A 138,552-nucleotide genomic window follows, 5' to 3' on the forward strand; every position below is an offset into this window, starting at 1 on the left:
CCGCAGACAGAGAACAGTACTATAGGGACTGTTGCTGACCTCCATCTTAACCCATTGAGAAGTGTAAACAAAAGGAGAAAAGGAGGTAAGACAGCCTGAGCCTCTCCTGGTCCCTGAGGCTGAAGCACTGAATGCAGGAGAATCCGCAGGCGGGGCGGCTCTTTCCACAGACTGTGTCTACTCTTTCTTGTTTGTTTGTTTTTGTTTTGTTTTTAGAGACAGGATCTCTCTGTAGTTTTTGAAGCCTGTCCTGGAACTCACTCTGTAGATAAGGCTGGCTTTGAACTTACAGAGAGTCGCCTGCCTCTGCCTTCTGAGTGCTGGTATACTCCACCAGCACATTAAAGGTGTATGCCACCCATGCCTGGCTATGCCAACCCGTGCCTGGCTATACCATCCGTGCCTGGCTAGGCCACCACTGCCTGGCAGACGATTGTTCTTTTTCATCAGCTCTTTTATGTGTGGAAACAACTACAAGACAAGCGCTGGGCGCTCCTGTAAGGAATTTTCTTGATCAGATTATTCAAAGTGGGAAGAGCCACCCTAGTGTGGGCTGCACCTTCCTGTGGCAGCTGAGGAAGGAGGTGGAAGAAGAAGGGGTTTTAGCCCATCTTTCTGTCTCCTTACCTGGTTGATGAACTCTCCCTGGCAGGCTCACTAAATGTGTTGCTTCTACTGCTACATTCCTTTGTCCAATGTTTACAACCTAACTTTGAGCTGCAGTGTGGACTGAAGACCAGTGGCTTTCCAGGAACCTTCTAGGCCTTCAGCACTGGATTTGACTGCTGAGACATTGAGCCCTATGGAAAAACAACTATGGGATTCTGGGCCTCTCCATTGTGAGACAGTCATTGTTTGGCTACCTGGACCATATCGTGTAAGCTGAGCTAAGGACTCCTCTTTCAGGAGATATTCATTCTATCGGTTCTGCTCCCTTAGAAGAACCTGACTGATACAGACTGCTTCTCTAGATGCTAATTCAAGGAACAAAGCAACCAAGTGGATTGAATTCTCATTCTTCTCACACAAGAGAAATATGAGGTGTCCAGGATGAAGAAAGCTGTCTTTGGCTTGGTGGCTCTGCTCCTCTGTGTATAGCGTGAGTGTTTTGCTGCTCAAATGGATTGGCTCCTGATTTGATATCTTATCATGGGCATGTGGGCCAGAGCTAAGCATCAGCCATGTTCCCTGACTGCCTCCTATGTGCCAACTCTGCGGTTTGCTTCATTCACCTTTGTCTGCACAGCCGTTAATTCAGCCCAACACAGGTCTTTACAACCGGGCCGCCATTGTTACTGCTTAGGATTGAGTGATGATGACCTTGCTCTCTGCTCAGTGGCAGCCTAAAAATCTCACAGTAAGCGCATGTTCCCCTCAGTCAGGCTGACTATTCAAAGTGGACTCTGATACTGGATCATGTTCTTTTTAATTGTCTTTTAAAACATTGGTCTCACTATGTAGCCCAGGCTGGCTCTGAACTGTCAATCATCTTCCTTTACCTGTGGATTGTTGGAATTACAGTATGTACCACCGCCCCTGGATCTGGTACTGAATTATGTTGCAAGGAATCTGGGCTTACTTACATTTATATCCTCTTGATTTTCTGGTTTTTTTTCTTTTCTTCTTTCCTTTCTTCCTTTCTTTCTTTATTTCTTTCTTTCTAAAAAGGGTTTCTTCATGTTGTAGTCCCGGCTGCCCCAGGACTCCCTCTGTAGACCAGGCTAGGCTCCAACTCACAGAGCTCTGCCTGCCTCTGCCTCCCTAGTGCTTGCATTAAAGGCGTGCACCACCATGCCTGGCTGATTTTCTGCTTTTAGATTGAGCAGCCTGCATTGGACTTCCAGTTGCGAAGGCAGATGACAAAAGCATCCTGTGAGAAACCCTCCACAGACAACTAAGTGTCTAAGTGTGTTCCTTTCAAAATATCCACAGACAGGGGAGGCATGCTAATTAAATGGAATCCCTATTTCTGGACATTCTAGACAGTAAGTGGCCAAAAAGGAAGAAAAATACACTACATTATTATTATTTGCAAGAATTAAAGCTGGGTGTGGAATTTCTGGGAGTCCAGGGTCGGCCTGGACCACATAGTGAGTCTCACAAAGACCAAGCTTCCATAATAATAATAGTATTATTTCTAAAGAATTATTAGAAACAATAGAGAGCCACCAGTAGAAACCGTTTTCTGTCATCTTCTGTGAGCAGAACCTCAGGGGTCAACTTTCTCACTACCAACCAATGAAGAGGCATTTAGTATTATACGGAACATCGTGAACACCCCACAGTGAGATCAGAAGGGAGGCTTGGGAGCCTCGTGTCCAAGACTTAAAATGGAGGCCTAAACCTGTGCTTCGTTATCCTTCTGTCACTCAGAAAGGAGTCGGCTAATACACACCAAAGACACACTGCTGCAAGAGCTGCGGGTTTCTGTCAAGTTTCCCACATTTAAAGAAGTTAAACAGGGTCACAGAAGGCCATTCTCACCCATTTGTATAATATACTTTGAGCATGTCTCCCTAGACCCCATTACTCTCTCTCACTCTGTGTGTGTGTCTGTGCTCATGTGCATGAATGTATATGGGTGAATGCACATCGGATGTAGAAGTCAATGTTAGGTGTCTTCTTCAATTGCTTCTTCACCTTATTTTTTGAGACAGGGTATCAAATAAACTTGAAGCTCACCAATTTGGATAAAATGACTAGCCAAAAACTTCCAGGGATCTTCCTGTCTTCACTTTCCTAATGCTGAGATTACACACACACACACACACACACACACACACACACACACACACAAAGCACACGCGTGTGCACGCGCACTGTTGTGGACCATTAGCTTAAAATGTGTTACTTTTGTCTATGCTGTGAAACATTTGTTTAATGATGCAAAGATATGTCACATTCTTTTATGTTGCATTTGTTTGATTCTGTGAAGCTGTGTTACCTTGCCTTCCTAAAACACCTGATTGGTCTAATAAAGAGCTGAATAGCCAATAGCTAGGCAGGAGAGAAAAAGAGGCAGGGATGCCAGGAAGAGAATAAATAGGATGAGAAATCTAAGCTTGAGAGAGAAAAAGTAAGAGGTGAGAAAAGGAGAGGAGGAGGATGTCAGGGGCCAGCCACCCAGTCACACAGCCAGCCACAGAGTAAGAAGGAAAGAAAGATACATAAACTAAAGAAAGGAAAAAAGCCCACAGGCAAAATGTAATTAAAGAGAAATAGAATAATTTAAGTTAGGAAAGCTGGCTAGAAATAAACCAAACTTGGGCTGTACATTCATAGTAAGAATAAGTTTCCATGTATTTATTTGGGAACTGGGTAGTGGGCCTTCAAAGAGTTAAAAAAATCAACTACAGCACACACCTCACATGGCACTTTTACTCCCGTGCTGGGAATTGAACTTAAGTTGTCACTTGTACAGCCGCCACTTTACCCATCCAGCCTCCTTCCCAGACTCCACGTGGGGTCTTTGTCCCCCCTCGCATTACTGCTCCTATGAAACTCTGCACAGATTAGTGTAACATTTTAATAAGGAAAGAGCCTACGCGTTTGTCTGAGGGAGCTATGATCGTGAATGCCCTCAAAGCTTAGAGAAGTCCCGAATAGCTGATTGAGGTCAGGGAAGGCTGGATTTGGAGCAATGATGCTGTGTCAGAAAAATGTGCCCAAAGCTTTTGAAGGATACACAACAGATCCAACGTGGGAGTGTGGCTGGAAGAGGCAGGCATGGTTGCTTGAGTTCATCCCAAAGAAGATTAGAATAATTTTTCCTTCGAGTTCAAAATATCTCCCTCACAGCTTTCAGTACATGGATCTTTATAAGTGTGTCTAAATGTAAGAAGATTGCTTCCTAGTGCCCCCTCTACATTGCCATGGAAACAGCACGGTGCTCATATGTCAGGTGTGAGCATGCACATGCACACACACACAGCATGCTAATAGATTCTCAAGGAAGTGTCTTTTATGTTTTCTCCTCCTGGCAGCTCTTTATACTTCTAAAATGTATACACTTGAAATTAATTGATAATTCTTATCGTCTAACTGTTATCTATAATCTCTCTTTTATTTTGACTCTAGAAGTCACTGACTGGAGACTTCTCTTCAGCATAGCCATTCTGAATGCAAAATCATCTGTTGTCACTCCCTTGGGTGATTCCAGTTCTCCTATTCCTTAAAGAAGCAGACTGGAGTTCCCAATTCCTACAGCTCAGTTTAAAAAGGAACCAGAGGCTAGGGGTGTTAGCTCAAAGGAAGAACTTGCCAGCATGCATCAGGCCTTGGATTCTATACCCAGCCCTGCCAAAGTAAACAAATAAATCCCGTTTTAGATTCCACTTGATTTCTTTGGTAGACACAGCAATACTGTTTGTATACTTCATGCCCTTATATTCTTAATCTGAAATACTGTTCTAAATGGAGAAGAGGGCAGTTTCTTGGGAGAGTGTTGATGAACCTCAAGCTCATGAATCTATGTAAATTTGAGAGGAGACTAAGAGAAACACAGTTCAATCACTGGTTTCAGTGAGTAATTCCTGGACACCTACCATTTGACCATGGCCCTTGAGAACTGATTTCCCCTATGTGGTGAAGGTTGTGATTGCGGAGAAAGTGCTTCGAAGCCTAAGAGTCAGGAAGCCAGCTTAGGAATTCACCACCACCAGCTGGGAGTTTTTCCTTCACTTGAATTGATGGGGTGTAAACTCTAATCTGTGAGATATGAGCACCTTGGACCAGATGGTCTCCCTGTTCCCTTCAGTCCCAAGATGCCATGGCTGTACTCCTGCTTCATCACCAGGTTCAGCGGAAGTGGGCAGTGGGATTAGGTCGCCTTAGTTAAGTACCATCCTTCCAAGTAGTGACTCGGCCACATCACTGGGTGTGGTCTGCCACCCTAGCACAGTCGTCACCCCTGTGCCATCAGTCTACCAAATGCCTTGGCACTCAAGGGCCACACCATGTTTATAGTGGCATATTATTTGTGTTTTAATAAATAAAGTTCGCCTGAAGATCGCAGGGCAAAGCAGCCACACTAGTCAACCATATAGGTCGGGGCACACACCTTTAATCCCAAGAGTCAGGAGACAGAGGCAGAAGGATCTTTGTGAGTTCAAGGCTACCCTGGGCTGCATAAGCTCGATCCAGAAACAGATCCGGGTGATAGTGGTTCACATCTTTAACTCCAGTATTTGGGAGTCACACACTTTTAATCCCAGCACCAGAGAGGTGGAGACAGGAGCCATATGGCTGGGTGGAGAGAGGACTATAAAGGGGAAGAGACAGGAATTCAGTGGAGTGTGGAGTCTGAGGATTTGTGGAGACAGGCTTCGTCCTTTTGGTCTGAAGATTTAGTAGAGGTAAAAGGTCTCTCTAGCGGCTGACTGCCTTGTTCTTCTGATCTTTGGCTTGAATGCCAATATCTGTCTCTGGGCTTTTATTATTCATGCTACACATATACAGATCTGCCTTCTTTACTTATGTCCTTTGTCACTCTTAGGCTGAGACCAGCCAACTTGATATGTTCCTTGATGGCAAATTATCCAGGGGCTATATCTGCCGAACGCAGGACTGTATGCAACTTAGCTCAGGCTGGCCTTGAACTTTGGACTTTCTTGCCCCAGCTTCACCACTCATAGGTATTAGACCCCCACACTCAGCTTTCAAGGTAACATCATTAAATTGTAAAGTTAAATTTTTGGAGCTACCAGCCAGCCTGCCTGTTCCCTACCACTACCCTTCCTGTCCTTTGCTTCTTCCTCAAGGGCAGTCCCTGGAAGTCAGCAGCTCAGGACAGGCTCCATCTGAGCTGATGATGGCCTGGAATGCTGCTACCACCAGGCAGATCTTCCCTTCACCCCATTCCTCCCCTGACTCAGTCCTCTGCAACTTGCTGTCCTCATATCTTACCAGAAAGCATACACGTCTTGGGATTGTCTGTCTATCTCCCCCAGTGGATCACAAATTCCATGAGGTCATCATGCCCCAGCACATCCAGGGCCCAGCATGCATCAGGGGCTCAGGGAATTTCTATTAAACTAATGAACAAAAGCACGGTCCTGACCCAAACACGAGGCAAGAGTGAGAACCGCACTACCACTCCCCTGCTGGGGGGGAGAGCATTTTCTTGGATTATGCTTTACTTTTTGAGATTGCTTCTCCTATGTAGCTCAAGCTAACCTTAGATTCAAGGCCATCCCCCTGCCTCAGCTTCTCAAGGGTTCATCACTTAAAACTTCTCTCCCGTGGCTACTTACAACGCTCATGTGGCTTAAGTTTGCTGTTGAAAGCTAATATACAAAGAGATGGGCTCCTCTTTGGCATTTTCAGGCGTACACATCATTACCTCATTTGCATTCATTCCCTCCCTCGTTGCTTCTCTCATTTCCCTCCCCACACCCCTGATGCTGGCCCCTTTCCTTTCTCTACATTGCTCTCCTTTAGCTTTGTCACATGTGCTTCATTGCACTCTCTTTTCTCCTCCAAGCCCCAAAGATTATTTTCTCCCCTCTCACGGTCTTCTCTTTGTGCACATTATGAAGCTATATGATATTTGTCTTTTGCATCTGCCTTGTGCCACTAAGTATAATGATCTTCAGGTTTATCAATTTTCCCCAAAACAGCATGATTCTGTTTTTTTTAACGGGTAGAGACTTCCCTTGTGTACACGTGCTTCATTTTCCTTGTCCATCATTCTGTAGATGGACATGTAGCTTGTTTCTGTTTCTTGGCCTTTGTGAACAGTGCAGCAGTAGACCTGGATGTGCAAGTGTCTCTGTGGCGTGTTGACTTAGAGTGGGAATCTCCCTAGGAAGGGTTTGACTGAGTCATATGGCCATTCAATTTTAGTTCCATGTGTGCTGTGGAATATGTCTTTATACCATGTGATGATGTGTCACTGTGATTGGTGTAATAAAAAGCTAAATGGTCAATAGCTAGGCAGAAGGTGTAGGGCAGGAACTCTGGACAGAAAGAGCTTCTGGGAAGAAGAAAAGAGGGAGTTACCAGCTGGACACAGGGGGCAAGACACGCAGGAGAAGAGGTAAAAGCCACGAGTCATGTAGATGAAGAAAAATGGGTTGAGTTATAAGAGCTACTGAGACAAGCCTAAGCTACAGGCATTTTATATTATGAGTAGAATATAATTATATATTATAAAATATTATGAATCTATATTTTATAATTAGTAATAAGTCTACATATCATTTTTTGTGAGCTGGCAGCCCAAAGAAAAATTGACTACACATGTGACTTTTGAAGGAAAAACCCATGTTCCTAAATGACTAACTTGACTACAATTGTTTGTTCGCAGTAGGGCTCTGACTCACTATGAATCTTTCTTTACCTCAATTTACGTCATTTTGCTTTGCACACCAGTGACAGTGTCCTTAGATTATGAAGCCCAATACAAACTTTAGGTTGAGATAGCAAAATTTATACTCACCCCTGTCTCATAGTGAGAGAATTTTCTGTTTCATCTTTGGCAGAACAAAAGCCAAACTCATTTTTTTTTTTTGCCAGTGTTATGGTCCATTTCTTATGCCATAATAAAAATCCTACAGAATTGGTTATTTATCATGAGTAACAGTCTATTTATCTCGCAGCTCTGGAAGCTGAGTGAAAAGATTCCGTACCTCAAAAGCCCCTCTGCTGACGCAGTAATCCAAATCAGACGAAACCAAACCGAATTAGAAAACATCCAGGTTTAATGGATACCAATGCTCCAGGATGGCTTTCTAGCCCCCTAGAAAGGAGCTGGGGAAGGAAGCCTGGAAAAACAGTGTTTGTTCTCTGGGGGGCAGTTTAAATGCCCCGTGGGAGAGTTCTTGAGCATCTCTGGGGAGGGGTCATCTTTTGGCAGGCTTTCTCAGGGGTGGAGTCTGAACTGAGGCAACTCCAAGGGAGTGGAACTTGGGATGGAACTTCCACCGGAACTTTCCAGACTCTTTGGATATATGGATGCCAGGGGCTGGGGTGTGGCTTCCATCCAAACATGGGGCAGTCTGAAAACATGGCATCCGTCTCTGGGCAGGATGCGGTGAAGGCCTTGTGCTGCCTTATAACAAGGTGGATAGAATCATGTGGTAAGTCAGCTCCAGCCACCAGAGAGTTCCCCCTTATAACAAGGCCACTCCTGAGATGACCCTTCAAGAGTCCTTGAATGGATCCATGCGCTCATGAAGACAGAGACCTCATGACCCCATCATTCCCTAAAGACCCCTCCTTCCAACACTGTCATCATCACGGTTCAAACCACATCCAAACCACAGCTGCTGGGCAAGTCACTGCCTTTCTGGGCCTCAGTTTCTCCCTCTGTAGATAGTTTTAGTCCCTTTGTCTACTCTACTACTTAGTAGACACTACCATTTAACTTTTTTTTTGACATAAGTAACACCCAAATCCTTTACATACAAAAAAGTATAAAAAACTATGTGTTAGACAATTAATGTAACCATAATTTCTTGGATCTTGTGATATTTATTATTTTATTAGCTTTTAAAATTGGCTATATTCTCTAATTTCATGTTGATAGCTTTAAAAAATTATCCCAATGTGAGCTTTTAAAAAGATGATTTACTTAGAAAGGACAAATTTGGGGAAACATAATAAAGGTGGTAAGCATTTTTGCTGCCTGGATTGCCGCTGGGAGGTTTTGAGTGTCCCTGCTTGTTCTGTAAGTCTTCCCTTGGGGGTAGACAGGGTCTGAGCAGGTTAACCTCGAGTGTTTGAATAGTGGACCCAACTTTAAAATACACTTTCTGTCCTGACTTTACTACCATGCCAAAGTACTACCATATCTTAGCTTTATCTATTGTGAAATGAAAACTATACAGGGCACTATGTGTCTTGAATTTGGCAAAGGATGTTGAAACTCGTGACTGTCACCTTGCAAGTTCACACCCTGCCTGACCTCTGCTCACCAGAGGTTTGTGACACTTCTCTTGTGGGGCCCCAGGAAGGTGTCTAGGGCCAGGCACTAACTTGTGTTCTGTGCCAGAGTTGGTGTTACCTTCTGGAACTGCCAAAGGACCAAGTCCATACTGCCCTATTCTACGGCCAATGAGGAGAACGGAGATGAATGTGCCAAGCGTGTCTCTGTGTGACTGTACATATTACCGTCAACTGTCTTTCTTTTCGTATTATCTTTGGTGTTAAGTTTTTAACATCTGTATAATATGTTCATGTATAAAATACTGACTTCTGCTTGGAAACAGGGAGCTGAAGGACAACCCTGTGGTTTCCAGGTCTTCTGTGACCTCCTTTTGTCAGTCAATGATTAACTGACTTTGGTTAGCAGAGATAATGCAAAGCTCTGGAAATTTACCCGGCTTTTGGTGGTAGGACTCCAGCCTTGATTGAGGGCATACATCCCGCATGTCTACATGAATAAATGGGGCTTCTATATCCACTGTTGCATTAAGCCCTCTTGAGAGCTATACGATATTGGAAGCATTAAAATAGCAAAAAGCCATACTCTCGGAGAGCATTAGTCATTGGATCAAGATTCCTAGAAATCAACGAGCCAAGTTTGGGTTTGAACTAAGCCCAAAGTTCATGGTCTTTTAACATTATTTTACTGGTTCTCAAACTGCAAAGCAGTTTTCAACTTCAATGTAGAGTACACTTTTTGCTGTCAGAAGAAAGCCATTTGGGGGTGGCATTTTAATATTTGTTTTTAAAGATAGGGCCTTGTTTTGCAGTCCAGATTAGATTTGAATTCATAATCCTCCTGTCTCAACCTCCTGAGTGCTAGGGTTGTAGGCTTGTTTCACCATGCCCAGTGGGAACTGGTTACTAGCTAGCAAAGAAACCCTGGACGACTTCAGAGCATGGGGTTGCTTTGGTTGAGTTCTCAGTTGAGTGGAACTTGGACCCAGGACCATCTTCTGAGTTTGTAGAGCCCTAAGGGATGTGAGGGACCAAGCTGTGAGGTCAGATCATGGCCCCAAGTTCCTTGGCATCATTTATCATGGATTCTTTGGCCATCTATAGGAATCAACCACACTGACTGGATGGGAAGGACAGAAACAAATGAATCATTTGTCCTGCAGGTCTGTACCGGGTAAGTGACCTGGTGTACAGTGATGTGCGGGCCAGTGTTTTATCCCTATATGTCACATCTGCTTTCCTAGACTAAAGTCTACTGTGAAGGATGAAGAAAGGTCAGCGACAGAATGTTCAGACTTCACTATTAAGACGCCGGTTCAAGGAACTGCAGAAGATGGGCTGTTCTTGCAGAGCTGGGTTCAGTTCCTAGCATCCACCTGATGTCTCACAATCATCTGTAGCTACAGTTTCAGGGCACCCAATGGTTTCATGGGCACCGAGCCTGCTCATGGCATACATTCAAACCTGCAGGCAAAACCCTCATGGGCATATAATAAATGAAAAAGCCTTAGAAAGGAAATACATTCAAGAGAAGACCATGTCTTTGAGCAAAACAGTGAAAAGAAATGTTTGCCGACTTCAGTCAAAACAAACAAACACTTTAGAAGGCTGGGTTCTGACACATGCTCAGAGAAACAGGTGCAGGCGAAAAGACCCGTGAGTGCACCCTGAAGAAAAGTCCGCTCTTCCACATCACATGACACACAAAGTCCACATTACACATAACAACTCCTTGCCAGACGGAGGCTTTCCCGTTGCTAGTGTTCTTTCCAGCTGACAGAGGTTAAGAGCTCTTTTTGACCCTCTATGCCAAGAGGGAGCTGCACAAACCTCCAAAGAGCCATTCCTTTCTCTTGGGTGTTTTAATATAAAATGGGTCAGAAAGAAAAATCCTCAGCTGTGGAGGGTTCTGGACAGATCTGAGGGAAGGGTAGTAATCAAAGAATCCTAAAAACCAGTCTCCCTCCTGCCCTCGTGCCCTTGCACACGCTCTCCAAGGGCAAGGATAGGGCTGCACCTTGTCAGTGTGCAAGCCGTGGATCTAGACACAGCAGTCTCCAGATGGTTCTGTTTTTATCAACTGTACAAGTCAGCAGATCTTTCAGACGCTACCTGAAAATGCCTTCCTTCTGTCTGGCTGCCATGCTTCTCCAAGGGAAGGCACACGGTGCATGGGCGGAGCTGTTCTACAGCTGTCTGTCGACAGGAACACATTCTGGAGGACCACCCATCACTACATACACTGAACATCATTCCTAGCATCACCAGCGCTGCCTGAGGGAGCTTGTCATGGAGAAACATGAAAAAGCAAAGGGGAAGAGGAAGCTTTGGGAATGGAGAGCTGGAGCCGAGGTAAAGTGGCAGAGGGAAGAACAGGGGCTACAGCTAAAAATAGTCACTGTGGTGTTGTGTCTCCAATGGGATTGAAAGCAATCCAATTAATAATGGTCAAATATCTGTAGGAGAATCACATCTGGAGGCTACTCTGTGGCCGCTAAACCCCCAGCTGGAATAGTGACGTTATCTCGGTAGTGAACGACTGATGTCTGCCAACTGCTTAGGAATGGGTGTGTGTGGCATGTGTGGTGTGTGTGGCATGTGTGTCAGTCCTGCATTTTTTTTTTGAGACATGGTTTCTCTGTCCTGGAACTCATTGTGTAGACCAGGCTGGCCTCGAACTCACAGATCTGCCTGCCTCTGCCTCCCAAGTGCTGGGATTTAAGGTGTGCGCCATCACCGCCTGGCAAGACTGTATTTTAAACTGTGAACATTTACAATCTTTCCTTTTAAAAATACAACCAGTCTTTGCCGTCTTTTTCATGAGCATATACACTACCTGCTTGTTGCTCAGGTAAGAGACTTCTCATGGTTTAAGCAGAGACTTTCCAAGGTATCTGGACTAATGAGCAATAAATTCCACTTAGCATATGTCTCTAAAATCTATAAATGGAAATCCCTACAAGTTGGCTTTCTCTTTTCCTTTGCAACAAATGTTGAACACAACAGCCTCTCCCGTGCTTCAGACCCAACAGCCACTCTCAGCCCTCCCAGAACTGATGACAGCCAGGGCAGAATCCATGACATCTGCCATGTAGCCTCTCACAGAAGGCACAGTGGGGGGTGGGGGTATGAATTATGGCTGTGGAACCAGCAACACTTTTTGTCACCACTGCTCTCCAGAAGCACTTGTACCCTGATGGTGTTGCTATGCCCTACTGGGAGAAACAGGACAGATAGGCCATTCCCTCGCTCTTTTATTGTTCCACTGTCTGGCTCTTTGTTAATTTTATAAAATTAATGTTTTCCTTAAACATTAAGAAGTCTTGTGTTCCGAGATCTTCATCTTACTGTACTTCAGCTGCTCTGATGAAGTGCCCCAGCTGGAGTGATTTCAACAACAGGTATTTTCTTCTCACAGTTCTGGAAGCCAAGGCAAGCTCACGGTACTTGCTGGCACGTTCTGGCAGGGGCTGGCTTCCTGGTCTGGAGACAGTTATTGTGCTGTGGAGAGTCACTGCTTCTTCCTCATCTCAGCAAGGACATTAATCCCACCAAGAGCCCTAGCCGCATGAGCCCACCTCCAAATATCCTCACATTAGGGGTTACAGCATCAGTCTACACATTCCAGAGCATCCCCCTATCTGTAAGGGGTCTTGAGATGTCGTCTTGCCACACACCTCAAGCTGGCCTTAAACTCGAGATCCTCCTGTCTCAGTCATCCAAGATCTGGGATTTTAGGACTGGGATATTATGCTTGCAGATAAACTTTGTAACACTAAAGGGTTTTGATATGCCTTTTGATCTAAGTTTGTGCTTCGAGGAAGCTGTTGGTGGTGCTGGGAGAGCCTTAAAAACCTCGCAATTTAAAAATGACTTGGAGCACATACTGGTAGTCTCAGCAACTGGGAGGTGGAGGCAGGCAAGTCTGTGCTACATAGCGAGAGCATCTCAAAAAGAGTTCTAAGATTTGGAAAAGCAATGCTCTTTTTTCTTTCAGTTGTGCAGAGAGCTGGGGGTGGCTGAGTTACTGTTACTAATAGCAGAGAAACGTCCCTGTGAACTGTGTGGGTGAACACAGGCTCCAGCAGCGGGGTGGGGGTGGGACTGTTTAGACCGTTTCCTGAGAAGCGAACTGACAGTTCTGCTTGTTGAGTTGTCGATACCATGAGGAAGCTCAAACCACATGGATTTCAATTCACGATTCTCCGTTTTAGGAGCATCGTGCTCTTGAGCTGGCTATTCATTTCTCTACACCCCAGTCGTGTGGTGTCTACAGAATGGGTAATGAGCTATTGTCAGGGAACAGAATATTTATTTAACTGTGTAAAGATGTGTTGCATTTGTTTAGGTGACAGAAGAATTGTTTAACTACGTACAGCTGTGTTGCTGTACCTGTTTACCTCAGGGTAGCACATAGGTGAAGAGAAATGGATTGATTTAGGTTTTAAAAGCAGCTAGAAACAAGCCTAAGCTGTGGCCAAGAATTCATAATTGCTAAGTCTCCGTGTTGTGATTTGGGGGCTGGTGGTCCAAAAGAAAGCCCGCGACAATCATTCCTTCTTTATGATGCTCACTGAGCAGGACAATCCATGAGAATGCGTGCAGAGCACTTCAGGAATCTGTTTAGATCATGCTGAGTGCTCATGGCTTATTAATAACACATCACAAGAGTACAGCGCTAAGAGACAGAATCCTTCCCTCTTTACTGATGTCAGTTAACAATTACAGCAATCAACACTTTACTGCACCAGGCCCTAAATGCACACTAATCTGCATCTGCCCGTGGGGTCGTACCATAGACAGCAGCAACAGTATCATCAACCCTCAGTTATAACTGAGGAAACAGAGACTTACAAAGATTAAGTAACTTACCCAGAATCACATAGCAAATGACCAGCAGGACCAGGAGTTGAGCATCTGCAGTGCAGTGCATATCTGCAGAGCCAATATGCTAAAGCCATCATGATGCCAGACTGTGTGGTTAAGACCTTGTGGGGAAGCATGGATGGGCCCAGTAATAGACTAAGATCCTCCCATATCTGAACACCTTTGAATGTCCTTAATTTGAAGTCTATAGTTGTGTTGCATATTAAAAGCACAGTATTTAAAGGACATGTGGTGTATACATGGTGTATAAAGGGACCAGAACTCAGTACTCAGTGGATGCATATTTGAGGTCGACCTGGGCTACAGAGAGAGACTGCCCACCCTATCCCCAAACACAAAAGCCTATAGTTACTTTTATACATTTACTTAATGCTCTCAAATGGTACAAAATTAAAAAATGAAAGGTAACATTATCTCAAGTCTCTTCTTGCTCCATCATTCAAACATCTAGGTCATCACTCCAAGCTCTGTACAAGAAGACACTGAAGGCTGGGATAAAATTGTCAACTGCATGGCCTAGTGTTACAAATGGCCTCTATGTGAAGACTGGAAGACCCTGGTTCCTGCTACATCTAATAGCCACATGGCTACTAAGCTAAGTGAGCAGAGACTTCAGTGGCCAGACATGAACAGAATACATGCTTTACAGAGTATTTTTTTACAGAGCAGTAAATTAATAAGAAACAATTAGCAATAATAACAAACCTGGGGAAAGGTGGTCATTTAATTTCCATAGTTACCACTTTGTAGTCTGCTTGCTATATCCATGGATTTTCGCGTATATGGCTCAACCAAGTGTAGATAAAAATATTTTTAAAAATTTTAATTAAATTACATTTTTAAATTTATATTCTTATTAAGTGGAGGAAGGGAGAGAGAGAGCATGTGGGTGTTACAGTGAACCAGTAGAGGCCAGAGGCCAATTTCCAGGCGTTGGTTCTCCCTTTCATTGTGTATGTCCCAAGAATGAAACTTGGGCCTTCAGACTTTGTGATGAGCTCTTCTTACCCACTGAGCTCTCTGGCCAGTCCCCAGACATGTTTTTGTTTGGTTTACTTTTTGTTTTGTTTTTTTCAATCATACCCACGTTGAATATGCACAGATTTCCTTCTTGTCAGTGTTCCCTAAACAATATGGTTTACACAGCATTCTCATGGTACCAGGAATCATAACTAATCTAGAGATGGTTTTAAAGCATCAGAGGAGATCAGCGTTGCCTCTCAGGGCTGGGGGGCCTTGTTTACATATGTGAGGTCTTGGGTTCTTTGTCTAGCAGTACAAGGAATACACACACAAAATCAAAATAAACATGAATGAGCAGAGTCGGCTCTATCCAAAGACTAGACAATTTGTTACTGCAACTAAATGTCCTTAAAATAACCCAAAACTGGGGAGATGTGCATTGGTTGAGGAACTAAGTTTTATTCAAAGGTGGCCCTGAAGAACACAGACAGGCTACTTAGGGGGATTCACGGCATGAAAGGATTTTATAGGAGAAGAGTGGGACTGACTGGAAAGCTTAGTGATGGGCATGCCCTCGTCCTGGGGAGCATTTCTTTCCTCTTCAGTAGCGGCATCATGCCTGAAATGGACTTTGACTCCCTGCAGTTGGCTAACTAAAACCTAATGGAGGGCTCCTCCACACCAAAGTGGGTCAGCGAGGACTGACGGCAAAGGGCAGAGGAAGCAAAGGAGAGTTCTAAAGTTCCCCAACAATAATTTTATATAAGGCAATGCACACGGACTTTGGAATCTGAAGACAATCCCAGAACCAGCTTCCCAAGGGATAGCTTGATATAATTTTAGATGTCCATGTTTCAGCCAAAAATCATAAGGCATTAAAAGAAAAAAATACCATTGGGAAAATGGCTTATGTACCAGAATTTTTCTTTTGGGCCACCATCCAGCTCCCAGATCATGACACAGAGACTTACTAGTTTTGAATGCTCGGCCTTAGCTTACGGTATCCTTTCTGACTAGTTCTTTTAACTTAAGTTAACTTGTGTTTTTTTTTTAATCTACCTTTTGCCTTAGAGGTTTTTATTTATTTATTTATTTATTTATTTATTTATTTATTTATTGCTTTCTTTTTATATTGAGAGAAATGAAAAACCGGTCAGAGTGACCTAATTGTTTTCACGCTGTTTAGGCTAGGCTAAAACATCTCATATGTGACAAGTGCCAGGAGCCAATAACAACAGGAAGAACATTGCCTCATGGATAGCCAAGAACTGACCAATTAAAAATATGACCATAGTATGCTTCATTTACATACCCCAAGGACGGATATGAATGGGCCAACTGAGAACATACTTATGTCCATACTTCATTTGCATAATATCATGCTTATTGAATTTCATGCCCTTTTGTAATCATTTGCTGCCCTAATTAGGTCCATGTATGCAAATTAGGTGAGAGCTGGTAGTCCTGCAAGATTGTCTATAAAAAGTCCTGTAATCTCTAGAAGGGAGCTCCTCCCACCCTCACTGCATTGAGTGTGCTGGATGAATTCCTTGCTTAGGCTCATACTGCACTTTGGAATAAACCTTGCTTTTTGCATCCAAGTCCCAGATCCCTGGTGGTCTCTTTGGGGGACAAGAGTCTTGGCACAGCAATATAACCTACTTTCTCTGTGTCTGCTGGCATGTTCCTGGCTTCTAGCCCCAGACATCTCCCTTGTTCTCTCCTCCTCCTTCTCTCATTCTTCCCTTCTCTTCCCTGAGCCTAGATTTCTCCTAATTATATTCTCTGCCTGCTAGCCCCGCCTGACCTTTCTCCTGCCTGGCTATTGGCCATCAAGCTTCTTATTAGACCAATCAGGTGACTTAGATGTGTACGGCAAAACAAATTCAACACATCTTTACCTAATTAAACAAATATAGCATAAACAAAAGTAACACACCTTTACATAGCTAAAGTAATATCCTGCAGCATAAACAAATGTAACATATCTTTGCCTAGTTAAAATGATATTCTATAACAGGCTTAGCCCATTAAAGAGCTTGCCATACAAGCAAAAGAACCTTAGTTTGTTTGAAGCCCCAGACCCATAAAAACAAACAAACAAAAACCACCAAAACTTGATGGAGGTGAGTCTTGTATCTTATCTGTTGCTTTCATTGGTTAACTAATAAAAATAACTGCTTGGCCTGATAGGACAGAAAATTAGGTAGGCGGAGTAGACAGAACAGAATGCTGGGAGAAAGAAGTCGAGTCAGGCAGTTGCCATGATTCTCCCACTCCAGACAGACGCAGGTTAAGATCTTTCCTGGTAAGCCACCATGTGGTGTTACACAGATTATTAGAAATGGGTTAGATCAATATGTAAGAACTAGCCAATAAGAGGCTGGAACTAATGGGTCAGGCAGTGTTTAAAAGAATACAGTTTCCGTGTAATTATTTCGTGTGTAAAGCTAGCCATGCGGAGCTGGGCAGGAACACAGCCCATCGCAGCTCCTTCAATAAAAACTGACTCTAACTGTGTGTTGTAATCCTGAAGATGGGAAGGTAGAGAACATTTACCAGTCAGCTTGGCCAATTCACAAGCTGCCAGTTCAGTGAAAGTCTCTGTCTCAAAACATAAGGTAGGGGGTAATTGAGGAAGTTACCTTGTATAGATTACTAGCCTCCACAAATATATACACATAGAGACAGAGAGAGAGAGAGAGAGAGAGAGAGAGAGAGAGAGAGAGAGAGAGAGATGACAGAGGAGATGACAATTAATGAAAAAGAATTGTGAAGAAGTCAAGAACTTAGGATGTCCTTCATATACACCAACAACATGTGACTAAGTAGATGGCTCTTCTGTGGCTCAGCCAGACTGATACACACCTTAAAAAATATTCACTGGGCCTGGCAGAGCGGGACCATAGTCCCAGCCACTCAAGAATCTGAAGCTGGAGGATCACAAGATCAAAACTGGTCTGGACTACAGAGAAAGTTCAACTTGGCAAGTTGAGTGAGACTCTCAAAAGAGGGCTGGTGCTGTAGTCTGGTGGTAGAGCACTGGCCTAGCCAGGCTCACACAGCGCTTCAGGGTTAGGTTACACCTCAAAGAGGCCTTTGGGCCTCAGGTCTGGACTTATGTGCAGTCTGCACAGAGGTGGTCTTCTAGTTTCCCAGGATAAATAAGGGCGCTTTGCACCATTAAAGATCTCCTTCTCCAGCCCCTCCTCTAAGTGTTCGGTCAGCCTCTTGTTTCATGACTGCTACATCCTGTTTCAAGGCACCCTTAAATTAAACATTGCTTTCAAATATTTCCAACCAACCCTCCCAGGAAAAAGGAGTTTTTACTGAGTGATTTCAAAATCAAACAAACTAAAGACCGTCTTTCGACTAGATTGTTGAAAGAGCTACTAGACAAGCCCTAATGGCCGCGACTGAGACTTTGAAGGTCTCATCACTGAGTTGTGGGTCTTCTATGCCTACTGGAGAGCTGGGAGAACTGGACAATGGGAATGAGACAGATAAGCCCACTGTGTGGGCAGGCTTTAAGATTTCCTATGTTCAGGATACTGCCCAGTGTTTCAGTTAACTTTCCTGTTGCCTGCAAGATGTAGGACTCTCAGCTACTTCTCCAGGGCCATGTCTGCCTGCACACCACCATGCTCCCCGTCATGATGATAACGGGTGAACCTCTGAAACTGTAAACCACCACCTCAATTAAATGTTTTCCTTTATAAGAGTTGTCATTGTCATGGTGTTTCTTCACGGCAATAAAAATATCCTAAGACAGTGCCTAGGAGTGGTATAGCTGGATCATGAGGTAGAGAGATGCCCAGTTCCTGAGGAACTGCCATACTGATTTCCATAGTGGCTATACAGGTTTTCACTCCCACCAGCACCAATCCCCTTACTCTGCATCTTTGCCTGCCTGAGCAGCCATTTGTTTTATTGATCATGGCCATTCTGATTAGATTTAGATGAAATCTCAAAGTAGTTTTAATTCGCACTTCCCTGGTGACAAAGGACGTTGAACATTTAAGTGTTTCTCAGCCATTTTGCTTCATCTTTTAGACCTTTCTGTTTAGACCTGTAACCCATTTTGAAACTTGGCAATTTGTTTCTTAATATCGATTTTTTTTTTTTAGTTCTTCATAAATCTTTCTGACCCAGGACTTTTTTTGGTTGGAAGATCTTTAATTACTGCTTCTATTTCACTAGGGCTCATGGGTCTGTTTACATTGTTTATCTGACCTTGATATAACTTTAGCAGGTCACATATATGAAGAAATTTATCCATTTATCTTAGGTTTTCCAATTTGGTGGAGTAAAATTTATAAAATATGTCTTTATGATTCTCTGGCTTTCCTTAAGGTCTATTGTAATGTCTCCCTTTATTTTTATTTTATTAATTTGGATCTTCCCTCCCTGTGATTTCATTAATTTGGATAAGGGTTTGTTTGTCAATCCTGTTGATTTCCTCAAAGAACCAACTCTTTGTTTCATTGACTCTTTGGTTTGTTTGACTCTATTTTGTTGATTTCAGTCCTGAGTTTTATTATCTCTTGCTGCCTACTCTTTTGGGTGTTGTTTCTTCTTGTTTTTCTAGAGCTTTCAGGTGTGCCTTTAAATTGCTAATATGAGATCTCTCCTAATTGTACTTATATATGCATACTAAGTACATATACATAGTACTTAGTACTATGAATTTGCCTCTTAGAACTGCCTTCCTTGTGTACCACAGGTTTGGGTATGTTGTGTTTCTTTTTTTTTTTTTTTTTTTTCGAGACAGGGTTTCTCTGTGGCTTTGGAGCCTGTCCTGGCACTAGCTCTGTAGACCAGGCTGGTCTCGAACTCACAGAGATCCGCCTGCCTGCCTCTGCCTCCCGAGTGCTGGGATTAAAGGTGTGCGCCACCATCGCCCGGCTTGTGTTTTCATTTTTATTCAATTCCAAAAAAGGATTAAATTTTCTTCTTGATTTCTGTCTTAACCCATTTTTCATTCAACAGTAAATTGTTCAGTTTCCATAAGTTTGTAAAGTTTCTTTTGTTTTTGTTGTTGTTGTTATCCAGCTTTAATCTGTGGTATCAGATAGGATGCAGAGTGTTATTTCAGTTTTCTTATATCTGTTGAGACTTGCTTTGTGACTGAGTATGTGGTCAGTTTTGGAGAAAGTACCATGAGCTGCTGAGAAGAAAGTATATCCTTTTTTTCCCAGTGTTTACATGAAACATTCATATAATCCTAGGTCCACTAGATGTATGCTGTCATTTAACTTCAGCATTTCTCTGTTTAGTTTTGCCTGTGTGGCCTGCCTATTGATGAGATTGGGGTACTGAAGTCACCCACAGTATTGGTCAGGGTTCTCTAGAGAAATTCTAATATATATATGAAATTTATGAGAAAGGCTTACAGGTTAGAGTCAGACTATTCCAACAATAAGTCTCCTGATGATGAAGAGTCCAAAATCCAGTAGTTGTTCAAGCCTACTAAATTTTCAGATGGACTTCAGTATATGCCAGAATCTTGAAGTAGAATCTAATATTGTGAAGGAATGAACTTCTTATTGAGAGTGAGTACAAGAAAGCAAAGAGGAAGCTCTTCTTTCTTCCACGTCATTTATATAGGCTGCCACAAGAAGGTGGGACCTAGATTTAAAAGATAAGTAATATATAAAAGAAGACTCTTTACAATAATATCTGACTTCTCCATGGAGACCCTGAAAGTCAGCAGGGCCTGGATGGATGATCTACAAACTCTCAGAGATCCCTGATGCCAGCCCAAACTATTATACCCAGAAAAACTATTAATAAAAATTGCCAGAGAAAGAAAAACATTTCATGATAAAACCAAATTTAAGGTGGATTCTCTTGCCTCAGAAGATCTGGATTTAACATCCTAAGTCTTCCTTCCCACTTCAAACGATTTGATAAAGAAAATCCCTCAAATGTGTACCTAGCCTCTTAAGTTTTAGTTAATTCCAGATGAAATCAAGTTGACAACCAAAAATAAAAATCACACGCGCTAGCATGGTGTAAAGACCAATATTGGATTGTAGCTATAGTGGTGTTTCTTTTACAAGCTTTGTGGTTCTTGTGTTTGGTCTTGGTGAGTTTTTCCTTTGATGAGTATGTAATCTTCCATATCTCTTCTGATTATTTTTAATTTGAATTCTATTTTCTCAGAAATTAAAATAGCTACACCTGCTTGACACTTGGATCGATTTTCTTGAAATAACCTTTCCTATCCTTTTTCAGTGATGCACATTCTATCCTTGTATTTCTTGGATGCAACAGAAAGATGGATCATGTTTTCAAATCCAGTCTGTTAGTCTGTGTCTTTTTACTGAGAGTTATCAACAAGCGGGAGCAGTGTTCATTGATTCTTGTTATTTTGTTGCTATGGTGTGGAGTTTGACTCACTTTTGATTCATTGTTTTTAGAGTATTTGTTCCTTTTGTCTTTTGGGGTGTGGTTGGCCTTTTCTGGCTGAACTTTTCCTTCTGGTACCTTCTGAAGAGCTGAAACGGTAGATAGCTATTGCTTAAATTTGGTTTTATCATGGGGTGTTTTTCTTTCTCTGGCAATTGTGATGGGCAGCTTTCCTGGATATAGAAGTTTGGGCTGGTATCTATGCTCTTTTAGCGTTTGTAGAACATCCATTCAGGTTCTTCTGGCTTTCAGAGTCTCCATAGAGAAGTCAGGTACTATTCTAATGAGACTACTTTTATATGCTACTTGGTCTTTTTTCCTTGAAGCTTTTAATATTCTTTCTTCACTCTGTACATTTAGTGTCTTGATTATTATCTGTAATGGGGAATTTCTTTCCTGGTCCTGGCTATTTGTTCTGTATGCTTCTTGTACCTTGATAGGCATTTCCTTTTTAGGTTAGGGAAATTTTCTTCTACAATTTTGTTAAAATATTTCCTGTGCCTCTGACCTGGGTTTCTTCTCCTTCCTCTTTCCCTGTTCTTCATAGATTTAGTCTTTTCATGGTGTCCAGGATTTCCTGGATGTTTTGTGCCTGTATTTTTTTATATTTAACATTTTCTTTGGCTGAGGTATCTATTCTGCTTTGTCTTCAACAGCTGAAATGCTCTCTTTCACATCTTGTAATTCATTGGTAAGGCTTGCCTCTGAGGTTTTTATCTGATATCCTAATTTTTTTCACTTCCATTTTAATTTCAGTTTGGGTTTTATTTAGTGATATTATTTTTTGTTAAATTCTACTTTCATGTCTTGAACTGTTTTCATTATTTCATTTCACTGTTTCTCTATGCTTTCAATCTTCATTAAGAAGTTTAATCAGGTCCCTAAAGATATCCATAACTGCTGTTTCGAAGTCCTTGTCTTGAGCTCCTGCTGTATTGCACTTCTCAGGCCTACTGTGGTAGGGTTGCTGGGCTCTGGTGGAGGCAAATTGTCTTGGCTGTCATGTTTGCATTTTTGCACTGGGGTCTAGGCATCTGGAGTTGTGATGATTGAGGTGTTTGTGGGTGTTGATATCTAGTCTTGCCTGTGCTGGGTGGATGCTCCATTCTTTGGTTGCTTTTGCTTTCTCGGGGTCTCAGGCAAATGCAATCACTGTGGGGTTCCTGGCAGAGAGTGTCTCCGCAGACTGAGGAGTAGCAGGGAGGAACAGAGATGGACGAGAGAGTAAAAGGCGTGAGGGGTTGTAGGAAAGAGTGACCACACCAACAGGCAGGGTCCCCAGACAGTGGAGACGCGGCTGTAGGAGGGGCTCCCGAAAGCCCACTCTGGCAGAGTAAAAAGTATTTCTGGAAAAGAGATAACAGGGCTAGTGTAACCCCGGGCCTGTACCGAGGTGGAGTCTCCAGTAAATGGAGTTGGGGTAGTTGGAAAGGTCTCTGTAAGCAGGCAAGACTGGAGGGGTTGGAACAGATGTCCGGAAGGGTAGTGAAGACCTGAGTTCCAGACTTGTATGGCCACTGGGATTTCCTGGTAAAAACGCTCTCACTGTTGCCACCAGCTAATGCAAAGCAATGGCAGTGGGCTACAAGGGAGGTCTGAGAGGATTCGTGGAGAAGAGCTAAGCTGGCGTCTGCACCAAGAGGAAGAGGCCCCAGGGTGTCAAAGTTTTTACTTTCTTTTCCTTTTTTTTTTGGTAGGGTTTCACTATGTAGTCTTGTCTTTCTCAGAACTCACTTTGTATACCAGACTAGCCTCCTCAAATCCAGAGATCCACCTGTCTCTGCCTCCTGAGTGTTGAGATTCAAGGTGTGTACCACTATGCCTGGCAGTGTTAAAATTCTTTTAATTGATGTTTTAGAACTTATAATAGCTACAAGAGATACAGCTTCCAACATTAATGTACAAAAAGCATTATGCCTTTGCGGTGGTTGAATGATAATGGCCTCCATGGGCTCCTATGTTTGAATCCTTGGTCCCTAGCCGGTGGAGCTATTTAGGAAGCATTAGGAGGTGCGACTGTTTCTGAGAGGTAGGTGTATCACTGTGGGCCAGCTGGCTTTGAGGTTTTAGAAGACTCATGCCATTTCTAGCTAGTTCTCTCCACTTCCTGTTTGTGGGTCAAGATGTGTGCTCTCAGCCTCTGCCCAGCACCATGCGCTTCTGCCCGCCGTCATGCTCTCAACAGGATGGTGACGAACTCCTGTCCCTCTGGAACAGAAAGTCCCAAATGGACTCTTCCTTCGGTAAGTTTCTTCTACAGTGTTTTATTACAGCAGTAGAAAAGGAACTGATACAAGAGCCGAGTGTCTTCATTAGACCACTGGCGGGCTGTAGGTGAAAGCAAGTCAAGGCATCCAGATTTCGGCTTGAAAACACTCCGTGTACTTGCTTCACGCTGGCTCATAAGCTTGACTGTGAGAAGTGCTTCAGGGTCAGCCCTCGAAACTGGAAAAGTGAGACCCAGGGGACCTGGGGGCAGATTCTGCTGCCTTTAATCTTCTGACTGCATGTTCATACAAGACAAAAGTAAACACCAAGAGCAAAACAAAGAGGGGAAACCTCGCACCACCCCCCATAAGCTTTGAGGACTCCCTCCACTGCCTAGCGCTGCGGCCTTCTGGGAAGATGGCCTTAATTGCGGCCTCTCAGGCATTCCCATGCTGCGTGCTGTCTTACCTCTGCCTCGCAGGGAAAGAGTGACAGATGGTCTCCTCTGCCCGGCTTTGCTGCTTGCCAGCCTTCATCGTTCTGTGCCCTTCGGCTACTTTTGACAGTGTTGAATGGAAGAACTGGTCTTCGTTCCTAAAATGTCCTTCTGCTGTTGCCTTCTGGGAATCGTCCCTCTTACTTTAACTCCTCTAGTGCCGACCGCACCGCATCCTTCGCTCGGTCCTCACATCAGCTACTTGCCGCTTTCGGAAGTCCTCAGAAGCTTCTGGATGTTCTCTTGGCCAGTGGTGATTTCGGCACCATCTACCTAGCAGCACGCTGTGTTTCTGATCTCCACGTGGGAGCTGCATGCCCCCAGCTCTGAGTTCTACACTTGTGGTTCTGTCTAACCACAAGTTACCAGCATGGATATTTTGCAGTGTCTCTAAGCAGACATGCCCCGAATTGTATAAACTGCCGCCCACAAGAGTTATTTCTCTTCTCTTCTTTCCAAGTCTCCATGTCACCCTCAACCTGCAGATACTGTGTTATCCTCAGTTATCCGTGGTGGTTAGAATAATAGTGGCCCCACAGGCTCATATATTTGAACACTTGGTGTCCACTTGGTGGTACTGTTTGTTTGGGAAGGATATAGAGAGACGTGGCCTTGGTGGAAGAGGTGTGTTATTCCAGGTAGGCTTTGAGGTTTCACAGGCCCACACACTCTCTCTGTGTCATGCTTATGGATCAGATGTAAGCTGTCAGCTACTGCTCCAGAGCCATGCCTGCACACCTCCTGCCAGGGACTCACCCTCTGGAACTGTAAGACCCTTGCCCCAATAAATTCTTTCTCCTATAGGCTGCCTTGGTCATGGTGTCTCTTCGCAGCAATAGAAAAGTAACTAAGAAACTGTTCCCCTCCAGTCTGCCCCCATGTTCACTCCATCCAACCACTGACAGAAACATCTCCGAACTTTCTTTCTCTCCGTTTCCTGCCTTCTTAGCTACCTCTGGGACGGTGGCCATCCTGCCCCTTTATAACAGAAAACGATGCCGGGATCGCCTCTATAATACGTACATCTGTTCAGCATCTGCTCTTGGAAGTTTCTGAAACCTGAAGTCCCTTCTGGACTTTATATGTATTTTCTTTTTTTTTGGCTAGGTGATTTATTTACTCTGGTAGGCATACCCATTCATTCTCCATAGCGGCCCATGTAGATGATGAATTCTGTGGTTGTGCTGGTTGCTTTTGTCAGCTCTACACAAACTCAGACATATTTGTTGAAGAGGAGCTTGAAATAAGAAAATTCCCCCATTAGATTGCCCATAGGTCTGACTATGAGGGGGTATATTCTTAATTAGCATGTGGACAGACGGCCCTGTGTGATTTAAGAAATCAGGCTGAGCAAGCCCCAGGAACAAGTCAGTAAGCAGGTAGTAAGCCACTTCTCCACGGTTTCTGCTTCAGTTCCTGCCTCTAGATTCCTGTCAGTTCTGACTTGACTCCTTTCAGAGATGGAGTGTGACCCAGGAATTGTAAGCCAAAATAGATTTTTTTTTCCTTCCCCAAGCTGCTTGGTCATGGTCTTTATCACAATAGAAAGATAGGCCAGCAGCCATCCTCTCATGGCTGTCTGGGTGAAATCCAAAGACTGACGTCTTATAGTCTAGCATCAAGCTGACTCTAGCTCCGTCATCCTCCACGAGGCTCTGCTTCCTCCTTCCCCTCATTGCGTACATTGTTCTCTCATTGTAACGGCTTCCTGTCATTTCCTACATGTCAAATCCACACTCTCTGCTGCTAAGCCCAGTCGGCTCTCTTCTGTGGAGCGGCCTGTCCTATCTGCTGCCCTCCGCATCTGTAAGGAGGCTTGAGCCCTCGCCCTGCTGGTCCAGTGGCGGTTTGCCCAGACCTCTGTCCCATCTCCCGGTGTGAATCTGGTACAACACCTGGCACACTGCATGTCCTCCAAGTGTTTTGAAAAGAGGGGCTTAGGGAAGCAGGAAGTCAAGAGCATGTACAGCTGGCTCCGATTAGAACGAAAAGCTTTTATCTTTCACGTGGGATTTGCTCTAGAAAACCTAACATGTCAGAGCCAAATCGATTTCTTCTTCATCTGCGAACTAATAAGGAGAATAATTGCGGCTGTCCAAACCTGCCCACGTGAACTCAATGGAGTAATAAAACCAAACCCGGCTGTTGAAACAGAGCATGCTTAAATAAGAGTGAGCTACATATTCCATCCCCTGTCATCCGCCTTCACAGCCCAGGGGCCTGTGCAGAGTGAAGGAAACAGGAGATTCTGGGATCTGACAGATGGCAAAATACAGCTGCTGTTTGCTTGCTTCCTTCCCTTGTTCCCCTGAACGTGTCAGCTGCATGTTGTATAAGCACCATTGCCTGAGTGATGGGCGAACAATGGCTGTATCATCAGTACTGCGTGCAGCATGGTCTCAATCCAGGGATCCCAGGGGCAGCCTGGCATCCACTCTGCTTGAGCAATCAAGGCAGATGGTTTGGAGGACGCCGTGCTAGATGGCAGGTTAAAGGACAAAGAGGCACTCTTTGACCTGTCCAGGGGGGGTGTTGGGCTATTGTGCTAAAGAAAGAATTCTCGGTTCATTAAATAAGTCATGGGGGTGGAAACCTGTAGTCACAGCATGCGGGAGGCATCTGATGCAAGAGGCTCACAAACTAGAGACTAGCTTGAGCTACCAAGTGAGATCCACAGTCAAAAATCATAAAGTTTTGAGTTACAAGGCATTATAGAGATTGTCTTATGATTCCAGAGGGCTGGAAAAGCATCTCAGTGGTAAAATGTTTGCCTAACATGGTCAAGACCTTGTGTTCAATCCCAACAAACCACAGCACTCACAACTGTTATGGATCAAATGATCTTCAAACATTTATGGATTCTAATTCACACTAGGAAAAATATTCTAAATCTCAGAATATATATTGTTTATGGAACAATATCCTTACTAAATATCCTTGCAGCACTTTTTATACTGTCTAGTGTTTCCAAACTATTCTTTTTCATTAACACACACGCACACATGTGCATGCGCGTGCACACAGACACACACAGCAAGAAAGCACCATATATAATATATATACTGGTCATACACACACACACATAAGAGAGAGAGCACCGTATACAATATATACTGGTCATGCACACACATCTATCTATCTATAAAGAGAAAGTGAGAAGAACATTATATATAATATACATACTGGTCATGCAGAGAGAGAGAGAGAGAGAACCATATATAACATATATATACTGGTCATGCTTGACCTGAGGGTTTTCCTAACTCACTAATGGGGTATAACCTTTATTTCAAAAGAATTCAACTTCTCTCCTTTGATTTTTTCCCCTTCCTTCCAGAATAATGAGACAACTAGGCCTAGAAGAGCAAAGAGACATTTAAACTCTAGTCTGAGGCATTGGTGTTAGAAATAATGAATTCTTATGCCAGGTCTGGTTTACATGTATAATCCCAACACTTGGGAAACTGAGGCAGGAGGATTGGCAAGAGAATGAAGCTGGCTTGGGCTACATTGGAAGGTTCTGTCTCAAAACACAGACTGTATTGATCATTGGGTATTTTAAGACTTGCCCTCACTCGAAGTCCCTTCAGTTAGGAAGGTACAAGGCAGACCGGGAGGAGAGCAAGATGGTGAATTAGTAAGGGAATCCGGGTCCTTTCTAGCTCCACTAAGACACACTGAATGCTTTGATGCTTCTGGATGGGATTTCTTAGTTTAGCTTGGCTTGGGATGGGTGATGCCGCTGGTGGGGAGGAAAGGCCTGTTAGAACTGTAAGGGTCTTTGTCTGATAGGTCTGATAACTCTCAGTCACTCTGCCAAGCAACTCTCCTTTTGGGAGCCACTGTTGCAGCTGAGAAGTTGCCTGGGGCTCTGGCTGATGGGGTGCAGCCTAACACTGCCCTGTGTTACAGCAAAGAACACCTGAGGCAGGGATTATCGGCCTCTTGAGTAACAGCTTCCTACTGTCTGGATTTCATAAGTCAGTACAAATTAAAAACTGGTTTAGAAACAATATTGCATTGTCAGTGTTTCTTTGTCCCAAGTAAGGAATTACTTGAAAGGGGAGGAGGAGAAAGAAGTGGCTGTAGGATGGGGGGGGGGGGGTGTCAGGAATCACCAACACCCCCACCCAATCTACTGCCAATCAAGAAAACAGAAAAGATGTCATCTTGGGTGAAAGATAAAGTCACACACTGACCACATTTATCTTTTCATCTATCACAGCCACTGCACTGCCCTCATTTCTCTGTGGACACACTTCATTACAGATGCGCGGGTGAGCAAGCCAGACCCTGGAATTACTGTTCAGGCAGATATAAACTTCTTCCGGAGGCCATTCACCCTCAAATGAGGAAATCTGGAAGCTTTATGCTGCGTTGCTTGACAAGAAGGATAATTATTTAAGTCATTAAGAAACAAACATTAAGTGCTTTGGAAAATCACACATAAGCCATTAGCCGGCTTATACTAAATATGAAAAACAAGACGGCTCCTCTTGCCTAGTTTATCAAGCCATTGCCATTTGTCTGCTAATTACTACCATTCTAGAATTGGTCACTGAAGGCAGTGGATACTTGCTTCCTTTTTCTCTTCTGCAGGAGGACAGTGGAGGCTGTGGCCCAGCTTCCCCAAACCCTTTATTTCTCTGAAGGCCCTGTGTGTCAAGCCACAGGCAGTGTATGCATGGTAGGTCTTTGTACTTTATTTATTTAGTTTTGAGATGGGGTGGGGGATATTGGGGGGGAGTTTCTCTGTTGTCAGCATTGATCTTGAGCTCCTGCAATCAAGTAGTCCTTTTGTCTTGGCCCTGGGGTCAGTAGCTGGGCTCACAGGTGTGAACTACCACTTCCAGCTTTTATTTGGCTTTGCAAGGCCTATAGCCTAAGTTTCTCTGTGAGTTCCAAAAGACACATGTGCCACCGAAATGGATGTGCTATTATCAGAAAAGAATATAATAGTATTTAATACAGTATAAAATGGAATCTTAATTGTAGCTGTCATTCTCGTAACCACTGCTGGTCTTACTAATCATTATAATTTGGGGGGCAGGGGGAGGATTGAAGAAATAGGAAGCTGTATTGGTCTGCAGCTGTTGCAATATACTTTAGAAACTGGATGGATGCACATCTAAGTATTTTGTTGAAATTCTACCTTTTACCAAAAAATATTCCAGATGTCATCTGATGCCTCCTTGGAATTTCAGTGCATCATTATCACAATTTATCGCCAACTATAAGAAATCAAAATCGTCATTTTGAACCCTTCCACCTGCTGTTTGCACAGGTCATGTCTAAGGCTGCTTCCTCAAAGGCTAGGCAATCAGATTTGTCCTCTTCTCCAGCTTCCCAGAAGCAACCGAAGTGTGGAAGTGTTTGTACCTCTCCTCTCCTACATTTCTGACGCTCCAGACTGATTCAGACTGGCTGAGAAGCCACCTTCCTGGGTAAGCCTTTGCCCCAGCAAGAGTGAGGATCAAAGATCCATGTTGGGTCCAGCTGGGTGGCTGCCTTTAACTCTAGCCGTGAAGGATGAGGCTGGTTGGTGGAGTCCCCCATCAACTGGCCTCCTAAGAACCCCACAGGGCAGGGCAGTGCTGGTGCACACCTTTAATCCCAGCACTCAGGAGGCAGAGCAGGAGGATCTCTGTGGGTTCGAGGCCAGCCTGGTCTACAGAGCTAGCTCCAGGACAGCCTAGGGCTGTTATTTAGAGGAACTCTGTTTCGGGTGGGATGGGGTGGGGAGGCGGAACCACAGGAAGCTGCCAAATGAAACCAGCACATTAGGAAGCTCTGGATTTGACTGACAGACCCTACCTCATTGAATATGGTGGAAGAACAATCAAGAATGATTCCTGACCTCAACTTCGGGCCTCCACGCACACACATATACACACATATACCCACATTAGTGTTCTAATAATATGCAAACACACACAACAAACACACACACACAAACACACAGAGGGAAAAAAATAGCTTCACGGCTTCATGGTATCCCTTTGGTTTGGGTTTTGGTTCTGCTCTGGTAAATCTGCATGTTTTAGTGTCATATTTTATTTTCCTCTCTGTCTGATTTGCTCAAACTTCTGATATTTATGTGCTAGAAAATATCCTAAACGTATGGAGAAAACAACCTGATTAAATTATTTTATAACATTGAGGTCTGTTTCTTTTGAGGGGGAAGTTGTAGCAGTATTTGGTATGGGCATTCTAAGGAATTTAAGGTCTGCTCATTTGCACCTAGTCTGCACATTTTGCTTTCGAGGGCAATGTGAAAGTGTGTCAGCATTCGAAGTCTCCCAGTTCTATTGCTGCCGTTACTCAGCCCTTCATCTTTTAAAGTTTTGGTGACATATACCTAATGTTTATCCCTCTAATCATTTTAAGCACGCAGTTTAGAGGCATTCGGTATATCTACTTCACCATATAATTCCTCGGCGTTTTTTTTTTTTTCACTACCTAGGGTACTATAACAGTCTTTAAATAAACAGTTTGGGGTTGGGGTTTCAGATCAGTGGTACAGCACCTGCTTAGCATACACAGAGTACCTGGTTTGACCCTCAACATCCAAACCAAAATAAAACAGAACAAGAATCCCTTTTGGCTTCTGATCTTGCCCCAGAAAGGAAGGAAACAGAAATCTTTGTTGGCTTTTTCTAACTGCTGCCCAGAAGGAAAAGCGAAGGTCCGCTCCTTGTCATTTTCTGTAGGTTTTCTGGCTTTCAGACTTCTTAAAATCCAATGCAGGCAAAGTTCTGAGGACAAGGAAGCACAAGAACCTGCTGTAGAGGGTCCATCTCTGTATTTAGACTGTGTCTGCTCAGAACATCATAGTCCAGACAGTCGTCTAGAATGTATAGAAAATGTAAATGCTCTTAAAAATCTTATTGGCCAGAAGCCAATAACCATTAGAAGCCTAACCATCAAAAGCATGCACCACACACACACACACACACATACACACACACACACACACACACACACACACACACACACACACCTGTTTAGAAGTTTAGCTTTAGAATATCCAGAAGAAGTAATGGCTACATAGGTCCAGTGGACGGCCCTACACCTGTGCAATGCTGACAGCGCTAAATGTGTTCAGTGAGTTTAAAAACAATACATTAAGTTGGGAGGGAAGTGTCAGGCATGGGAAGAATTGGAGGGGAGAGAGCTGGGGGTGGATTTGATGGAAACACATATTCATGTCTGAAATTCTCAAACAAATTTGTAAGTTTTCAATTAAAACAAATAAAACTTTCATGTGGCCCACCCTTGCACAGAAGCACACTACGACAGCAAAGTGTGCCGTGCCTCTGCCAAAGCGGAAGGTTGATGGTTGACCCCGAGGCCCCACCCACAGGCTCTGGTCCCACAGGAGGTACCAAGGAGGAGGAATCCAGGGATGCCAGCATTTCTCCTGAAGCCCTTGGCAGTGCAGCTCTGCATCACTAGATGTCAGTGTGGACTGTTCCAGCCACCATGTTTTCACCTTTGCATGCAGAAGACAGCAACACTGAGGACCTTTCCTGAACCCAGGGCTGACTTCGGGACCATCATTTCACCAACTATCTTGTCTGTTTCTAGAGTATCAGTTTTCAGCATCTTTAAAAACACAAACAGACACTCTGAATTAAGGGTTGCTCTTTTAAGTACCACAACTTTCTCTTCTCAATGCTTGTCATTAGGAAGGCAGCCTGCAAGGACGCCCCAAGGCAGGCAATGGAAAGTTCCATTCAGGGTTTTAAAAGCAGTACTTTAAGTCAGAAAGGTAGGCCCAACCTCGGAAGCCACAGCTTCCTACCTCTTCACTGCTGTTCTCAAAGGGGGGTTGCAGGTAGGTGGAGGGGGGACAGGAAGCTGTGGCAAAGAGTTTATGATCCACCACAGGAGGTATAGTGGCCTTGTTTACCAGTTTAGGAGTTTTAGCTGTCCTTTGTTTTTTCAGAGATAGTTTGTAATCAAGGCATTTCTGTAGACTTGAAGAAAAGTCCTTGAGCTAGTTTGCTCTCACTGACACAGCCATTCTCAGAAGCTGGGTAGCTTAGACCAGAACCAACTCACAGTTCCAAAAGGTCACTGAGTTCAAGGTGCAGGCAGAGTCCTTGCTCCTGGAGGCTCCTGAAGATCCATCTCCACGCCTCTTTGGCAGCTTTTAGGAGCCACTGCATTCCTTGGCTTGCCTCTCACCGCCCACTGCCCACTCCCTTCTGTCTCCAAAATCAATAATGATCAACCCAGTTCCTAACCCCCCCCCCCCACACACAGGGAGGGAATAGAACTTAGAACCTGTGACCTAGGTAAACATTCTTACTTCTAAACTACATTCCCAACCTTAAACAACAACAACAAAAACCGCACAACTTTTTATTTTGAAGCACCAGCTCGGTGATTGGCCCAGGCAGGCCTTGAACTTGAACTCCTCTTGTCTCAGCCTCTGTAGCAGCTAGGATTACAGATCTGGCCTACCAAGCTTGGCTCTATCTAGTCTTATCTTGACATCACTCTGCCCTGCCTCTCCAGTCTGCCTTCTTCGCTTTTGAAGAAGAAAGTGGGCCAACCCAGGTTACTTAAGACCTTTCCAACCTGCCAAGGCTATCTTGTCATGTAAGGTAACAGATACACAGTGAATATATGGAGAATCGTGGGCTGCTGCTGCTGCTGCTGCTGCTGGTGGTGGTGGTGGTGGTGGTGGTGGTGGTGGTGGTGGTGGTGGTGGTGTGTGTGTATGTGTAGGCATATATCTAGCACAGTAATTTAAAAACAACATAGGTTGCAAATTCCAGGGCCAGTGGCCAGTGGCCAGTGCTTTTTTAGATGGCAGATGATATCACAATAAGATAAATAAAAAGGCCTCAATTGGTTTAGCTCATAGAATATCAACAATGAAAAGAATAAATTTGTTATACCCCTATTAATATTCAGTCACTCTCCAGCTGGACTGCACTAACTCTCCTGGCCCTGGTGACCCCTGCTACAGGATGTCTGGGTGAGTGCATACATCCACAGCACTGAAGTAAGAGCTGGTGCAGGGGAGACAAGCTTGGCCGGGTCTCTGTGCCTCCTATCCAGGGTCTGGTGTAGGATATCCTGGCTTCAGTCTCCCAGCCCCATGCCTTGCTGCAACAAACATTTCCTTTTGCCTATGTATAGATGAGTTCAGTTCCCCTTCCCAGGTGTTCCTTCCCTCCATATTCACACCAGTACTGGTTCAGTTCCTCTTCCTGTGGTCCTTCCTCCATATTCACACCAGTACTGGTTCAGTTCCTCTTCCTGTGGCCCTTTCTCCATATTCACACCAGTACTGGTTCAGTTCCTCTTTCCATGGTCTTTCCCTCCATATTCACACCAGTACTGGGTCAGTTCCTCTTTCTATGGTCTTTCCCTCCATATTCACACCAGTACTGGTTCTGTTCCTCTTCCCGTGGTCTTTCCCTCCATATTCACACCAGTACTGGTTCAGTTCCTCTTCCTGTGGCCCTTCCCTCCATATTCACACCCGGCAGTAGGAGCACTGGCCAGAGAGCTCATGCATCATCCTCACCTCTTCCTTCTTCCAGTCTGTCACCAGCCTTCACAGCTACTCTAGACTCCCCTCTTACCTGCCAGCCTCCATCAACCCCTACAGGTGTGCTCTCCTCTCTCCTATCACTCCATTCTCCAAAATGCTGCCCCAGAGAACCTGTCCTTTCAAAATCTAAATACGACCATGTTGCAGCTGCCTAGGAGAGCGATTCGCTTTTGCCTTTTGGATCCTTGCCCAGCCGGCCAAGCCAGCTGGACTCTGACCCAGTCCACTCTTCCAGCTGGTTCTCAGACTTCCTTGTCTTCTCCTCTTCGTTCCAGCTAGTGAAATGCTTGCTGGTCTTTGGATACTCAAAGTTCTCCTTTGCTTCATCCAGGCTCGTGCAGCCTAGGATGTCTACAGATGTCTAAGGCAACTGTCTCAAGATGTGGGATTGCATCTCTGTTCTTTACCCAACTTCCACCCCTTGGCTGTAGTGTGCAAATACGCTGTACTTGAACCATTTCTGTCTAGGCATGGTGGCTGCAGGACATACGGTTTGGAGGGCAGGGTCCGTGGGTTAACTTTGTGTCTCTATGGTTAAGACATTACACTAGTGTGTAGTTAAGACATTACATTAGTGTGGAACCAATCTTCCATGGGGGTCCGGATGTATCCTAATGTTTCTGTGTACCAGGGATGACCCTGCTCAGGGCTATGTTCCAAAAACCTATCTGTTCAGACTTGGAGCTCTAGAGAGTTCAGCCAAAGAGCATCTGGCTTCTGGGAAACAGAGGGTGTGGTAGGTTGACCAGTAGCTCTCACCACCCAGTTTGCTTTCTCATTCCCAGCTAGAGGTAATCGTGCGTTTCTGACCTCTTTCCCACCTGCCCTAACTGGGGGCCAGGGTCATTCAGATGTCACCCAAAGGGAACTGGCCACTTCTAGACTGCTTTGGCAGTACAATAGAGAGAGCAACAAGCTTGGCACGGTGATAGTAGTTAGCTAAGTCAGTGGTGATGTAGAGCATGCACCACTGGCTGCTACCTGCCCTTCTGATCCACACCAGCCTGTAACCGCCTGCCTACGGACCGTCTCAGCTCTGGTGATGCAGTCACCCTGGGGAGTTAAAGATGGAGTAGGCTAGAGCCTCTGTACTTGGGGGATTTATACAATCCGGGCCTAAAATACAGGGTTTGCCTCTACTGGGGCTTTTGGCTGCCCTTGAGGGAGGAGGTGGTGCAGGGAAACGTCTCCTGCTGCTGTTTAATCATTCACGCTCTACTGCAGGGAGTTGTGAAAGTGGCGGGAGACTGCAGGACGGTGCACAGTCAGTGGAGGAGAGAACCCATGCATTATGGAGCAGAGAGCTATTTTTTTCCCAAGCTCCTTTTCACGGCTATAGGCTGGGACATCTTCTTGGTACTGGGCCCATGGCACTATCTCCACAACTTTTAAATCTTTGCAACAGTATGGCCCCGGTAAAGCCTTTCATAATACTTTGGAATCTAAGAAGTTTCTTTAGAATGGAGGAAAAACATAAGTTATGCTTGTTTCATGCTAAGCATTTTGAAAGAAAGGTGTGTGTGTGTGTGTGTGTAAGTATGTTTGCTCATTTATGTGTGCACATATCTGTACATACATGTGGAAACCAGAGACCAATATTGGCTGTCATTCCTTAGGAGCCCGCCAGATTATTTATTTATTTATTTTGGGTCAGAGGTCTCTTCTTTGAGTCCTCGAGCTCCCTGATTAGGATAGGATGGCTCAGTGAGCCTCAGGAATCCTCCTATGCCCATCTCCTTGGAGCTAGGATTACAAGCCATATTACCATGCCTGTATTTTTACATGTGCTGGAGACTGTGGAAATTGAACTCTGGTCTGCATGTTTGTGTGGCAAATAGTTTATAGACTAATCTAGATCCTCAGTACCAAGATGTTGGTTTTCTTTCTTTTTTTAAATTATTTATTATGTATACAAAGTACTACCTGCATGTATTCCTGCAGTCCAGAAGAAGGTACCAGATCTCAGTACAGATGGTTGTGAGCCACCATCTGGTTGCTGGGAATTGAACTCAGGACCTCTGGAAGAGCTGCCAGTGCTCTTAACCTCTGAGCCATCTCTCCAGCCCCCAGTTTTCTTTTTTTTTTAATTAAAAGATTGTTTGCAAGCCAAAGTTAATTGAGAGTAGAATATAATACACATATTTAATCTCTTATTAATAACTTTATACTAATTTGTTAAACAAGAATCGAGTTATTTTTATTATCAGGTGCTGACATTCTGTCTCAGCTGTTTTTTAAAAAGAAAATGATTCTAAAAATCTATGTTAACTATAACACAGGGCTTTGCTCATCAGCTGACTAGCATGAAGCATTTCTGTGACACACTGAAGCCTGTTTAGGACACCAAAGACTGTTCAAAGTGTTAAAGAAAAGTTCATTTAAAAAAAACTTTTACATATCAAAGATTTCAAATAACCTCTGGTCTTTCTATATATGCTTATCCAGTCAAGCCATTATGGTGATGTACATATAGTGATGACTCTATCAATTCTTAATGATACTTTAAGTGTTAGCGATGCAATTTAATTGTACAAAATAGTGAAATCAAGTCCACCAATTTTTGCATATTCTATTGTGCACAGTATCGCACTCTGCTACAGACAATATGCATAATATTATTTTGTGATAGGCAGGACAGTGATTTCAAAGTACTTTCAAACACATATCAGCTCTTTTGAGACTCTCAGCCACTCTGAAGACTGGTACTACGCTCATGTGCACTTACATATTTTACAGGAAACAGGTGTAATTAAACTGAGTGGCTTGACCCCAGTCCCAAAGCTAGCATTAACTAGAAGCAAGGCCTAACCCTAGCTTGAATCTACCTACTCTGTGGCATGAGTTTATAATCCTGTCCTGATTGGCTCCTGTACATTGGCTTCTCATTAAAGGACCAACGGAGGCACAGAGAAGGAAGAACAAGTTTACTAAAGAAATGTGAAGAACCGGTAGGGTGTAACACAGCTACAGGTATTAAGTGAAGTTACAGCTGCCTGGCAATAAAACACAGTCTTCATGAGGATTCCCATTTGGAGAGAGACAAGAAGGCCGGAGAGAGAGCAAAGAGGACCGAGGGGGGAAAAAAAAAAGCCGCTCCACACAGGTGCCATCGAAGAGCAATGTGTAAGTTTAAAAGTTGACTTTCAAGAATCATTTTAGGGGGCTGGAGAGATGGCTCAGTGGTTAAGAGCATTGCCTGCTCTTCCAAAGGTCCTGAGTTCAATTCCCAGCAACCACATGGTGGCTCACAACCATCTGTAAAGAGGTCTGGCGCCCTTCTGGCCTTCAGGCACACACACAGACAGAATATTGTATACATAATAAATAAATAAATATTTTAAAAAAAAGAATCATTTTAGGGCCAGCGAGGTGGCGTAAGCAAGCAAAGGCTCTAACACCCCCCCACCCCCGAACCTACATTGTAGGAGGAAAGAACCAACTCCTGCAAGTGGTCCTCTGTCACACAAATATGTCACACAAATTCATAGCATGAGTGCACTCACATACATTGGTATACACAAATAAATAAATAACTGTACAAACATTTAAAAACTCATTTTAGCAAGATTAGAAAATATAAATATGCTTATTCACTGAAAAGCTACTGTACTGACATTGACTGTTGAGTGTCTAATGAGAAGTTTAATACCATGATCAGAGTATAAAGGGATTATTACACAGCGTCGTCTTCAGTCTGGGGTGGCTGCTAACATGTGCAGGGAAAAGACTTTTAATCGAATGATGTCACACAGGATATTTTATATAAAAGCTATATACGTATATTATGTGTATACATTTCTTCCTCCTCCTCCTTCCCTCTTTCGTCTTCTCCTTCTTATTATTGAGATAGGTTTTTGCTACATCTCAGGATGACCTTGAATTCTAAAGGCTCCTCCTGATGCAGTCTCTCCAGAAGCTGGGAACTACAGGCAACCGGCTCAGAGGGCCTCAGTTCCCTTTCTTAAAAACCCAATTTGAAATGGGAGGAGGTGGAAATTTTTAATAAATAATAATAATAATACACCCCAATTTGAGCCCTGTGGTGGTGGCAGACACCTTTAATCCCAGGAGGTAGAGGCAGGCAAATCTCTGTGAGTTTAAGGCCAGCCTGGTCTACAGAGTTCCAGGACAGGCTTCAAACCTACAGAGAAACCCTTTATGGAAAAACCAAAAGCCAATAAAACAAAACAAAACAAAACATCCCCCCCCCAAAGAAAAACAAACCCAATTTGAGGCTTAGTGGTTAAGAACCACTCTGCTCTTGCTGAAAAACTAGACTTGATTCCCAGCACCCCATGTGGCAGCTAGCCCCATAATTCCAGTTCTAAGGGATTTGATGCCCCCTTCTGACCTCAACGATGGGAACCAAGCACCTATGTGGCAAACAAACATTCAGGCAAAGCATTTATCTCTCTTTCTTCCCACATCTTTTGAAACAATGACTAAAATCACTACATAAATGACTCAGTGCAAATACAAAAGGGAAAAAAACAGCAACAAGGTATTCATTTCTGCAGTTTATACAGACTCACTGCTGTTTTTCCATGCAGACAAGGCTTCGGGAATCCTCCAAATGGGAAGGTGAGAACCGACTGGCCCAAGCACCACACACAGGAAGGTACTGAGGATTCTGTCAATTCCATTTAGAGAAACCATAAGATTTTAAAGCAGCTATTGCCCTGGAGACTTAGTTTCAACATTATGGGCAAGGAAACTAAAAATCCAAAAAGGTAAAGAAATTGGCAGTCTGCATAATCTGGCTAGACGTTGGGTCTGAAGGCAGTGTTTCAGGGAGAACATAGTCTCTGCCCCTCAGCTTCGGCTCTACCCGTGAAGGTCAGACTGGATTTTCCTTCGTTTTTCCAATTTTGTGCTTCCCACCCCAGGATAATTCAGACCAAGTTGGCTTTAGTCTTCAAGGTGTTTTGTTCCGTCCAAAGCCCCTAACGCTGTTTTGTTTGTTTGAAAACGTCCACAAAGCTGAGATCGATTTGTTTGTTTGTTTGTTTACTCTGTCTGTCAACACCAACGAAGGTCACGTCCACTCATTCAAAGGGCACCCGCCCCAGCCAGGAAAAGGTGCACTTGCTCTTCTCGGGCGTTCACAGGCCACGTGCGGGAGGAGGAGCCGTCTTCTGATTGGTGCCAGAAGCTTTGCATGGAGGGCGGGGCCACCCGTCTGTCCATCACCGCATTCTGGGCGGGGCCGGGGCGGGCGAGCCTGGCTGTGGGGGCAGAGTCAGGCCAGCGGGACCCAATCTCTGCGCTGCGCCTTAGCCGGGCCGCGGCTCCTCCAGTGCGGGCCGCTCGGCGACGGTTGCTGGGGCGCGCGCCGCCCGTTCCTCTTTCCCGTTGCGAGCGGCTGGCGCGCAGGGAGGCGGCCCCCAGTCCTGCCGGGCGCCTCCCACTCTCCGAGCCGCCGGGGAGCCGGAGGATGGCGGCGGTGGCGGCGGCCGCCCGGGAGGAGGCGGTGCGGAGGCCGCGGAGCGCGGCAGCGAGCGGTAGCGGCCCGTCGCGGCGGCCCGGCAGCGACCGCGTCCGCACGGCCACCTGAGCACCCGCCGCGAGCTGCGTCCGGCCGGCCTCGCTAGCTCGCTCGCTCGCTCGCGGCCCGGGGCGGCGCGGCCATGGGCGCCAAGCAGAGCGGCCCCGCCGCCAACGGCCGCACCCGCGCCTACTCGGGCTCGGACCTGCCCTCCGGCAGCGGCGGCGGGGCGGACGGCGCTCGGGCGGCCCGGTTCGTGGCCCCGGTGCCCGGCGCGCAGCAGCCCAGCGCCTCGGCCGGCGCGGCGGCGGCGACAGCGGCAGCCGCCTCGGCCCCGACAGCGCCCCGCAGCCGCTCGCTCGGAGGGGCGGTGGGCAGCGCTGTGGGCGGACGCGCGGCGCAGTCGGCCTTCAGCATCCCTGGCGGCGGCAGTGGCAGCGGCCCGTACGGCTCTCAGGACTCGGTGCACAGCAGCCCGGAGGACGGCGGCGGCGCTAGGGAACGGGACCGGCCAGCGGGCGGGGGCCCTGGCGGGCCGCGCCTGGTGATCGGCTCGCTCCCGGCCCACCTTTCTCCGCACTTGTTTGGAGGTACGGTCCCTTGCCCCCGAAGCAGCTCCCCAACTTGGGGGAGCGTCCCCTCCTCACCCCCCCTGCCACGAGGTGAATGGAACTAGAATTGTTTTACAACAAACTGACGAAACAGCCTCGTGGTTGTAATTTTTAGTACCAGGAAGTTAGGGGTGATCGGTGGACGAGTGTAGTTCTGCTCGGGAGCTGGAGAGCAAGCAGTTTTAAAAGCCCAAAGCCAGAAGGGACTCACGTGGATGTTTGAGTGCTTGAACAAAAAGGAAGTTATTTCCCTGGATCGACTCCTAACAAAGCTGTAATCCTCGAGCGTCTGTACATAGTTCTGTATTCTTACTGGGTGGGTACGTGTTATTTGGGTGTAGGTGTTAACACAAAGTGTTGCTTTAGCCGCAGGAAACTGCTACTTTACATGTGGCTAATGTTAGTACTGCTTAGTTTGAAGCTGATTGTGGAACTGTTCAAAAACAGTTATTTAAGGAGATAATCTTTACAGTTATCACAACTCTGCCTACAGAGGCAGTAGTTGGTCAGAGTCTTTCGAAGAGCCGTGTTGACTAGCGTTAGAGGTCAGTGATGTGCTTTTATGCTGTTTGAAACAGGAGAAAGGGTGCACTTGATTGTGAAAGTGTGAATTCAGACCTCACATTCCCACTTCATTGCGTTATATGTCCGGCATTATATATTCATATTTGAGCGCGGAATGGTGTGAACCCCACCTTCTGTTTTAAAGACCTTCTTATTCATGTGTTTATAGTTGTAAGAAATTAAGTGGCTTGTTTACTGATCTGTGTGCTAAAGCTATCAGACTCTAGCGTTAATTCGTAAAAAATGTCATGTTTAGTTTCCACCATCTTAATGATATTTTGCATGTTTGATATGAAAGCACTTAGCTTTTAGCTACCTTTTTTTGTTTGTTTGTGAGGTTCTGAGACTCTGACCTAAGTTGCTGAGCTTGTTAGGCAAGCTCTTTATCACTGAGCTAAACACTTAGCCTGCCACTTAAATAACTTGCTTTATGGTAAGTTTTGCAGTGCCAATAATTATATTAATGTTTTCTAGAATTGAGGCATCTTTAAAAAAAATCTTGTTTTTGGAAAAAAGAAGTAATCATGCCCTGTGGTCTGAGACACTGTAGTTTCCTGAGAGTGGTGCCATGTTTTAGAAATAACTACCTTTTTAAAATGAAGTTTTCACTAAGCAGTTATGATCATCAAAAGTAGGAACAAGAAAAGGGAATAGGAACAGTCTCTTTCAGTTAATATTTAATATCCTGATTACCACTTTTGATTCAGTTTTTCTCCGGGCTGATTTCTCTTTGACTAGACTCAGTATGTATTTGCTTTATTAAAGTAAGTATTCAGAGCAGGGGAGATCGCTGGCCTTCCTGCTGTTAGTTCTTAATAAATTGGCAAGACCTGTTTGCCTAGAGTTGGAATGCAAGCTTTTTATTTGTTTGCTTTTTTTTAAAACATAATTCTTAGATTTGCAGACGTAGTATGTAGTTCTTTAGTAGTCCTCCTGATCTGGAAGACTGGGTAGCAAGACAGTGCTGGGGCAGCTTTTCTCATCCAGGTCTCTGGTAAGGTTGATTGCTAGACAGTCCTAAGTCATCAATTGTGTGGAGGATCTTAACTTTTTCTCCAGTTCATTATGAACTGTTAGAGATATGTTTCGTTCTTGGGTCATTGGAGAAAAATAGTCACTCATTTTTCTGTGCTTCCTGATTCATGTAAGAAACTTTAGTTGACAAGGCCTAAAAGGGGTCAGAAATGACCTGTTCTCATGTGAAAGGAATGAAAAGGGCAGCGACTTTAAAATCCTTGTTGGGAAAAACAGTAAAGTTGGTCCTTAGTAAAGGCTTTGCCTAGTGAAACTTGTACCAGTTTGTCAGTGAGTGGGTATGAGAACACCTAGTGGGAGCACATTTCTAGTCATTCTGAGATGGACGGGGCTAGATGTGGAGTCTTAGATTCTTTATATTGACACCATTTTTATTATGTTTTATACCAATGTGTCAGAGTTGTTAAAGGTTGGGCATGTGCAGTGTTTACTGAATTTTGTGGACTCCAACTAAAAATTGAGAAAAAGAACATTTCAAAATTAATGGAAAGTACTTACCGTAACTATATAAAGCATTGATGTTTGTATTGTTTTTTAACCAGAAAAGGTAGTCCTAAAAACACTCAGATAAAGTTCCTTTGTAGACTCCCAATGATATGTATTGAAAGAGGAAACCTAAACTATTGCTCTTTAAATTGCTTTCCGCTTAGGAGAGTGGCAAGTAGATATGTAAGCTGTTCTATTGCTCTATCACAGTGAGTTGCCAAATTGAATGAAGTTTTCTGTGGTGACCTTTGAGTTTTGCTTTCTTTGGTATGTATATTTTGGCTGCACCTTTTTAGCTTTTCACGATAGTATTTCTCTGTGCGGTTCTCGCTGTCATGGAACTTAATGTGTAGACCAGGCGAGGCTGCATACATTCTTCTCTCTAGAGAATTAAGTAACTAGAAGGAAGATGAGTAACTCAGATATTTCAGCTGGTAGGCATTGAGTTCTCGTGGAGATCAGAGTATGGTTAGAATCTCTGTGGAGTTTTTAGAAGAAGTAGGGCTTGTTTCTCTTTACTCTTTGTCGATTAGTGAATTGACTACTGTGTTGTATATAGTGAACAGAAGTTCTCTCTTAATTACTGGTAATAGTCTGGTGCCATTTGTTTTAAAACTGGTCTCTAAGGGCATCATCTAACATTTGAAAACCTTGGTATCTTAAGGAGGAATTGTTTGACTTTATTTTATGCCTGCATTTTCCCACTAAGCCACTGATGTTCATAAAAGCTGTCAATAGGAGTTAAAACAGCCTTCCTTGATGCAGCTGTCAAAGGAGGTGAGTTAGCTCTTAAAATACCCTACTGAGTAAAGATTATTTCCGGAGAAATCCTGTGACTTCAGTAATGCATGTGTATGTGTGTCTGGTGGAGAGATTGTAAAGTGAATTAATTTAAGGCAGTGAACCAACAGTTCTTTGCTGCTTTCGGCTGCTTAATTGTCTTAGCATGTTTGGGTGTGGCTTGCCTATGAGTATTTCAGCAGCCTGTAATTCAGGTGTCTCCTGTTACTTACGTTGAAAAAACCTGGGCCGTCATTTAAAATTGAGTGTGTTAAGTAAGATTTGTATTCCTAGGAAGATTTATTTAAATGAATTTTCAGCACAGATGTGAGGTTTTATGGAGTTCTCAGTTATTACTTACCATAGATGCCAAAATATTTGAATTTGGGAAATTGTGGTTAATCTGCTCTTCATTCTTGGATTTTTCTCTTAACACAGTTGATGTTTTTTGGGGGGAGGGGCAGAAGAGATGATTGCACTGTATAGGGAAGACAGACTCCTAATGACCACTCCTGCCATCTCTGCCAAGGGACTTGGATGGTTAGTGCTTCTCACCTGTAACTTCATCTATCTTTAAAGACCACAGGCGATGCCTTATGTTGCTTGCTGAAGTGTGGCCTCTGTCCTGGATGGTCCTGCTTTGGGAACTGTTTGGAAGTAACCTTGAGGTTGGAGGCGGAGTGGGATGAGTTCACAGGCCGGCCCTTTGAGAGCTGCGGGACTGTCTGGGGGAAGAGCTCTCGGTCTGTTGTGTGCTCGTACCAGCAAGCCTGTCCAACTCCTTTCTGCTTGGTTGCTTTGCCTATTGACCAGTAAGTAGGTTCTTATTGCTGGCTGTCCACCTGTCTCATACTCATCTTGTGCATAATTATATGGAGAATTGCCTTAATGTTCTACATATCAGATTCACTGTCTATACATCTAATCTAGGATATTGGCAAATGGACTGAGAAAAGTGCAAAAACTTATATATACAAAATACTTTGTAAGGTTTGTTTTCTTAGGTAATACTCCTAAGCATTTTTAAATGCCAGTTTATTTAAATTTTTGTAAGTTCTGAACTGTTTGACATTAATGTCTTTAGAAATTGGAGAAACCATGGTACTTCGTGTGAACAAAAGGTTCAGAAAAAACTTTTGTGTTGTATGAGTATTTGTTTCCTGTGCTACGTGCTAGCAGCACATCACACATATAGCTGATGCAGTACACATTGGTCTGTGGTTTAAGAGTCAGCACAGCTTAGCAGATCAGCGTGTTAGTGGGGGCACTGTGACTGATGTTTGATCTCACCTGAAGAGGATCTACACCCAAATTCCCTCAGGTGGATTGGCATAATTCATTTCCTTGTGGTTGTTAGGCTTACAGAACTTTATTCCCCTCCCCCTCCTAATTCTTAGTGTGGAGTCATTGTATGGAATATATGGGTTTGGTTGTGACTTTTTTTTTCTGTTTTTTTATTTGTTTGTTTGTTTGTTTGTGCCAGGGTTTCTCTGCATAGCCTTGACTGTTCTGGAACTCACTCTGTGGACCAGGCTGACCTCAAACTCACAGAGATCCGCCTTCCTTTGCCTTTCCGGTGCTGGGATTAATGGTGTACATCTCTACTGCCCAGCTTGTGACATTTTTATCATTGATATCGTGTTCTAGGGTTGCACTCACTTCCCCTTAGCCTCTTTTTTCCATCTCCTTCCTCTTCCCAGATAGTTCCCCTTAGTGCCCTTCTCTTTTTAAACCTAGATCTCAAAGACATGAAGTTTTTATGTTTGAGTCTGTCCTATTTCACTTTACAATACTCTTTATTTCTGTCCTTTTCTCTGCAGATGACATGTCATTTTAAAAGATCTTATTTTGTATGAGTTTTGATTGCATGTGTGCATATGTACCACGCTTATGCCTGCCGCACAAGGGATTGAAAAGAGCATGTCAGAGCCCCTGGAACTCAAAAGTTGTGAGCTAGATGTTGTGAACTACTGTGTGGATGTTGGGAACCAAATGCCCCTTTGTTAGAGGAAAAAGTGTGATATTAATTCCCCTCTGTATGCTGTGAATATGTTTTATTGCCTTTGGTTAATAAAGAAGCTTCTTTGGCCAGTGACAGGACAGACCATAGGTAGTTGGGAAAACTAAACTGAATGCAGAAAGAAAGAAGGCGGAGTCAGGAGACGGCATGCCACAGTCTCATGGCAATACATAGATTAATAGAACTGGATTAATTTAGATATAAGAGCTGGCTAGGAATTTGCCTGAGCCATTGGCCAAACAGTGTTGTAATTAATATAGTTTTGTGTGATTATTCGGGTCTGGGCAGCTGGGAGATGAACATGCAGTCTCCGTTTACACAGTGCTCTTAACCATTGAACCATCCCTCCAGCTCCTTTCATTCTTTATGGTTGACTAGACCTCCACTGTTAGTACATATGCAACATTTTATTCATTACTGAAGGAGACCTAGACCAATTCTGTAATGTAGTAATTTGAACAGAGCCACTATGAACATGTGGATGTTCAGATATCGCTGTAATATACTGACTTGAAGCATGATTAATAAAAATTCAGAGACAGATACTGGGGTTCAACCTGAAGACCCGAAAAGCAAAGCAGCCAGCCACTGGTTCTTACCTTGACCTCAGTCTGAAAATGGTGATCCTGCTTCCAGGAAGCCCCAGAATGAGACTGAGTCTCTGAGCTGTCTCCTCTCATCTTCTATTCCTCTCTAGTTCTGGGATTAAAGGCGCGCACCACTGGGGTGAAAGGCAAGCACCGACTAGTTTCTGTGGCGAGCTAGTTTGACTACTGGGATTAAATGTGTGTATTACCACTGCCTGGTCTGTAAGGCCTACCAGTGGGACTCTGTTATTCTCTGATCTTCAGGCAAGTTTAACTTTAAAATACAAATGAAATATTACACTGACTTAGATTTGTTCGAATATATTCCCAAGAGTAGTGTTGCCGGCCCATTGGTAGTTCTATTTTTAGTTTTCTGAAGAGCTGTTGCACAGATTTCCGTAGTACCTTGTTATTCCATCTTGGTTCAGCTTATCACCTTTACCACTTCTCATTAGGTAGATGCATGTAGGCCTGGGCCACACATAAGGGGAAGGAAAGGTTTAAACACTAGAATGTGGGACTCAAAAATGGTTACCCTAAAATCTACTTACCACATTAAGTATAGGATTAGGTTGATCAGGTTAACACATATCTTTTAATTTAAATACACTGTTTTACTTTCTAAACGTTGTGGTTATTAATGTGGCAAGTGTAATATTAGTGGCCTTGACTCTTAGTCCTTTTAAGAGGGTGTGCACGGGCTGGAGAGATGGCTCAGAAGATAAGAGCACTGGTTGCTCTTTCAGAGGTCCTGAGTTTAGAGGTCCTGAGTTCAATTCCCAGCATCTACTTTGTGGCTCATAACCATCTGTAGTGAGATTTGGTGCCCTCTTGTGGCCTGCAGGGATACATGCAGGCAGAACACTGTACATAATAAATCTTTTTTTTTTTTTTTTTTTAAAGAGGCTGTGTATGTAGTCAAGGGTACACATGAGGTTGCTCTTGCACAGTTCTTCCTAGAAGCTCTAGAGATGTTCTGGTGACATTCCAGCAGAAATTGAGAAGACCAAGCCCTGAGACTGGGACAGAACATGCTGGGAACCCAGGGCCTGGGTAGCTGGAGCCCTGAAGGCTGTTGAAGAAAGATGTGGCTGGGTGAGCATGAGGGTGGAAAGACCTTGTGTCCAAGGTTCTTGGCATTGCTCTCAGGAGTGGTGCAGAGGTCTAGAGTGGTTTTGAGCAGAGAACTGATGGAACCTGGTGGGGTTTAAAAGATAACTGTGGCCCCTATGTAGGAGCAGATGGAAATCCAAGTTAAAGATGACTGTAGACCAGGTGTAGCATCATAGGTAGTAAGAGGTGGCATGAGTCTGATGATTTTAAAAGTGGAGCTTAGCTAAGTTGACATGGAGGCGAGAAAGAGTCAAGTTTTTTTGTTAGCAGTTGAGTACTTAAGGTTGTGTAGCCCAAATTGCACATTTCTCCTGTTCTTGGAAATTTATTAGAGACATGGGATTATTAGAACCCAAGATATGCATTTGGTCATGGTGCATATAAATGCAGAACAGTAGATACATCTTGAGTACATCTTTTAATTTTAAGACAAAACTATGAAATATGTGTGAAGCTAAGTATAATAATTCAAGTTCCATGTGTAATCAATTCTTACTGTAACTTGAGTAGTTATGATTAGCCTGAACAGTTCATTAATTTAACCTATTTACATACATGTAAATGGAGTAAGGCATAAATACAGCATATATGTGTACATAATGTATATACATACTGGGTTTATTACATGTGATTTATTCCTAAATGCCTGTTCTTGGTTTGAACAGTACATTCAGTTTTAATTGATTTTTGTTTCACTTGCTTTATTCTTTATTGCTTTCTTTCTCATTTTAGAGTTAAATTTGTTTTTGTAGCTGCTTTATTTTTCATGTATTTCCTAATGCTAAAACATAATTAGACTCTAATTATCTCTCAGTACATCTAATCCATAGCTTTGGACGTTTCCTGGTTTCTTTGTCACACACTCACTGTTTTAAAGACAGCTCTTGAGGAGTGATTTTGTTAGCTACATAGTTTGGCACTGTGCATCTGGGAGCTGTTTTAAAGTGTGGCTTTAACATTTGCGGGTGACAGATTTATAGTTGTTTTGTTACCTTTTGTTAACAAAAGTAGCACATAAAGTGTTACCTAGAAGTGAGTTGCATTGTGGATAGAAAATCTTAAGAACCTGTAAATGATTGAACCATAGCTCAAAATAGCAATAACTAGAAAAAAAGTAAATCTATTTTGAGTGGGTACCAGTCTACCTTCTTATTTAACCTCTCGTGCCTCAACGTTTTTGTTTTAATTTTTCTTGCTATTTGTGTGCATGCAGTGTGTGGAGGCCAGAGTTCTGTTGGATGACTCTTTTTCAATTGCTTTTCTACCATTTTGTGTGTGTGCGGGGGGTGGAGGGGATACCAGCATGGTAGTGTGCATGGGTACCGTGTGTGTATGTGAGTATGCACATATGTGGAAGCTGAGGTTGACATTGAATATCTTCCTCTGTCACTGTCTGCTTTTATTTGATCATGGAGTTTTCTGTTTATGCTGTACTAACTGGCCAGCACTCCAGAACTGCCTACCTCCTCCCTGTAAGCGCTGGGGTAACAGAAGTATATCTGACTGTTCTGTGTGCCGAGAGCTGAACTCACACCATCTTCCCAGCCTATTTTTAGAGACAGAGTTTCTCACTGGCCGTGGAGCTCACCACTTGGCTAGACTGGCTGTCAGCAAGCACCAGGGTTGCTGGGGATCCAGAGTGCAGTTTTGACGTTTGTGCAACAGCCACTGTATTGATGACCTGTCTCTAATCCCTACTTTTTATATGTTGTTAATTTCTTCAAAATTCTTTTCAAACTATTGAATTATGCTTCATAGCACACTTACTGTGCCAGGTTTGTGGTAAAAGTTTGTGAATATTGATTGATTCCTAAAATGCATTTGAATGCTTTATTATTATATTTTTACACCAGCGCTTACAGGGAGGAGGTAGGCAGTTCTGGAGTGCTGGCCAGTTAGTACAGCAGAAACAGAAAACTCCATGATCAAATAAAGGCAGACAGATTATTGGTCACCAAAACTATTGTCATATTTAAATCTACAAAAAAATGTATTGCTCTAGAAAAAAGCAGTATGTTATTTGTGTAAGTGTTACCTTAGTTTTTTGAACAATGAAAGTAGATACTATTTGTGCTCTACAGATGAGACAGTCATAGAGTTCCCTTAGAGGGAAAGTAAAATACACTGTGCTTACAGCTTGATTTTGTTTTATAACCATTCGAATTTGTGACAGAATATTCTTAGGTTGTCTGGATATGCGAGTGTTTTGAGATGATTACAGTGACTGGTAGGCATGTCAGTCTTGTGTGTGATTCTATAGGACAGAACCTGAAAAGTTTTCTCTCCCTGTGCTGGAATTTGAACCTCGGGCTGCACACTTGGGCAAGAGCTTTACCGCTGAGCTCCATCCCAGCAGGATTGTAGCATCTTCAGAGTTGTGTGAGGTGGTGCCCCTCAGGCAGCTGGAACAGCCTGGCACTCAGCAAAACAGCTCAGTTGCGAGCTAGTGCTCTGCAGTCGTCAGCCTCCACCTGGCAGGTCTTGGCTCCCAGTTCTTCCGATAACTCATCATAGGACAAAATGATACACTTTGGCAGGATAAGATCGTGCACGCCTTTGATCTCAGCACTCAAGAGACAGAGGCAGGTGGCTCTCTTGAGTTTGAGGCCAGACTGTTCTACATAGTAATTTCCAGGACAGTCTCAGAACGGGTGGGAGGACCCACTGTGGTTATCCTGAAGGCCAATTCTTTAACTGCTCTCTGGGCTCTCATTTCCACCTCATTGCACAGTGCTCTCCAGAGGTTTATGTCTAGTTTCTTAAAGCATACTCAGAAAGGCTAAAATCAAGATGCAATGGGCCACTTTCTTTTAAAATAGTGAGGTAATGCATGGTTTCATTATAATAATTTGTATATTAGGCAGATGGTTTCATAAGAATGGTCTCGTGACCTCACTGGAAAGAGGAATGGCAGATTCTTTTCTTCACTTGTTTGGAGGCAAGACTTAGGGGAAAGGGAGCTTGGTCTGAGGAATCAAAGCTTGCTTAGGGTGGCTGCTTTTCTTTTTCCTCACAACTTCCTGTTTCTCCCTTGTGTTTTAAAAGGTTTATTTAGTTTATTTAGTTTTCAGTTCTGTAAGTCTTACCTCATCTTATGTATGTTAGCCACTGAATTTCATCTTTGAAAAAATTTTTCTGCATGTTTTAGTTTCAGCTTTTTCTTTCTTTCCAAATGAGCCTGTAGCCCTGGGTAACCTTGAACTGATTAGCTGTGTAGCACAGGATGATTGGACTCCTGATCCTCCTGCCTCTACTTTCTGTACAGGGGTTACAGACGTGGCTTCCAAATCCAACTCTCTGCATTGCATCTTGTTAAATCCGTCTGGAGCCTCGGGCTCTGTGTAGTCCGAGTTGGTCTTGCCCTGTGAGTTCTTTGCTCGTTACCACCCAGGAGATTTTCTCTTTTTCATGTTTTATCTGCAGGTTCCCTGATCTCCTGTTATCCATGGTTTGGGGTGGAGCACAATTTCCTTTGTCCTGCTGTGAAAAAATACGTGTAAAGTAAAACTTTGAGAGCTCAGTATGTGAAAATATTTTATTTTCACCCCTACTCTTGATTTTTGTTTTTTTGACTTGTAATAGAATTCAGACTGAAATTACTTGCCCTCAGAACTTTAAAAGTATCCTCACCTCTGATTTCTGTGTTGCATCTTGAGTGCACAGGTGCTAGTTCTGATTTTTTGATGTCTTGTCTGAACCCTTACCTCTTAGGACCCTTCTTCCCAGAGTTACAGGCTTTCCCTGTTTCTAATACATGTGATGGGTTTGTTATATGTGGTAGGCACTCTCCGTCGTTGACTCTTAGAAACGTATTTATTGTGTGTTCGTACACTAGTGTGCACTGTGGCTAGAGTGTGGAGGTGAGAGGACAATTTGGTGTTGGCTCTCTTCTTCCAGCAGTATGAGACCCAGGATTTAAACGCAGGCTGTCAAGATTGGTGGCAAGGGCTGCATGCTGAGCCATGTCCATGCTTTGTTCTCTTTCAGGAGATCTGGAATACAAAACTATAAGTTGGGTGTGGGTTTTCTCTTAATATTTAGTTGATTTTAACTTTTTATTGTAAGAAACAGTATCTTCTTTCTTTTGAGACACTGATGATGTACTTGCACTGGGTCTTATATATATGCACACATGTATGATCAGGTGTGTGCCTTCTCCCTTCATGATCAGTTTCTAGTTGCTTTTTTTGTTTAGCTTTTTTAGTCTTCTTTAGGTGTTTTCCTCAAATGTTTGGTGGCCATGTAAACACTAAATCGGGGCACTTGTAATCTGAAGCCTTCTGCACATGCAGTCATCTTTCTGAGCCCTAAAGAATGTTAAATTGTTTTCTCTTAGGCTTGGTCATGTTTTCTGGAAATGGCTTTTCTTACACAGAAGTCACCATCAACATCCCCTGTTATAAGGACAGCATCCAGACTGGCATCAAACTTGTAATTAATACTCTTGCCTGAGCCTCCTGGGTGCTGAAATTATGAGTGTACTGCCATGCCTGGCTCTGAAGACATTTTTAAAAAATATATAAAGTAAAGATAGATTTACTTCATATGTATATTTGTGTCTGGGTGACTATATATGCACGTGGGTGGTGGGTTGTAGGTGTGTTGACTACAGAGCTGTGATGCCTGCTTGTTACATGGGCCCTGGAATTCAGGCCGTGTTCCTCATGATCGGAGTAGGTACTCTTAACCACAGAGCTCTCTCTCCACCTGTGGAAGGTATATTTTGTATTGATTTTTAAGATTTAGTTTTAATTTATGTGTCTGAATGGTTTGCCTGTGTGTATGAAAGTGCACTGCATGCATGCCTGCTGCCTGCTGAGGCCAGAACAGGGTCGAATCCCTTGGAACTGGAACTGGGGGAGGCGGTGTATTGCCTTTTGGGTGCTGGGAACCGAACCCCAGGTTCTCTGCTAGAGCAGTAAGTCTCTTGACCACTAAGCCATATCTCTAACCCAAGACATAATTTTTTTATCCCGGTGCTATAGGAGCAGAGTCAGAAAGTTTTAGAGTCTTGTTTTTTTAAAAAAAAAATTATTTATTTTTATTTTATATGCATTGGCGGTTTTGCCTCTATGTTCTGTGTGAGAGTATCAGGCTTCCTGGAAGTTACAGGAGTTACAGACAGCTGGAAGCTGCCATGTGGATGCTGGGAATTGAACCCAGGTCCTCTGGAAGAGTATTCAGTGCTCTTACTGGTGAGCATTCTCTCCAGCCCAAGATTTGGAGTCTTAAAAAAAAAAAAAAAAGTGTTACTTTTGCTCAGATTCAGTATAGCTCTGTTTTTTGGCTATTCTATTGTCTCATGCCCAGAAAGGTACCTCCAAACACAAAAACCTAATGCAGTTGGGGTTTCCTAGCCATTCAAAGAAGAAAACACAGCTGGGGCGGCTAATAGCATTTTGATTGGCGCTGTAGGCAGTGTTGCCCTTTGGGCCTGCCTTCACTCCAGCAAGGCCCAGTCTGCTTTCATAATTTCACATGGAAATGATCATTTATGTGCTTTCCAAAGACCAAGTACTATTTTTTCATTGTGTCATTACATTAATTTTATAATTAATTTCTGTATTTTATTTCTTGGGCTGGTGAGATGGATCAGATAAAAGCACATGCTGCAAGCTTGAGAACCTGAGTTTGGTCCCCAGGAGGTAGAGGAAGAGAACTCTGAGCGCTCACCCTGCCCTCCCCCAAACTGTAAGCCAATCCCCAGTTCAATGCTTCCTTCTTGCAGTTGCCTTGTGCATGGTGTCCCTTCACAGCTACACACTTTTTAGTGGGCAAGAATGTCATCATACTGTTTAAAAACCTGCTTTTCGGTTTGATGTGTTTAGGGGATTTTTCTGTGAAAGAACATATAAACCCAGTGCTTGTTTGTAACTAGCATGTGTTTATATTTCCATGATATAAATGCACTCTAGTTCCTTAAGCCTTTCCTATTACTGAGCATTAGAAAGGTTTTAGTTTTGTGGCCTTACTGATTAGAGTCAAGAGCTCTACTGCTGAGCTCCCAGCTCTTTCCAGTGTTATAATTCCACTGAATGTCTTTATACAGGCACACACTTTTCTAGTATGGGTACTATTTTGACAGCAGTAGGTATAATAGAGTGTGGTACTAATCACTTAATATTATTGTTAGACTCAGGTATAAGGCAACAGCTCAAGAAAGCTGCACACATGTGCAAGCCATGCTTCAGGCCTTCCCAGGACATCTGCATGGCTTCCCATCTGACTACAGATTTGGGGAAGAAGGCTGCAACTTCTCAGTTTTTTTTTTTTTTTTTTTTTTTTTTTTTTGGTTGTTTTCCAGTACTGGCATTGAGTCTAACTAAGGCTTCCTGCATGCTAAGCAAGTGCTTCACCACTGGGCTGCATTCCCAGCTCTCCTTACTGTTTTTGATAAGATCTTATTAAGTTGCCTCAGATTTGTGATCCTCTACTTTCAGCTTCCAGAGTAGCTGAGATTATAGTCCCAAGCCACCACACCAGACTTCTCAGGCGTGGTAATTCACTGCCATGATTTAGTTATAAAGCTCAGGAGAACAAACACTACAGTTATCATTGCAGTTGTATTATAAAGATCAGAGCATGGTCAGCAAAATGGAGCCCTCCATGGGGCAAGATTCCTCAGAGCCAGAAAACAGAGTTGGCATCCCTTCCCCATGGGATCAGGCTGTGGCTCCAGCAGAACTCATGCTCTGTGTTCATGCACCATAGAGTTCTTCCAAGTCTTGTAACCACACTGCTATTTGGATTTCATTATGTCAACATTCATTGGAAATTTGCCAGTCTACTGTCTGACTCTAATCTCCCTCCAACCTCCCTGGAGGTTGGGGTTGACTCAGCTCCCCATTCTGCAATCCTAAGGAGTCCTTCCTAGCTCCCATTCTGAATGCCTCTTGGGAAACTAAAAAAAAAAAAATTAGAAAGTTCTGCCAGAATTTTGAGGGGGGGGGGGGAGGAACCAGACAAGTATACAACAGTTACAAGAAAAAAAATTCTAGTTGAACAGAAGGCACATTTTAATTTTCAGTAGATATTGACCCTCCCTAAAGGCATACTGATTTATTCTTTGCCACTAGTACAATTTCTGCTACCTTTGCTGTTAGATGTTTTTCTTCTTTTTAGGGAACTTCTACTTTCCTCTGTTCTGTCGGTCACTCTGGTTTGCATTTTCGACTCTTGTGAAAAGAGCATTTCTGGGGCTATGGTTGGCCATGTGTATATGTGTTTCAACTGCCTGTTTTTAGCTTTGCTACTTTCCAGCTGTTATGTTTATATTTCTTTGTGGTTCATTGTATAATGCACACAAACACATGAGTGTTTTTTCACATATACATATTTCAAACATTTCTTCTCATGCCACTGGCTTATAAAATAAGGTTTTATGAATGAGGCTCACTGTTTTTAATGATACATCATTATGAATTTAAATTAAGTTGACATTTGTAAAGCTGTTCCTACAAATGAAGAAGAAAGATCTTTACTTTTTAGCCCCTTTCCCCCCTTTTCCTTTTCTTAGGCATGGTCTCACTAAGTGGCAAGCAGTTTAGCTAACCTGGAACCTGATATGTAGAACAGAGATTTGCCAGTTTGGCTATTTTGGGGAGTTTTTTTTTCCCACTTTGGTTTTTCTGTGTAGCTTTGGAGCCTGTCCTGGAACTCGCTCTATAGACCAGACAGGCCTAGAACTCACAGAGATCCACCTACCTCTGCCTCCTGAGTGCTGGGATTAAAGGTATGTGTCACCACTGCTCAACTTTGTTTTGTTTTTTTACTACTACTTAAAATGTATAATGTTGAATTTTATAGAGACTTAAATTATATGTAACTAGTATTATGAAGTAGTAGTATGTATGTAGAATGAAGAAGTAAAATTTTATGGAGTTAGTTTGTCTCATTTTTTGGACATTTGTGTTTAAGAGTAAGGAAGAGTTGACGAGCAAGAAGAGACTATTTGTGGTAGTGTATGAGAAGTCAAAGCTAGTAACTACCATAATCTGGATAGTATTTCTTTAAATAACTGTAGGAGTGTGCTTTGTGTAGAAGTATATGTTAGAAGAATGAATTCTTACCAGTAAAATTGATACTTGGGGGCTTGAGAGATGGCTCAGAGGTTAAGAGTGGGTAATCTTCTTTCAGAAGACCTGGTATAGATTCCCATCACCTACCTCAGGTGCTCACAGCTGCATGTAACTCCACCTCCAAGGACTCTGAGACCTCTGCCTCCACAGGCACCTGTGCTCACCTGCATATACCTGCACACATAGTTAATATTATACTTTGTCATAAAACTGAGAAATATCTATTAGAATGAGCTTCGATTACACTAGCAGAATTTTGTTTCATAACTCAGCTCCATATAACATTTTAATATGACCTTATGGGTATTGTTTTATATCTGTAGATACTTCGGTTATCAAAACATGTGGATATAATCATGTTGATGTCTCCAAGTAACACTTTGCAAAAAGAAAATAATATAATCTCCCATTTTATAAATCAGAATCAATCCAGTGTTTTTTTTTTCCGTTTCACTGTTAGTGTCCTGTTGACGCTGTAACAAATCCCCATACATGTAGTGGCTGTAAACCACACAGATCTGAGCTCTCACAGTGCTGGTGGGCAGCAGTCTGCAGTAACCCTCTGGGGGGCTCACATCAAGCTGTTGGCAGAATGCTGCTGAGACCCCCCGGGGAATCTTTGCTTGTTTTCTCCAGCTTCTAGAGACTGCTTGGATTTCTTTGCTTATGGCCTGCTTCCTGTTTTTCACAGCCACAGCATCAGGTCAGTTGACACTGCCATTTCTCTATTTGAGATTCTACCAGATTCATCTACATTTTAAGAATCTTTAGTTACATTGGCTGTGCCCAGATAACCTAGGTTATTCTTTTTCAGATCAACTAATTAAGCTAGCTAATACTACCTGCAGCCTTTATTCTTCTTTGTCTTGTAACCTGTTTCCAAGACTTATGATATATAGACATAACCAGGAGGCCATTCTGCCCACCTCAGTCTAACTCTTGAATGCCCTTACTGTGTAAGTATGCTTTTGACTTACCAGAGAGAAAGAAAAATGATTTGAGATTAAAGGGGTTTTTAAGTAATTGGAGTAAATTTTAATATCTATCACTATTATACTTAAAAGACCTTTATGTAAAATCTAAGATAGCTAAATAAGTATTTTGAAATTTTTCTCCGAAACAGCATTATTGTTTTATTTCAGCACAGTGGCTTAATGTTACTTCAGCCAGCAATCGCACCTCTGCTTGACAGGAATTCTGTTCCTGCAGGCACCGGCTCTGTTGCTGCTGCTAAAGGTAGCTTTAGGTAAATCTCTATTGCTCTGTTTATAAATAAGATTCAACATTCAATGGCTGGGGTGAAAACCTGCTAGCTCAGAGAGGCTGGGTTGCAGCTAGCTAGCCTTCTCTCCTTGCCTGCATCTGTCCAAATCCCTTCCTACTTCTTCCTGTGTGTCTATCTCTTTTAGATGCCCTCTGATGCACTGGGATTACTTACTTTCTGTCAATCGCTTGCTGACTCAGCCTCCTGACCCAACGCTAATTTATATTTAGTTAACACAAATGCACAGTCTGAATATTCCCCAACACAGCATAGATGGATGGCGTTTGATAATATAGGGGCAAAAAAGGTATATTCTGATTTCACTTTGAGCAATCCAAAGCAGAGTTGTTGTTGTAGTATATTCATATTAAATAAAATGCTCAATTTACAAATTAATCTGGTAATTAAAATGTTTCCTTAGACCATAATGACTATGTAGAACTTTATGGTTAACTAGAAGATAGTCCATCCAATGGGACAGACAATTTGAATTTTACACTGACTTTTAATAGACTAGGTAGTTTTCATCAGATTTTAAAAGGGAATCTGTGACCCTAACTAATTTTTTTAACTTTGTGCATTGAGCATGCTGTCCAGAAACACCTGGGCTACTGTGCATGGAGGCCAGAAGACAGCCCTGAATGTTGGTCCTTGCCTCTGCTTTGTTTCCTTCAGGATCTCTTGTTTGCTACTGGATACAGCAAGCTGGATGGCACAAGAGAGTCAGAAAATTCTCATATCTGCCTCCTCTTCCTGTAGGAGCTCTGGAACATGGGCTCTGGAAATCTGAGTTCAGGTCCTCAGCTGGGCTGGAAGCTAGATCTCTAGTCCTTGTCTATAATTTTGAGTGGGGCATATTGTGATGTTTTTGTGATTTTATATTTGAAGATTGATTAAGTTTCTAAGTGCTAGATGGTAGCAGCAGAAAAATTATATTTATAGAGCTTCAGGATTGTCAAGGTTTTCTTGTAAACTTTATTTTAAAACTTTTTAAATGCTTTCTTCCTGAATATCTTTACAAGTCTACTGAGCTCTGTAAAAAGTAGGCAACTGGAGTTTTCAGTTTTCAAGGGGAGGTTCATGTGCATACAAAGATGTTAAGTGTAGCATTTGAAGATTCTGAGCAATGCATGCACTATAAACACATCATTAACACAGGGCATCCCTTTTCTGTTTTGTTATCATGAACTAGTTTTGTTGTTGAGCTTCATATACGTGAAGTCATACCACATGTGCTCACTGACTTTGGCTAAATGTGAAGTAGGAGCAGTTAGAACTGAGTCATTGGGAAGGGCCGTGGACTCCTTCCTATACTGTAATATTGTGCTGTGATTTGTGGACACACATGAGAATAACCAGGGTGTTTAACTGATGATGGACACGTAGGCTGAAGTGTATGGCTATCTCTAGTAAGAGAGGAATCAAAATTTAATATTTAATATGTTCCCATTTCTTCATTCTTTAGTTTCCAATCATTGGTTAAATTTTAGGTTTTTCGTTCAAGGATTAGGTAACTCACTGCAGTGGTAGGGTATAGTGGTTGGCTTACTCTCAGATCTTAATCCTCACACGTTCAGGGTTCAGGGAGCTTGGTTTTTAGGATCACTGTTTCAAAGTGTGTGAAGAATTCCACTTGTTCAAGGAATACAAAGGCAACAAAAATTTGCATGTTAGGTATTTGTGGTTTTAGCTTGATCTGAATTTTTTAAAAAATCAAATATAGGCAATGGCAGGTTTGGGTTGGTTTTTTTTTTTTGGTAGTCTTTTTGTTTGTATAGAAGCCAATTGAGGCATAAATGAATCAAATATACTGTTTTGCATTCAGTTCAACTAATTTGAAACAACAACTGGAACTAAAGGAGGTTTCAGCTTTATATGAGAAGAGCCAGCAAAGGCCATTCTCTGGACCTGTGAAGGTGGGAACGTGCTGGGGGGTGGGTATGCTCTGCAAAGGCTAGCAAGGGTCGTGGCTATAGGGAATCAAGGATGTAGTCATTTTGTACTTTGCTTTGTTTTTAGACAAGGTCTTGCTATGAATCTCCGCCTGGCCTAGAACTGACTGTGTAGAGTAGACGGGCCTCAGACTTGGAGCAGTCCTGCTTTTGTCTGCCTCCTAAATGGCCACCCCATGCTACCTGTATCCACTTTTGACATAGTACTTTTTAAATATTAGGAGGCATCATTTTACTTTGAAGTCAGTTAGAACTTCGTTTCTCATTTTTGGAAGTTTCTCTATCCAATCTGGCCTGTTTTTAAAAGTCCATGTCCATGGTTTGGTTCTTTTAATGACCAAGGGCAGGGAAAATCCCACTGAAGCAGTTACATGAAGGTGTGGGGTGCAGTGTGTGCCTGCTGGAAAAGCGTTCCTGTGGGTGGTGTGCCGGAAGGACGCTGTGCAGAGTAATTTCTACATGTCAGGACAGGGAGGGCGTTTCACCTCTGCATTGAGAGCAAAGCTAATTCTGTAGCCTCATTCCTTGGCAGGAGGAAAACAGTTTTCCTTGCTGAGAGTTGAAAGCCCAAGGGCAGTGGTTCGCAACCTGTGGGTCATGACCCCCTTTCACAGGGCTTGTATATCAGATATCTGCATTATGATTCATAACAGTAGAAAATTACAGTTATGAAGTAGCAACAAAAATAATTTTATGGTTGGGGTCACCATTACATGAGGAACTGTAGTAAAGGGTCGCAACATTAGGAAGGTTGAGAACCACTGCTCTAAAGAAATTGAAAAAATTGACTGGTCCTCCACTGAAGATCTGTTCATTGTGTACCCTGCTTTCTTGCTGTAGTTATATCTACATGCCCTAATTATATATAGGGAGGACCAAAAAATGTGATACAGTAGACTTTTACAAGCAAAACAGCACAAGACATAGCTAATCTTTGTGTTTTAGCTCACTTAAATTTGAATGTGGAGGAAACCTTTAAGTGTTCTAATTACCATGCTTAATCTGTATCACATTTTTATTGCTCTATGTAAAAGCAATAAAAATTGCAGTGCCTACTGCAATAAGTTGTGTAAGCTTTTGGTACTGGAGTATAAAGATGAAGAAAGATCATTGTCCTTAGGAAGTATGTGCTTGCTAGATAAAAAGCCTTGAAAAGAAATTGTTGCAATAAAAAAAAGTACTGTTTTGTTTATTTCAACAACTTTATTACCGTGTGTGTGTGTGTGTGTGTGTGTGTGTGTGTGTGTGTGAAGAGAAAAGATAAGATGGGAATACCCATTTACTGCTCATGCTTTTAGAACTGTTTATACTCAGGTCTCTTGTATCTGATTTTATCTGTGTGCCCTGAACACAGTTGGGATAGCACCATTGAAAACTGGCCACCTAAAATTTTCTGGAAAAATGAATTCTGTAGCCACACAGATTTGTAACTTACTAAAGTTCTTCAATAAAGAAATCTAGTTAACTTATTTTAAGCCACTATTTCCCAAATTAATTCTATAGTTATTTTTATATTTTGTTCTGTGACTCTCAAACATTCATGATGGCGGACAATCAGGACTGGGCCCTAGTTTCTGATTGAGTAGATTTAGGATAGACTGGGAATTTGCATTTTTGATAAGTTTGCTTTTACCTCATGTTCCCTTGAGATAAAGTTCTTAAAACTGTGGTAGAGCATCATCTTACAATTTCCCTGACAAAAGAAGGTACCTGTGACAATGTGAAGAAGCATGGCTCCCTATCAGCTCACATATTTGAGTACTTGGTCTCTAGTTGGTGGAACTGTTTGGGAAGGATTAAGAGATGTAGTCTTGTTGGAGGTGTCATTGGGGGGGTGGGTTTAGAGGCTTCAAAAGGTGCTCACCATTCCCAGGGTGCTCCCTCTGCTTCCTGGTTGTTGTTTCAGCTTGTTAGTCTGTCCACTACTGCTCCAGTAATACAATACCTGCCTACTGCCAAGGCCCCATCATGGTGGTCATGGGCTCCAACCCTCTGGAACTGTAAGCCCCCTAATTAAATGCTTTCTTCTATAACTTGCCTTGGTCATGGTGTTTTGTCACAGCAATAGAAAAGTAACTAAGACAGTACCTTGAAATTTGGAAAGCTAGGTGTGGCCACACACACCTGTAATCACAGTTTGAGAAGCTGAGGCAGGAGGATTAAGTTAAAGCCAACCTGGGTTGTATGCATTTCAAGACCTTGCCTCATAAACAAAAAAAGAAAGAAAGAAAATAATTGTCGTCGTCTTCGTCTTCTTCTTCTTCTTCTTCTTCTTCTTCTTCTTCTTCTTCTTCTTCTTCTTCTTCTTCTTCTTCCTCTTCCTCTTCCTCTTCCTCCTACTCCTACTCCTACTCCTACTCCTACTCCTCCTCCCTCCCCTCCTCCTAGAACAAGTGGTCTTAATTAACACAATTACCCTAGGTAACATTATCTTCCTTTTTGACTAAGTCTTTGCTAGCCCTGTAACCTTAAGTTCAATTCGTTTGTTCATAGAAATGATGAACTCTATTTGGAGAAGGTTGTAGTTTAGGAGTAAATGATGCATTTACCATAGTATAGATGCATCTCATGCCAGTTTACAGGTTTAATGAGCAAATGGCAAATTGGGCTCAGATGGCTTCTTTAGTTAGAAACTTAATAGAAACATGGAGGCCACACTCCAGACTCACTGCTGCAAGTCTGCACTTGGAGAATGTCCAAGAGATTTGTATGTACATTGCCTTGTGAAGAGCATCAATGTAGCTTACATGTTGGGAAAAAGCAACACATGGTTAGTGCGGTCTGTGGCTCACTTTGATCCATTTCATATACTGGCTGGTTTTGCATGTCTGTGTTAATATTATCAATTAGAATGTATACAATTTGGCTGGGTGGTGGTGGTGAACATCTTTAATCCCAGCATTTGGGAGACAGAGAGAGGCAGATCTCTGAGTTCGAGGCCAACATGATCTACAGAGCAAGTTCCAGGACAGCTAGGGCTTTTACAGAAAGAAATCCTGTCTCAAAAAACCAAAGCGGGGGTGGGAGGAAGGAAAGGAAGAAAAGAGTATGTACTGTTTATTTTAGAACCCATAGTACTTTGACAGTGTCTTTCTTGGTATTCCATAACTATAAAGCAGTACATGCTATTGTTAAATCTTGAGGTAACACATAAAGATGAAAAGTGTCTGAAAGTGCATCATCTACGATAAATTACCACTAAACTGTGACCTCTCTTTGATGTATTGTTAATCCTGGTGTTCTCCAGAAAAACTAGTTCCACCATTTTGGCCAAATTTAAGAAAATTTTTACTAAAATTTTAAATACTGACCAAGTTGGAATTTGGTCAGGACCGCCATCTGGAAATTTTCACATGTTGGTGGGGCTTAGATGGACAAAACCTGTAGACCACTGTACTTTCCTGTTGGGACCAGGTGACCTGTCGAAAGTGCCTGAAAGGGGGAATGAGGATTGAAAGAAGAAAGAGACAAGAGATAGAAGATAGAGCCGGGGCGGGGGGGGGGGGCCCTCTCAGTGAATACTGGAGCAGCCTTGAATTTATTTTTCATCATCCTTTTATACCCAAAGCAAAAGGGGAGGGTAAAAGACTTCCTTCCCATGATACAGGGAACAAACAAGCAGAATTACCTCTTAATATGCAAAACATCTAGTAACCATGCCCTTAGTCAAACATCCCCTTATTTGACCTTGGCAAGCTTAAACTCTCTGGTCTTAAGTCAAGATAGAAATAGAGTCACTGTGGGTTCCCACACTTTCCTGTGAGACTTTTTTGTTATTTTCCAAAAACCACAACTCCCAGAGTTCCAGGAAATTACCTGGTCCTTGGGCAGGGAGCTTACAGGTTAATTTAGGATCTAGCTGTTATGGTCAAGTTACTGAACCCCCAAAAAGAAACCCCACAGAACCAGATTCTGATGTAAAGCACAATATTCAAACTGGAGTTTGAACTACACCTCCAGTACACCAATGTAGTGGGCGAGGGAAATGCAGTGTCAAGCCGGGGAAGAAGAACAAAAAGAAGCACACTCACCCAGGAGAAGTAAATGGCAGGAAATAATAAGATTGAGGGCTGAAATTAACAAAATAGAAACAAACAAATAAAACAATACAAAGAATCAATGAGACAAAGAGTTGGTTCTTCAAGAAAATCAAAATAGACAAAACTTTATCCAAACTAACCCAAAGGCAGAGAGAGAATATCCAAATTAACAAAATCAGAAATGAAAAAGGGGACATAACAACAGATGTTGAAGGAGGAGGAGGGCCTGCTTTTGGTCCTGGCCGCCCAGCTAGCTTACAACCAAAATAATCACACAGAAACTGTATTAATTAAATTACTGCTTGGCCCATTAGCTCTGGCCTCTTATTGGCTAACTCTCACATCTTGATTTAACCCATTTGTAATAATCTGTTTATTACCACGAAGTTGTGGCTTACTGGGAAAGATTCAGCACGTCTGACTCTGGCAGCTCCATGATGGTTCTTTTTCTGATTCTGCTTTCTTCCTCCCAGAATTCAGGTCTGTCTTTTCCACCTACCTAAGTTCTGCCCTATCAGGCCAAGCAGTTTCTTTATTAATTAACCAATGAAAGCAATACACAAACAGAAGGACCTCCAACACCAAACAGACATGGAGGAAATCCAGAGAATCATTAGGTCATATTTTGAAAACCTGTACTCCACACAGAATTGGAAAACTTATAATAGACAACCTTCTGGATAAATACCACTTACCAAAATTAAATCAAGACCAGATAAGCAAATTAAACAGACCTATAACTGCTGAAGAAATAGACACAGTCATCAAAAGTCTCCCAACCAAAAAAAAGCCCAGGACCAGATGGTTCAGCTCACAATTCTATAAGATTTTCAAAGAAGAATACCAATATTCCTCATTGTTCTACACAATAGAAACAGAAGTAACATTGTCAAACTCTTTTTATGAGTCTACAGTTACCCTGATACCCAAACCACATAAAGACATTCCTAAGAATGAGAATTGCAGACCAATCTTACTCATGAACATTGATGCAAAAATATTAAATAAAATACTGGCAGATTGACTCTAAGAACACATCAGAACCATCATCCACCATGATCAAGTCAGTTTTATTCCAGAGATGCAGGGATGGTTCAACATATGAAAGTCTGTCAACGTTATCCACCATATAAGCAAGCTGAAAAATAAAAATCACATGATCATTTCATTAGATGCTGAAAAAGCTTTTGACAAAATTCAATATCTCTTCATGATAAAGGTCTTGGAGAGATCAGGCATACAAGGAACATACCTAAACATAATAAAGGCAATATACAGCAAGCCAACAGCCAATATCAAACTAAATGAAGAGAAACTCACAGCGATCCCACTGAAATCAGGAACAAGACAAGGTTGTCCACTTTCTCCATATCTATTCAATATAGTTCTTGAGGTCCTAGCTAGAGCAATAAGACACCAAAAGGAGATCAAGGGGAAACAAATCAGAAAAGAAGAAGTCAAACTCTCAACTATTTGCTGCTGATATAATAGTTTACATAACCGACCCCAAAAATTCTACCAAGGAACTTCTACAACTCATAAACAGGATTTGTAGCAGGATACAAAATTAACTCAAAAAAAAAATCAGTAGCCCTCAGATGATAAATGGGCTGAGAAAAAAATGAGAGAAATATCACCCTTCACAGTAGCCATAAATAGCATAAAATATCTCAGAGTAACTTTAACCAAACAAGGGGAAGACTTGTACGACAAGAACTTTAAATCTTTGAAAAAAGAAAATGAAGACACCAGAAAGTGGAAATATCTTTTTGGGTAGGTAGAGTTAACATAGTAAAAATAGCAATCTTACCAAAAGCAATTTACAGATTCAATGCAACGCCCAGCAAATTCTTTATAGACCTTGAAAGCATGGTACTCAACTTCATATGGAAAAGGAAAACACCTAGGATAGCAAAAAATCATGTACAAAAAAGAATTTCTGGAGGCATCACAATCCCTGGCTTCAGACTCTACTACAGAGTTTTTAGTACTGTAGTACTAAAAACAGCCCGGTATTGGCCTAAGAATAGACGGGAGGACAAATGGAACCAAATAGAAGACCCGTATATTAATCCACACACTTTCGAACATCTGATTTTTGACAAAAAAGCAAAGAATATCAAATGAGAAAAAAGCATATTTAACAAATGATGCTGCATAACTGGATATCAACATGTAGAAGAATGAAAATAGATCAATCACCATGCACAAAACTCAAGTCCAAATGGATCAAAGACCTCAACATAAAGCCAGCCACACTGAAGCTCATAGAAGAGAAAGTGGGAAGTACACTTGACTCATCGGCACAGGAGACCACTTCCTAAATATAACCCCAGCAGCACAGACACTGAGAGAAACAGTTAATAAAATGGGACCTCCTGAAACTGAAAAGCTTCTGTAAAGCAAAGGACACGGTCAACAAGACAAAACGACAGCCTACAGAATAGGAAAAGATCTTCACTAACCCCACATCAGGTAGAAGTCTGATCTCCAAAATATACAAAGAATTTAAGAAATTGGTCATCAAAAGAACAAATAATCCAATAAAAAAAATTGGAGTGCAGACCTAAACAGAGAACTCTCAACAAAGGAATCTAAAATGGCTGAAAGACACTTAAGGAAATGCTCAATATCATTAGTCATCGGAGAAATGCAAATCAAAACAACTCTGAGATTCCATCTTACACCTGTAAGAATGGCCAAGATCAAAAATACTGATGACAACTTATGTTGGAGAGGATGTGGGGTAAAGGGAACACTCCTGCATTGCTGGTGGGAGTGCAAGCTGATACAGCCCCTTTGAATATGTATGGTGATTTCTCAAAAAGTTAGGGAACAACCTTCCTCAAGACCCAGCAATACTACTTTGGGGTATATATCCAAAGGATGCTCAACCGTGCCACAAGGACATATGCTCAACTATGTTCATAGCAGCATTGTTTGTTATAGCCAAAACCTGGAAACAACCTAATACCCCTCGACTGAAGAATGGATAAGCAAAATATGGTACAATTTACATAATGGAGTACTATACCATAGAAAAAAATAATGACATCATGAAATTTGTAGGCTAATAGAGCTAGAAAACATCATTTTGAGTGAGGTAACTAATCCAGACTCAGAAAGACAATTATCATACATCGATACATAGATAATGAAATTAACCCTCATATACCAGGTAACTGCTCAGAAATTGGCCTTTACCAACATTCCTTTGGTATATTTCCTGTGCACCTGTGGTAAGCATAGTTTTCCTAAAGTTTATACTTTTGTTGCATCCCAGCACAGATATTAAACCAGGAGGTTTTACTTTTAAATGCCATGTCCCTGTTACCTTAAGTAGTTTGCTTATTTCCCTATTGATACATTGCATTGAATGAATGTGCCACAGTTGCTGGTTGATTGTTCAGGTTTTGCATTGTAAACAGTGCTCTGAGAACCTTTGGAGACATGGTTTTGGGTATCCATGTACTCCCTTGCAGTGGTCTTCACACTAGGTAATTCAGTGCTGCCTTTTCGGGCTGGTCTTATAGGTGAGTGATGGAGTGCTCCCTTAGCCTGCCTGATGCCCTGCATTGGGTCCACAGCCCTGAATCAAAGCAACAAACCTGACCGCTTTGTCCAGTGTCCACACTTCATCTTTTGTCATAGTTGAACATTTCAGTAGATACAGTTTTAGGTCCATTACAAATACTGACCTTTAAAAATACCCTTTTTAATGTGTCCAAATATAAATAATACTTAATCTATATGATTTCATGTATTTTAAATTAAATTTTGAATTATCAGGCTCCACACAATAAACATTAATTGCTCTTTAATAATAGTACACAGTTAATTAAAAGTAATATTGAAAGTTTAATATTCTTAGTGTAAATATGATTTTATTGGAAATGCATTTTTCCTCAGTCCTGGAAATAGAACCTAAGGCTTCGTCCATGTGTTTTTTAATGATACTGGCTAGGGGATGGAGTGATACAAAGAAAATGTCGGGATATTCAGCTTGGGGTGCCAGGTATTTTTCTTTGGTGCCAGGTGTATTTGTTGTTGTTTGGTTCTCTTATTACTGTCTGGTGTGTTCAAACATAATTTGCAATGAGTGTGACATATGACTTTCTTTATAAAGTGGGAGAAGAGCCAGTGATCACTTTCATGCACTTCAGCTACATAAGAAGGAAGCCTATATTTTTTAATTGATAGCCTGAAAAGGCTTTAGATCCTCCCAGCTGGAATATGCCCCTTCACTTTCTGGGATCAGTTTACCAATTTGCAGTGCTACCAGCAGTGAGTAAGTTCCCCAGTCATTCCTTCCGTTCTTTCATTATATATTTGCTTTTGTCAAATTCTGTAATTATTAGTGGCATTCTGATTTACTTCCTTTTGCTGTGATATACTGTTAACTGAAAGCAACTTGGGAAAAGGGAGGTTTATTTAGATTTTACTTCCAGGTTACAGTCATCCTTGGAAGTCAGGGCAAGAACTCAAGATAGGCACTTGAAGAACCATTAGGGAGTGCTGCTTCCTGGCTAGCTTTTCTTGGCTCGTGTGCAGCCTGCTTTCTTAGATAACCCAGGCCCCCTGCCTATGGTGGCACCATCCACAGTGGATTTGGCCTACCTACATCAATTCACAATTAAGAGAGTGCCCTGTGCTTATAGGCCCGTCTGATTGAGGCAGTTCCCTAGTTGAAACTCCCTCAGGTAACCTGAGCTGTGGCAGATTGGCAGCTGAAGCTAAACTAGGAGCAGTGGGAAGATACGTGTCCATATTTGTTCTTTTATTTTTCTTCTCTTTGTTTCTTTCTTTCTTTCAACTTGCTCTCACTATGTGACCCAGACTGGCTTTAAACCTATGATCCTCCTGCCTCAGCTTCTTGAATCCTGTGTTTGAAGATGCTTAATATGGCTGGTTGTCCAGTTACAGCTGTTGTTTTCATGAACCCATGTTTCTTCTGTTGGAAGGCCCACATCATGCTTACTTTTCTCCTAGCTTGTTAGTATGTTACTTAGTGACTCACATTTCCACATGTAGTCTGTCCTTTTTTGTTAGGCAAGTTCCATATATCTCCGAGTTTAATGCTGGTTTTTCCTCTTACAAGGAAAAGTATACATAAATATACATAAAGGTTGAAAAAACAGTATCACAAAAACCCTTATCACACACATTCAACGTTCATGAATATTATCTGTTCCAACACACACACTACCCCCCCCCCAGCACCTACCCCCAAGCAAGTTCCAGACACGTCCTTTGCAATGTGGCACGGTCATTTATTTAATGTTAGTTGTCTTTCCCTGCTCTGTAGATGTCTCCTCATCCAAGATGAAAGCTTGGCAGTTCCACCTTTTACCTTGAGACTCTACTGCTCTTGGGATTGAGTTTTCTGTAAGATACAGGGTAGAGGTCAATCTTTTAAAAACTTTGTGTGCGTTTTTATACCCATTTGTCCTAGCACCATTTGTCAATCATCTGTAGTACGTCCTTTTCATAAAATAAATGTCTTTTTCTGAAACTTGGGGCACTTGGAGCATTTGGCATAAGTGTTTCTGGTAGAGTGTGTCCCACAGACCAGCAGTGTCAGCATCACCAGGTTGTTAATGCAGATTTTGTCCCCGCACGCTGGAAACCTAGTAGGGCAGGACAACTGCAGTCTGCTTTCAAGAACCTCATGTGGCTCTGATGCTTGCTCAAGTATAGGAATGTCAGTGTGATGGCCAATGTTAGGCCACCAAAAACTTAGGAATCCAGCCTGAAAAAACTGCAGGTACTTGTTTGTGATTCTAAATTCTCGTGGGTTACCCCTTTCCTGACTAGTATCATGAATTTGCCGGGTGATTCTGCGGTTATGGAAAGGAACTGAATTTAAGCTGTGGTAACAATGAAGGCAAAGCCCTTTGAGGGCTTCTTTCTAGTGCAGAGCAGAAAGACTTCAGCTGTTCTGTCTCTGTGGGTTTTCATCTCGTTTTCTGGCACAGGAATGTATAACACACTTGCCAGCTCATTTGATGCTCTTGATTTTTTTTTTAAATTTTGGGTATTGAATAGTTTCTACCAGAAGGATAGCTTTAGTACCTATTCCACTATATTTATGGAATAGCTTTCTCTATTAAATTGAGTATATTTTACTAGCTTTCTGTTCAGGAAAATGTAAACTGAGGCACTAATATAACAACATTGTTAATTTTTGTGTTGTGATATTGAGAACATTTGTATTAAATTTAGCTGAGGTCTTTTTTAATAGATTGAGGACAATTATGATTTCCTTTCTTACAAACTCAAAAAGTATAGGGAGATGAGGAAAATAAGCAAAAGCCAGGCATCCACTGTTACTGTCCTTGGAGCTCTGTGTTACAGGTGAGCCACCACACTTATTCAGCCATTGGTGTGGGTACTGGAGACCCAGCCTCCTGGCTTCATCCTTGTGTGGTCTTGTGCAGCAAGTGCCTTATCCACTTAGCAACCAGCCCAGCTTTCAGTCTTTGATCCTTCAGCTTCCACCTACCCAAGTGCTGGGATTACTGGTGTGCACACTGCCCCAGCTCTCTTTATGGGTTTCAAACAAATACACCCATAAATACATATTCTGAATGGAATTTTGTACAGCCATTTTAGCTTTTTACTTTTTGACTATGACCTGTCCAGAGTTCGAGCTGGATTTTTTTTTTTTTACTTTAAAAGTTTGGAATTTGGGGTAGCTTTGGTTTTGTTTTATAAGGCAAACTCTTATAATCCAATTATGAATAACAGAGACTAGCCTTGAACTCCTAATCCCCCTACCTCTGCTTCCTGAGTGCCAGATTGCAGGCATATACTACCGCACCTGACATACTTTGGACTTTGGAGTAGGGTGCTCAGTCTGTGTCTGTTCCTGTCACTGCGTCTGTGTGGTGGGGACACTGAGTAAGAATGTGCTATTGTCTCCTTGAGGCTGGACAGCGACTGTCAGGCAGCTCTTAATCAAATGCATTAGAGCAGCTGCTCAGTATCCACCAGAATACTGCTTGGTGTATAACATCTTGCTTTTTACATACCATTATCTACCATCCCAGCAAATGTGCTCAAGCAATTCCATGATAATATGAAACTATTTTAATTTTTCTCAAATATTTCAAAAGATAGTTAATTTAGAGGGAATGCACCTTGTTTCGTTTTTGCTAATTTATTCTTCTAGTCTTTTGTACTGTGAATGGAACCTAGAGCTTTGAGCATGATTGGCAAGTGCTTACTCACTGAGCTCTATGTATCTCTAGCCCTTGGTCTTTTGAGACAGTGTCTCATTCCGTGCCTAGGCTCACCTTGAAATTGAAATGTTCCTGCCACCATCTCCCAAATGCTGCAATTACAAGTATGCACTACTACAATACCCAATTTTATAATACTTTTTTTTTTATGGCAGTGCTGGGAACTGAACTCATAACATGTTAGCTAAATCTGCTACCTTGGCTACAGTTCTGTAGTCTTTAAAACATTTGTTATTTAAAGGGATCTTTGAAAGATCTTTTTTTTGCAACAAATAACCACCCACAGTTTATCTTTTTAATAAATCATTAGAATTCATTGTAACAAGAAGGAATATACTTTTTAAAAAATATGGGCATATTGTATGTGTGCTTTAAATCATATGAACTTTGTTAGCCTCTGTCATCTCAATAATGACAATAATAATAATGTTAAACGAAATGGAGTAGCATTTAGCAAAAAAAAAAGTTTGACTTAGTGCAATTTTTTTCAGATGGAAAGCTAACATCCTTATTATCAAATTTATAATTCTTTATCAACATTTGCCTTGAATACCATGTGTGAAAGGTGGCAATGATTTAGAGACACGGCTTGAAGTAAAACTCCTGGAGCAGGTCTCTGCGGCAAGAGCTGCAGATAAATGAATGGATTCAGAATTGCCACCTTTCACTTTTGGTTTCAGGACAGTGGTTGGTTATCAGCCACAACAGTCAATAATAAAGCTGTTTATTTTGCTCAGTGAGATGTTGAACAGCCCTTTAGCTGTGTGGATCCATGTGGATAGTGATGGCTTTGCTGGAATTCCGGAGATAGATGTGAGGCAACAAAAGATGTTGCTTTGTTTCTTCGATTATTGTGGTTGTTCGTACCATGTTAGGACGGCCAACCCGCCTTCCTTTCTCCCTTCTCAGCTCTGCTGTCTGGGAGAACCGAGTAAGCTCTGTTTCCAGATAAGTAAAGTTAGGACTGAGAAGCAAAGAGGGGCACTGCTGCTGCTCATGCAGAAAGTGGGCCGCCTGCCTCCTCGGCTGTTTATTTGCGTGTTATTTTTGGGTGCCTAAATTTGATAATACTGAGCTGCCATTTTTTATCATTAGTATTGATTGGGTTTTCCCTCTTTTTTTTTTTCTACTCTGCTACCCCTAGTCCTTCTGGAACCAGTAGTGTAATGGTAAGTATTTAAATAAGACGTACAAAGTTTTTGACCTAGTGAGGATTTTTTTTACCCTCACACAACTTGGTGAAAACTTTGTAGACTCCAGCTGGTCTCTGTGGTTTTGCAGGTTTCATTGTTGCCTTGTTTGTGTGTAGGCCGAGCAAACTTGTTTTAAGGTACCTGTCCTTGCATGCTTTGTCAAATGGCATCCATTGTTTGTGTGCCATAGTATGTTTTTCTTGGAGCTTGCATTATCTCCTCCTTTTCTTTCTTGTGTTTTTGTTTGGGGGGCGGACAGTCAGGGAGGGAAGGGAAAGGCTTGCTGCCACTCTCACTGTTTTTCCTGCAGTCTAGGTCTCTGTTAAATGAGTGACGTAAAGCACAATAGTCAGCGGTTTTGAGCTTTAGACTCAGTCTAAGTCTGCTAACGATCCTTTTGTTTTGTTTTATTTTTGTTTTTGAGCCAGGGTTTCTCTGTGTAGCCCTGACTGCCCTGGAACTGGCTCTGTAGACCACGCTGGCCTCTAACTCAGAGATCCTCCTGCCTCTGCCTCTTGAGTGGTGGAATTAAAGGCGTGCGCCACCTCTCCTAGTGGCTGATGATACTTTTTAAAAGTCATTGACTCTGGTAAATTCTCTATTAAATTCTAGGTTGCATTATAACTCATCCAGATGTCAAGGTAATCAGACGCTGTTCTATGTTTTTAAAGGTGCACATACGTGTAGGACTTACACCGTAGTGTGAAGCTTGTTATGCAGTTACCTCAGATTTACATTTACAACCAGGTCAGATCCTTTATTCTTTAAATTCATTATTATGACATTTAATTGGAAAGAAATCCAGAGCACCGGGATAGATTAGAGTACTAAACTCGAAGTAGTGAATTTTGGGAAAGAAATTTGATAGAAGTCTGTCAGCAAACCGAATGTCTAATTTTGGTGAAATATACTTAAGCAAAGTTAGTGGAAGAATACAGTTCCATGCCAAATACCCAGCCATCAGTGTATACGGAGAGTGTCTGTGCCTAGACATGGTCCCCTGTGCCGTCTGATACAAAGCTCCTTTTAGAGTAGTTGTAAGCCTTGCTCATGATCATTCCTTGCTTTGTGTTTCATTATCTGTGCATTTCTAAGTAACACCCGCCAGCCTGGTGTAATGCGACTATACTCCTTTTGGATTTTGCTTCTTTCCCTCCAGTATTACATTTACAAGACTTGTTCATAAGACTCACATTTATATTGAATATGGCTGTTATAGAGTCTGTAGTGTTCTCTTTTATGAAAAACATTAGTGAGTACTAAGAAAGCAAACGTTGCCCAGTTAAGCCCAACCTGGCTGTCTGGAGGCCGTTCCCATTCCCAGCTTCTTCCCACGATAGGTTTTTTTTGTTGTTTGATTGTTTGTTTTCTTAGACACCACTTCTGGTCATTAGAATACATCTTACAGTGTTCTGGGATGATAAAAATACCAGATTTTATTTCATCATTCAGTAACTGGACATTTGTTTCCATTTTGATGGTAAGAAAAATATTCCTGGGTTATTCTTTGTTAGCATGTATTGTGGTACATGCATACACATACTTCTTTAGGACAATATTTCTCAAAAGTATTTTGAACATTTTAGGAATGCAGATTTATTCCCCCCCCCCCCACCTTCAGTCAGAATCTCTGGGGATAGGGTCCAGGAGACCAGACTCTCAAAATGAACCTTTACACAGTACAACGTGGGAAACTGCCGCCCTGGGATACCTACCTAGAACTGGTTAGAACTGGTGTCTCTGAGCCACAGCTGTGTGCACTTGTAGCTTGCCATTATTACAGATTGGAAATTTAATTTTCCATGGAGATTGTATCCAGTTTTACTTAGCACTGGGGCTAGTTGGGCCTCTGTAACTCTGCAGTCTGTAATAGAAACTAATTTTAAGCTTTGAATTTTGTACATAAAATTTGAATGGTTTCTGAGTTCGTTTTTAACTACAATTGAATTTTGGTTTTTCAGATTTACTGAAAGACCTGACTTAGATTTACTGAGGATTTTCTCGAAATGTTGCTAGAAAAGCTTTCCAGCATACGCGGAAGTATAAGGAGTATACTGGACAAATAGCTTCGTGTCATTGACACAGCCTGCGGTTCATTACATTTCCTTACATTTGCTTCATTGCTTATTCTTGGAATTATTTGAAGCCAGTTTTATGGTATGATGTCATTTCACCCCTGTATACTCAAACATGATTATCTAAAATAACGAGCCATTTTCATGATGTAAAGACAATGTCTTACATACAAATGGGCACTTTTTAAAGTTTTTTAAATTTCATATTTTATGTATGAGTGCTCTGCATATTCACCTGCAGGCCAGGAGAGGGCATCAGAGCTTATTATAGATGGCTGTGAGCCACCATGTGGGTGCTGGGAATTGAACTCAGGACCTCTGGAAGAACAGTCAATGCTCTTAATTGCTGAGCCATCTCTCTTACCCCCTTCTCAGGGGCTTTTTCTTTGGGGGGGGGTAACCTTGAATTAGCATAAGAACATTCTAACATGTATAAAAATTCCAAAATAATTCCACAGTTTCTGCTGTTTGGGTATTTAGAGCTGGAGGTTTTGACTTAATATTATTTCAAAAATTCTTACCTGTAATAAATTCAGTTAGTCATATGATCAAACTGAATATTGTCTGTTTCTCCAACACAGTGAGAAATCTAAGCTTCTTGAAATAATTACTTAAATAAGGTAATTAACTTTGTAACCTTGTATAAAGGAATTATATTCTTATTTTGCCCCCCCCCACGATTGTTTTAAGAATAGGAGAGTATTTCAGATCTTCTGTAGCTTATCACTTACTTGCTAAAACTCAACATGGGATTTTTTTTCTTCTGTTAATGAGTACAGTAGAGAACTAAATGCTACCCAGTTCTGAGAAGTATTGCCTGGAAAGCCCAGACAGATGCCCCTCAAATCTGCTGCTGGCTTGCTTTTCAGTTGTTCGTAGTGTCAATGTCTAGAGAACCCAGGCAGCCAGTAGTTAGGGGCTTATTTCTGCATGATGTTGGGCATTGGATTTAAGAGAGAGTCAGGGAGGCGGGGAGAAGACTTTTATAATAGTTAGGCAAAAATTAAGTAATATGTTATTAAGCAGTTCAGATTGGTACTTAGTGACTTTCTTGAAATTACAGTGATTGAATTAGATACTAAGCCATGTTGGTTAGGAAGTTGACTATCATAGTATATAATGTATGTTTAAAATGTAAATGTGTTGGGCTGAAGAGATGGCTTAGCAGTTAAGAGCACTGGTTGCTCTTCAGAGGATTTGGGTTCAATTCCTAGCACCCACATGGCAGCTCACAACTATCTGTACCTTCAGTTTCAAAGGGTCTGATACCCTCACATAGACATACATGCAGGCAGAATACCAATGCACATAAGATAATTATGGCTAAATTTAGAGTGTTGGTGGCTATTGAGAGAAGTGGTTAAATTTGACATGCTTAGAGGTCAAATCTCTTACAGTGGAGAGGTGCTTGAGCATAGACCATGGCCATGAGAGAAACACATGTGTCACAGGTCTGACTGTTATGCACCCTGGTCCACAACTCTGCCTGAGCCTGGGCAACCTTCGGGTTACATTCTCTGATAACTTACATTCATGTCATAAATCTTTTTTGAAAAGATTTTCTTAGTTCCCCCTTTGGAAACAGATATTCTGAACAGCTAATGATTTCTATAAGGATACAGACTTGCATGAGAATGCCACATAACAAATGTTTTAGGCTATCTCCTTTCTATGATAAGTGAGGACCAGAAAATAAATAAAGAGTAAAACTACCGGTATGTATTGAAATGTGAATGTCGTATAGTTTTAATATGTCATGTTATTCTGATGCTTTTTACTTTTTACAAATGTAAAGTTATCCTTGACATCATCGCTGTACAAAACAAGTTGTTACTCCAAGTGCATTTCCCTTACAAGAGAGAGTAAGGAGACTGAGATGCTAATCCCATTCATCCCTAAGGGTCACATGTCCTTACGGTTATCATAATGCTATATTTTATTCCTCTGTTTGAGTTTGGGAACCCAAGAGGCAAAACTGTATACAAACAAGGAACCACCAGCCAGCAGTGCAGGGTACAGTCTCAGAAGAGCAGTGTCTCTAGGAAGACAATTAACACATTACTAACCAGTAGTGGCTTCCAGAGGTCAGGCTCCATGGGAGAGAAGCTAACAGGTTTTGTCAGACTTATGTACAGCCTTGTTAGGAAGTGAAGTTGGAATCTCTGATAGAGGGTAGTAAACCTAAAAATATACTGTAGAGATTTCCTGTGTTGTTCTCATTTTGATAAAAACAGCTATATTTTTATGATGAGCTGAGGAGGATTCATACTGCAAACATTAGAAGAATGTTTGCCTCATTGTGTTGCTTTCTCAAGACCTCAAGTTCCTGTAGGTGAGTAGTCCATGAAATCATTCAATACACACTATGGATAAGCTTGCGCAGACGCTGTCAGCTACTGGCCACCAGACAACTAGTTGACATTTAACATTAAAAAAGTATAAGCTTGGAATTTCTCTGTGCAGTTCTGCTGTATCTACCCTCTTGTCTTCTTCCTACTTGTTAGAAATGTAAATTGTCCATATTTTGCTGCTTTTGATTCAGGTTGTGTCTTGATTTTGGACAGCATGTTAAAATCTCTTTGGGGTGGTGGTGGAAATGCATGATGAACAGTGCATGGCATTTAAAATGACAGTTAGCTGTCCAGAGCTGCCTTTGTTGATGTGAGCTCTACATTCTCTTGCAGTTTGGGCAGGCTGGAAAGGCATTGTGGAGAGAGGGCTAGTTTGTGATTCACTCATAATGAACCCCCTGCTTTTGCAGAGTTTTGTGACGCTGGGAAACAAGACATGCTTAAAATCATTGTCTTCTCAGTTAGAATTACTTAATATTTATATCTGAGGTCTTAAGGGCATTTGATTGGTTGGTTTAAATATGACTATAATTGCATCCATGGTTCTTGATAAATTTTAAGTCTACAGAATTTATTAACTTGTCACACTACATTAAAAGGAGTAGAGGGTTTTTTTTAATTAATTAATTTATTTATTATGTATACATTATTCTGTCTGCATGTATGCCTGCAGACCAGAAGAGGGCACCAGACCTCATTACAGATGGTTGTGAGCCACCATGTGGTTGCTGGGAATTGAACTCAGGACCTTTGGAAGAGCAGGCAATGCTCTTAACCGCTGAGCCATCTCTCCAGCCCTAGAGGGTTTTTTTTTTGTTTGTTTGTTTATATTTTAAGACACTTACGATTTGGGATAATTTCAGCCAAATCTTCAGCAGTTTTTTTTTTTTTTTTTTTTTTTGGATAATCAAAAGATGGCAAGACAACAGATAGTTGAAAGGGATATGATGGTTAGGGGAGTTTTTCAGACACAACCAGGCTGAGGACCAAGTTTCCAGATCATGAAACTTTGCAGTGGGTGTAAGCACTCAATGATCATCTGTCCCTGCTTCACTGCCCTTCATCACTAGTGATGTGGGGCCATTTTGAGGCTCCCTAGGTAGAAACCACTCAAGTGTACTGTATCAGGCTTTACTATAGTTAAAGCGTTGGTCTTTTGTTCCCTTACTGGTGTCCTTTCTCAAAAAAAAAAAAAAAAAAAAAAAAAAAAAAAAAGCTGTCTGGGTTTGATCTGATTTCCATGGGAGCTGGACTGTCCCGATCTTTGACTTTTCAACCATTCTGCCCCCTCTTTTCCTTCTGTTCCCTTTTGCAACTCTGTGATGAGCGCAGTCATATTTTACTGAAATTCTTCTGTAAGATAGGTTAATTCATGCACAGACTTCAAGAGGAAATCTTGTCCTTGGTTCACTTTCCTAGGGAAGTGCTCTGCTTTTCTAAGCCTGTGCTCTTCAGCATCAGTTTTCCTCTACACAGAGTACAACGACGGGGAAAGCGTCTGGACCACAAAGGTTATGATCATTCCAACTTCCAGATTTATAGACTTACACACAAGTGCACACGAGCACACACACACACACACACACACGAGTTTGGGGGAGCATGAGTATGAATATTTCAACAATGAAAAAGTCACAATACAGGCTGAGAAACAGCTGAAGTGAGGTTGAGGAAAGTGAAAGAGAATTGCTTGTTAAAATAATGTTAACTGTAAATAAGAAAGGGGCAGATGTCTCTGCAGTCTTATCTAAGATTGTAACTGTGTCAGATGTAAGAGTTGAAGCATCTATTGTGCTTGTATTTTATGACTTGAACAATGGCCGTAAAATGTTCTTGTTTTACAGGAGGAATTACTGACTCTCAAATATTTAATCTTCCTTGATCCTTAATGTTTTTCAAATACATGAAGTACATTTGTGGAAATGCCTAGAATTTGATCCCACTATGGATTTTTTTTTTTACTTGTGGTACTTAATGTGTACTCTTAATCTCAGCCATTGTGTTTTGAGTTTTACCACTCTCCAAGGAATATCACCTTTTTGAAGACAGCTGTAAAATAGACCCCTGCGACGACAGTAGCCTGCTTCTCTATAAAGTATTGTAAATTATTGGTTGAGTTTGTTAACTGATGCCAGAGAGAGAGGTCTAGAGGAGATAAGTGGGCTGGAAAGTATAAGAGCATCCTGTTTGTCTTAGTTAGAGTTGCTATTGCTGTGATGAAACACCGTGACCAAAGGGTTTATTTCACTCGTAGCCACCTATAACAGTTTATCGTCAAAGTCAGTGAGGACTGGAACTCAAGAAGGAAAGGACACTAGAGGCAGGGACTGATGCAGATTGGTTTGTTCAGCTTTGTTTTTTTTTTTTTTTTTTTTTTTTTTTTTTTGTGGAACCCAGGAACACAAACCCAGGGATAGCACCACCCTCAATGGACTGGACTCTCCCCATCAATTACTAATTAAGAAAATAAGAAAATTCCCTACAGGCTTGCCTACAGCTAGATCTTACTGAGGCATTGTCTTAATTGAGGTTCCCTCTTCAGATGGCATAAAACTACCCAACACACTGTTTCTCACCCTAGTGCTGACTAGTTTCCTGACTTCCAGTTAGAGTTCTTACCTCACTGTCTTCTCATCTATAAAAGATTAGAGTTACCACTTCCATTTCTGTTCTGTAACCTTGAGCCAGTAAGTGATTTCAGGCCAGCAGCTTCTCCTGGGCAGGCAGTAGTCTGATGAGCAGTTATAGCCCCAGAATGTGTGTTCCTGTCACTGCTTTGTTCTCATGAAGAAGGAATCTCTGGATTTTGATTTTTGTTTTTGTTTTAAGCTGTACAGAAAACGGTGGAAAACTTATTTTAAAAAGTGATGGGAAGACCTTTAGAAATTCTTTCAGTATTCTCAAGTCTAAACAACCAGCCATTCTTTCTCTTAGATTTTGAATGCTTACTGTGTGCCAAAAGTAGTATTAATGACTTGGACTAAGCAAAATACTTCACCTAAACTTTGCTTTATTCATTTCATGTTTCCATTATCCTCAAAAGTAATGTTTTTATAAACACTGCCTGACAAAGAATGAACAAAGAATTGTCACACACAGGCAGACAATAGAAAACATTGACTTTCATGAATGGGCTTAAAACTTGGACCCACATGAAATAAGTTTTCTAAGAATCCCTTGATGCAGTCTTATCTGTTGACATGAGTTATGCATACTCCTCCAGGACTGCTTTGGGTGATTCATTAGAGAATCTGATCTTTAGACAGGCATAGCACTTGCTGAACAAGGTTAAAATGTAACAAGTGACCTTGTTTTGCAGTGTATTTTGCTACATTGTGGAGTTGGCTCTTTCTTTCACCAGACTACCACTTTCATTCTGTTAGATATACTTTGCTTCCTTACAGAAGAGCTGGAGATTTCGCTTGCTGTTTTCTCCTTTGACCTCTTGAGCATCCTTTTCCTGGTAGCTTAACTTATACCTGTTAGAACTGTGGTAGTTCAGAAAGAAGATAGGTGATCTGCATCTTGTCCTGGCTTTGTAAGTTATCTAGCTTATATTTTGGGGAGAATGTTTTCTTATCACACAATCCTAAATGTGCCTATTACTGAATAGATCTCACTAGCACCTGAGACAGTTGTCTTTTCAAGTTAGACTTCGAAACTTTCAGAGGTTAAGAGTTCTGGCTGCTCTTCCAGAGGTCCCGAGTTCAATTCCCAGCAACCTCATGGTGGCTCACAACCATCTGTAATGAGATCTGGTGCCCTCTTCTGGTCTGCAGGCATACATGCAGACAGAACACTATACATAATAAATAAATAAACCTTAAAAAAAAAATTAGCCAGGAGGTGGTGGTGCACCCTTTAAGTCCCAACACTTGGGAGGCAGAGATAGGTGGATCTCTGTGAGTTCAAGGCCAGACTGGTCTACAAAAGCTAGTTCCAGGACAGGCTCCAAAGCTACAGAGAAACCCTGTCTCGAAAATCAAAAGCAAAAACTTTGGCTCTGCATCACATATTACTCGCCATAAAACTTGTTTGCTTGCAGGAATTGATTCATTTTTCTTACTGGAATGTTTGAAACAATTACTCCTTTTAGATACATTTGGAAAATCATGAGGTTTAGGGTTTAACTGCTTGCAGTTATGATTGGCAATAATTAGAGTTCTTTGTCCTCTAATTGTGCTGCTCTTACCTTTGTGGAACGCAAACCAACTGGATTTAGGGTTTCAGTGTTGTCTATGGATTTAGGTGGAAGAGGAAGTAGGGAGGGAGGGAGAGAGAGAGAGACAGAGAGACAGAGAAAGAGAGAGTATGGATATATAATTTCTGCCTCACAGATGGTGTCAGACTTGAGAGATAAGATTTACATAGAAGTAGTGATGATATATAGAATGACTATGTAGGCCAACAGAGAGCTTTTGGGTTTTAAGCTTTTGAAAGATCACATGGCAAAATTTGATCTAACCTTGAAGACATAGAAATAGGTTTTTAACAAATACAAGAAGCAAAGCAAATTTACTTGAGCAAAACCACAGAGGTGTCATAGCGTTTTCTTGGAGAAAAATATATAAAATTGTTTCACTAAATTTGTATTACGATAATAATGGGAAATAGTATGAAAAGCTGCATACAGAGACAGATGGCATCTGTGTGCAGTAATGATCGTGCACACCAGGAGCCAAGATGCATCAAGCCGGAAGCTGAGCTGATTTCTGCCACTTTGGATTTCTTTCCAGTTGGACCTGTATTGTCTTTAAGTGAGCAATTGAACCAAGTAGGTTTCTAGGCTCCTTTTATTATTTCTTGCTCCATTATTGAAGATAGGAGAGAACAACTGCCATATTTGGAGATCCGGCATAACAAATAGAGATTACTTTGTAAAAAGTCTTGTAAACACATTTGTCTGTCATTAATTTGTTCCACTGTTTTTCTATTCAGTCCATACGTACTTAGAGAAGCTTAAGCCTATCTATCGGTACCTTCTAGAAATTATTAGCCAACTAAAGTATTATAAAGGTTAAAACACAAGAACCCGCAAGTCTACATCAGTGCCATCCACACAAACAGACTAAGGCTGGACCTGGCTACTTTTCTTTCCCTACTGCCTGGAGTCTGGTATGGGCAGGAAAGCTTCTCTTCCACTGTCTTGGTGAGCAGGACTTCCCATAGTTAACTAGATTGAATTCAGGTAGTTTACTGCTGCTGTAGAATAATGCATTGATATGTAAAAAGCTCACATAGTAAGGACTAGAGACTTGGGCTTTCCATCTCTGATAAAGTGCTCTGCTTATGGCTCAGTGGCCTGCCCTTCCAAAGGTCCTGAGTTCAATTCCCATCAACCACATGGTGGCTCACAACCATCTGTAATGAGATCTGGTCAATTGTCCTCATCAACTTAGACAATGAAACCCAATATATGGACAAGTTCAACAGAACCCCCACATATGGGCTCCCCATGCATGCTTTAGCATTGCCAGGGCATAAATTTCAAATTATTTTGATTTATTTAGCTGGAGGCCCTGGGGTTGACTTCTGACAGCTCAAATAGTAAAAAACAGGGCCTGGGTACTTCTCTGTCATTTCTGCAATAGGTTCTGACTGATGGTAAGGGTGATTTTTGCATCATTTTTGTTTTGGGGTAGGGAAAAATCTCACCATTACTTTCTCCTGCTGATACCAAATTTAGGCTGAGGTTGAGCATTTTGTTCTCTTTTACTAATGATTGGTTGGTTTCTAGGAGAAAATAAAGTACACATTCTAAGTAAAAGTATGGTTAGACCATTGAGAAAAAAGAATCCTTTTATCTTATCATCGACCGTGGACAAGCACTAGGTACCTGTATAATGTTCACAGTTTTCTTGTATATGCACTTTAATTGATATAGCAAGTATGCCACCTTTCTTCATAGGAGTGTGGGTTTTATATTTAGGGAATGCCTTGAATATTGAAAAGAAGCACAGCCACTGCTCGCTGAACACCTTACTGTGCTTTGGGCACTTCCTGTAGTCTCTTCAATCCAGTGTGTATTTGGTATTACATTTTATCATCATAGTTTGTAGTACAACCAGTATTTGTACCCACGTACAAATATTTTTGGGCTTCAAAATTTTTATTAGGCTACTAAGCTAATAAGATAAATAATACTCTCCTTGCTCTGCTGTGATACAGAAACTGTTGAAGTCCAGGAAAAATACAAAGGGAAACTTGATTAATTTCTGGTGGAGAAGCAATGTTTTAAGAAAGATTGCTGTAGAAAGACAACAACTTACTGAGCTTTTGGTGACACTCTTCATGCGGGGCTGATTATAGGAGAAGATGGAGGGGGCTCTGGGAGTGGGGTACATATGTGCATAGGTAACCAGCACTTACTTGTCTTTGAATATTTGAAGATACATATTTCTTGAATCTCATTTTTTTCTTTCTAAGAGTTCTGAAATTACTCCCACCCTATATTTCAGCTAATAATTTCTAGACCTCCCTCTCTTCATCAAAGACTTCCTTCTCTTCTCAAGTGGTCTCTGCTCCTGCCTTTAGTGGAGTGCATGCTCTGGGACCGTCTCGAAAATAGTCTCAGGAGGCAAGGGCTTGGCTGCCTTTTCTATTGAGATACTGTTAACATGAGTAACAAGAACACTGTTCTCCAGAACACAGAAACTGTGTTCGACCCAGTGGAAGCATGGATGCTAATTTAGGTGTGGCTTCAGTAAAGCGCCATTTTGGAACTTTGGAGTTACGTTGGCTTCCAGCTTTGTTGAAAAGACTAATGCCATTCAGATTCTGAAAAACTATAAACGAAGAAGGCCTGGATTTTAGAGATTTTAGTTTGACTGTCTTTTTTTCTTCTTGAATATTTTAATTTTTTAAAAAGTCTCTTGCTTTTTAATTTCACAGTAATGTACTTTGACATGGCTACCTGTCTTCATTTATTTTTACAGTTTTTCATTCTGAATACTGATTAGCTACAGTTTGGGAAAATACGTTGGATTTCCTCTTTCCTTATTTCTGCGGCTCTGTTTAATTACATAATAGAGCACCTGAGCTGATCTTATTATCTGCCTTTCTTGAATCTTGGTCCTACTTCCTGGGAGTCTGAAAAGGCTGCGCAAAGTTGTGGAGCCAGGAGGACTGTTGGAGTACTTTTGTGGCCAGTTTCTAGCTATAGCCATGTTCTTAGCTCATCTGCTTTTATCTTTAAGATATTAAGACTAAATTCAAAGTGTGCAGGGGTAAATTGATATATTCAAAGTATCTAGATAATTTTCTCATACATAGTAAATATTAATTATTATTAATTGACGACGTAAGTCAAGAGCCCATAATTCTATGTGAATTTTTAATTTCTGTATTTTTTTAGGTGTGTGTGTGTGTGTGTGAGATATGTATTCAAGTCACATATGCCATGGTGTTTGTAGGTGTCCAAGGACAGCTCCATGGATTCTGTTCTCTCCATAGACTTTTACCTTAACCTGCTGAGTCATCTCGGCAGCCCTAATTCCTTTCTTCCATTTCTCTCTCACTGTTTTCTAGCCTCTCATTCTTGTTTCATGGATGCAGTGCTATTTTGAATTATCACTGGATAATTAAGAACAAATTGGCCCTCCTGGGGGGATCTTTAACATAATAAGATGGAAGTCAAAGTAACTTGTAACAACCCACGTGTTTAGTGCAGGGGTCAGGATTTGAACTGTTGGTTTCCTTCTGATTTCTGGATTAACATTTGTATTATTTTGAGGTCTCTTGAATGTTAAAGGCTTTTTCCTAAATTCCTCATGATTATATCCTAATTATATTTGACAGGAATATACATAGGTGTATCTTGTCCTCTGTATATCACACCAAGGAGTGCTTGGTGCTGTTTAGAAATTTTGCCCATTTTAAAAACTGCAGTGTTTAGCTTTATTCATTGATTTTTAAGAGTTCTTTGTATGGTAAAGATACTGCCCATTTGCTTTTGATAGATAATGCAAATATTGTTTGTCTGCATTCTTTTGAACTTGTTTCTGGTGTATTTCTCTATGATAAGGTTTTTTTTTCTTTCTTTTGTTGCATCTTACCTAATAGAAAGGTCCCTTAAAAACCCTGATTGACTGTTTTATATGTAAAGTAGGGCTTATAATAGACAAGAACGCTTGGTGTTTGGGTTTTCTCAATAGGTGTATATAGGTAAAGCCTGTGGACAGAGGGTTCTTTTTCAGTGCTAGACTTTTCTTTATCCCTGTTCTCTTCTTTTTTCCACTGTCCTAGTTTGCTGTCGCTGTGACAAGCCTGCGGCCAAAGGCAGTTGGGGAGTACAGGGTTTGTCTCAGCTCACAGACTACAGTTCGTTGTCGAAGGAAACTCAGCAGAATCTCAAAAGTAGGAGCTTGAAGTAGAAACCTCAGAGGAATGCTGCACCTGGGCTTGCTCAGCTGCCTTCCTTATTCCAGCCAGTGAGGAGCAGGCCAGTCTGATGTGAGCATTTCTTCAGCTAAGATGCCCTCTGAACAGGGGACTAGGTTGGCAGGGGAGGCTCACTCTGTCACCCACAGCCTAGTAGGAATATTTGAGTTCTTTCTCCATAGTAACCCCACCCCCACCCCACCGTGTTATAGTATTGGTTTCTAAACACTTGAAAAGTGCAGAACAGACAGTGTTCTGGGCTCGCTGGCTGTGCTCCGTACCCGGATGTGAGGCACTGTTGCTCCAAGGAGCTCTTTCTGGCGTAGAAGTGACTCAGAAACCTCAGGTTTTCAGATGTTGCTTGGTGCTGCATGCCTTGAACCCTGAAAGCTTGTGGCAATAAAGTTTAGCCTCATGAATTACTATTAGGAAAGTCATGGGACATCCTTGTCCTCCATCTTGGCCTTTGAGGATTAGGAAGTGAGACTTTGCTGCCTTCATAGCACTGAAGACACTGCCTTAGCAATCTTGTCAGCTCGCTCGTGGACGTTCTTACTCTTGCTGCTGACTTATATCAAGTTCATTTCTCCTTTTTGAAGTTTTATTCACTCTCAGTTTAGGGAATTTTGAGAAGTGGAAAGAAACAAGTTCAACCAGTGCTCTTAACTGCTGAGCCATCTGTCTCTCCAACTCCAATAAATAAAGCTTTTTTAGTTTTTTTTTTTTTTTTTCAGACTGTTTGACTTAGGGAAACAGAATTTTGAATAAATAGTAAGGGAACTCTTTCCTGCTGTCTTTATATTAGTTTCGTAGGAGCTATGATTCTAGTCTGACTTGTCAGGTTGCCTGTGATTTTGCTCTCACAGTTGAGAGAAAACTGTTCTTTAAGAACTGGTACATCCTAGAAGTAGGTGTAGAAGGTCCCTTTCCTCACTGGTTGCTCATCTCCCAGAGTGCTGCTACTTCTGTCTACACATCTGCTCCATGACCAGAGACCTCCTTTCTTCTACTTGCCCTGGTTTCTGTCTTCTCAATTCAGCTTACATCTGAGCCCCCTTGAATATTCCAGACTGTGTCTTTGTAAGTGAGGTAGGTAACATTCTCCCATTAGTGTGCTAGTTTGATTTCAGTAGAGCACTTCGGGCAAATATTAGTCCACATTGAATATTACATGGAAGAATCTAGCATTTAAGTATCAAAATTGACTGCAAGTGCCTCTCTTGGTTTGTTGCTATTTTTAATTTGCATCAGGACTTAGTACGGTGTGGCAGAAAGGCCATTTCAGTCAGTTCTTCATTATTGTAATGAAGTGTCCAAGCACAACCGATCTCATAATGTTGCTTTAGCTCACATTTCTGGAGGCTTATGGACTTGGTACTGGTATCACTTTGGCACTGACAAAGGCCTCATGGTGGTTGGCACCACAGTGGCAGGTGTGGGATGAAGATGAGGTTATGGAGGTAAGGGATTACTTTGTCAGACAAGAAACCAGGGAGCCATTAAATGCTCAGGCTGAGACTTGCATAGCAACTTAGTGTTGGGGAATCCCATAAGAGCTGCTTTTCATTTTTTGGAGCATGTGACCTAACAACCACATACTGGAGCCTCATTTGAAAGGTTTGCAATTCCAACAAGTTGGTGATGAAGCTTTGAACATAGGAACTCTTGAGGTGTCAACACAAGCCATCTCCAAGTGTGCAACTCGTAATGCAGGCCTCAGGAGTCTTAGATGATAGACTTGCTTTGCTGTTCTCAAAGCTTTTACGTTCTTTATCAGTGTGTGTTTAATATAGTGGATTGGAGAGAATAGTGCTAAGGGATTGTCATAATTACTTTTCTATTGATGTGAAGTGACACCATGACACAGGGCAACATATAGAAGAAAGAGTTTGTTAGGGCTTACTGTTTGAATGAGTCCATTGACCATGGTGGGGAACCTGACAGCAGTAGGCAGGCATAGCACTGCAGCAGTAGGCAAGACCTTACATGCCAAGGCGACGGCCTCAAGGCAGAGAGCTGGCTAGGAATGGCATGGACTTTTGAAACCTTAAAGCCACCCTTAGCGTCACACATTCTCAATAAGGCTACACCTACTAATCCTTCCCAAACAGTTGTACCAACTGGGGACCACACATTCAAACATAAGCTCTTGGGGAACAGTCTCATTCCAGTCATCACTGGTACTGTATAGCTATAAAGAATGTTATCAAATTGGTAAAGATAATTTTCACAAAGATGATCAGTATAGGAAGCTATTCTAACATGAAACAACCTAGAGAAAGTGTGTATTTTTGAAAAATCAGAAATGAGAATAATAGTAATAGGACTAGATAAGGGGTTTATGATGGGGCTCCCTCTTCTCATTTGACTTGATTTTTAAGATAATGGAATGATCTTCATACATTGGTTTAAGTCATATTGATTTCTAGTCTCAAATCTTTTTCCCCAAAATTGAATTGTAATTAGTACTATAATGTATTATTTAAGTCTTAATAGTGAAGTTTTAAATGTTTTTAGTCTTCCATGACTTAAAAACTATAGTTTGATATTCAGAATAGTTAAATAACCTGAGTTTCTTTTATGTTTTAGGGTTTAAGTGCCCGGTATGCTCAAAATTTGTACCCTCAGATGAAATGGATTTGCATCTTGTGATGTGTTTAACAAAGCCAAGAATAACCTATAATGGTAAGTCTGTGCCTTAAAATAATATTGTAATTAGTATTGCCATAAATAATGTGAATTTCATGTTTGAAGCAAAATTTAAGTGACTGGGAAGGACTCAAATTCTCATCTGAAGATAACTTTGTATGTGTTTTAAAAATAGGTTAATTAGTTTATATCTATTAATAAGTGAAAATAATAAATTTCCAAGACATTTAATGACAGGAGTGGCATTGTTTTTTGTTTTTTTGGTTTTTTTTGTTTGTTTGTTTGTTTTAAAAAAACTCGTATTACCTGGCTTAATGACAGAGAATGATTTCTTCTACAGTTAGGTTGGATTCCCCCCCCCCCCCCCCCCCCGTGTGTGATCAGTATATCCTGGAAAATTCCACTGTAACAGAGGAGAGAATGGGAATGAAAAAGACAGATGATGCTACCATAAAAGTAGCGCTGGCTTTGTTTCAGTGAAAAGGACGGCCAGGCCTCCCTCACTTCTCTACTCCAGAAGATTGCTGCATTGCACTTGAGAACTGTGGTGCTGACTAAAAGTTTTAGTAAGCCTAAAGAAAAAGTAGTGTTCACTAAAAAGTTGTGTTTAAGAATATATAATAAGTGAAGGACTGGAGAGATTTCTCAGTGGTCAAGAACATTTCCCAGCACCCACGTGGTAGCTCACAACTCTAGAACTCCAGATCCAGGGGCCCTAACACCCTCTTCTGGCCTCTGTAGTCACTGCACACATATGGTACACAGGCATACATACAGGTAAAGCACCTATACACATAAGTCATTCTTAAACAAATCTGTAATTAATGATACATTGTTAACAGAAGGGATAAAGTTCATTCATAAATACAGTAGATAGACAACTAATAGAAGAAAACAAATGTAGGAAGTGGAGACCGGAACTTTAATGTCACCATTATCTGCCTCTTTGAACCCACGGAGAAATTTCATTCTTGCGCTAATTGGCAGTTGCTTTAGGTATGGTATGTTGAACCAGGGTTTTCTCTCCCAACCCTAGTAATACAGTCTTCAGTGTCATCATAGAACAAATTCAGGAATTAAAAATCAAATCATTCTAGCTAATAGAAAAACAAACTTCAGTTGGATTTTGTGGTGTTTGCCTATAAATAACTTTAGCATAGCCAAGACTGATGCCACCCTGGGCTATTTATGTAGTAAGACTCTGTCTCTTGATGCAAAGAAATAGGTAGAGGAACTTCGTGCATACCTAAATGACACTAAGAAAAGAAGAAAAGACATTTGAGACTTAGATATGAAGTGAATGGTGAGAATACTAGTAATTGGCAAAATCTGTTGGCAGACTAAGTTTATCAACCATCTTTTGGGTCCTTATATATAAGATACTGTGCTAAGTGCTATGATCCAGTAAATAAGACAGGTGGAGCTTAAGGCCTCTCAAAGAGTTAATGAGATGAATATATTATTGTGATAACTTTGTCAAGTGGTTTAGGAAGGTAGCGTCTCTAGCCTTAGTATCAACAGTGGTGACAAGCATTTCATTCATTAACCGGTATATCAGTGGAAATAGCTCCTAGCAATTACTTTTAATAGCAAATGTATTGGTTATGTCATAACCTTTTGCCTTATGAAATTGTCTGTACATAATCTAGTTGAAATTCAGTTACTTAAAATTCTCATTCAAGTTCAGAATTTGAGGCTAAAAGTGATAATTTTGTTTCTGTACTTGCTTCATTGTTCTGCCATTATACTTCATAATGATGTTTATGATATATATTCATAAAATAACTGCCCTTTAATGTTAACCCCTGGCTTTTAAAAATTGCAACTACATTTCATTGAATTAAAAACCATAATAAATTTGCACATGATCATAGTATTCTGTAATTTAATTTTTTAATATCCAGAACACTGCAAAAATATTTGGCAGCTTTTTATTTCCGGGTTTAATGTGTTTAGGTTATTAAGCTTGTCTACTAGGCTGTCTCAAAGTCTAACTAAATACAGTGGCTCTTGTCTTGGTGTGTGCTAAGCCAGTGAGCACAGCCTGAAGATGCAGAATGGAGAGAGGCTTATAGCTGCAGCAATCAAGAAGCGTATTAGGGCTCTTACCAAGGCCTTGTCTTCTTGTGGTGTGGGGTCTCCTGAGCAGAGTGTTTAGTATTATAAGGAACAGGTTTACTCTAGGTTGTTATAATGAATGAGTCAGAGTGACTCTGGCCTTAGTGAGAACTCTAAATCTTCCTGTAGAGTTTTAACCGGGGGCGGGGATGACAAAACCCCTTGAAACGTGTGTTAGCAGTGTTTTTAAAAAACAGCAGGCTTCTCCTCAAGTGTTGTTTGTTCCTAATGCTTACAGTACTCATTAGTAGTTATTGACGACAACAACAACAACAACACACACACACACACACACACACTGCTCTGCTAGTGATAAAGCCATTCTGAAAAATAACTAGGCCTGGGTCTTTCAATAAAAATTTACAGCAAGAAGCAAATATTTCATAAATTTATGTAGTTTTCAATTTTAAAAATAGTCTGAGGGCTGTGATGACACAGAGGTGAATGAAGAAGGGATCTTTGGCTGTACATCGTGATCTAGGGCTTACAGAAAAGAGGCACCTTGGTAAGTTCTTCTCTGTCTTGGGTGTAGGAGGAGGCCACTTATTCATCCTGTCTGCCCAGAACCAAAATAACCACATGGAAACTATATTGATTAAATCACTGCTTGGCCTGTTAGCTCTAGCTTCTTATTGGCTAACTAGTACATATTAATTTAACCCATTTCTAGTAATCTATGTGTGTGTGTATTGCCACGTGGCTGTGGCTTATCAGCTAAAGTTTCCAGTGTCTTTCTCTGGCAGGCTACATGGCTTCTCTCTGACTCCACCTTTCTTTCTTCCAACATTCAGTTTAGTTTTCCCTGCCTACCTAAGTTCTGCCCTGCTATAAGTCCAAAGCAGTTTCTTTGTTCATAAATGGTAATCACAGTATACAGAAGGAAATCCCACATTATTTGGGCTTGGGGAATCATAATTGTGTTAAAGGAAGAGCCCCAGAATATCACTTACCACGTTGAATCTGATTGGAGGTGACCTTTTTAATGCCTGAGTATTAAACATAGCATCTGTTATGTTATCTGTTATCACAAAGTTTAGACTAGGTGACACAGAGGCTCTGAAGTCTTTTTGGTCACATGACTCTTTATAGTTTTGTGTTTGAATTCCTAAATGTTGACACCAACTCAACTAGATTGGGCCTCTAAATCATGTTAGTGCTTAAACAAGAACTCTCGTTCAATGGGAAATACTTAGTATCTTGTATCTTGTGCAGACTTCCAGAAGTAGCTCGATCTGAAAATTTGAAATTTATTTGTGAAGTTTCTGTTAACTACCTATAAAAATTCAGTTAGAATTGTCGGTCTTACTTTCAGACTACTCTATTTATAGAGGAACTCTTAGAGAGGGTGAGTTCCAGACATCTGAATGTAAGCTGATGACTCAGAGCTTGAGATTCATCCCACAGAGACACTACATGTTTCTATTAAGGAACCCGGTCTGTCTGCATTTGATTGGGTTCGGAGAATCAGTGTTCTTAGTGTCAAGGTTTATTCCTGCTGTTGGGGTTAAGAGTGACGGTTTTCCATGCTAACTGTAGTTGGTTTTGTGGTTAGCTTTTCAGTGACTTTGCCAGAAATATTCAGACAGGCAGCTAAGATGGTTGATTTTTGACCCCTGCTTTCAGGTCACGTTCTTTGGTTCCATTGCTTTGGCCCTGGTGAGATAGGCGTGTGTAACAGAGGAAATGTATTCCTCTTTCTTGGTGGCCAGAAAGCAGAGAGTGCAAGAGAAGATGGAACAGTGGTTCTTGAAAAGTGTATGTGTGTTGACTCCCTTCTCACCTACATAGCACGACAGCGTGGGAACTGGCACTCAGCCAGTCGACATTCAGAACCAGATCTAATACTGGCTTCATTGGGTCTTGATTTTGTGAGCATGTGTCACCTGAATATGAGTTGTTCCCAAGTGTTCTGCATCTTCCTCTTCCTGAATTGCTTGTAAGCTTACTTAGGATAACCTTGACACTGGGGCATGCTGCCTTTTCTCGCTTAGTGTTAACCTGCTGAATGAGCGATTGCTTTGAGCTTCAGTAATGGGTATGCCATTTTCTTCTCTTTTAAAACAAAAAGCAGCTATTTATTAAATTTATTTAGGTTTGTTTTCGAAACAGAATCTTTAACCCAGGCTGGCCTCAAACTTACTTATAAACTTCTTGTCTTGGCCTCCCCAAGTGCTGAGATTCTGAGCTTTTTCTTTTTTGTTTGTTGTTAGATTGTGTTGATAGTTTTTTTTCTAATGGTCTAATTGAGTTGAATTAGTTTCTGATATTGCTGGGTTTTTACCTTTGAACCTATATATTTAATAACATTACTACTGAGGTTACATACAGGCAAAGATTATGACTCAGAGAATGGTCGTTTGCACTGAAGTCTGTAATTCAGGAAGTGCTGCAGATTCATCAGCCATGAGACAACTGACAGGGTCATCAGTCTGGTCTAGTTATCACTTCCTCAGTGCATTCTGGGAATTTTGTTTGAAAATAATCCTTTTCTATACCTAAGTGTGGTGGAGCAGTTATGTAATGATAGCACCCAGGAAGTAGGTGGCAGGAGAAGGAGGACTGTGGGACAGCCTGTCTATATGATGAGACACTTCTTCAGCTACTCAACATGATAAGTAATAATATTTTTCTCTAAATTTTATATTTCATTGGTATTACATTTCACATGATATTTTCTCACAGTTGTATTTTTTCATCATAATATATGTTTTGGTAGTTTAGGCAAGCTAAAATATTTAAATGGTATTTTCAAAGATGATAATAGTTTTAAATAAAGCTAAATTTTATTAATGCTAAGCACTAAATAGCTTATTTTTTCATTCTCTATATTATAATAATAAACATTTTAAGAATAACTTTTTAATAGCTTTACCAATTTAATATGCTTTATTTCTTTTACTGATTTTAAAGGTAATTTTGGTAGAAATTACTAGAAGTGATTTTGATTTTGATGTTACAAAGCACTGTCCATACCTTTCTATTTTTGAAATTCATTGATTATTTGTGAAAGTAGAGCATTGCTTTCTGTAAATAATGATTATAAGCTGTCATAGTTTTAGTTGCCAACTTGACACAAACTTAAAGTCACCTGGACAAAGGGACCTCATTGAAGAGTTACCTTGATGAGATTGGTCTGGATCCTTGTCTCTGGGGCGTTTCTCAGCTGTGGGTGATGCCATCAGCCTGGGCTAGATTGAAAGCTAACTGAGGGGCTAGCTATTGAGAGTGTGTTTAACTGCTCTTGCAGAGAACCCAGCTTTGTTTCCCAGCACCCATACAGCAACTCACAACCCACTGCAACTCCAGTTCCAGGGGGATCCAGCACCCTCTTCTGACTTCCTCGGGTACCAGGACACACATGGTCCATAGACATACACACACACAAATATATACACACACAAAAATATACACACACACACAAATTTTTTAAAAAGTAGCTAAACATGAGTCTGTGACCAAGCCAGTAATGATTATATTCCTTTTTTGGTCTGTACTTTATTTCTTACTTGATTTTAAGTTCCTTCCTTGACTTGCCTCAATGATGGATTGTGACCCGAAAGTATAATCCAAATAAACACTTTATCCCAAGTTTCTCTCAGTCAGAGTGTATTACACAGAAGCAACTAGAACATCAGTGAAGTATGTTTTCTATGGAGTGAAAAGATCTTCTGCCATTTTGTTTTGCTGTTGTTTGTTTGTTTGAGATAGATTCTCACTGTATAGCCCTGGGTGTCCCTGATTGACTTGGTATTTGCTATGTAGACCAGGCGGGGCTCAGATTCAGATCGGCCTGTCTTTGTCTTGGTAGTGATTAAAGACATGTGCCACCACACGTAGCTACTTCAGCAGCTTATTAATACATAAATTGAGTTGGTTATATTATGGACATATTCAATGGCCTTCCAAAGAAAGCATTGTCTGATCTACATAAGTCTGATAGATTTAGAAATTTTAATAAATCCCCCACTGTAACTGGTTTTACCAATTTTTCTTGGATTTAAAGTCTCTTCAGTCTGTTGATGGTAATAACCTAATAGAAAATTTTTCTGGTCATGTGTTTGTGTGTGTGTGTGTGTGCGCGCGCACAGGTGTTTCTGCATAGGTATGCATATGTATAGAGGCCAAAGTTGATGTTCTCCTCTATTACTTGCTTTCCATCTTATCCTTCAAGACAGGGTCTTAATGTAACTCAGTAGTTCATCTAGACTAGCTGACTAGAGAGCTTCAGGGGTCTGCTGTCTCTGCCTCTCCGACTCTGGGGTTACAGATGCATGCCACAAGGCCCTGCTTTTACATTGGCGTTGGGAAGCTAAACTCGGGTCCTTATGCTTGTACACTGAGTACTTTGCCTTCTGAGCCACTAGCCTTTTTAAATACATATTTCATAGTTAAATTATTTGCACAAATATTATGCAGCTTGAGTATTCCTTTCTGTATTAGAACTTTTTAAAGATAGGTCTCATGCAGCTAAAGCTGGACTTGAATTCACCTGGAGTTGAATGCCCTCTGCCTCAAATCCACCTCCTGAACTGTTGAGATTGCCAATTACACACAACTGTGTTTGGATCTTTTATGTTATATTTTTGGTTTATTATGTATTAGTGTTTTGCCTGCATATTTATGTGTACCACGTGCATGCCTGGTGCCCATGGAGGTCAGAAGAAGGCATCATATTCTTTGGAGCTAGAACTGAATGGTGATGAGCCGTCGTATGGGCACTGGGAACTGAATCCAGGTCATCTTCAAGAACAAGTGTTCTCAACTGCTGAGCCATCTCTCCGGTCCCTAATGCTATATTTTACTCTGTCTCATATAAGACTTTGACCATATTCTGTTTTAATGTCATCATTTGATGGCAGTGATGATTTTGCAGCACTGTGGATCACAACGCAGTTTGTGCATACCAAGCAAGTGCTCTTCCCAGTCATCTGGTATTATTTGAATTTACACTTCTCAATCTGTAAATGCTTTGTTTACCTTCTTTACCTTGCCATACCTGGTTAGCCTGGTTAGCCTGCCGTAGTTGCGTGAACTCCAGGTGGTAACATATAAATCTCTGATTTTGGGTCAGAATCAAAGGATTTTGTTACTCATGAAATAACAACAGCCAGCAAATCCTTTTGTCTGTCTTGAAGCCCTGAGTCCCACATCAGTGAGCAGCTTTAATGAAGAGGAGTTAAAAGAAGCTGTGCCTCTTACGCCTTCCCTTAGCTCTGGAACTGGAACTGCTGTGGAGATAGGTGTCCTTGAAGAGATGCCCCAAGGGCACAGAAACCAGACCCAGGGAGAATGGCCTTCCAAATATGGTTTCTTTGATTGCTTTTGCCTGCCATCTTTGTTTTTGCTCCTTTTTAAAATTAACTTTTCTTTTTGAATAGGTATGATTGCATGGTTACAATACAGAGACAGAAAATACCCTATGAAAAGTCCCCTCTCACCTTAGCAAGCCCCAGTTCTTTCCAGAAGTGCTTTAATTTCTTACACTCATTCCAGCAGAGAGGGTATTTAGGTGTGTGTCTGTTTTGTTTTTTTATTTGTTTGTTTTGTTTTTGCAGTGTGGAGCATAAAACTTGGGGTCTCATGAATATTCTCTACTGCTAATCTATATCCCCATTCATGTTTATGCAAACATGTTCTTTCTGCATTTACTTTATGGCCATTCTGTACATAATAATGAGCTTTCATATGGTATATGCCTTGTAGTCCTGCTCAGTCAAGGTTGTATGTTCTTTTGCATCTCTGATAATGACCGATCCTGACAATGATGGTCCATTGTAGTTCTAGAGGGATTAGAGTTCTTTTCTGGGTTTGCTTTCTCTTCCATTGTGGCATTTCTACATGTACAGGTACACACATATACACATAGTTTTTTTTTTGTTTTTTTTTTTTTGTTTGTTTGTTTTTGGTTTTTTGAGACAGGGTTTCGCTGTGGTTTTGGAGCCTGTCCTGGAAGTTTTTAAAAGTTGCATTTAACAAAAGAATATTTTTCCTAAATATATGATCCTCTCCTGCTTGAGAATTCACACAGTTAAGGTTGTCTAAAATGGTTTTGGTGTGTGTGTGTGTGTGTGTGTGTGTGTGTGTGTGTGTGTATTAGTAATGGTATAGACCATTAATCATCTTGGAATAACTTGTCCCATGCCAGATGCAGTACTAGATAGTCAAGTATTAGTCATGTCTAGGCACAGCTTTATGAGGTAGCTGCCACCCATGTGCTCCTAAATAAACTGAAGGTTGGGAATCAAACTTGGAACTGTCTAAACTATATCCACGGTAGGTTTTTTTTTATGAGTTTGAGATTGGGTTTTTGTTTCTGTATTCAAATTTATTGCCATTTTGAGCCTACATTATAGCTTCCTGCATTATTCTAATTTTAAAGTACACAATAATAAACTTGAAAATCATGTAAAATAATAATAGATTTTTGTTTTTTCAGTAACTGATTTCCCCCCTTTGTAGTAAGTGATTCAAAGCAAATGAACCTGACTCATAGTTAAATATAATTTAAAGAACATAATTTGTTCTTTTTTGTTTTTGTTTTTGTTTTAGACAGGGTTTTTCTGTAGCTTTGGAGCCTGTCCTGGGACTAGCTCTTGTAGACGAGACTGGTCTCGAACTCACAGAGATTTTCCTGCCTCTGCCTCTCAAGTGCTGGAATTAAAGGCATGTGCCACCACCACCCAGCTCTTTTTTTTTCATATTCAACAGTTTGTTTTTACAAATAGAGTGCCATTTAGGGCAATATTTGATTAGAGTATAGCAAATAATTATGATTTTGTTTGTTTTCTTTTTGTGTGAAAGAAAAGGGGCATAGCTTGAAAGTTTGGAAGACTGGGGAGTAATTAGTAAGAATGCTAATTCCTTAGGTGTCTGGTGTGGCTCCTTGCAGCCTATAAGGAACTTACCTTTTCAGTACTGTGTTTTGAGTTTGCTTTTAGGTCTCCTTGGGAATGGGAGTGTGATTGTAAACCATCCTTTCATCCCTTTTGTTCCAGCTTTCCCATTCCAGAGCCAAGTCCACTTTACTTTGTCACATCTTCTTAGAGGAGATGTCAAGTGTGAATTTCCAGGCATGTAATTTTTAAATTACTAAAAATTCTGCCCTTAAATATTCTTGTTTGCTTTTGAGACATGTGTACTGCATTACTATAGCCCTAGCTGGCCTCTAGTCCCGCCTGCTCAGGATTTTAGACGTGAGCCATCACTCAAAAGCCAAGAAGCATCTCATTTTTAGATTGTAACAGTGCAGTTGAAGGGTAGCTGCATGGTTAATATCATTGATTCTTAGTTATACTTACACAAAGGAAAGCATACGCCTGCTGACTTTGCTTGCATCAAGGCAAAGAAACTAATAATTCCAGGTCAGCCAGAACGTGACTGAACAGGATAGGACCAATATTCACCAAGGTTTCTAGTTTGAGGCACACTAGTAAAGGTTGATACCATACTTTTATTGATATATTTAACTTAGAAATCAGCCTCACATTGTTAAATATCATTTATAAACTGCATTACAGTATTTGAGTAAAACAACTCATGGATCTGAAATGTCAAGTCTTAGTATTGACTCTTGTTAACCTAATTAAGAGATATCTGAAAATATTAATAAAAGAGCCCCACTTTTCATTATTTGAATAATTGCTTTTACTAATATTGTGGTTTTTTTTAATTATTGATTTTCTAGGGATTATTTCACATTTCAGCTGCTTTTGTTTTCTTCTGCTATCATTGAGGGTTCAAGAAAAAGTAAATCTTCAGGTAAAACGCCTGATCTGTGATAGTGCTCGGCATCGTATTGGCTGGAAAGATGAGCCTCCTGTTTGGTGCTTGTCGGAAAGTTAACTGTGGTGATTTAGACTGTGCATGGAGTCCTGGCTGCCTCACACTCGGCCTTGGTTTTGTTTTGGCTTTGACTTTTGGCTGTCTGCTTTTCTTCATGTTGTCTTGATCCACAATAACTGTATGGATATGTGCTTGGACCTGCTAAATATTTTAATTTTGCATAGTTGGCTGCTTGAATTGTAAGTACTCTCTTTGGACAATGCACAGTTAAAGAGCTTGAGAATCTGTAACTGAAACAACAATTTACAGAAGTTTCTAATTACCTTTTAAATGTATGTTCATTAGCTATTATGTATTTTGAGGTTTGATATTTTACCACAAGTTGAAAATTCAAGAGCTCATTCTAGTTGGTATGTGGCCAGTGTAGATAGCACAGATAATACTATTTCTTTTATAATAAAACATGTTGGCCAGGATTGCTTTAAGCTCTTGAAGCAGTGGAGCGCGAGCGACTTCATACCACCACCTTTATAATGTATTATTAACTTCTGAAGATGAAGTGTGACCAGTGTTAATAGCTTCCCCAGAGGCTGGTGGGAGATGGTTCCGTGGTTAACAGTGTGCGTGCTGCTCTCTGAGAAGACCCTAGTCCAATTCCTAGTACCTTATGAGGCAGCGGCCGGCTACTCCCTCTCTGTTGGATCCAGCGCCTCTGGCCTCAGGGCACTAGCATACAGAGTTTTAACAGAACTCAACCAAAAAAGAATACATTCTCTAAAAATGTGGTCCTCTCCAGCTTGAGAATTTCACAATCTTATGGTTGTCTAACATTGCTCATTTACATCAGTACTTACGCTACTTTAATGTGAAAGCTTTTAAAAATGAAGTTATTTTTTCATTATAACACAATTTATGAAGTAGGTAAAAACCTATTTAATTTAGCCAACCAAAAGTTTTGGTTCTAGAACACAACTAATTTAATACTTCGGTTAACTTACTTAACTTCCTCCAGCCTTTTTGCTCATGTATAAATGTAGATGGCAATTGTTATTGTGTAAGATTAACATAAAGTATAAGTATGTCCAAAAGAATGTAATAATGTGCTGGTTTGTATGCCTGTGGGAAGGAAGGCACAGCATATGCAGCACTGGGCAGCACTGTCTGCATGCTGCTGTGCTGGTCCGGCCATAGTCACGGGTGTGTCAAGATGGCTAGGGCAGAAGTGCCTAAGGCATTCCTAGTCAACAGGGATTTCTTTGAACAACTGGAATATTAGGATGAGTAAGAGAAGGGATAGGATGCTAATTGACTTTGGTTTTTGAAGAAGTCCATAAGGTACTTCCTACTAATAAAGCAAATCTCATGTAGTCTTTTATAATTTAGAGTATTTTATATAATTCTTTAAAATCTTAACTATAATATTTTGAATACATATCCTACGTTAATACTAAAGACAAGTAGGATATTTCAGAGGTTGACTAATTAGTCAAACTACTAGCAAAATGGGAATCTGTATTAGATTTTCAATTCTCAGCTTTTTCATTTAGTTTTGTTTTTGTTTTTGAGACAGGGTCTCATAACCTAGACTGTCCTCAAACTCACTACTGTAGACCAGGTTGGCCTTGAACTCATGGAGAGATACTCTTGGTGGCCCACGCCTCTAATGCCACCATGCCCGACCCATAAACTTTTGTGGATGGGGTGTGTGGGTGCGTGTGTGGGTGTGTGCGCATGCGCATATGTATGTCCGTCCCCAGTTTCTCACTGTGTGCTAACTGTCCTTGAATACCTTTCTCCCATCTTAGCCTCTTGGGTCTGGCTGTAGGACTGTCCACCACACCCAGTTCAACTTCAGATCTCCTGCACTTCCTGCCCTTCTTTAGTGACCAGTTCCCTTTCTGAAGCAGGTGTAGATTGTCAGACACTGAGAAGCTCTGTGTTTTGATGAACTGCCCCCCAGAGGGATTCTGGCACCCACCTCTTGTTAAAAGTCTTAACTTTCCTTTTCCCTTATCTGTATGCCAAAGTTAATACACGGCTATGAAGAGCCTGAGAGGTAGGATGATGAACAGTGCGCCAAGTTCACTCTTTACTGCTCCAGGTGTGTTAGGTCGGTGATGGACACTTAGAAAAATGCACTTCAATTTTCACATTGCATGGTGATTTTTTTTAACTGTAAAAATGTTTTCAGGTAGATTTTTATAGGGGGGGGGCTTTAAATTTTGAAAAACAACATTTTTTCCTTGATTCAGTGATTATGAGGTTTTATTTCAAGAATGAGCTACTTTAGTTGCTTACCAGATTACATTTGACATTGAGTAGCTGGAGTGTTTACACTGGCAGTGCTAGGGGAAGCTGTTTGCAGCAGAGGCTGAGCTGTGGCTGTAAGCTGCTGTCGGGGTGTGGGTGCCTATCTTGATATTAAAGTACAATTGTCTTTGTACCGGGACTGAATAGAACTAAAGATCAAGATAACTGGCTTTAGTACAGCATTCTGAAGTTAAGGTAGGAAGTATCTGAGGGTTCATACTTGCCCCCATCAGGTTTAAAACAGCATTATTTAGAATTCTTAGAATAAATTCTTATATTTTTCATTATATTCTTAAATATAATTTTGTAGATTGAATTTGCCTTGGTTGTATGAATTTTATAGGCAGACTATACTATTTTTAAATAATTTTAATGAGAGATTTTAGCTTTAATAAATACTAAAATTGTCATAACGAAGTCAATTTTTAAGTTATTGTTATAAAGAAATGAGACTTGGTTATAGGTTGGCCTAGAAATGTTAGAAGTCAGTTATTTTTTTCTTTCAACACTATATTCAGAGCATGTTAAAGTTCTACATATTTCTATTTTATGTTGAATCTGTTATGTAGAATACAGGAAAATAGTAATGATGTTTGTTTTTCAAATGCTCGTTTCATTCATCTTATTTTGTGATGAGCGTGAGAGTTCTCCCAACACCAGAATGCATTGTCAGGCAGCTGGAAGAGACTGGTTTGTTTTAAGATCAATGGGTGCTGCAGTTTTGTTTGCTTTTGTTTCTTTAGAAGCAGGGTCTCTCTATGTCTCAGGCTAACCTTGAAGTTGCAGTCCTCCTGCCTAAGCTCAGAGTATGTGTCATACCTTACGGGGCTATGTTTTTCTTTCTTGAGTTATATGAAACTGGTAATGCATCTCATAATCATTTATGGGTTGCATAAAAGGAGTGCCTCAATTTTGAAGTTTATTAGAAAACTCATTCACAGATTTGTTTGGTTTTATATTGATTTATCTTTGTGGGTAAAATCTACGTGGTAGGAATATACTGTATTTTTTAGAATACTGAATTTTTTAGAGAAAACCTTTACAGAATGGTGTTTCTCTGTTTTGCAATGCTGGGAATGAGACCCATCCTTTTTACTCTTCCTGCTGTCTGTCTGCTTAGAGCTTTCACTGGAAACTGGGTCCTTGAATGATAGACTAGACACTAAGACTTCAGTGGAGATAAAGGGGCAAGAAGGAGACAGAAGAGAACTCTAATGTAGGGAGAAAACAGGAAAGGGGAAATGGTATAAAACTTTCTTTTATCTCTGTGTTAGTTGCCGATCATAATGCATTAACTTATGAGCGCTGATACCTTTTTTATTCACGGAAGTTGTTCATTGCCAGGCTTTTCTGTGGACCAAAATAGACTATTTTTCCTCCATCTGCTGTCTCAGAATGAATCATTGAGAGGGAGCCACACTGTTCTCTGTAGGCTTTTTATTCATACTCTGTAGAGATGGCATGGTTTTCAGCGTAGCTCTAAAGGTCACAAAAGATACCTAACTAACATGCTAGTGCAGGCAGGGTTAAAATTGAACATTAAGCACATGTAGTGCTGGGATCTTTATTCCCAGCACTCAGGAAGCAGAAACAGAGGCAGAGGAGGATCTTTGTAATTGAGGCCAAGTCAGCCAGGTCTGCATATTAAGACCCCGCCTCAGAAGTAAATAAATAAATAACATTAAAACGATTTAAACTGCAATTTCAGAGCTCTTTAAAGGAGTATCTGCTTTGTAGTAAGAGTTTTTCTGTTGGTTTTTTTTTAAACACCATAGTCTTCAGAGTACCACCAGCGCTGTCTGGAAGCCACTCTGATCGCCGTCTGGGGTTGGCGTGGCGCTGTCGACAGAAGGGCTGTGAAGAGTTTCCTCCTTGCCCAGTCTGAAACCCTCAAGTTCCTAAAGTCGCTTGCAGAATTTAAACAAGAGTATTGATATCCTTCTGCCTTTTTTTTTTTTTTTTTTTTTTGAGATAAGGAACTTTTTAGCAGCTTTCTGTTCAGGGTGATTTCTTTTTGTTTCCTTTAATTAAAAAACTTATAAAGGTATTTTATATTCGTGTCTTTTCAGTGATACTGCACTAAACTTTTTTGAACTATTGTGAACACTACACTAATATTGATACACAGCAGAAAGAATATTAATTCCAGATAACAAATGACTGAGTTGTTAGCTGTTTGGATCAGACTCTTGTGTGAGTTGAGAACTATTGTAGTGTGTCTTTGCTTACTCTTATGCCTTGGTGAAGCAGGTTTGATGAACTTCATTCAGTGTGAACAGTGCTTCAAGTACAGGTGCTGAGTTTTGTATAGTTAGTTGTACAGGTATAGTAAGTCATTTTCTGCTTGTTTTTGTTTTTAGTTTCTCAGGCTAGTTTCCTTGTACTGAATTCATTTTTTTTCTTCACAGAGGATGTGCTGAGTAAAGATGCTGGGGAATGTGCAATATGCCTTGAAGAATTGCAGCAGGGAGATACCATAGCACGACTGCCTTGCCTGTGTATATATCATAAAGGGTAAGTTTAGTATTGCTCTAGCAAGGTTGATATTAAAGCAAAGTGATCATTCTCTTAGTTTCAAACATTGTAGTTAGGGCTAAGCAGTTTCTTCTTCATTCTAATTCTTCCTCTCAATTTAGAATCTCAGTAGCATCCCACCCAACTCCCATTCTCCCCCTTGCTCAGATAAAATCTGAACCGATGCCTGTTGTAACTAGACTGACGTTTATAAAGTCCCTTAGTGTGGTGCAGCTGTCTCCATGTAGATCAGCAGGTGGTCTGTGTCAGCTGAGCAGCCCTTCATTTACAGCTGGAGAAGGAGAAGGAGGAGGTTTCTCCAGGCCTTTATTTCTAGCAAGTGGCAAACCAAGATTCCAACAAACTGGGAATTCCAGGAGATTGACTCCCAAGCCCATCTGTTCTTTTTATACATTCTTCTTGCTTTCAGAATAATACAGAAAGATTTTGAGTTAAAAATACAAAGCCAGGTGTGGTCACGTACTTCTTTAATCCCAGCACTCAAGAGGCAGAAGCAAGTGAGTCTCTGTGAATTATAGGCCAGCCTGGTCTACATAGTAAGTTCCAGGGCTAGTAGAGAGACCCTGATGCAAAACAACCACTATTTAAGGTAGCCACATAAAGAATAGAAAATTAGGAACCGGATTGTTGGCTCAGGCGTTAAGAGCACACACTGGTCAGTTCAGCTTCCAGCACCTGTGTCAAGCAGTTCACAGCCACCAACAGCTCCAGCTTTGGGGAGGGTATAGGCAGAGGGATCTAACACCTCTGGCTTCAGAGGGCACTGGTACTCAACTGCACACATATACAAAATTAAAAGAAATAATAAAATACATTTAAATTAAAAAAAAGAATATGAAGTTGTAGCATTCAAACCAAGGAAAAGAATAAAATGGAATTTTACCTAAGAATAGGGGAGATGGTAGCAAAAACAGAAAGCAGAGTAAATAATTCAAAATAAGGAGACCAAAATAAATCCAAACATACCAGTAATTATATCTATAAGAATAAACTGAAAGTAGGTGAAATATTAGAATATGATGTTGATAAGTAACATGCTTGAAAGGTACAGGCTAATATGGAATCAAAGGATAGAGAGCTATATCCAGGCAGTGATAACTAAACCTAACATTGGGTACCAATGCCACACAATGTAAACCATTAAAGGATGCTTCATTTAGAACATTACTATATAATGGTAAACACTGAAATTCTTGTTAATGATCTGTGTTAACATAAGAAACTGACAACTGTGCCATCATAATGGAAAATTTTTATTTATTTATTATGTATGCAATATTCTTTCTGTGTATGCTTGAAGGCCAGAAGAGGGCACCAGATCTCATTACAGATGGTTGTGAGCCACCATGTGGTTGCTGGGAATTGAACTCAGGACCTTTGGAAGAGCAGGCAATGCTCTTAACCACTGAGCTATCTCTCCAGCCCATAATGGAAAATTTTTAATTTTCCTGATTAAACAAATAAAATAAATGAGTCTATATACAGAAAAATTGAGCCATTTTAGTTTGCCAAGTTTTGATTTTGTTTGTTTTTGCAGATAGGAAGGATCTAATTGCATAGCTCAGGATAGCTTCAAAATCTGCACGTAGCTTAGGCTGCCCTCACACTTGTTCCTCCCTCAACCTCCTGAGAGCAGGTGTTTTGGATGTGCTCTTGTGCCTGGCTTCCGCCTTCCCAGTCTCTTTTATTTCCTGGTACTGGAGATAGAGTTCAGGGCCTTGCATGTGTTGAGCTGTTCTTTCCCACTGAACTGATCCCCTGCCCCCTGGTTCAGTCTGATGAGTGCAGACGTTTCCTTGTCAAGGACACAAAGAATATTGTAGAAATGAGTTGTGTTTTAATCCACTAAGCATATCTCAGCAAACTCTCACAATGGCAGCATACCTCTGACCATCATCAGTCACCAGGATGACAGCAGAACTTACTCTTAGATATCCTCTGAATAATGTGTAAGTCACAGGACAAATCATCAGGGAACTGGGGAAGTAGTTATGACTGAACAATGATAAACAGCTGGACGTGCCTAGAGTGAGCAGTCGGGAGATTTCTCAGTAGATGGTGAGAGTCGACAGAGCAGCGGCAGACAGAAGAAAGTGGTGGGTGAAGACAGCAGTGTGCTAAAGTTGGAGATAATTACAGCAGAATTGTCTCCAGAAGGAAAAAAAATAGAAAAGGACATAATTTGGCACAAACTAAGAATAAATGGAAAACTCACTGCTAATATCCTTGAATTACAAATTTTAAAAAATGGACAGTTTTTATAATGTGTAATCTTATAAATAATGATTAAAAATTCAAAACTTCAATTACTGACTGCTTTAAGAAGTTCAGATTAAATCTGAAAACTGACAAACATTGATTGGAGAAAAATAAACCCTTAAGCAGGCCTTCAGAGATGGTTTGACAGTGGATTCTGGCATGCAGAGAATGAGTTGGAAAATAGCAGAGATTGGACATCAGACAAGGACCATGTGCAAAGGAAACTTAAAATGCAAAAATCCAGATTTCGCAATACCTGTCTGAAATAGTGTCTCATACTGAGGATAGCTCAGTGGGAAAGCACTTGCCTTAAGGTTCTGGCACCGGCTACCAGTAACACACGCATAGAAAATAAATAAGCAAGTAAATGAGTAGAAATTATACCTCAGGACCAGTTTGGATTTATGCTGGGGATGAACAGCTACTCAGTAAATGAGGGTGCTTTAAGGAAAAGTCATTTGTGTTTGTGACCTTTAAAGCAAAAACCCAGGCTAAACAATAGGTGAATTATTAGAACTGGGTCAGTGAGATGGATCAGCAGGCAAAGGCGCTTGCTGCCAAGCTTGACGACTCAAGCTTGTTCCCCCAAACATGCATGGCAGAAGGAGAGAAACAACTTCTGTATGCTGTCCTCTGACCTCTACATCCACACCAGGGCTCCTGCATACTTACACACATGTACACACATGGATGGATGGGTGGGTGGGTAGAGAAAGAGATAGGGAATAAAAATTATTAAAATCAATGAGAGTTTATGGGGTTTCCAGATAGGTGATGTGGAAATTGTTGCCTTCATGTCCCATAAAGAAAAAAAAATTAAGTAGAACTTTTCTTTAAATAGTAACATTAAAATTTATTTTTAAAAAAGGGCTGCAAAAGCAATAATGTATTAGGAATAATTTCTATAAAAGATGTTTGAGTCTTTAAAAAATTTAAACTTTTATTGAAATGTAAGGTATATATGATTAAAATACATATAAAACATGGTGTGTATAGAAAAACTCAGTATTATAAAAACTATAGTTGACCCTAATTAGCCTATATAACTAATGTTATCCCAGTCAAGTCTTAGTTTCTTGTAAATGGACAGTGTTTCTAAAAATACATATATATGGGCCAACAAGTGAAGGGCCAAAGAACGGTACCCGTACTCTTGGAGAATAATCCTGTTAGGACATATGTCCTTAAGCGATGCAAAAATTAAACAAGCAAGGACAAAACTAAGTCCATAAACACATGAGCCTGACCAGGGAGACCACAGCATGGGACCTAAGGGAATGGAGACTGGAATCAGGGCTCTCACCCTTCCACTAATTAATATACTGTGTGACTTTAGACAGGTTTTGATTTTCTTGTCTCTGAATGTTTAAGGACAATAGTACAAACTTCATATAGTTGTGAGGATTTAGATGTGTTAAAATTCGGGAAGTGCTGGACCTAAATTGACTCTGTGACACTGACATAATGGCGCTGCAGTGTAGCGTTACAGTGTGCTGTTGAGCGGTGCTGGGCTCAACTGATACTGTTATCAAGATGGAGAAACAGTTGAATCATTTTTAAAGTTTGAAATAAAAATTCTAGGTCTCCATAATAGCTGTGAAATTCAAATATCTAAGGATGTAGGGGAAAAAATAGAAAATTGTTTTTGACCTTTTGGTAAGAAATTTTTCTTAAGATATACCTTTCTTCCCTCCACCTCCCCTAAAATAAGCTTAGGAGGTGCTCAAAGATGGCTCAATAGCTAAGAGTACTTTTCTGCTCTTGGGTAGAGGACCTGGGCTCCATTCCCAGCATTCACATGGTGGCTCACCGCCTCCTGTAACTCCAGTTCCAGGGGTTTTAACCCCCTCTTCTGACATTCAAGGGATCATGTACACACATGGTACTCTACATACATTTAGGCACAGATACATACACATAGACAAATTTAAAAGATAAACTTAGAAGGTTGATATTAAATATTAAAAATTGTGGCTATTAAAAATTACATTAGCGGTAGAAACTAGACTTTGTAGTGGAGATGACTTTTAGCATGACAACAACAGTCTTGTGTTTGAACTAGCATGCAGTCTTTTGGTTAACTGCTAGAGCAGATAATGCTTGCAATTGGCATGATAGCGTAGTGACATGGTAATACTCTGATCCATGTGATACCTTTTCTAGCACCATAAGTGCTACTTTGTAGAGCTGCAAACGAGAGCACGCTTGATTACAACAAGCCATGAAGTACATATGACACTGAACTCATTACGTTCCAGAAGTACAGTGTTTATTAGAAATGAACATGTCTTTGTTCTGGTAACAAGTTATGTTGCATGGTCTGCCTTTAACCAGATTTTTACCATCAAACTTTTTTACTTTGAGTTTAAGATTTTGTGGAAAAGTTTATTAAAAAGCACTATACATTGCCAGACATGATAGTATCTACCTGTGATTACAGAATTTGGGAGATTGAAGCAGAAAGGTCTTGGATTTGTGATCAACATAGCAAGACCTTGTTTCAGATCCCTGACCTCACCCCACGTACATATATTATAACTGAGATACCCAAACAATAGTAGGTTCTTGAAAATCTGTAAGAAAAAAAACTATAGATCATTCAAAAAGAAAAAGAAAACAATTGGTGCTAGTAAGATAGTTCAGTGGGTGAAAGTGCTCATCTCCAAGCCTGAGTTTGATCCCCAGGACCCTCAAGTGGAAGAAAAGAACTCACTCCCGTGGACTCTGGCTGCCACACGGTCACCAGAGCATGTACACACACACACACGAATAAATTATGATAAAATATTTTTAAAATGAAAAATTTTTAGCTCTTAATTCAGTAAAAAAGATTGAAGTTGGTAGGCAACTGTAGTTACAGTATATAAGTCACGAGGCAGTCATTCTACTCCCAAGTCTAGAGACAGCTGCTACCCAAAATTAAGACCAAGAGGAAAGACGGCATCTAAACCAGGGTGTGAGCCAGCACTGAAAAAGCCTTACTGTGACTTTCTAAAAAGCCAATTCAAGCTGTAATTAGTGACAAGATTAATTTATAATTTGCATGACCTTTGAGAGACTGTTAAAAGATAATTGGGACTATCTATAACGAAAGAATAGATAAGTAAACTGGCATGCTTGTTGTCATTTATTTTAAAACAGTATATCATGTCTTCTAGGTCTTAAGCCTTTAATCCTCCTGCCTCAGCAACTCAAGCAACTCTGATTTATAGGCTTGTGGCATCAAATCCATATACTGTACTTACATAATGGAATACAAATTTAAAAGCACATATGAAGAAGGCAAATAAGGAATAATATTTATGGTAGCACTGATTTAGGTTTTTAAACATGGGACAATGCTGTGTGTTTTAAAAATACATGCCTTTAGAATTATGTGGTAAGAAAATGTTTGAGAATAAAAAGTACTAAATTTAGAACACTGATTTCCTGTTGGAGCTGCTAGGAGAAAGGGGTATCACTGTCTGAACAACTAATGGGGTAGTTTACAGTAGAAACTATGTGGGTTGGTATTAGTTCACATGAAATGGGACTGGAGTTATTTATTGCCGTCTCATGATGAGCCCAGATTACATGGCTAATAAAGGAAGAACCCATCTTAGACTGCATAAGTGCTGTTCAGTGGACTATGAGCGTAACCACCACTGGACTGTTCTAAGATGTATTTTTGTAGTTGGGAGGTCTTTTAGGGTGCAGTGGTACAGTCCAGACTGAAAACATGTCATAACCAAATTAGGGTTTGATATTTAGAGCAAATATTTGAGTGATATCAGGAGTTACTTTAGCCACTTGGAAGATATGAATGATTATTGAGGTCATTTACATTTTTCCTAGTGTTTTCACCAGAGTATGAGAATGGCGTGTCTCCTTTCCCCTTCAGGATACTAGCTGACCTCACTGTAGAGCATGCAGGAATTAACAGTCCCTCCAGTGAGAACTCAGAACAGTTTGAGTCCTGCTTTAGTGACTCACACGCTGCTGGCCAAGTTACCTGATGTGGGAGTGATTTCTTATTAATAAAGAAACTGCCTTGGCCCATTTTATTGGTTAGAACATAGGTAGGTGGAGTAAACAGAACAGGATGCTGGGAAAAAGAAGCTGAGTCAGGGAGTCGCCATGATGCTCCCACTCCAGACAGACGCAGGTTAAGATTTTCCCTGGTAAGCCAGCTCATGGGCTACACAGAATATTAGAAATGGGTTAGAACAATATGTAAGAGCTAGCCAATAAGAAGCTGGAACTAGCCGGGCCAGGCAGTGTTTGAAAGAATACAGTTTCCGTGTAATTATTTCTGGGCATAAGCTAGCCATGCGGGCGGCCGGGTGCCGGGGACGCAGCCCAGCCGCTCCTAATTCAACAGTTACCTGTCCTTTGAAGACATCAGTGTTGTCATTTGCCACAGTTCTGTGAATTTGGGACAGTGAAGGAACAATTTTTTTTGTACAATGAGGGAAATGTGTTTCAATAGTGCAGCAGCCATTGCCCGTCACTACCAAGAGCACTTAAAGGGGAACTACAGAACTGGACTCTGTTGTTAATTGAGCACTGGAACGTAATTATGGGCTTGAAGATCGCTCAATAAAGTGCTTGCCTTGCAAGAACGAGGACCTGAGTTCAGTCCTTGGAAAACAGACACAGAAGCTCACCGAGTGGTGACTAGCACTTCCAGTCTTGTGCTAAGGAGGTGGAGCTGGGTGGATCCCTGGGACTCATTGGACAGCTAGCCTCACTAACCAACCTAGCGAGTTCCGGGCTAGTAGTAAGCCCTGGTTTGTTTGTTTGTTTTAAAAAAAAAAGGTGGGCAATACTTGAGGAATGACCTCCAAGGTTGTGTTTGACTTCCACAGGTGTGCACACATATATATACATACGAAAACCCAAAGGAAGAAGATAATTGTATGTACCCTGTGCAGAATTTCCAGAATGATCATGAATGCTCTATAAATACAAATAGATTAGGGTTTCTTTGTCTGTATATATATGGATTGCAGAGCAAGGTGGAACTAAAGGTTCAATAATCACATATAATCATGGAATTTTTAAATGTTAAACAATATTGTCAAGAATTATAATTTTAAAGCATTTTAATTTTATTGCATTGATAGGCAAACTGATCAGGCCTATGTGTAACTATTGAAAAGAAAATGTTTTTCTAACTCTTGAATATTAATGAAATGGTAGTTCTTTAAGGTAATAATTACTCTTTTTGAGTTTGAAAGTATGTCATAGCATAATTGTTTGAGGATTTTCCCCTTTAATAATGTAAAATAACTGAAGTATATTTAACATCTTTTACTGTATTTGTTAGGTGTGATCATTAAAGATAGTGATTTTTTCCAAAGACACTAAAGTCAAGTAGTTGATATTTTTATTATGACTATAGGATGTGATTAAACATAGGATTTATACTTTTCTGGTTTGTTCTTTTCTAGCTGCATAGATGAATGGTTTGAAGTAAATAGATCTTGTCCAGAGCACCCTTCAGATTAAGCATCTGATTCCTGTGTCATGGGTAATTTGTCCCTTTTTTGTTTTAATTGATTTATAAAATCTTATTTGGAATTACTATTTCATCTTCAGTTTTATTTTTCAACTGTGTGTGTGTATGTATGTGTGTGCAAGCGCGCGTTCTTGTGCACACACAGGCCTGCAGCATGTGATTATGCACAAGCCTTGGCATGTGTGTGTAGATCAGAGGACAACCTGCCTGTAGGAATTGGTTCTGCCTTTCTACCATGTAGGTCCCAGAACACAGGTTCTGAAGTTCTGACTTTCGCTGCTGAGCTAGCTATCTGTCCCTCTAGTCCTTAGCTCTAATTTTCCTTCATCCAGTTATTCACAGAGGCACATTTCTGTGTGCGTCTCTGTGTATGTTTTCTAGGTATTTTGTAAGACTACTATATGAAAACTCACATTTAGAAATATACTAAGGAGGCTGTGTTAGAATACAGACTTGATTGTCAAAAGCCCTGGTTTAATTCCATCACCAAAACACCAACAAAAAACTACTTAATTAAAAGCAGCTATTCTTGATTCTTGAGTAGAGTTAGGTATTGTGTAACTAGAATACTCTTGATACTTAAAAACATGTTTGTTTATTTACTCACAGTTTAATACTGGGAGGAAACAGTGAGATACATATCATGACCACATTTTCCAGAACGTTCTTTAAGGGTCAGAGAGATTAAGTCCCATGATTTAAAAAGTAAGTTGTATCACACTCATCGGAGCTTTTGTGTTGCATATGGACAACATAGTGCAAATCATTTTTGTCTGAGTCAGGTAGTTTAAAAAGGGCCGCACAGTCCTGCTGCCCTGCTGAGCTGCCCTTGGGGTTGAAGTGGGTGCTTCTCAGATGCTGCTACTCGTACCTCTCATTTGTCCCCAGCCCTGTGGCTTCTGCTGCCTCTTTTTCAGAAGAGCATGCCAGGGAAGTATGAAGACCCCGAGCTCTGATCCCAGAACCTGTGTGAAAAGCACTGGGCAGCTGATCCACACCTAGAGCTCCCTGGCCTAGCCTAGTCTAGCCTTGTTGGCCACCTCCAGATTTAGTGAGAGACCCTATATCAAAAATAAGGTGGAGAGCAGTTGAGGAGGACATGACTTGTCAACTTCTGGCTGAGCCCATGAACACACACAGTCTCACACATGAAAGATAAAAAGAAACAAGGTACATTGCAAGTTCCAGACTGCAAAGTGTTTAATCTATGTGCTTGAGCATTGTCCCGGGTGTTTTCTTAGGTAATATAATTCCAGTCATTTGGAAGTATTGTGTGCTGGTGTCATTTTCTGTCCACTACTTGTTTGCTGTTAGGGTAGTACTGCTCAGTGCTTAGATAAGGAAGTTAGAGCAGCTGGGAAAGGTGACTTATTGAGGACACAGTCCTGTGCTGGTTTGCTCCCAGCTGTTCTGACGTTGATGACTTAACGATTTTGAGATGATTAGACAACATATCCTTCAAAAAGTTACATCATGTGACTAGCCATTCTCCTTTCCATCCTTAACATGTTGTAAAATAAAATGTTTGTATCTGTAATAGGCAAATGCATCACACTGCAGTAGTAAATGGAGAGTAGTCTGTTCTGCCGAGTTAATTTATTTGAAAATGCTTAGTGAGTTTAGGTAAATGATAACTATCTTTAATATATGTCCCATAAGGTAAATTAAAGTAAGGCATATAAGGTTAACTTAGTTGCTCTCTTTAAATATGAAGCATTTAGCTAATCTTGTAACCCTTCAGAGACCTGAGAGACTCATGATCAAGGAGAGAACACTATAGCCAGCAGTAAACTTGCTGAGCAGCTATTAAACTAGAAGCTCTAGGGTCTTGTTCTCTGCTATCCTCGCATAATTTCTTGTGCTTTAGGCTAGCAAGGTGCTGCTCATTGTGTATGCTGTCTAGTTTTATGTCAACTTGACACAAGCTAGGGTCAACAGAGAGGAGGAAGCCTCAATTGAGAAATTGCCTCCATAAGGTTGGGTTATAGACAAACCTGTAGGGCACTTTTTAAATTAGTCATTAGTGGGGGAGGGCCCAGCCCATTGTGGGTGGTACCATCCCTGGGCTGGTGGTCCTGGGTTCTATAAGAAAGCCCACCAAGCAAATCAGTAAGCAGCACCCTCTGTGGTTTTTGCATCAGCTCCTGCTTCCAGGTTCCTGCCCTATTTGAGTTCCTGTCCTGACTTCCTTTGATGATGAACAGTGCTGTGGAAGTGTAAGCCAGAGACACTATTTCTTCCCCAACTCAACTCACTTTTGATCATGGTGTTTCATCACAGCGATGATAACCCCTAATTAGGACAGTGGTAAAGTTACCTGTCACCAAGCCTAGTAACTGGTATTCCATCCCTGGGATCCGCAGAGTGGAAGGAGAGAACCAATTGCCACATGTTGTTCTCTGACCTCTGCCCATGTGCCCACCTCCACAGACAATAAATAAATGTTGTAATTAGTATCTCTTGCTCTTTAGAAGTCTAGGCATTGAAGTGATGTGCTCAAGAAACTTGTTTGCAGCATTGATGAGGATAACTTAACAGATTGAGAAGTGAGAACTGCAGCTGGGTGCACATGAAAGCAAAAGCACGGGAGACTGGGGCACTATCGCCTGGGGTCTCTGTAGGGTCCTCAGTACAGATGGAATAGTAAGATTTGTGGTGCCGAGCAGTGAGATGCAGTGAGGTTGTATCAGGGCACATGAGTATCTGTGTTTTTATTTCACTATTGGAAAGGTAGAGATTTTACTGGTTTTGTTTTATGGTGTTGGAAATCAAAGCCATGGTCTTGTACATGCCAGCAGTTTACGCTGAGGTACATTCACAGTCCCAATCTGTATCCTATTGTTGTTTTAGAGCTTGAATTTAAACTTCTCTTCTGGTTAGGTGGTGCCCTGCCACTGAGCTGTATCCCCAACATTAAAACATTTTCTGATGGCAAGGATACTTTGAAATACTGTTGTGTGTTGTCCTGTGTCTGGGTCAATACCATTATGAGAAATTACTGAACCATTTTAAAAGAAATAGTTTAAAAAAAAAAAACAGTGCTAATAAAATGGAAGTTTTGCTGGGCATGGTGGTGGAAGTTCTGGGTGAGGCTAAGCTACAGAAAAAGGTATTTAGCGTTTAACATGGTAAAGTATATCCCTAAATCTTTAACCTGCAGATAAATATGCTCCTTTTAGTCTGTTCTAGTGCAGTCAATGAAACCTAACAAAGTACCTGAGGTGGCTGATGGTGAACAAAATCTCTTTGCTCAGTGTCTTGCTCACTGGAAAGTCCTAGATCAAGGGGCCAGAAGACGGAGTATCTTTGATCATTCCTCGGGTGTCCTTGGATGGCAGAAGAGTGGTCATTGACCCTGAAGGGTTCTGATGTTATCGTGATGGAGATTAGCAAACCCTAAAACCACAGCAGACCTAGTTTTTTCTTTCATGGTCTCATCACTACACTTTTTTTCTTTGATGTCACAGTGAGCTCATGGGATTTTGGAATACATCCCCTCTCATGGTCATCAGCATATATCTGTCAACCTTAGATAACAACTAAGGTTTGAGATGAACTTATATAGGTTAGCTTGATCTTTCTACACAGCTGCCTGCAGAAATCTAAACCAACAGAGTATTTTTTTTAAGTAGCAACGGCCCTGCATTATATCAGCAACATAAGAATTTAATAATTACTAATCCAAAATAGAGATTTGAATATGTCAGTCTTCATTAATTATGAAGTTGCTTGCTGTTTTTTTTTTTGGGGAGATGATTTTAAGTTTGAGAGGATATATGTGATTTTGTGTGTGTGTGTGTGTTCATGTGTGTACTTAAGCACTTACTGTGGAAAAGGAATGACTTAAGTGTTTGCTGATTTCTTCTATGTTAAGCTTTAACTGATCATTCTGTTTCTTGGTTTGTTGTACAGAATAATAACTTTATAAATTTCTGAAGTAGTAAAATGGTAGTATGAAAGGTGACAGTAATAAAGCTCTCTTCATGGTAGAATGGGTGCTGTATTTCTGTTATCGTTACCATATTGACCTCTTTAGTTATGATAAAAGATAAAATAGATATAAATATTATAACTGTAAAGCCTTTTTTGTTTAAACAGAAAAGGGGGAAATGATGTAGGTGGGTCTTCTGTCTATGTGTTACTTTCATTGGTCAAATAAATAGAGTGCCTTGGCCTTTGATAGGACAGCAGCTTAGATAGGTGGAATAGACAGAACAGAATGCTGGGAGGAAGAAAGCAGAGTCAGACAGACACCATGACTCTCCTCTCCAAGACAGATGCTGGTTAGACTCATGCCCGTAAGCCACAGTCAAGTAGCAATACAGATATTAGAAATGGGTTAGATCAATATGTGATAGTTAGCCAATAAGGGAGTGGAGATAATGGGCCAGGCAGTGTTTAAATGAATACAATTTGTGTGTTGTTATTTCAGGTGTAAAGCTAGCTGGGCAGGATGAAAAGCAGGCCTGCTTGCCTCATCACTACATTGATCATGACTTAGAATAATTTATTTTTATGCAGGTTTTCTTGTCTTTTCAAGATGCTTGAGAAATCTGGAAGATTTGAAGATCTGTCTCTGGAAAAAAAAATGAAAACTGCAGGCTTACTCAGCCCAGGATCTGAGTTCTGTGACACTCAGTGGTCCAGAGATGGATGGGAACCACAGAACTTGAGTGCACCAAACTTGCATATAAGGGACACACAGGGACTTTGAAAATGCTGCACATCCTGTACTAGTCACTGCGTAGATGATACTGATAAACATTTTGTATTTGGACGCCAAAGTTAACTAATTTCAAAGTTGATTTACTTTTATTAAGTTCTGTAGAGCTGCTGTTTTATTGTATTTGTTTTGTTCGTTTGTCTGTTTGTTTTTCGTTTGGGGACTTCTTATTTTCCCCAGCATAATGTTTTTGCATTCACCTATTCTTAACTTGAAAACCGCCCAATTTAGTTTTTACAAACTCTTCAATGTGAAACCAAGAAATGTAATCAAAACAGTATAATATTCTGTGAATGGAGAGGATAATATTAAGTTCTTCCTCCCCCCTTCCATGTGTGAAAAATAGACTTCTGGGTAGGAAAGCTAAAATATGCTAGTAGTTTGAATTAAAGGTTTAGTATTAAAAAATGCCATCCAAAGAGTAAATCAAGTTACATAATTACATTTTAGTTAATTAAATCTGCTGAATTGCAGTTTCTGAAATACATTGTTTCTTTAGAAATAAAACTGCGCAATAGCTTGTTAGCAGTGACCATCTTGCAGCTATGCAACTTTGAAAAGTCTAGATTTGCAGGTCTTCATGCCGGGGCCGCAGTGACTGTCCTAACGGGGTCTTTTCTTCCCTTCGTGTAACTACTTCATTGTGCTTTGCATTGCCAGGCAGTTTTCCCATGTTTGGTAAAATGTTTAGCAAGTTGTAAATTTAATCCCTTATGAAAAGGGTGAAATAAACACATCTGCAGTGGGACTTGTAGTAATTTGAGGGACATTTTATATACTTTTAAAAATCAGAATATAATTGGGATGCCAGATTTCTAGCAACTTGCATTTTTAGTTTTCCAGATAATCTGGAAGTTAGCATTTGATAAATCATTTTTAAGCAAATAAAAAGATCTTTTAAATTTATAATATTAATGTGTTGTTATTGTAATCAAAAATGTTGTGGATACTTTCAAATTCACTCTTTGTAGAAAGAACTGCATTAAGCAAAATGATGTGAATAAATATTCCCCCAAAATACATCTGATGGTTAAGAATACTGGAAGAGTGCTGTCAGGCTGCAACAGTGGATGTCTCTTTAAAAACATACCAGAATACTACAAGTAGGGTTCACATTTGGTTTCCTCAGGAGAATGTTGCTCCCGATCTAGTCCATGTCGCACAGTCCTGCTGCCCTGCTGAGCTGCCCTGGGGATTGAAGTGGGTGCTTCTCAGATGCTGCTACTTGTACCTCTTATTTGTCCCCAGCCCTGTGGCTTCTGCTGCCTCTTTTTCAGAAGGGCAAGGGCAGAAGGGCAGGGGTCTTCCCAGATAATGGGAAGAGCTGCACTGCTTTCCTGTTGTAGACTAGGTAGAGCTTTCCTGCGGTTAAGCCATGGGCTGTTATGGTCAGTGGTCAGACACCCAGAACCTCAGTGTGGCAGCTGCCAGCACAGCTCTGTAGCTGCCTTTTTTCAGCCAGTTGTAGGAAGTTACTCTTCCCTCGGGGGAAATTTTCTTTCCTTAAGTTTTTTTTTTTCTGTTAATATGAAATCTGAATCCATTTCACTTCATCTTTCAGTCTGTAAGCTTTCTTCTTCTCTCTGATTTTCCCCAAGCTCTTAGAATGTGAATAATTGCTTTGCTTTCTACTACTGGTGTATTGTTGTGGTAAGAATTATGTCCGCTGTCTTCTCTTCTTGGAGAGCAGCTGTGGTAATTAATATTTAGAATCCCCTGGAAGGTGACCTGCTTTGTGTCAAGCTCAGCTTCCTGGACATCTCGCCTCAGTTCACCCTTCCTTCACACTGTCCTCCTGCGGTCCTGACGGCTCATGTGCCTTGGCTGCTGCCTCCAAGTACCGGTGAGGTCAGAGCGCAGAGCTGCCCTGTCGAGGACACGGACGGACTATGCTTGTCTGGGTAGTGTTTACTGAAATGCATTATAACAGCCTTTTTATTTCTCAGATTTTATAAAATTAGCATTTTTACTTTAAATTTTGTTTGCAATGATTTCCTATAAAGAACAATTTAGAAATAGAAGAAAAGAGAGGAGCTCAGATGTTCCAGTTTCTGTTCAAAGTTCCTGTTCTAGGAATGTTCTATACGTGAGACTTTATATAGCATTGCTTATAATATTTATCAGTCTGTGTGCGGACACTGAGTAGTATCAGTCATAAAATTATGTTAGCTATCTGACCAGAAACTACTGATAGCAAATACTATGGAGATGGAATCAAAACTGGGGGCCTCACTTACCCAGCCAATCATCCCCTTCTAGAGTCTTGTAAATGCTCCTGGATCAGGTCACATGTGTATGGAGAAGGAGGCACATGCTTGGGTTTCTCTAGCGCCACACTGTCCATAGTGAATCTGTTGCCATTTTTTTCTCCTTTAACCTGGCTTTTCATTTCCTCTTCACCAAGATATTTAAGAGAAGCACTGTTCTCTTTAGAAATCCATTCACTTTAGTTGGCCCTTTCTAGAGCAATAGACATAATGATTTTCAAACCAAGCTACTAATCAGACTGCATGATTGTTTTAAGAAGGGTGTTTCTGACTGTTAGTAAGCAGTGGTCTCTGCCTGACTTGTTAGGTGACAACAGAAGCCACAGTGTAAAGTCATGTTGACCTGAGTGTATAGGGTTGGGCTCTCCAGTGCAAGTCTTCTGCATTCTTTGTTACATAATAACTCGGTTTCCACCCCTTTAGACACTAGAATGCAGCCCAGAAAAACAAGGACAATCCTGAGCAGAGCTGCAGCACGCACAGCAAAGCTGTTTCCACCTGCGTGAGCACTCGGGAACGGCAGTGCCTGTTCAGACCTTATTTCACACTGTTGTTCTAAGTCTGGGTGTGGTGAGGTTTCAGAGACCTGCCGCGCTCAGGAAACAGGATTACCACGAGGTTCAGGCTGGCCTGGGCTGCATAGTGAGTTCTAGACTAGCCTGTCTCAAAAACAAACAAAAGCAATCATTTTAATATGTTACAGCAAGACATAGGCATGTTCCTTTCAGTGAAAGGGATGGTGGAGTCAATGTAAGTAGTACCTGCTTTCCTGTACCGACCTGAGTGAAGTAAGAGGATGGCCCCAGCAGGGAGCCAATGGTGAGCAGAGCCTGAACTCTCACAGTTGGAGAAGAGTTGTGTCTGTACCTGACTGATAGCCGCACTGCGCATTGGCCTTATGACCAGATAGCCTTATGCTTCACAGAGGAGGTTTCCATCTAAACCAGAGCCAATCGTCAGGGCGCACAAAGTTAGCTAGAGGCAAATGGTGCTCTTGTCAGCAGTGCCATTTGCTGGTTGTAGGCGCTCTGGCGCCTTCAGCCATTTTCCTGTGGGTTTGGTTTACCCTGGTGTAAACTCGGCATTCACTGGCAACAAGAGATGAAGTATGAAATGCCCCTCGTCAATCACTGCACAGATGTTTTAACTTTAAAACTCTTAGCATGTCAGGACTTTGGAGCCCATTCTCTTCCTAAAATATGTCACTTGTAATATTTTCTTAGCTGTGTGATATGACTGCAGTGACCTTACCTGTTTCACTGCCCACTCTTCCTCCTCACATCTGCTGAATCTGAATGGTTGCCGCTCCACACACACCTGGTAGTGATCCACTCCTGAAACCATTGATAAGGCATTCTTGGTGATAATGTACCCAACTAATACTCTTTACCATATTCCGTAAATGTGCTTAAACTAGGAAATAGAAAAAAATAAATCAAAGAGTTCTCTGTCTTAAATGGGAAATTCCTCATCTCCTAAGTCTGTGGACTTTCTTTTAGAACTTAAAAGGCCTTGAACACCAGAAATGTTAATATTTAGTCAGTTGAATATACACTGTCAGTGACCTCACAGGTTTGTAGATGTCCAAACTCTAATTTCTTGACCAGTGGCTGAAAATAAGATTGTTTTATTTTGTTTTGGTCTCTTTGTTTATGGAGAAGCAAAGAGCAGTTGGCATGAACTAGCATCCCCACAAATAAAGAATATGATACTGTACCATTTATTGGCATTATATGTTTCTTAGCTCTGTCTCTGGCCCATGAGGATCTCAAGATTGGACAGACATGAGTGACATTCTCCTGTCACTGAAGAGACATTTCTGATTTAGTATGTTGGAGTTGACGTGTAACGATCATTTATTTGGGAAACTTCACAGCTGCTTGCCTATTGTCAGCTGTAACTGGCGCCAGAAATGTTTCCTTCGTTAGTCAACCACGTGTGTATCTGGTATGCATGAGAGGTTGAGGCAGAGGCGAGGTTCACAGGTTTGAAGCCAGCTTGGGCTACATGGTGTTTGAGACCAGCCTGAACTACAAAATGAGAGCTTGTCTCAAAGTTTGATTGTAGTCTTGTTAGAGTGTTTGCTTGTACATAGTACACTCAGGAGACGTTGGTCTGGGAAGAAATGACAGAGCATCGGACTTGGTGGCACTGATTAGCGGTTGCTGTATGTCTCTGCAGGTGACTTGTCATGCGGGTTTCTTTGGTTGAAAATCACAATATTTGTCTCCATTGATTTGTTCCTGGTTCCCCAACTTTTCTATAATACCTCTTGATTTCATCTATCAGAAAGTATTTTATTCTTCTTGTTAAATAAGGCCCTGGAACTAGAGAAAATGTATTAGGAACAGCCTGTATTAGTGTGATCTTAACAGAAACGGAACAGCTCATCATTGATATTTTAATAAATAAAATTTCCAAATGATCTTGTTAAGCTCTCCTGCTCTTTGGAAGTAGAAAATCAAGAGTGCTCTGGGGAAGTTGCTGTGCCCTACCTATTGTCTTTAAGTTGACAGTGCATTGCAGTAGAACATCTGAATGCTGAAAAGTTGCCATGCTGTGATTGATGTTAGGCCTCTTTATTTTATTACCCATAATAGCAAAGCTAGATCTAAAAGTATGAAAATTTCTCATAAACTTATGGTAATGGACAAAGGCATGTGTTTTCCCGTGACTGTAGGTAAAGGTGTCCTCTGAAATACCTGATCTAAACCTTTACCGTTACCATGGAAATGCAGCCGGAGCCCTGTTGGGAAGGGTGTTCTGTGGGTGTGGAGTCACACTTTGTAGACTTCGTTTGTTTCATAATTTGCCTTTATTTTTGGAAGCAATTTTTAAGATATAAACAACATTGGGTTCTGTAGTAAACCAATTAAGAAACTAGGCTTTGGGGCTGGACCTCCTAGTCTTAGGCATCTCTGGCCATGGGTTTTATCCTCTGTGCCTTGCCTTGGTCTTCTGATATCAGGACTCTTGTATTAATAAGAAGGTATATGTATTCCAAGTCAGATACGTAATATACATAAATGTTGATTACTAAACAAAAACATTTGTACCCATTTATGATTTTTATAATACATTTATCATGAAGTATCATGGTAACATCTGAGATCTTAACTTGTGTTTTGGAAGAAGCCATGGATTAACAGAGCATCGTGGGTTCTGATTTCCATTCTCATCATTTGGTGAAAGTGCTGTTTGAACAACTTTACATTAAGGATTTTGATTCCATGCTTCTTGGAACTAGGAACATAGTAATGAAAGTCAGCTGGCCCCTGGGAGCTTAATTTAAGTTACTGTTGCACACTGGAGAGTAAGTAATGAGCTGTAGCAGACATATTACAATGTAATACGACTCAGCAGAGATGAGCGCATGATTAGGTCTTTAAGAATAGATAGATGGCCGGGCTCTGGAGAGAGTGGGTAAAGAGAAGTGTACAGTAGACAGAAAATGAGGAAATCAGCCTTCACTCTATCTAGGGAGGCAAGCAAACAGCAGCTCGTGTGTGCGTGTGTGTGTGTGTGTGTGTGTGTGTCTAGCTGTGACAGAGGACTTTCAGCAGGAAAAAGACAGCCTTGCTTACATTCCAGATTGGAGAAGGGAGACTGGAGGCAGAAAGGCCTGTTAGGAAATCTAAAGTAACTCGAGAGATGAGCGGGAAGTAAAGAGAAGGGAGGGCAAGAGGACTGGAAACTTAAGAAGGAAAGTTGACTCACCTCAGCAGTTATCTTTGCAGAAAGGCATAGAGAGCTGGTAGGACAACTCCTTGTTTTTGTGTATCGCAAAAGGTTGACAGTACCTGGGAAAATCCGATTCTGCCAGGAATATCCTAAAGAGCCATAAATAAGGAACGTACATATGAAAATGAATTGAGGTGGAGGACTGGATAGAGGTTTGAGAACAAAGCCAGAAACGAATACACGAATACATGACAGTTGCTTCAGGGTCACAGTGCCTTAGGGCTTCAAACATTGCCAGCACTAACTCTAGAGTGAGGGGCATGGAGTTACTTAGCACTCTAGCTTGGATAAGTTGGACCTCTCTTGAAGCCCCATTGCCTTAGCTCCTGTTGCTCTGACCCTTGCTTAGTGAGTGCCAACCTGTGCCCTGAAACACTCTTGAGAGTGTTGTCTTGGTTCCTTTCCATTGTGCCTGACTGCAGATCTTGACAACGAAAAACAAAGGTACAACTTGGTTTGGGTTCTTGTACACATCTATATCCTGGTGATGATTGTTCTTAAAGACAGACTATGCTCTGTAGAAGGACCAGAAGGCTACAGGTTGCTGTTTCATGGTCTTTGACTGGTGCAGTCTTGGAGGAGCAGCAGCCTTGGAGTAGCTGTGTACAGGTCAAGGAGGCAGCCTGCTGATGACCTAGCCGTTAAGCACATGCATGGCAACACCACAACAGATTGCTCGTCAGAGGACAGGAAATCACAGACCAGACCTGTGAAACAGTGGTATGTATCCTGAGAGATATGACAAGATGACAAAATCCCCTAAGTTTATATATTTCACATAAAATGCTTTTTTAAAAAAAATGTCTGCAGTACTTAATGCTAATATAAAACTTAAAATTTTGTCAAATAGTGCTTTACTCCTAATAATATTCTGTGAGCTCTTGAACTAACTATGTTACAGGAGTCAGATAGACAATAACCAAAAAATACCTTCCCAATAAAATAAATTTGACTTTTTACTATTCCTGATTTACTTGGTCCTTTTGGGAGCTGAGTGACCGGAACATAGTGTTGGCCATAGTGTAAAACAACTTTAGGAAAATAAACAGTTGCGTATCATGAGTCCTTGGTAGCTCGTTAATGCCCGAGATGTTTAGTGTTAGGTCAGGTGTGGTCACACACACCTTCAGTCTCGGCACTCAGGAGGCAGAGGCAAAAAGATCTTTGAGTTTGAGACCAGCCTGGTCTACAACAGGCCAGCCAGGGATAGATACTGAAACTCTCCAAAGAAGTTTAAGTCTAATCACCACCCAGATATCCAGGTTCTGTACAGCAAGGATGGCATATAGTTCATCTGTTGTTAGAACACAACCATAGCCTGCCCTAGAGTATTCAGACATGCAGATCCATCTCGCCATGTAATCATTTGACAAAAAGTCCCCAACTGATACATAGCTAGGTCTTTGGTTTTCTATTTTGTTTTCCATCACTGAAAACCAGCCCTGTTTTCAGTGCTCAGCAGTTAAGTTGACCAGTGGTTGTTGTCCTGGAAAGTCCAGGTTCGGACAACTGTTCCTCAGGAATGTTTTCTGACATTTTGTGCCTGGATAGTTCTGAAGGCTTGGTAAGACCTTGACCTTATTTGTTTAGCAGCTGCACGTGAGCAGCTCTTGCTCTGTATTGGGACTCGATGGAAATAGTGTCAACTTCAGCAAAAAGAGCTTGAAAACCCTTTGCAAAATTGGGGTTTTGTGTATATTCACAGACAACTCTGGCCTTCAATGTGGCTGTAGCTTTTGATGATTCTACTCAGGCTTCGATTAGCTTGTTCTCCTGCACAGGAGCTGAAGGGTTTGTGAGGTCTGATGAACCAGAGTTGTTCATGAGCTCCTTTTAGATGTATCACCTCTCAAGTTCTACTTGGCCATATTTCTGACCATCTAATTGTAGTTGACTTTACCATGTTCATGCTTGATGCTGTTAAGCTCATCCACAAAATACTCATTTGCAAAATAGACTTCACGACCTAGTGTGGGGAGCAGTCTAGAAGTAGTGAAGTCTAAATATTATTGAGGCCACTGCCCAGGTTGCCAAGGGGTCTTGTGCTCCAGTGTCCAGCTGAAGGGAGTTCCTTCAGATTGAACTGTGCCCTGGGAGAGGCATGTTAAATATTTGTGCCTTTTGATGCCTGTGAGTCAGTAATTTCTCAGAACGTGGCCGAGCATTAAGATTGACTCGAGAGGCAACAGGGAATGCAGGGGCAGCTCTTTAAATCTGTTAAGGCCTCTGCCTCACCACATGGACTCTAGGCTAATCTTTGCAGTGTGGTTCTGTTGGGTATCCATACTCTGGAATGCGTTCAAGAGACCTCAAACCTGTGCAGCCAGGCTCTTGACATCTCTTCTTCTGCTCTTCCTATTAAGTCAGCATCTCTTGATGAATGTTGAGAAGCTGCTCTTGGTGATGTTATAAATCCTCCCCCTGTGGTAAGGAATAAGTGACTCGCCAGGGCTCCGACACTGATTTTTCACAGCCAAGTTTAGTAGGTTCCTCAAAACCTTTTTTACCTCCAGAGCAAAAGTCCTCTGACTTGCAGGCTTTTATCTTCTTTACGTTTAATAAACTCAGCTTTGACCCTCAAGACTGAGCACTGACATCTCTCTCTTGGCCCTGAATCGGTGACCCTCGTGAGTCAGAGTTCCCAGAAGCACCCAGAACACAAGAAGTTACCAGGAACAAGGACCATAGCAGTTAAAAATAGTATTGCTAGCTGGCCTAGTAGCACACACCTAATCCCAGCACTTAGGAGTGGAGGCAGGAGGATCAGTAGTTTAAGGTCACCCTTTTTACATAGCCAGAGACCAGCGTGGGCTACACAAGACCCTGTTCCCTAAAACAAATGTTGCATTCTGACGAGACAGAAAAAGCTGCCCCAGCCTGTGTTAGTCACGGAGTAAGCCTTCAGCTCATCCTACAGAGGAGCGTGTGAAGCTGTGCTGATAGGGGACAGACAGGGAGCTGATATTTGCTCTTTATAACAAAAAGGTTGGGAATAAAATAGATCAGCCATAAGAATAAACTGGACACATGCCTATAATTCCAACACTCAAGAATTGAAGACGGAAGGCTTGCTGTGACTTTGAGGCTAACATGGGCTCCATGGTAAATACCAGAGCAGCTAAAGCTACCTAACTAGACCATCTCAGAAAGATACAGGTTTGAAACACTCACTGTTCTTGAGTAGGCATGTGTCCTCGGGTCTTGGAAGGAGTAAGGGAGGGCTCTTGCCCAGGACAGTGATCTCACATACCAAACAGTTGTGCTACTGAGAGCCAGTGTGTGCACTGTGGATGCCAGGCAGACGTGGTGGCTCCGTTTCCTCAGCAAAACAATGGTGTCCTGGTCAGACTAGTTCTTTTTCAGAGCAGCCTTAGGCACTTATTACAGAAACACCGTGGGGAATAGAACCTAAAGAATTGGACAGAAAGGCACCTACATGGCTTTTCTCTGCAACCAAAATAGAGACCATTCATTCATCCTCAGTGTGACCTCATGTCCCTTGAGTAACCTCCCACCCATCCACTCAGCCCAAGCCGCCGCTGTCTGCTCTGTGTTGCTGTGTACTCGGTGAAATCAGTATTTTATTTGTGTGTGGTTTCACTCAGCGTGGCTCTGTGAAAAGCATCCATCTTGTTACTTGAGTCAGTTTTTCTTCAGAGTCGTGTTCTGTTACATGAAGATGCTGTTATCCTATTGGTGTGGACCTCAGCTATTTTTACTTTGGATTATTATGAATAAATGATTATGAACATTTATATACAATGTGTGTGAACATAGAACTTCATTTTTCTTCAATAAATATCAGTGGTAAAATTGCCGAGTTGTGTGGTGTTTATGTCATAAGATGTTGCAAATTGTCGCAAAGTGTGTTTCACTTCCCACCAGTGCCACACTCATTGGTACACACCTGTAATCTGACGTTCAAGAGGTGGAAGCAGGGAAATCAGGAGTTCAGGCCAGCCTGAGCTGTATAATAAATTTGAGGCCTGTGCTGCATGAGGTCTTTTCTCAAAAAAACAAACAAATAAATGAATAGGAAGGAAGAAAAAAGAAAACTGCTTTATCAGTCATTCTCTGTCTACTGTTCCCCAGCCAGAAGCTCCTCTGACCATCACACTCTGCAGATCTGCATTTCTGCCCTCTGACCATCATACTCTCTGCATTTTCCCTCTGACCATCACACTCTGCAGATCTGCATTTCTGGTTCCCTAGCCCGTGTCAGTCTACTCCAGTGTGCTCTTGCATTTGATGTTTTGCACCTTCACCCTCACCCATGCTTAGTTCTTATTAGCCATTCTTCATCCAGTCAACAGTATAATGTGTATGACTCTGCCACATTTTATCTGTCTGCTAGCTGGTAGGATTTTGTAAATGTTTGTCTATGGCTTACCTCTGAAAATGTTCTGTTTTCATGTCAGTTTATTAGTGTGTTCTCTTCCTGTCTTCCAGCCTTTCTGTCCTAAGAAATTCTTGCCTAATACATAGTCACAGGTTTTTCTCTGTAGCTCGTAAAAAATTATGTGTGTATAAAAAAGTAATCTGTGATAGAGCTGAAATCATGTGAGCACTGTGTGAGGAAGAGGTTTATGGTTTGTGTTCCTCCATATGACACTCTAGCCTGTTCCAGATAACTTCATTAAAAAATCTCTCTCTCTCTGTCTGTCTGTCTCTCTCTCTCTCTCTCTCTCTCCACCCTTTTCTGGTCCCCTTTGTTATTTTAGCCCCTGTGGTCTTTTGTGCCCATGTTAATGTGTCATTGTCTTGATTGCTCTGTGTTCTTTCAGTAATTCTTGGAGGGAGGGGGCTGCTTATTTGGTTCCCACCCACCCGGCTACTCTAAACTCAATCACACAGAAACTGTATTAATTAAATCACTGCTTAGCCCATTAGCTCTAGTTTCTTATTGGCCAACTCTTACATCTTAATTTAACCCATTTCTATTAATCTGTATATCACCACGGGGTCGTGGCTTACCAGCAAAGTTCCTGTATGTCTGACTCTGGCAGTGGTGGCTCCATGGCGTCTCCCCCTGACTCTGCCTTCTTCCTCCCAGCATTCCATTTCATTTTCCCCACAGCTCTGTAGTTTTCCCCTACAGCTCTGCTATAGGCCCAAAGCAGTTCCTTTATTAACCAATAAAAGCAACACATAGACAGAGGGACTTCCTATACCACATTCTTCACAGCATCAGATGTCATAAGCATCAAACTTGCTGTCTGCAGGTGTGCAGGCCACGTGTTTGGTCTGCACACACTCAGGCAGCTGTTTTCATCAGATAATTCTGTCACTCCAGGAAGAATGTCTGTGTTCTTTAACTCTCACCAACCCCTTCCCCTGTGCCCCAGGAACTATCAGTGACCTACTTTCTGTCTCTGCCTGTTCTAGACATTTCATCAATGGAATCAGACAGCATGTGGCCTCCTGCATCTTGTTCCTTTCACTTAGCCATCATGTTTTCAAGGTTCATCTGTGTGCTACCATGAATTCTTTATGTCCTATGGATAGTTTTTTTTTTCTTGATATCCTCTGGTGTTTCCTGTTGAGGGAATTTAGTCCAGTAGCCAGTTGTATGGGGCTAGTTGGTCCAATAGGTGTGGTCTTTTCTGGAGATAAGTGACCCGATAAAACCCAGGGGTGGGGTAAGGTAGGGGTGGGGTTCTTTACTGATTGACTTGGTCACAGACTTCCCTCCCTCAATGCCGTGCTATGCCTCACAACCCTCAAAATAGTACCACCACCTGGAGACCAAGAATGGTATTGATGGAGGGAACTCGGTGATCAAGTCAGATTTGTTAACAGGTGCAAATCAAAAGAGTATACTCACAATACCGACCAAAGCTACAATGCCTCCCTCCACGGAACTGGCCCTCCTCTAGTTCCCAGGGCAATAGGGAAGGTCTGGGGAAGTTCCCAAGCTGTGCCTCCACAGGCCCTCCTCAGTCCAAGGGATCCTGTGCTGTGACCCTTCCCCTCATGGGGTCACGTTTCTCTAGAGAAGACCACGCCCATTGGACCAAGCTGTCCCATACAATTGGCTCTTGGACTGAATTCCCTCAGGAGTTTCCACTTTGGTGATTCTGAATAATGTTGCCATTTGCATTAGTGTGAACACAGGTTTAATTCCTTCGGGTCTAAACCTCAGAATTGCGGGACCATGTGGTAATTCTGGTGAGATATCTGAAAATGGCCAAGCTTTCTGTCTGTACCATTTCACAGTTTCACAGTTCATGGCATCCTGGGAGCCACGAGGTGGGGAGTGCTTGCCTGTGGTTGACCTTTCCGTAAAGATTCTGTTGCATTGCTGTTTGTCTTTTCATGTGCTTATTGGCCACTTGTACTTCTGGAGAATTGCCTAGCTCCTTTGCTCATTTTAAAAATAGTTTTCCTGAGTTCTGCCTACTAGCCTATTGGCAGATATATGGTATGCAAATGGTTTCTGCCATCCTGAGGGTTGTCTTTCCACTACTTCTGACCTTGGCAGCCTTGCTTTTGATGAAGTATGATTTATCTATTTTCTTTCTTGGTTGCTTGAGCTTCAAGTGTATCTAAAAAACTACTGCCTAAACTATGTTATAAAGATTTATATTTGCCGGCCATGGTGGCGCACGCCTTTAATCCCAGCACTCGGGAGGCAGAGGCAGGCGGATCTCTGTGAGTTCGAGACCAACCTGGTCTACAGAGCTAGTTCCAGGACAGGCTCCCAAAGCCACAGAGAAACACTGTCTCAAAAAAAAGTTATATCTGTGTTTTCTCCCAATTTTTTTCCCTCTTACACGTAGGTCTTTTCTATACCCAGGATTAATTTCTGTGTGAGTTGTAGAAACCTAGCTTCATTCTGTGGTATGTTGACATCAGTGTCCCAACATCGCTATAGTCTTTCCCTGTATAGTGTCTTGCATCTGGTCGAGAATGACTAAACGTGTGTTTTCTTCCTAAGCTCATATTGTTTTCCATTGCTGTATGTCTGTCCTAATGCCAATACCACATGGTTTTAATAACTATATATTTGTGGTATGTGTTAAGCTCAGACCTGGAGGGTTGTTCATTTGTTTGTTTTTGTTTGTCAAGACAACATCTCACTACTTAGCTCTGCCTGTCCTGTAATTTGCTCTGTAGACCAAGCTGGCCTTGAACTCACAGAGATCTGTAGCCTCTGCCTCCCAAGTACTGGGATTAAAGATGTACGCCCCCATCACCTGGCTCAAACTTTTTAGTTTTGTGTGAAAGTTAGTTTGTAAGCATTAAGACACATTTCTGTAGTTACTAAGTGACAGCAATAATGCAGGTAGAAACCTCAGCTGAGCCTCCTTCGCTGATACTGAGTTGTTGATGGCTGTCTTGGCTCCCTGATGTTGTCCTAGAAATTAGTTGTTCCTTTGGCAGTGGGAGTACCCTCACATATTAAACAAGTGGCCTACTACTGCGCTCTATGCCTGAAGTGTACAGTTCTTCAAGCCTGTCCCATGGACCCACTTATGAATGTTAATGGTGCATTCTCAGATAGCACCTTATTAACTGGCCTTCTTAGTAGGCATCTCTCTGCCGGGCCCAGACCGGAACGCTGCCTTTAATGTTTTTTTTTTTGTTTTTTTTTTTTTTTTTTGGCCTTTGTGGTTATGCTTAAAAAAGATTTTTATACATCTCAACTTGCAGACATGTTTACCTCTGTTTTCTCCTAGTACTTCTATATTTAGCTCATTTGAGAAACATCTAAATATTTAACCCATCTATAACTTTGAAAACTACAGAAGTTTTTATTGCATGCAATACTGAGTTTCACAAGTGCATTTTTGCTTTTGGGGAAATGAACTCCTTAAGCTTTTTGATTCCCATTGAGTCAAGAAACTAACAATCCAACAATATCTGAAGTCATAAATTAAAAAGGCAATAGGAACTGGGGAGACGGTCAAGTTGGTAAAAATACCTGCCGTACAAGATGAAGCAGCACCCACCTAAAAAGCCAGCCGTGGCAACCTGTGTTCATGTCTCCCAGTACTGTAGAGCTGGAGACAGGCAAATCCTGGGTGCTCACGGTCTGCAGACAACCTGGAGGAATCGATAAGCTTCAAGTTCAGTGAGTCGATTCATCTCTAAAAGTAAGGCGGAGAGTGATTGAATCAACTTCTGGCCTCCACCCACCTGTACATGAGTGCCTGTCCACACAAAACATGCACACATCACTCAGACTCTTCAATAGAAGGAAGTAATTCAATAGAAAACTGGAGTTATCTGGTGTATGACACATAGGTTGACCACAGAGTGGCAAAAATAACACTCTTATGGAAGCTACGTAACCGGCCTTTTGATGTGCTTGATTCGGGATTTGGTGGTCATGAAGAGATGCTCATACCGTGGTGGCTCTTGTGTGTGGACTGTCATGCTAAGCAGAGTTATTTAATCTTCACAGTTGCCCAGAGCAAAGCCTGGAGTGAAGAAATGGAGAGGTGAAATGGTTTGCCCCCTGATTGCAGGTCTCCGGAAGCTACAGCTGAAGGCAGACCTATGAGGGTCAGAACTCCTGCCTCAGAAACGAGTTTGCAGTGGAGGTGTACAAGGTCAAGGCTGGCAAGGGCCTGAGTCTAGGGACTGCCTAGCACCAGATGCTCCATCTTCTTTTGGTCCTGATGGTGGTTATATGAGTTACTTTTGTGTTACGGTGATAAAAATGTGTGACCCAGTAACTTACAGAGGATGGGCTTACTTGGCTCCATCATATAAGGGAGAGGTAGCAGCTAGTAGGCATGGTGGCTGAAGCTGGAAGCTTGAGAGTTTCCATCAGAATCACAGGCGGGAAGCAGAGTGAACCTTTTAAGCTTCAAGACCCACCTTGAGTGACATAGGTCCTCCTTACCCAAACAGCACCACCAGTTGGGGACCAATTATTCGAATGCCTGATACTATGGCGGCAGGGTAGAACAACATCTTACTCAAACCACCACAGCCGTGAACAATGAGACATAATGGGATGCCCCATTGGAGCACAGGAAGCCAAGCTGTCACACAGGGAAAGGGCAGATGTGCCCAGGACCTTGGGAACAGTCTGCTTCCAAAGGCTGAGTGGAAACCTCTAGACTCAGGGAAGTGGCTCTCCTCGCTGCTCTGGCAAATACCTGAGGAATGATGGATACAACTTAAGAAAGATTCCTGCCGGGCGGTGGTGGTGCACGCCTTTAATCCCAGCACTCGGGAGGCAGAGGAAAGGTAGATCTCTGTGAGTTTGAGGCCAGCCTGATCTACAAGAGCAAGTTCCAGGACAGGCACCAAAGCTACAACGAAACCTTGTCGAAAGAAAGAAAAAGAAAGAAAGAAAGAAAGAAAGAAAGAAAGAAAGAAAGAAAGAAAGAGAGAAAGAGAGAAAGAGAGAAAGAAAGAAAAAAGAAAGATTGCTTTGGGCTCATTTCTTCAGAAAGTGGCCACGCAGAGCAGCTCCAAAGGTGCCAGTAGGCTCATAACATGGTTTATCAGAGTAGGCAGGAAGCTAACGAGCAGACTGTTGGTCTGTTTTCACCAATCAGGCTCCAAATCCCAAAAGTTCAAAAATCTTCCTAAATAGCGTTACCAGCTGGGAAGGTGTCCACACACATGAACCTTTGCTTGTCTCTGGAGAAGCTCCATGGTTCCTAGCTTTGTACTTGAGACAGGCTGGTCACCAGGCAGTTGATGGAGGAAGCTTCTAGATGACTCTCCCCAGCTGCCATCATACTGCAGCCACCCAGATGAGACGCCAGAGTGAAGGAGTTTTGCTGCTCCAGCCCATTTGAGAACTGAGGGGCTTGAGAAGGTGTGGCTGTTGTCTTTGTATCCCACTAGGGATGAGGTGGTTGGACACACTAAAGGCAGACAAGAGCTGACCTATTCTAGAAATGAGAGCATCTGCCAGACGGCCATAGACAACCCCAGGTTTGGTCACTCACTCTTCTACTCGTGGCCACTGAATAGGTTTCTATTTCTATCCTCTATTCTTATCCCCACAAAGTGTTTTCTGTCTTGGGATGTTTGAGAATCTCAAAGTGAAAGGAAATGTATAAACTTAGAGAGCTGTGGTCTTCAAGAAAGAAAAGGAGCTAAGCCGTTGCTGAGGTCACAAGTGCTTGCCACAGAAGCAAGAGGAATTGGGTTCTGCACATGAAAACAACTGGGTGTGCCTCCCAGTGCTAGGAAGGCAGAGACAAGTGGATCCCTGGAGCTCTCTAGCCAGCCAGACTAGCCCAATAGGAAAGTCAAGCCAATGAAAGACCCCAGCCGAAAACACCACCAGAGGCACCACACACACAGAGGAGTGGGGAGGGAGTGGGAGAAAGACAAAGAAAGAGAACGTTGGTAGAAACCATTCAGAAGAATTGAATCTGCTCACTTTAACACTGTAAGGCATTATTACTAAGTGTCAGCAGTTCCTTCTAGAAAGGGAGTTGCTCACGTGACAGTTACTGGCTTGATGATTATCACAGAAAGGAGATGGAGCACACAAGGTAAAACTTTTTAAGGTAAAACTAAGGAAAGGTTTCTATTGTTGTGATAAAACACCATAACCAGCTGGATGCGTACCTTTAACCCCAGGATTAACTAGGGAGGCATAGGCAGGCAGATCTCTGAGTTTGAGGTCTTCCTAGTCTACGGAGCAAATTCCAGGCCGGCCAGGGCTATGAAAAGAAACCCTGTCTTGAAAAACAAAATACAAAACAACAATAAAATACCACCAGTACCGTGGTAGTTTGAATGTAATTGGCCTCTGTAAACTCAGGGAATGGCACTATTAAGAGGTATGGCCTTGTTGGAGGAAGTGCATCACTGTGGGTGTGGGCTTTGAGATTTCCTATGCTCATGATACCACCCAGTGTTTCAGTTGACTTCATGTTGCCTACAAGTTGCCTCTCAGCTACTACTCTGGCATAACATCTGCACACAATGTCTGCACACCACCATGCTCCCTGCCATAGTGATAATGGTCTGAACCTCTGAAACTGTAAGCAAGTTACCCCAATTAATTGTTTTCATTTATAAGAATGGACATGGTATCTCTTCAATAAAATCCTAACTAAGGCAATGACCAAAACCAACTTGTGGAAATAGGGTTTATTTCATTTTACATTTCTACATCACAGTCCGTCATTGAGGGTGTCTTAGGGTTTCGCTTGCTGTGAAGAGACACTATGACCATGACAACTCGTACAAAGGAAAACGTTTAATCGGGGCTGGCTTACAATTCAGAGGTTTAGTCCATTATCTATTAGCGGGATAGTCTACATGGTGGCATATAGACAGACATGGTGCTAGAGAAGTAGCTGAGAGCTCTACACTTTGATTCACAGAAAGCAGAAAGGAGAGCAAGTCACACTAGGACTAGCTTGAGCATCTGAGACCCAAGAGTCCACCCCCACAGTGACGCACTTCCTCCAACAAAGCCGCACATATTCCAACAAGGCCATACCTTCTAATGATGCCCCTCCCTATGGGCCAAGCATTCAAACACATGAGTCTGTGTAGGCCATTCCTATTCAAACCGCCACAAGGGACATTCAAGAAAAGAACTGATGCAGAGACCATGCTGCTTACTAGATTGATCCTTCTGGCTTGCTCAGCCTACTTTCTAGTACAACTCAGGGCTATCTGACCAGAGGTGGCACCACCAACAATGAGCTGGTCCCTTCAACATCAATCATGAATCAAGAAAACGCCTCACAAGTTTGCCCATAAGACAATAGTGGAGGCATTTTCTCAATTGAGGCTCCTTCTTCCCAGATGATTCTAGCTATGTCAAGTTGGTGAAAAAAAAAAACACTCTGGATAATGGCTTTAATAATTTATCCTTAGTTTCCAAAAAAAAAAAAAATTCTTCCTGCAAAATAATGGATATTTGTTATAGGGACCTTTGAAAATGTAAATAAGTCACAAAGAAAAAATATTATATTTCCCCCTTTCTCTTCTGGCCAGAGATTTGATTTCTTTTAATTCTTTGGTAAATACTTTTCCTGACTTTTTTCTGTGCATATATATTCTTGGACTTATTTATAATTGTTAGAATCACTTTCATCCCATTTGTCATTTTTGCATAGTATTCCAATTCATAATTGTGCCATAATATTAGATATTATTAATATTTTATAATTATATTTAATAATAAATATTTAACAATGCCATGGTTGAGTAACTCCTTCATGTTTTGTAAATGTCTTACATAAGACCGGATGAACATTCTTATCTAAAGCTGATGGATCAAGCTACCAATAAAACCCTAACTAAGGCATGACCAAAACCAACCTGAGGAAATAAGGGTTTATTTCATTTTACATTTCCACATCACTGAGCATAGGAAATCTCAAAGCCCACCCCCACAGTGACGCACTTCCTCCAACAAGGCAATACCCACTGCAACAAAGCCACAGCTCCTAAGAGTGCCACTGCCTATGAGCTTATTGGGGCCAATTACATTCAAACTACCACAGTAATGGTGGTATTTTATTGTTGTTTTGTATTTTGTTTTTCAAGACAGGGTTTCTCTTCATAGCCCTAGTCGTACTGGAACTTGCTCTGTAGACTAGGAAGACCTCAAATGCAGTGTCTGATTATGTTGTTCCTTCACTGAGTTCAGTCTTATGACTTCACCTTACTCAGCACCAAAAAGTCCTTATAGACATAAGACATGCCCCTCCCACTTCCTTCTCTAGTCCTTCTTCTTCCTCCTTTCCTCACTTGCCACGTGGTGGATTTAAGGTTTTGCTCATGCAGACAGAAAAGGTGATAGATATGGAGTAAAGCAGAGTCAGATGAAAAAACCTCTAAACAGGTTATAATGTGTTCACCAATGTGCATAGGCTTAAGGGGAAAAAAGGAGAAAAGGGTATAGATAGTCATACCATTAAATAAATAAGAAATAAACAAATAAATAGTTTAAAAATAATAAAGTCTTTAGAGAAATTAAAGTAATAAAAAAGAATAAGCCATATAGACATGAGAAATATGCAGGGAGTCAAATCCTGTGTGTTATTGCATTGTCTTTAAATTTTTGATTGCTGATGAGCAAACAAAAGCTGCTGAAAGACTTGGATTATAAAAAACTAAATTAAATCAACCTATATATTTGAAAATATTTTAACTTCAAAATGGAAGTTGGACAATGTGTTGCATTGGAGGAGTGGTTATGCTTTTGTTTCCACCAGAAATGAAAAGCTCTGGATTCCTTCCAGATTTATAGAGATCAGATTTGACTTGGGGAGACCTCCTGTGTAGAAGGAGCAGCGGGCTGCTTCCTGCCGCCCAGCTCCCAGCCACTGGCTAGCTTTACCCAAAATAATTACATGGAAACTATATTCTTTTAAACACCACCTGGCCCATTGTATCTATCTCTTCTTTGCTAACTCTCATATCTTGCTTAACCCATTTTTAATAATGTGTGTAGCACCATGAAGTGGTGTCTACCAGGAAAGATTCTAGTGTACGTCCATTTTGGGCTGGAGCTTCATCGCGTCTGACCCAGAGAGGAGAGGCATGGCTATTGCCTTACTTCCTCCAAGCATTCTGTTCTGTCTACTCCACCCACGTAAGGGCTGGCCTATCAAATGGGCCAAGGCAGTTTCTTTATTAACCAATGAACTTCCTCCATAACTCCTGAGTATCTTGACTACAGACATGGGGGAGGAAGTCAAAAAATATTACAGGGCAAGCAATGTATTAGCTGATCCCTTGACATGGGAAGAACTCTAAGACTGAATGAGACATGATAAATCTTGTTGGCTACAGAGTCCTCATGACTTATTATTACATGCCATCCTTTAATACAGAATGGATAGAGATTTATATTACAGTTTAATTATACAGTCTAAATTAACTTATAAAGTTTACAGAAGCATTTTACCTGCTCAAACATAGAATAAAAATATCTTTAATTGACTTGTGCACACCATACATTCCATACTTGTATTAATCAAGATATATATGTTACCTTTAAATGTTTGTGTGTTTTCAGAGTAAGGAGATGAGATACCAATGAAAATGGGTAGTCCAGGTAATCCAGCCTTTCAGAATGCCTCTATTACAGTTTCCTCAGAGTTATGCATTCAGAACAGCTTCAAGGCTGCTGACTGAGACACTTGAGCCTCACAGGCGACCCCAGCCAGGACTTCAAATAAGCCTTGTATTTTTTCATTGTACAGAGACTGGGCAACAAATAATACAGCTCACTCTCACAGGACTTGACCATTATCCCAATTTTCCCAGGGTCTCCTAAAGATGCCAGTGTTCCCAGACAACAGGAAGCAGTCTAGAGAATACAGCACCCACATTCCCAAGAGATGGGGTTGGTGGATGTTGGACATTTGATAGGTTATCAATGTAATTTTGTGTGGGGGGGGGCATTGGTTATAATATGTTATTGGTCATGGTCAGGAAAAAGGCTAAACAAAGTAGTGAGATTCAAGGATTTCTTTCTAAAGGAAAAAAAGGAGGGATAAAGTATAAAAATGATGAGCTAAAGGGCTGAATTGTTGAATTTAAGCAACCACTATTCTCAAATATTTTACATTGGATAGATTTTTATATATTGATACAAATTTAAGGTTATTTTTATACTGTGCATATGTTTCTTTTTTCTTTTTGGGGGGGGGGATTTTTCGAGACAGGATTTCTCCGTAGCTTTTTGGTTCCTGTCCTGGAACTAGCTCTTATAGACCAGGCTGGCCTTGAACTCACAGAGATCTGCCTGCCTCTGCTTCCTGAGTGCTGGGATTAAAGGCGTGCGCCACCACCACCCGGCTCCTGTACATGTGTTTCTATTCTTATTTAAGGTATTGTACCTATGTAGCCCATTTAACAATGTAATGTAAATTCTAGTCCTTTAAAGTTGTTATTACAAACTATTTAGGATAATAAAGAAATATACATTAATAGTAACCTATTAGAATCAAACTTGTAGTCTTGTTAGGTATGTTTTCAAGGTAAAACATATATTTTTAGATAGATGGGTCTTCAAATACTTCAAAGACCTACAGGCTGTGGCATTTAAAATGTTTTCTTAACAAAACTTTTCATGACAATGAGACATGTATGCTCATGGCAGTACCAATTTTACTTCATAGAAGATGATGGACATTGAAGAAACTCCATAAGGAGTTTGCTTTCAATATGGCAAAACTAGCCATTAGGGCAAGGGACTGCCCTTGCCTCTAATGCTGACAATATGTTGTCCAAAGTAGACAAGCAGGACACAAAGAAACCTGACTATCTAACTTTGCCAAAACAAGGTAGGACAGTCCTTCAAAACTCCTGCTTTATAGAAAAGTCTGGCCAGGTGATGGTGGCGCACACCTTTAATCCCAGCACTCGGGGAGGCAGAGGCAGGCGGATCTCTGTGAGTTTGAGACCAGCCTGGTCTATAGAGCTAGTTCCAGGACAGGCTCCAAAGCCACAGAGAAACCCTGTCTCGAAAAACCAAAAAAAATAAAAAAAATATAGAAAAGTCTGTCAGATGTCATAGGCCTGTAGGCCAAAGACAAATGCCCCAACATACAGAGGAAGTTATGTGACTGTCTAGGCAACCAGCTGTCTCTGTCATTTCTATAGCTTTGGAAGTGGCTTGCACTGTACTTCCTGTTTATTCAAGTAATATTTTATCCTTCTTGGGTCTTAGATGGAGTTGAAGACTAGATAGTCATAGTTATAGTTTTCCTTAATTCTGGTGCAAGATAAATTAGGTACACAAAATTAAATTCACCAAAATAAGATAAATAATAAAGTATTTTTCTCCAAAATTGTGAAATACAAATAAAATAAACATTGTGACTATAATTCTTATCTGATGATTTTACTTATTATATATAGCTTTACTGTGTTAAAGTTAAGCCCTTTCCTTTTTATTTAAACAAAAAGGGAAAATGTTGTGGAGTAATCTTTTTGTACACTGTGAAGATGTGTCATTGTGATTGGGTAATAAAAAGCTGAATGAACAATAGCTAGGCAGGATTTTCAGGCACAAAGGGTGCTGGGAAGAAGGGTGGAGTCAGCAGCCAGACAAAGAAGGAACAAGACATGATTCCAGGAGTCATATGGCAACATGTAGATGAATAGTTAATTAAGTTAATTAAGTTAAGTTCTTAGTGGGACAAGCCTAAGCTATTGGCCAAGCTTTAATAATTAATAATAAATCACCATGTCATGATTTGGAAGTTGGCAGGAAGGACAAAAAATTCTGACCACGATGTAGTGAGACCTTATCTCAAAACGAAAACAAAAAGATACCTACTTTTCAAGCCAATATATTTTGCTGCCTGGCCCTCTGTGTGGAGACACTATCTTTACTAATGTAACGATATCTTTGGTCTTTAGATTATTTCTGCTGTGTAACAAACCTAGTGACTTCAATGATAGTGGTCATTGTTTTATTATCGCATTGTACCATGGACCGGATTATCCAGGACCACTTGCTCATCTTTGCTCCATGCGTGTTAGTTGGAGCTGGTGGTTACACACAGGTTCAGGTAAGAATTGCCTAAAACTTTACTCTTGTGTCCTGGTTGATGTTGGTGGTCAGTGTGGACCTCACTCAGCTGGAGATCTTTGCCACAACACCACTGACAAGATTAGTGTTAACTGTCAACCTGATAGACTCTAGAATCGCTCCTGAACATGCCTCTGGGGTATTATCTTGATTGTGTTTATTGGTACGGGGAGATCCACTGTGGGCAGCACCATTCCCTGGATGGGAGGTGGAGAAAGAGAGCTGAGCAGCAGCAAACACTCGGTGCTCTCTGTTTCAAGTCCTGCTGCTTTGATTTCTCAGTCATGATGGACTGCCACCCAGATTTGTCAGTCTGGTGATAAAATAAGCCCTTTCTCCCTTAGCTCCTTTGTTAGAGCATTTTATCACAGCAAAGGGAACAGGAACCAACACACCTACCAGTAGCATGTCGGAGTGGCAGCCTGACTTCCTAACTGCAGGGACCGGGCTCTCGGTGTGGTTTGCCCAAGAAAACAAGGCAAAAGTGCATAGATTTTATGATCTCAGCTCACAAGTCATACAGAGTCACTGTCACCTCATCAGGTTTGTGGCAAGGACACAAAGGTCTTCCTGGGTGTATAGGAAGAAGACAGGCCCACCACACAGGAAGGGATATATAAAGTTAACGGGCTAACAAAGTGAATATGCTAATAAAGTGGGTAGATCATGTGCAGTATGGTGGATCTGCCCCTCTTTATACCTGTGAGGTGAATAGACCAGTTGTCCCTCTTTGGAAAAGACAATTTAGCATACCTCAAAATTGAAAATGAATTAGACACAGCAGTATGATATAAGCATTAAGGTTGATTGACAGGTATAAAGAGGTCTACTTAAAATGGTTAAATTTCTATACATACATAGACAATATATGTATATCAAAGTACTAAGTCATAGCCAAGAAATTCTTAATTTCTCATGTGTCTGGTCTTTTCTTTCTAAAGTTATCTCTGTCTTTCTCCTATTATCCTGTCTTTACTTTCTTGAATGCTGCCAATTCATACAGCAGGTTACAAACCTTGCATACCTGGAGTGCCACCAAGAGACACTGAAGGTTTGCCTTTATAGAAAATGTTTCTTATGAAAAAGAAAGAAATGGCTGGTTCTCAGCCCCTGTGCCCTCTTTCTGAGTGATGAGGCAGAAGCTTAAGTGCTAGCTAGCCACTGACTAGGTACCTTCCATCTGCAATGACCATCCTGCAGGTTTGTTGTTTCTAGTCCAAAAGCAGGTGAGTCTACAGTTTTTACAACTCTTTCTGTGATCTGCGGGGTCTGTGGTGCTTAAAGAAAACACCGCCACATAGCTCTGCCTTATTTGGATGATGGCCAAAAGGACAGACGTGCGATCCAGCAACCAGTACACTGGAAAGGTGAGGTGGGTTCTTCAGCCCTGTCAAGGTCCTGATTTCTGTGTGGATCACGTCACCAGCATTAAGGCCTCCTTGGGCTGTGTAGAAATCCGAGAGAGGCTTCTGCTATATGTAAGCTGCTTCGTTCTGTGGCTATTCATTCTTAATTTGTGTGGACTACTTCAGTTACCCTTTACTGGGGTAACAGAGTGCTCTGAAATTTTAACGACTTCAGACCACAGTCAACCGTAATTAACCCTGATTACATAAGCCAGGAGTGTGGGCTCTCGTATGCGCTTGCTTGTGCAGCTACAATCAGCAGGTGGATTTCATGGAGTCTAGCTGGGCTGTAGCTCCTTGGTAGGTGCTGGCTGCTGGCTGCACCGTGTGCTTCAGCACGCTTGCCTGAGCTCGTTCATGTGATGGTGGAAGCCTTCCCAGGAGCAAGAGAGGACAGGCCCCAATCTGAAAATACTTTCTAAGCTGCTCTGGCTTAGTGCACACCGCGGCTCCACAGCCCTGATGCATTCCACAGGCCGGAAGGACACAGGGTTTATGGGGGCCACTTTTTGCTGCTGTCTGCTACATATGTCACAAGTATGCAAAGTAGGGGCTTGGTTCACATTTGTCTAACAGCTTAATTGCATAGTTGATAATAAAGTCCAGCTGGGAAGCTGTTCTCATTACCTCCTGAATGAGTTGAAAATGTTTTGGTGGGAGGGGGGTGGATGAGGAAGGAGTCTAGTCGCACAGCCCAGGTCTGGCCTTGAACTTTCGAGCCTGAGCCTGCTTAAGCTTCCCGAGGAGCTGAGGTTGTAGGTGTGGGCCTCAGCATTCCCCCTCTGAATCAACTGAGTAAGTGTTGGGCATAATAAAATTCCAATTATTTTTAAATTACTTTTTAGGTCTGGATATGCGACTAAGGTATTTGCCAGTCATCATGGTTGGGATGTGGCTTTTCTCCCAGGGCTCCTGTGGTGAAGCTGGCAAGTCGTGTGGGGCCTTTAAGAGGTGAAGTCACAGGGAGGTCCATAGGTCATGGGGAAACACCCTTGGAAGGAATTAGGGTAGTTCTCACCGGATCTCAAAAGGCGGCCATAAAATTGGGTGTGAAGGTGCATACTTGAAATTCAAAAGTAGGGGCTGGAGAATCCAGAGTTCAAGCTCAACTACACAGTGAGCTTGAGGCCAGTCTGGGACACTGACAGCTTATTCACAACTTGGCAAAACTCTGCTAGCAAAGGAGCCTGGCCCCTCCCAGCCTCTCTGGCTTTCCCCTCTAGATCTCTTCCTCTAATTCCTGTTCCTACCGCAGTGTCACCACCTTCTAGGAGATCCTCACAGAGCCACGCTGGCTCTGCTGTCATCTGCGACCCCAGAAGGGCGGACTGCACACATCTCTTTATAAAGTTACCCAGACCGGGCGTTCTTTTGTTGATACAACAATGAAAACTGTGTGTTCATTGTGTAACATGAGAGCCAAAGTTACATTTTAAGTTTGAATTATTATGCCTTAGAGAGCCAGGACACAAAAATGCCTCTGATCTGCAAGGCCCTTGCCCAAGGACAGGTAGTTCCCGAAATGCTGGAGGCTTTTGTTTATGGGAGATAACAAGCCACCTGTTTTTATTCCCCTAAACAAGTTTGATCCACCCATCTGCACCAAAAGTGCTTGATCACTTGTGGGGAGGAGGTTCACAGGCAGGAAATACGTCAGGACGCATGCTTGCCCCTGATTTGGAGGTAGGCTGGAGGTTTGGCAGGACGTATGCGTGCCCCTGATTGGACCTGATGGGAAATATTTAAGCAGCTGCAAACCTTGACTCAGAGTCATCTTCTGGAAATCCGGAGATGGACCTGGCCAGAGTCCATCTACCTGGCCAGTATTTAACTAAAGCTTCCTTCAAATTTGGCTTTAAACTGCGGTAGTGGTCTTTTTCTGGATTGGTGGGATTAACATAACAATGAAAACTGCTATTTAAAAAGTATCATTAGTCACAGGGAGAAGTGATGCACACCTTTAATCCCAGCACTTGGGAGGCAGAGGCAGGAGGGTCTCTGAGAGTTCAAGGCCAGCCTGGGCTACAAAGCAAGTTCCAGGACAGTCAGGCCTACACAGAAAAAAAAAAAAAAAAAAAAAAAAAAAAAAAAAAAAAAAAA

At 41.4% G+C, this 138,552-nt stretch overlaps 1 protein-coding gene across 1 annotated transcript; it reads left to right on the forward strand.

Moving 5' to 3' along the window:
• Positions 1-38,899: 38,899 nt before the first annotated feature.
• On the forward strand, positions 38,900-113,081 carry Znrf2 (zinc and ring finger 2). The gene is made up of 5 exons (XM_050155470.1): positions 38,900-39,494; positions 85,263-85,358; positions 99,941-100,046; positions 107,759-107,838; positions 112,348-113,081. The coding sequence occupies exons 1-4, from the start codon at positions 39,047-39,049 to the stop codon at positions 107,814-107,816; spliced, it is 708 nt and encodes a 235-aa protein (XP_050011427.1). The 5' UTR covers positions 38,900-39,046; the 3' UTR covers positions 107,817-107,838; positions 112,348-113,081.
• Positions 113,082-138,552: the final 25,471 nt, after the last annotated feature.

The sequence above is a fragment of the Alexandromys fortis genome, unplaced genomic scaffold, assembly GCF_014885135.2.
Source record: "Alexandromys fortis isolate MF-2015 unplaced genomic scaffold, M_Fortis_MF-2015_v1.1 scaffold_93, whole genome shotgun sequence".
In the NCBI taxonomy this organism is placed as follows: domain Eukaryota; kingdom Metazoa; phylum Chordata; class Mammalia; order Rodentia; family Cricetidae; genus Alexandromys; species Alexandromys fortis.

Excerpts from the sequence above, each read along its gene's own strand:
- Znrf2 (XM_050155470.1), top strand. The coding sequence starts at position 39,047 with ATGGGCGCCAAGCAGAGCGGCCCCGCCGCCAACGGCCGCACCCGCGCC. Across the intron at positions 85,359-99,940 it reads GCCAAGAATAACCTATAATG|AGGATGTGCTGAGTAAAGAT; the intron begins GTAAGTCTGTGC and ends TTTTCTTCACAG. Across the intron at positions 100,047-107,758 it reads CTGTGTATATATCATAAAGG|CTGCATAGATGAATGGTTTG; the intron begins GTAAGTTTAGTA and ends GTTCTTTTCTAG.